General features: G+C 46.7%; 1 protein-coding gene across 1 annotated transcript; it reads right to left on the minus strand.

Annotated features, from left to right (window-relative positions):
* Positions 1-9,149: 9,149 nt before the first annotated feature.
* LOC125541535 lies at positions 9,150-10,919 on the minus strand. Its single transcript, XM_048704918.1, has 2 exons — positions 10,517-10,919; positions 9,150-9,206 (listed from the first exon to the last, which is right to left on the minus strand). The coding sequence occupies exons 1-2, from the start codon at positions 10,904-10,906 to the stop codon at positions 9,180-9,182; spliced, it is 417 nt and encodes a 138-aa protein (XP_048560875.1). The 5' UTR covers positions 10,907-10,919; the 3' UTR covers positions 9,150-9,179.
* Positions 10,920-144,179: the final 133,260 nt, after the last annotated feature.

Raw genomic sequence — 144,179 nt, forward strand, 5'->3', positions numbered from 1 at the left:
TCGGAGAAATGTGTCTTCATAGGATATCCAAAGGAAACTATTGGATACACCTTCTATCACAGATCCGAAGGCAAGACTTTTGTTGCTAAGTTCGGAAACTTTCTAGAGAAGGAGTTTATCTCGAAAGAAGTGAGTGGGAGGAAAGTAGAACTTGACATGGTAACTATACCTGCTCCCTTATTGGAAAGAGTGCATCACAGAAAACTGTTTCTGTGACACCTACGCCAGTTAGTGAGGAAGCTAATGATGATGATCATGAAACTTCAGAACAAGATACTACTGAACCTCGTAGATCAACCAGAGTGAGATCCGCGCCAGAGTGGTACGGTAATCCTGTTCTGGAAGTCATGCTACTAGATCATGATGAACCTACGAACTATGAGGAAGCGATGGTGAGCCCAGATTCCGCAAAATGGCTTGAAGCCATGAAATCTGAGATGGGATCCATGTATGAGAACAAAGTATGGACTTTGGTTGACTTGCCTGATGATCGGCAAGCAATTGAGAATAAATGGATCTTCAAGAAGACTGGCGCTGACGGTAATATTACTGTCTACAAAGCTTGACTTGTCGCAAAAGGTTTTCGGAAAGTTCAAGGGATTGACTATGATGAGACCTTCTCACCCGTAGTGATGCTTAAGTCTGTCCGAATCATGTTAGCAATTGCCGCATTTTATGATTATGAAATTTGGCAGATGGATGTCAAAACTGCATTCCTGAATGGATTTCTGGAAGAAGAGTTGTATATGATGCAACCAGAAGGTTTTGTTGATCCAAAGGGAGCTAACAAAGTGTGCAAGCTCCAGCGATCCATTTATGGACTGGTGCAAGCCTCTCGGAGTTGGAATAAACGCTTTGATAGTGTGATCAAAGCATTTGGTTTTATACAGACTTTTGGAGAAGTCTGTATTTACAAGAAAGTGAGTGGGAGCTCTGTAGCATTTCTGATATTATATGTGGATGACATATTACTAATTGGAAATGATATAGAATTTCTGGATAGCATAAAGGGATACTTGAATAAGAGTTTTTCAATGAAAGACCTTGGTGAAGCTGCTTACATATTAGGCATTAAGATCTATAGAGATAGATCAAGACGCTTAATTGGACTTTCACAAAGCACATACCTTGACAAAGTTTTGAAGAAGTTCAAAATGGATCAAGCAAAGAAAGGGTTCTTGCCTATGTTACAAGGTGTGAAGTTGAGTAAGACTCAATACCCGACCACTGCAGAAGATAGAGAGAATATGAAAGATGTTCCCTATGCTTCAGCCATAGGCTCTATCATGTATGCAATGCTGTGTACCAGACCTGATGTGTGCCTTGCTATAAGTCTAGTAGGGAGGTACCAAAGTAATCCAGGAGTGGATCACTGGACAGCGGTCAAGAACATCCTGAAATACCTGAAAAGGACTAAGGATCTGTTTCTCATATATGGAGGTGACAAAGAGCTTATCGTAAAAGGTTTCGTTGATGCAAGCTTTGACACTGATCCGGACGATTCTAAATCGCAAACCGGATACGTGTTTACATTAAACGGTGGAGCTGTCAGTTGGTGCAGTTCTAAACAAAGCGTTGTAGCAGGATCTACATGTGAAGCGGAGTACATAGCTGCTTCGGAAGCAGCAAATGAAGGAGTCTGGATGAAGGAGTTCATATCCGATCTAGGTGTCATACCTAGTGCATCGGGTCCAATGAAAATCTTTTGTGACAATACTGGTGCAATTGCCTTGGCAAAGGAATCCAGATTTCACAAGAGAACCAAGCACATCAAAAGACGCTTCAATTCAATCCGGGATCTAGTCCAGGTGGGAGACATAGAGATTTGCAAGATACATACGGATCTGAATGTTGCAGACCCGTTCACTAAGCCTCTTCCACGAGCAAAACATGATCATCACCAAGGCTCCATGGGTGTTAGAATCATTACTGTGTAATCTAGATTATTGACTCTAGTGCAAGTGGGAGACTGAAGGAAATATGCCCTAGAGGCAATAATAAAGTTATTATTTATTTCCTTATATCATGATAAATGTTTATTATTCATGCTAGAATTGTATTAACCGGAAACATAATACATGTGTGAATACATAGACAAACAGAGTGTCACTAGTATGCCTCTACTTGACTAGCTCGTTAATGAAAGATGGTTATGTTTCCTAACCATGAACAAGGAGTTGTTATTTGATTAACGAGATCACATCATTAGGTGAATGATCTGATTGACATGACCCATTCCATTAGCTTAGCACCCGATTGTTTAGTATGTTGCTATTGCTGTCTTCATGACTTATACATGTTCCTATGACTATGAGATTATGCAACTCCCGTTTGCCGGAGGAACACTTTGTGTGCTACCAAACGTCACAACGTAAATGGGTGATTATAAAGGTGCTCTACAGGTGTCTCCAAAGGTACATGTTGGGTTGGCGTATTTCGAGATTAGGATTTGTCACTCCGATTGTCGGAGAGGTATCTCTGGGCCCTCTCGGTAATGCACATCACATAAGCCTTGCAAGCATTGCAACTAATGAGTTAGTTGCGAGATGATGTATTACGAAATGAGTAAAGAGACTTGCCGGTAACGAGATTGAACTAGGTATTGAGATACCGACGATCGAATCTCGAGCAAGTAACATACCGATGACAAAGGGAACAACGTATGTTGTTATGCGGTCTGACCGATAAAGATCTTCATAGAATATGTAGGAGCCAATATGAGCATCCAGGTTCCGCTATTGGTTATTGACCGGAGACGTGTCTCGGTCATGTCTACATTGTTCTCGAACCCGTAGGGTCCGCACGCTTAAGGTTTCGATGACAGTTATATTATGAGTTTATGAGTTTTGATGTACCGAAGTTAGTTCGTAGTCCCGGATGTGATCACGGACATGACGAGGAGTCTCGAAATGGTCGAGACATAAAGATTGATATATTGGACGGCTATATTCGGACACCGGAAGTGTTCCGGGTGATTTCGGAGAAAATCGGAGAGCCGGAGGGTTACCGGAACCCCCAGAGAAGTAATGGGCCATATGGGCCTTAGTGGAGAGAGAGAGGGGCTGCCAGAGGTGGGCCGCGCGCCTCCTCCCCCCTGGTCCGAATTGGACTAGGAGAAGGGGGGGGGGGCGCCCCCCTTCCCTCTCCCTCCCCACTTCTTCCCCCCTCCTAGTAGGAGTCCTACTCCTACTAGGAGGAGGACTCCTCCTGGCGCGCCTATAGGGGCCGGCCGGCCTCCTTCCCTTGCTCCTTTATATACGGGGGCAGGGGGGCACCCCTAGACACACAAGTTGATCTTCATGATCGTTCCTTAGCCGTGTGCGGTGCCCCCCTCCACCATATTCCACCTCGGTCATATTGTAGCGGTGCTTAGGCGAAGCCCTGCGACGGTAGAACATCAAGATCGTCACCACACCGTCGTGCTGACGGAACTCCTCCCCGACGCTTTGCTGGATCGGAGCCCGGGGATCATCATCGAGCTGAACGTGTTCTAGAACTCGGAGGTGCCGTAGTTTCGGTGCTTGATCGGTCGGGCCGTGGAGACGTACGACTACATCAACCAAACGCTTCCGTTGTTGATCTACAAGGGTACGTAGATCACACTCTCCCCTCTCGTTGCTATGCATCACCATGATCTTGCGTGTGCGTAGGAATTTTTTTGAAATTACTACGTTCCCCAACATAAACAATTTTCTAGGGGCACTTTGGGAATCCAAAAGAGGTTGGTTCCAACATGCAAAATACCAGGGATTATTTGGCACACTTTGAACATTTTAGTTTTCATGTTTGGCAAATTTGAATTTTTGACTTTGAATTTGAGTTTGAACATGAACAGTGATTTGGATCAAGTGAGGATTAGCAATAGTAATGTGATGACATGGCACCATTAGCAGAGGTTTACTATAGCTTAATTATCCGGACGTCACAATTCTCCTCCACTACAAGAAATCTCGTCCTGAGATTTAAGTGGGGAAGTAAAGAGTAACTTCAGGAGAACTGACCCTTATAGGGTTAATTATCTGGTGAACAATTCAGGGAAAGAGGCAGAAGTACCTCTCGAGTTGAAACTCAATAAAACATCGAGAGCAAAGTATGAAGGTACAATAGGAAGTTTCAAGCGGATGGACAAACGATTGATACCTGAACAGAGTGTGAGAAAGGGGTTTAGAGCATCGGGAATAGATCATTTCTCGGAAGGTGGCTCGTGACAAGATATGAAGCCAAGTGTAAAGAATATTTCAGCATCAAGGTTGTACAGGAGAGTCAGGTTTCGATCTTGTGGAACCGTGGGTTATGGGCCCACCATGTGGGTTAAAAGTAGAAAGGGGGCCAATTGCAAGGCATGTTAGATGATAGACTGCCAGTTATGTTGTCAACAACGTTGGTACCAAGGGCGAGAGACGGAGAGAACTATTTTCCTGCTCGTTGAACGAGGCAGACCAATAGGCAAAGTTCTCGTCCATCGGTGGTTACCGGAATGTCAACAGCAATAATAACAAGGTCTTACTGACAAATTGTACACCGAGGTGTTTTCATAAGCAGGGAACTATTACCACTTAGATCTCATAAACCACGAGAAAGGTTAAAGAAAACAATGGAAAAGAAAAGGTGATCATTAGATTAATCAGAACATTGGAAAGGAAAATGTGTTTACACACAAGAATTGGGAGTATATCCTTCCCAAGGAGAAGCGGAGCAAGGTATACATGATATTACAGCAAGTTCAAAAAGCCTTTAGATAAAAGGGGCGAGGGAAGAATCATGATATTACCCACACAACGGTGTTTGGATAATAGATCAAGAAACATTCGACAATGTGCTTCCAATGTTCCTGTTGATATTCGGAATACCTCAGTCATGCTTCGAGGTAGCATTAACATGGTGTTACAAGTAGGGGATGGAGTTGAAGATCACAAGAAGTACTCAAGGAACAATTGCAGGAATAGCAAGGAGTCCAAGGTATAACCAAGACATGATCAAACATGTGTTGGAAAGACGACAAGGGGGGTTGTCGACAAGGTATAACTCAAATCATCGAAGGTCAAGGATGGTATTTCTCATCACGAATTCGATTGATATGCTGGAAGAGCTCAGAATGTTGACGAGCACGACACAATTTTCGAGAGATTTTAGGAAGATGTAATCGATCGGCAATGACATCAAGTCAAAGGAATGATGAAGCGAAAGCTTATTGGAACCACGGGTATGACACATACTCGAAATCAAGCTTGTTGTTCAAGGCAAAATGATATGACGAGGAAGATCGACGTAGGCTTAGCTCATCATCGAAAAATGTGCTCCGGGAAGAGGGACCAGGTAGCATGGTTAAAATTTAGCACGATAATGATATAGCCGATAAGGCTAGGAATGACTTAAATGATTATTAAACTCGTAAGCAATGAAAATTACTTAAGAGTTATTGAATCAAAGTGCGGAATCGATTCACTTATCGATGTACTCAAGTGACTAATAACTCAGAACCCGGGGGAAATCTAGAAACGGTGAAAAGCAATACAAGATGAAGACTCATAGGAAGCAACACCGTTCTTTGTTATTCTCGAGATACCAAAGGATAATACTCGAAGAAGGATCAAAATAGAGGTTGTGGAGAGGTATTGATCTGCAGAAGACAAGTACTTTAACTTGTCTAAGAGTTGGAAACAAAGAAGAACAATATGGTCGAAACCATGATTTCAAAAGACTCGATCCCAGATATAAGATGAACTTATACCAAGGAGATAATTAATTTTAAAGAGAAGCTTCCATGATAAGATCTACATCGTGCCCATGGGCATGAACACAAAGTTCAAGGTCGACTCCCACTTCTCCAATGCATGACCTTTCATTCACTGCTCTGTTAAAATTATTTGAAAGTGAAGAACTACCATGTGAATTACCAGAGGAGTATGGTCCGTGAAAACTATCGGGTTCACACGGATTAGGGAAGACATAGGTTCAACCCATCAGGGCATCTTAGGGACATATACCACAATCTTCAAGAGTAAATAACACTAGCTCAAAAGCAGAGCATGGTTGACAAAAGGAGAGGATACAATTTACCAAAGGCATTATGTATCTGGGAAAAAAACTTCATGAGGTTCGTTGAATATGAAGGACACTGTCGGAGATAATCCAATAATGGATCCGGCGATCCACAACGGAGCTGATGTGGGTATCGGTACTCAATCAGAGGAAGAAAGAATGCAAGGGCTTCGGATTATAGAACATCTGAATAATTTGTTGCTTAGATAACAAAGGAATTATGATTTCCAATACAAAAGATCAGAAGCATATGCTCTGATCAAGGATGGATAAAGTTGAATAGACCAGGGGCACAATCGACGGCAATTAGATTGGTCGAGAACCAGCTCATGTTCAAAATGATGCCTAAGTCGGAAGGATGAATTCTAGGATTCAACTGATGATTGTGTGCATTCACACACATGTTGAATGAATAGGATAAGGACGACAATCGCAAAGGATTTTAAGGAGTATTGATGGACATATGGAATTAACCATAATGCAAGTAGGTAAAGAAGAACAAGAGCAATAGGCTACTAAGGACTTTCGGAAGATCAGATAGTATTTCCAAGTGTTTTGGAAAGCATATGAACAACTGGGGATGAACGGACCCCGATTAAGTGAATTATCTGTAGTGCAAAAGGAAGCCACAAAGAAGAAGGCACAAAGGATTCTCGGAACAACGGAGAGTACTAGGGGCATCTTGTAATAACAGGAGCAACTGAGTATGAAGGTACAAGCGGCAAGGATGTTACTTACGGGGATTATCGATGGTCAGGAGCTGCAAGGCAGTGGGCACAGGGTCTCGAGAAACATCGAGTAGTATCTGTAGAATCTTCTGGTGAAGCAAGCGATCATCGGTAATGTCGGGGCTCTCCGGGAGGAAGTGGGTACGAGAACCTAATGTCAGAGTTAGTAAAATGTTTAACCCGAATAAACGAGAGATCAGAGTACCAGAGTATAGACGAGGAATAAAAGGTCCTAATACCACCCAATGGCGACGTGGGCCCGTAAGACACACAACCATGTTAGTAAAAGTTTTTGTAGTGACTAGACTCGAATTCGGCCAAGGAGTTGGAAAGGGGGCTACCTACAGGCAGTCGGCTCTGATACCAACTTGTGACGCCCTCGATTCAATCGTACACTAATCATACACGCAAATGTGTACGATCAAGATCAAGGACTCACGGGAAGATATCACAACACAACTCTAGACACAAATTAAAATAATACAAGCTTTATATTACAAGCCAGGGGCCTCGAGGGCTCAAATACATAAGCTTGAAAACACGGAAGTCAGTGGAAGCAACAATATCTGAGTACAGACATAAGTTAGACAAGTTTGCCTTAAGAAGGCTAGCACAAAAGCATCTACAATCGAAAAGGCAAGGCCTCCTGCCTGGGAGCCTCCTAACTACTCCTGGTCGTCGCCGGTCTCCACGTAGTAGTAGGTATCGGCGGTGGCATCTGGCTCCTGGGCTCCGACATCTGGTTGCATCAACCGGAAAGAAGAAGAAAGGGGGAAAAGGGGGAGCAAAGCAACTGTGAGTACTCATCCAAAGTACTTGCAAGCAAGGATCTACACTACATATGCAACATTATCAAAGGAAGGTTGTACATGTGGACTGGGCTACAGAAATGCCAGAATAGAGAGAAGGCTTAGTCCTATCGAAGACTAGCATCTTCTGGAAACCACCATCTTGCAGCAACAGGAGGGAGTAGAGTAGCATAAAGTAAAGTAGTAGTAGTGTTATCAACCTCGGCCGGAGATCCTTTCTCGCCTCCCTGCGAGAAAGCAATCCCAAAGCCATACTATCCAGTTATCATCACAATCCAATTCTCATCACCATCCAGTTCTCATCACAAGTATCCAGTTCTAGTTGTATCGATCGGGATACAACTCCAAGTGTCCGTTACCGTAGGACAGACTATCGATAGATGTTTTCTTCCCTGCAGGGGTGCACCAACTTACCCACCACGCTCGATTAACTCCGGCCGGACACACTTTCCTGGGTCATGCCCGGCCTCGGAAGATCAACACGTCGCAGCCCTACCTAGGCACAACAGAGAGGTCAGCACGCCGGTCTAAATCCTATGGCGCAGGGGTCTGGGCCCATCGCCCTTTGCACATTAGCATGTTGTGAACGTGGTCGGAAGCAGAACTAGCCCCCTTAATACAAGAGCAGGCTTACGGTCCAATCTGGCGCGCGCCACTCAGTCGCTGACGTCACGAAGGCTTCGGCTGATACCACGACGTCGAGTGCCCATAACTGTCCCCGCGTAGATGGTTAGTGCATATAGGCCAGAGGCCCCTCAGATCAAATATCCAAATCGTAGTGGATTAGGAACGCGCGGTAACAAGCAGAGACTCACGATCGATGTGACCCCGTCGCCCCGTCTCGAGTACTTGCGGCAAGGGCTAAGAATGCCCGGCCAGGCCTCGTAAGTATCTCGTGGGCACCTTCCAGGTCAACCCGACTCCACATCACTCACTGTTAAGCTCGCGCGGGTACCCCTCAGGGTCGACCCGTCTTTAGTAACATGGTTCAGTGTAAAGTCATAGTAACCATAGTAACTGTGTGTCTAACACCAAAGGGAAAACCCAAGGAATCACCCCCGGTGAATTCCACTTGATGTTGTCATCAAGGTTAACGTAAGAGGATCCACCCTCAAGGTTCACGTTTGATGGGTTGCATGACAGAGCCGTAACGGAAGTGGTTAAGGAGGAAATCACCCTCGATGACCTCGACCGTATAGCTACACTACGGAGATCTCATCAGGAGTGATGTAAGAGGTTCCACCCTCGGCACTCGATGGTAACTCTACAGAGTCGTACAATTAGGGGGGTGATGTGCGGTTTCGGGGCCTGGATGTCGATCACGTTGATCGAGTCATCGAACATAAAGCGGGGCAACTAGGACAAGGTGGGGTCACTGATGGATCACTAACCATCCTATACTAAGCAGTTTAGGATAAGAAGGTAAGGTATGAAAGCAGGTAACAACCACAGGCTATGCATCAGAGTAGGATCATACAGAAAACAGTAGCAGTTCTAATGCAAGCATGAGAGGGAAAGAAATGGGCGATATCGGAATGCTCAACGGGGGTTTGCTTGCCTGGTTGCTCTGGCAAGGAGGGGTCGTCGTCGACGTAGTCGATCACAAGGGAAGCATCCGTCTCGGGGTCTACCGGAGAGAAGAGGGGGAAGAAACAGTAAATATAAAGCAAACATAGCACCACAAATCATAACATGGCAATAAGATGTGCCGGGTGTGACCTAACGCGGTAGGAGGTCATACAGGCGAAGGGGGGGAAAACATCCGGGAAAGTATCCTCGGTGTTTTGTGTTTTTGGACAGATGAACCGGAGGGGAAAAGTTGCATGTACGCTATGCTAGGGATGCGTGGTGGACGAACGGGCTGCGTATCCGGGTCCGTCTCGTCGTTCTGAGAAACTTTCATGTACAAAGTTTTTCCATCCGAACTACGGTTTATTTTATAATGATTTTTCAAAGCTTAATTGAATTCTTGGGATTATTATATTTAGCTTAAACCGAATTGGCTAAGTTAATTTTGACTAGTCAAAGGGCAGGTGTGGCCCACATGTCATAGACTATTTACCTAAACAATTAAACAAATCTAACTTATTTAAAAGGGCCTGCATGTCATCTACTACTAGACTAACTTAACACTAATTAAACCTAGTAGTACTAATCTAAGCTATGGCCGGCCACTAATGGGCATAGCCCAACCGGCCACATGCATGATGCACACATACACACACAGGAGCACACGGCCATGGCCAACTATAGGCACACACACTATGCAGAACACACACTCACCCACACATAGCTCTGTTTTCTGCTAACAAAAGATAGCATTTTACGATTTTCATACGAATTAATCCATGCATCAACTGGAATCGGTACAATGGAAACATTTGAGCCTTGACAAGTCTACTACCTAATCATATTATTTTTACAAATATTAACAACTATTTAAACGCTGATTAGGGGCTGTTTAGGGGCTTAGTCAACGTAGAAATTGCAAAGCTAACTAGCAGCAGCTACAGTAGCAAGTAGTGCAGCGACGCAGTAGCAGGTACGCAGAGCAGCAAACAACGGCCAAGTAGTGAGCAGCAGCGCAACTAGCAGCGAGGGGCAGGGGCGCGGGGCTGCATGGGCGGACGGCCGCGCGCGAGGAGCAGGCGGGCGTAGCCATGGGCAGGAGCGGGCGGCAGTTGGAGGCGAGGCCAGGGGCGGCCATGGCGCTCGAGCGTCGATGGAACCGGCGAAGCTGGGCATGGCAAAGCCCGTGGAGGAGCGCGTTGGGTCCCTGGACTTGTAAGCCAGCTAAAGGCAACGGGGCTGGACCAAATGGTCGCCGGCATGGGGCCGACGACGAGGTTAGCGGCGGAGGCGTTCGACCAACGATGGCGGCAGGGCTACGGGCTACGAGAGACGGCGCTAAGGGAGGGAAGAGAAGCGGAAGCTCACCGTGGAGCTCAAGAAAGGCTCGTTGAGCGGTTTAGGAGCGCAGGGAGACGGGATCGATGGCGGGAGGCGCACGGCGGCCGACGGGGAAGAGAGCTCGGATCCAGCGATGTGGGGGCGCCCGGCTTGAACTGGTGGTCGTAGTCGATGCAGAGGGGAGCTGCGGAGCTCATGGACGCCTTCCCATGTCGCGGTGTTGACGGAGAGCACGTCGGCGAGGTGGCCAGGGCAATGGCAGCGCTCGGGCGAGGCAGAGAGGAAGATGGGGCGCGAGGGTGTGGGAGGGAGAGTGAGGGAGGGGCGCGTTAGGGTTAGCGGGGGCGCCAGGGTCTTGAAGGGGGTGGTTCGCCGGTGGATGGTCGCCACGGCGCCGACCGGTGCCGTGGCGGGCATCGGTGGCAGCCACGGCTGCAGTGAATAGGGGAAGGGGGAAACAGGGGCGTGCTGGGCCGGCCTAGTGGCCAGTTGGGCCAAGGCCCAGGGGAGGAGGGGGAAGGCTTTTCCTCTTAAAAAAACAAATTGTTTCTATTACCTTTCCCTGTTTTGCATCTAGTTGGGACATCATATGATTTTTGCTTTGAACAAAACTTGGCACATAAATTTTAACACAATAACTTGAGATGGCACCAAAAAGTTTGGGGTCCAAGGAGTTGTGTAACCATTTTTAGAAATAGAAAAGGCCAATTTAATTGTTGTGGGACCACTAAACAATTTTCTAGGGGCACTTTGGGAATCCAAAAGAGGTTGGTTCCAACATGAAAAATACCAGGGATTATTTGCCACACTTTGAACATTTTAGTTTTCATGTTTGGCAAATTTGAATTTTTGACTTTGAATTTGAGTTTGAACATGAACAGTGATTTGGATCAAGTGAGGATTAGCAATAGTAATGTGATGACATGGCACCATTAGCAGAGGTTTACTGTAGCTCAATTATCCGGACGTCACAGCGGCCCACTGTTGATGATGGCGTCGCCTGGGGAGGTGCTAGCAAGTAGCGTTCCTTAGGGTTAGCACCTTTTGTTCCCTGCAAGGAATTAAAGCAACACCCCGTGGGGGTATGTAAGGCATCTGCCGTGCTTTTGTAATTACTATATCCTTAATATGAATTAGCATGAGGTGTCCGTTCTGTTCCGGCTAAGCTCCCCCTTTCTATCCTCACGAGGACTTGGCGCTCTACGCTGACAGGTCCCAGTCCCCAGGCAAGCTTCAGCCGTCGCTGGTATGCCAGGTTGTGATGCCGTGGTCAAGGCCAGGAGGTGAGTGGCCCGAGGTCCGGTAAGAGCCCCCGAGTCGCGATGCTCGGGAGGTCCCCTTTAGCGCTCAAGCAATCCTTGCTGGGCGAGAAAGGAAGGTCGCGTCGCCGTGACAGAGTTGCACTGGGCGGGGATTTAGCGCTGCGTTGGTCTAGCTTTTGTGACGGCGCGACTTATCTTGTGTGTCTGACGTAGTTCCTCGGAGAGACGCCTGGCCCAAGAGGCGATGGTCGAGGTGCTGCTGGGCTAGGCCCTCGCGAGCTTCTTCCCACTCCCCCGCACTTTCCTTAACGCTCTACGTCCTCAGGTCCCGGCCCTCGAGCGAGCTCAGCCGCTGCTGGTATGACAGGTCGCGACGCCGTGGGTCAAGGCCAGGGGGTGAGGGCTGGAGAGCCAGTAGGAGCCCATGAGTCGCGATGCTCAGGTACCCCCCTTTTAACATGCAAGCAGTCCGTGCCGAAGAGAGGGAGAGAGAGCTCATGATGCCCCCAACGTTTCTCCTGGAGTAGGTCCTGCACACCAATCATGAGGAGAAACAAGGCCTGTCGTTACGGTCGCCAGCCAACCTATGGTCACTCCGAGGGAGCGGTCAGGGCACTAAGGGCCTGGTGAGGTGGCGCCGTGCGGGGCTGCCGCGGCCAGAGCTCGACCACTCAGGTTTATCAACGTTGTAGGGACGGACCCGTGCGCACGTGCCATGCCAGAGCGAGCGGCTCTTCAAATAGGCGTCGATCGAGTAGGTGCTTAGGTCAGGTATGTTAAGCACATAGGAGGAAATCCAATTTCAAGCAAGCGCAAGTAAAAGCAACCGCTGTTGGGTCAGGCCCGAGCGGCGTGGGGATGATGCAGCCAGAGGGGCGCCCCCAACAGGGTAAGTAAAGAGCATAACCAAAATGGATAGATGCCGCGGGGACGGACCCACGCGGCCTGGGAATGGTGCAGCCCTGTGGGCGCTCCCAGCTGAAAGTAGAACTCTGAAAGATGTCACCTGGTGCTGTTGAACACGAAGTGATGCTGAGGAAGTGAGCGATGCGCGGTGAAGACGTCGGCCCTCATGAGCCCCCAGGCCCAGGGGCCTCGGGAGGCTCCGGTGGCACGTGCAGGTCTTCGGGGATCATCGCCACCTCCGCCAATACCGCGTGATGGCTGACCTGCTGAGCCTCCAGAATGCTCCTCAACAGGCGCTGATGTGCGGCAACCGCGCTCGGCAGGCCGAAGGGCATGCGAACGTAGCTGCGGGGTGGTCCCATGCAGCGCCCTATGGCTGAAGGCCATAGGCGCTCCTGGGACGCAGCTCGGTTGAGCCCTGGTATGTCGACGCAGATGCACAGTCCTCCATTCTCGCCTTGATGCGGGGCCACGGCAGGTAAGCGGCGGCTGCCGCGCATGACTCTGGACTCTTGTAGCTCTTGGGTTTTCCTTGCGATGAACTCCTGAGGGTTTTGTCTCCTTTGACTTGTACCTTTCTGAGGGAAGTGTGCCTGAAAGCACCCCTCCAAGTGGTGCCCGAGCACCTCCCTCGCGACCTTGGCAAGGTCGGTAGCTCTCCAAGAGAGAGCCCCCGAGCCCTGCCTAAGGAGGGCGCCGGGCACACCTTCCTATGCACGAGAGGGCGGCGCTCCCTGATCGGGCGCGAATCCTAACGCAGTACCTCCATAGGTGCCTTCTTCCTTGTGGCTCTGGCCAGGTGAGGTCTTCTTCTTCTTGAGGGTCGCCTCGGGAGGCCCCCCACTTCTACGATCTGGGTCTTCGATTGCTACGGCTTGGAACACACGCTCGAGCGAGCACACTGCGTCCCTTTCTTCACAGGGTACGGTGATGACTCCACCGCTTCCTGGCATCTTGAGGACATTGTAACCATGGTGAGTCACTACCATAAACTCGGCTAGGGCTGGGTACCCGAGGATGGCGTTTTGCGGCAGGCGGATGTGAGCGACGTCGAAGTCGATGAGCTCGGTGCGGTAGTTGTTGCGTTGCCCGAAGGTAACCGGAAGGCGAACCTGCCCAACTGGAACAGTGGAACCATGGGTGACTCCTGAGAAAGGCTTGGTTGGCTGAAGCTGGTCGTATGGCACTTGGAGATTGTCGAACGTCTCGACGGACAGGACGTTGAGTCCTGCCCTGCCATCGATGAGAGTCCTGGTGACCTGCACGTTGCTGATGACTGGGGAACAAAGCATGAGGAGGACTCCGGCCGTTGCCGCACACTTGAGCTGGTCTGCGGAACTGAATGTGATCGCGCACGAAGACCACCTGAGAGGGCGCGTGGCCTCAAGCTTGGGAAGGACTGCATTCACCTCGCGAGCAAACTGCTTGAAGATGCGTTGTGAGGCTGGGGCCTGGGCGCCGCCCAAGATGCAAGCAATTGCACGCGGCTCTTGGAAGCCCCCAGCCCCATCGTCTTGGTGTTGGTCTTCGTTCCTCCTTGGTGGGGGCGGCAGAGGAGGGAGGCCTGCGTTTCCGTGGGGACGGTCCTCACGAGGCTCGTCCCTCCCGCCTCCCTCGCGAGGCTGGTCCTGCCAATGGTCCTCGCGAGGGCGGTCATGCCATCCCTGGCGAGGGCCACGGTCTTCCCATCGTCCACCGCCTCTTCTTCCTCCTCGGCCATAGCCCCTGTCGTCGCGCTCTGGGCGTCGGCCGATTTGCCCATCTCGCACGGCTCTGAGCTCTTGACATTTGTTGGTGTTGTGGGTGTGGAGGTTGTGGTACACGCAGTACTGTCTGTCCTCGGATGACTCAGGCTGATCCCTGCCTCGCTTGGTGTCCGGTTCCGCTGCTAGCACGGCAGCCCCCTTGCGCTTCACGTCCTTGGCCTTGAGCTTCTTTTCTTCTGGGTCGGATGCCGGGAGCTCGAGGAGGGAGAGGCGCCCTTCCCCAGCCCTGGCGCACTTGGTTGCCAAGTTGAACAGCTCCAGAGATGTGCACTGGTCTTCATGGATTGCTAGCTCTTCCTTCATCTTGACGTCGCGCACGCCGTCGGAGAAGGCTGAGATGATGGCTTCTTCAGTCACCTTGGGGATCTTGAGGCGAGCGTAGTTGAAGCGCTGGATGTACTTCTGCAGGGTTTCTCCTGGCTGTTGCTTGATGCAGCGCAGGTCGCTCACGGCCGGGGGCCAGTCGCGAGTGCCCTGGAAGTTGGCGATGAAGCGGGTGCGCATCTCGCTCCAGGAGGTGATCATGCCGGGAGCCAGGTTCAGGAGCCAGGTGCGAGCGCCGTCCTTGAGCGCCATGGGGAACCAATTCGCCATGACCTTCTCGTCTCCGTTGGCGGCTACGATGCCCAGCTCATAGAGCTGCAGGAACTCCGCGGGGTCCGCTGTGCCATCGTAGCGGGGAGGGAGGTCAGGCTTGAACTTGCCTGGCCATGTGACACCGCGTAGCTCGGGGGTGAAGGCGAGGCAGCCCGCCGTGGCCACCGGCACCCTTTGCTGGTGCTGGACTAATTCTTACGGGTCACCACGCGCCGCCACTGGGAGCAGCGCGGGGTTTTGTTGTGGAGGCGCTAGGGCGCGATCTTGGCGCGCCGGCGTTGGGAGTGCGCGAGCACCTTCCCGGGGACGTGGGATCTCTTGGCAACTCCCTTCTTGCTGTTCAGGCGCCGGACGTGGAGGGTCTCGGCCTGGGGCTGCACGCCTTGGAGCCAAGGCACCTTCTTGGGGAGGAGGCGGCGGAGGCGCCTCCTGATCCTTGCCCCCTGCACGGGACGGAGGGCGAGGCAGCGAGAGGGACCGCAAGGGGGAGCCCCCTGTGGCACTGACGAGCTCGGTGATGCGGGAGAGCCAGTCCTAGTAGAGGTCGTCGACGGGGCGATAGTGCAGGAGCTCCCGCGCCAAGAGTAGTGAGGCGTGCGCATCCATGGGTGCGCGATGGGCGTGGGACGACGAGCCAGCTGGAGTTAGCAACGTGGTGGCGGTGCGGCCATCCCGCCGCACCGAGGGGTGCTGGGACGAGGCCTGCTGCTCGTTCCCCGCCGGGCCGGTGGCGGCATTGGCTGCGGGCGACGGGGAACGACGAGGGGGGCCACCGACGGGCGTCATCTGGGCGACGCGAGCGGCGTGAGCAGCCCGGCGCTCGGCGTGAGCCCGACGAGCGTCAGCCATGGACACGCCAGAAGATCACACGCGAACAGCAGAAGGAAGATTCCGGCGCACCCCTACCCGGCGTGCCAAATGTCGGGTTTCGGGTTCCGGCAGACCCTTGAGGTTCGAACACTGGGGTGCGCGCGGAGATCTCCCCCCTACCGATCTACGTCTGATCCTCTCATGCGAACTAAGATGAAAAATGATGAACAACACAAGGGACACGATGTTTATACTGGTTTGGGCCACCGTTGTGGTGTAATACCCTACTCCAGTGCATGGTGTGGTGGATTGCCTCTGGGGCTGATGATGGATAGTACAAGGGAAGAACAGCCTCGCAAGAGGTGTTCTTGAGCTGGTGCGATGAACTGCTAGGGTGAGTTCAGTCGCCTCTCTCTCTCTCTGCTATGGTTCTACCAGATTTCCAGCCGTCGTGGTCTCTCTGGGGGTGTCCCCCTACTCTGTGGTGGCTAGCTCTATTTATAGAGGCCCTGGGCCTCTCCCCAAATAATGAGCGGGAAGGGCGCCAACAATTGGCCATTTCGAAGGGGAACGTCTAGTACAAGTTATCCTGGCCAAAGGTGGTCTTCGGCTGCCAAAAGCACTAGCGATGACGCCGTCTTGGGCTCCACGGTGAACTTCGTCCTGCCGTCCGGCTGGTCTTGGTCTCATTGCACCGGAATGGTAACCTTTGCCTGATGCCTTGGCCTGTGCTTGCCCCCTTTGCACCAAAGGGGAAACAAGGACACTGCGCAGGCTGGCGCCCGCGTGGCGCCCGCCTGGTCTCGATCGTCATGGCTTGCGTCATGGGATCCTCGCGAGGTACCCTTGCCTTGATCTCTCTGCCTCCTCATGAGCCTGCGTGATGAGGCTGCCTCTAAGGAAGCTTCCTGTCGTCCGCCCTGCGAGGTTTGGCCCCTCGCGAGGGTCTTGAGCTTGAGCTGATGAAGATGGGCCGCGTTGGGCCCCCGCATGAGCCACGCCGCAGGCTGTAGGCAGGAAAGTCTGGGGACCCCCGTTCTCAGAACGCCGACAAGGTGCTGGACCATGAATTTCCAGAGGGATTCAAACCCGTAAACATAGAGGTGTACGACGGAACAACAGACCCTGGGGTCTGGATTGAGGACTATATCCTCCATATCCACATGGCTCGAGGAGACGATCTCCACGCCATCAAGTACTTACCCTCAAGCTCAAAGGGCCAGCTCGGCACTGGCTTAAAAGCCTCCCCGAAAACTCCATTGGAAGTTGGGAAGAGCTCGAATACGCCTTTCGGGCAAATTTTCAAGGGACCTATGTCCGACCACCGGATGCATACGATTTAAGTCATATAACTCAACAGCCCGGAGAGTCAGCCCGAAAGCTTTGGAACAGGTTCCTCACTAAGAAGAACCAAATAGTAGACTGTCCGGACACCGAAGCCTTAGCAGCTTTCAAGCATAGCGTTCGAGACGAATGGCTCGCCAGACACCTCGGCCAAGAAAAGCCGAGAACAATGGCAGCATTAACAAGCCTCATGACCCGCTTTTGCGCGGGTGAGGACATCTGGTTATCCCGATGCAGCACCAGCGACCCAAGTACATCCGAAGTCAGGGACGGAAACGGGAAATCACGACGCAGCAAAAACAAGCGCTGGAATAAAGAAGACAACCCGAAGAGTACAACGGTAAACACCGGATTCATAAGCTCTCGGCCAGGTTAGCAAAAGCCGCCCTCCAAAGGCAACAGAGACGAACTGTCCAGCCTAAACAAGATTCTGGACCAAATATCTCAGATCCATAGTACCCCCGACAAACCTACAAATCATACCCATAGAGAATGTTGGGTCTTCAAGCTGTCCGGCAAGCTCAACGCCGAACATAAGGGGCAGGATACACCAAGCGAAGACGAGGACGAGCCTCACAAGCAAAGCATTGGGGAACAAAAGAAATTCTCACCTGAAGTTAAAATAGTCAACGTGTTACACGTAATAAAGGGGAGAAACAAAGCGGCACTCCCAGAGACACATGCCCCAGGGCCTATCACCGCGGAATTCCGCCACTGGTTGTCCCAACCGATCACTTTTGACCATCGGGATTACTCAGCAAGTGTCCGGCATGCAGGATGGGCTGCTTGGTGTTAGACCCAATAATTGACGGACACCACTTCACACGAGTTTTGATGGACGGCGGCAGCAGTTTAAATCTGATATATCAGGACACAGTACGCAACATGGGGATAGACCCAACAAAAATTAGCCATAGCAATACTACCTTTAAAGGAGTAACGCCAGGCCCAGAAGCCCATTGCACGGGCTCCCTGCCACTAGAGGTTATATTCGGCTTCCCCGATAACTTCCGTAGCGAAAAATTAACCTTCCACATCGCTCCGTTCCAAAGCGGCTATCAAGCACTACTCGGACACGAAGCTTTCGCTCGCTTTAACGCAATACCACATTACGCATCCCTCATGCTTAAGATGCCCGGTCCACGCGGCACCATTACAGTAAATGGAAATATTGAGCGCTCCTTGCACGCAAAAGACCGTGCGGCTGCCTCGGCAGCCGCACACTAAACGGCCTCACTAACTAAAGCATCTGACAGGTCGTTAAGACCCCCTGCCACTAGAGGTTATATTCGGCTTCCCCGATAACTTCCGTAGCGAAAAATTAACCTTCCACATCGCTCCGTTCCAAAGCGGCTATCAAGCACTACTCGGACACGAAGCTTTCGCTCGCTTTAACGCAATACCACATTACGCATCCCTCATGCTTAAGATGCCCGGTCCACGCGGCACCATTACAGTAAATGGAAATATTGAGCGCTCCTTGCACGCAAAAGACCGTGCGGCTGCCTCGGCAGCCGCACACTAAACGGCCTCTAACTAAAGCATCTGACAGGTCGTTAAGACCAGACGCGGTTGGACGAGTCGACGCAGTTATATGTAATTGTATACAGGTTTGATGGCTATACCCCTATTACAATACAAGGGGCTCAACCGCGCAAACAAGTGGCAATTAGGCTCAACTTTACTCATTGAACTATACATATTTTCTTTAGTACAACCTACCTTTTTGTACGACAACTTTTCAACTAAGTTCCTCTCTTTTACAGATGACCATCGTGCTACACCCGTCCATGATACGGCACAACGGAGACACAGGCGCAGACGTGCAGCAGGGACCCATTCCAATGATTCTTTTTATATTAAGACCCTGCGTAAACCTTTTTTACTGTCTCTTGTTGATACACATCCCCAGATTCTCAGTACAATTGAGAAGGATGATGGCGTATTAGCATGTGGCCACGTCAGAATATTGCGCATACCTGGACACCAGGGGCTTATTACAAAGGGCATTGTCTAGGCCCGGTTCACACCATAAAGACCGAATACCTTAGGGAGTGTTCGGCGTCGCGAGTTTGGCCTTATATGCATCAGCTCCGAATCATGTCTTTGGTCAAATGTTAGGTTTGCCCGGCTCCTGTGTTTTTCTGCCTTACGTTCCACTCTATCGGCTAAGGCGGCACTAGGAGAACTACTGCGATTGTGCCCTGGTTCATCCGGACGAGCACCTCAGTAGAGAAAGCCGAAAACTGACTGTCATGATATAGCGTGAGACTGGTCAACCACTCGATGACCTACGACCTACCGGAATCTTCGGGATTCCTCCGCCTTAACGAAGGGCCGTTTCTCGGCCAGGCATGTACCCACCCCGAATTCGGATGAATGCGGAGCCACCAGGGGCTATATAGTAGCCCCACTGTCAAACTCCTCTGGCTAAGTGAAAGTGTTAAAGCATTATAGTCTGGTTACCTAGTTTGCTGCACTATCACCTCCTTAATGGATGAAGACGTTGGATCAAGTGTGAACATGCATCTTCTGCGAACACCCCCGCATTATATGCGTGGGGGCTGAAGCCGACGACTGCAATCTTTCAGGTTATATACATATATACATAAACGGCCGCACAGGAGGCATCATAATACTTTCGGGCAAAAGTATAAATACAGCTTTGATAAACTTAATAAAACATTGTTTTTACAATGGGAATACATGTCATTCAAACATAATATTCTTTGAGCACTGGGCCTCTATTGAACGAGCGCCTTCAAGAACTTCTTCAAAATAGTGCTCGGCAGCCATTCGGCCTATCGCCGAGCCCTGCGCCGCGATAGTGGTGGCATCCATCTCCGCCCAGTATGTTTTGACACGGGCAAGGGCCATCCGCGAGCCTTCTATGCACATCGACCTCTTCATCGCATTAATACGTGGCACCACACCAAGGAACTGCTGCACCAAACTAAAATAGTTGTTCGGCTTTGGCCTTTCCGGCCACAGATGATCCACAACAGACCTCATGGCGAGTCCGGACAATCTATTCAGCTCGGCCCATTCGGCAAGCCGATCAGTCAATGGAAGCGGACGCTCTAGAACATTAAACTGTGACCAGAATTGTCGGATTTTGGGTTCCGGCAGACCCTTGAGGTTCGAACACTGGGGTGCGCGTGGAGATTTCACCTTCTACCTACCTGCACCCCTCCGCCTCGCTAAGATCTAAGCAATGGAAATAACAACACGAATGACACAGGGTTTATACTGGTTCGGGCCACCGTTGTGGTGTAATACCCTACTCGAGTGTGTGGTGTGGTGGATTGCCTCTTGGGCTGGCGATGATGAACAATACAAGGAAGAACAGCCTTGCGAGGGTCTGCTCTTGGCTGGGGCGATGAACTGCTAGGAGGAGTTCAGTCACCCTTCTCTTTCTCTCTCTCTTCTCTTTTTCTCGTCCTTCGTCCCCCCGCCCCCTTGTTCTGTGGATGGTTGGTCCTATTTATAGAGGCCCTGGTCCTCTTCCCAAATATCAAGCGGGAAGGGAGCCAACAATGGCGGGCTAATTTGAAGGGGGACAACTAGTACTAGCTATCCTGACAAAAGTAGTCTTCGCCTGCACAAAGCTCTGGTGGTGACGCCGTCTTGGGCTCCACAATGACCTCCGTCTTGCAGTCCTCCTAGTCTTGGTCTTGTTGCACCGAAATGGCAACCTGATGCCTCGGTACTCCGCGGCTGCGCTTGCTCCCTTTCCACCAAAGAGGGAAGGAGGACGCTGCGCAGGCTGGCACCCGCCTGGCGCCTTCGGTCGTCATGGCTTGCGTCACGGGCACCTCGTGAGGTACCCCGCCTTGATCTCTCCGCCTCCTCATGAGCCAGCCTGATGAGGCCGTGCCTGAGGAAGCTCCGCGTCGTCTGCCCCGTGAGGCTTGGCCCCTCGCGAGGGTCTTGGGTCTGTGTTGGTGAAGATGGGCCGTGCTGGGCCCCCCTTTGAGCCACGCTGCAGGCAGGAAAGTCTAGGGACCCCCGTTCCCAGAACGCCGACAGTAGCCCCCGGGCCCAAGGCGCGCCCGGACTTGGCCGTGCAGGGAGGCGGAAGGGCAAGAGCGAAGCGCCGCGGGCCCTAACAGCCTGCAGCCTTGGGTGCCGCATGGCGGTTGATTGGACGTGGGCGCCTCCACTTCCCCATGGCGCCTCGGCAACTGCACGAATTGGACAAGTCCCTGCATGCAAAGCGGGTCATGATTACCTGCGATCGTCGAGGTCGACGGTTTGGCCTTCGCCGGCTATAAGTATGGAACGGCGCGCGCCCTTCCAGTTCACCCCCCCTTGCTTCTCCTTCTTCCCGGTCCTTGCTCCGTCTTGCTACGATGGCTCCGGTCCACCGGTTCTCGACGATAGAGAAGGGAAAGGCTCCCCGAGAGGAACCTGACCCCCTCCCGCCGAAGAAACGGCTCGTCCCCCATGGCCCGGACGAGGGGGCCCATCAGGTGGTGTCGAGGCCTTGGTGCGAGCAGGCACCGCCGGGGTTCCCGCTTCCCTTGTATGCCCACATCGAGGGCCCTGAAGGAGCTGATGCTGATCGCCACGGGCGGCGCCGCCGTTGGCGTCGACGGGTCACGAAGGTGTGGGTCGTCCCCCCTGGGGTCCACACCGAGGGCTCCTCCCGAGAGCTCGTGCTCCACGTCCCCATGCCTCCTCAGTCTTGGATCCGCCTTCCTCCATTCTTCGCCTCCATCGTCCCGCAGGGGGAGCCCCTGGGGCTTTGGCTGCAGCACGCCGGCTGCAGCACCCTCGCGACCGAGGCAGAGGTCGCGGTCGTTGCCCCGGGCGAGGTCTTCATGACTCGAGGCTGGAGCGAAATCGCCCGGGTTTGCAGGACAAGAGGTGCCTTCACGATCCACTTGGAGTACGACGGTGCTTCGGTGATGTTCTTCAAGGTCTTCGATGCGAACGGGCGCCGGCTGGAGTGCTGTCCCGGGAGAGGTGGCCGGGACTCGGCTGCGGCGAGGACTGGGCCCGCTGACCGCTCCCTTGGCGTCTCCTCAGGCGGTGGAGGCGTCGGAGGTTCCAGCGATTCCGGCGAGCTCTTCGCGACTCCGGAGACGAGCGACGACAGCTACGAGCCCCCGAGCTGGCGCCGCTCCTGGAGCAGGGTGGGCTCGTCAGGCCGCCGCCGACTCTGATCTGGATGGGGTTGGCACTGGTGCTTGACGGCCCACTGTTGATGATGGCGTCTTCTGTAGGGGCACGCGTAGTAAGTGTCCCTTTAGGATCTGTTCCCTCGAGAATCAGGGGTCGCTCTCTGGCGTGTCGCCGGGTCCGTGCATCGGCAGGCGCGAGGTTGCTCGGCGAGGTCCTCGCGTGTCCCTCCCCTCTCGCCTTTGCTCCCCTTTCTGGTTCGCGCTCTTGAAGATGTCACCCTTGGCCTTGGCCCCATGGCGGAGGCCGAGGCGCGTGTCCTGTCTTCTGCAGCACTGACGCGGGTGCTCACCCACATCTACCTTCGCGATCCCGACGTCGACCTCGACGGCCTGCTGGAGCCAGTAATCGGCGAGCGTGCCGCTGCCACTGCCGAGGCCGTGAAGGGTCACGCGGAGGCTCTGCTGGGGAAGTTCCGGGCCTTCAGCACCAAGCCGAAGCAAGGCGCTGCCGACCCCGCCGCTCCATGAGGCGCACCCACTCCGTGACGCTCCACCGCCGACAAGTGACTCCGTTGTGGCTCCTGTCCTGCCTTTAATTCCTGCACATGTATCATGCCTCGGGGAGGCGTTTAAACTTGCGTTTGGCATTGAGATAATAGTGTGGACTGTGATATTTTCTTTTGAATTCCTTGAAATTTGCGCTTTTCCTTCCTACTTGCTTATGTTCTACGCCGACAGAGCCCGACCCCGTGCATACCTCACCCAGCATTAGTCCCGACCGGAAACCAGGACAGGGCCAAGGAGTGAGGGGCTACGTGACAAGTTAGGCTCCTGAGTCGCGATGCTCAGGAGTCCCCCTTGGCGCACGAACAGCAAGTAGGGAGGTGTGATGTGGGTGGATCTACCGTTCTACGTCTGCAGAGCCCGGCCGCGCGCATACCTCACCCAGCGTTAGCCTTTCGGAACTAAGGAGTGAGGGGCTACGTGACCAGTTAGGCTCCTGAGTCGCGATGCTCAGGAGTCCCCCTTGACGCTCAAACGGCCTTCATACCTTGGCTCCGCTCGGGGAGAGACGCGCGACAAACCAGGCCCGGGGGGGGGGGGCTGGCAGGGCGGCGTGCGTCTGGGCGTGACCCAGGTGCAGCTCCCGTGCCCAGCCCCCTCGCGCGGCACTCCCGAGGGGAGGCGTTACGATGAGGCTAGACACTGAGCTCTGGGCTCCCTGAGGTTGATGCGGCCTGGGGGCCACCCTCAGTTGTTTATCACCAGCGCGGAGCATAGCGCTTCCGTATGTGTACGAGCATAGCCGCTCCTCGGCAGTGTCGTCAGCCAGCGCGGAGCATGGTGCTTCCACTGGTACGTGGGAGGGGGCTCCCCTCTGGGAGGAGCCCCCGGGGCGTGTACAGCCCCGCCTTGAGACATGGCTGGCACGGTAGGGCCTAGCGATCGAGGTGTATCTGGGCACCCGTGGCCCAGCGCGGGACTCACGGGACCCTACCTCTAGGCGGGTTGCGCCTGGCACTGGGCCTTATCTTGTGATGTGTCCCTGCAAATTTGGTTAGATGCCGGCACTCTACGTCCTCGGGTCCCAGCCCTCGAGCTGGTCTCAGCCGTCGCTGGTATGCCAGGTCGCGATGCCGTGGACAAGGCCAGAGGGTGAGGGATGGAGAGCCAGTAAGAGCCCTGAGTCGCGATGCTCAGGTACCCCCCCTTTAACGTGCAAGCGGTCGGCATGGAGAAGAAGAGGTGCCGTGGGCCGGCATCAAATAATCAAGCATGGTGGGTATGACGCATAACCAGAAATAACTGCAAATGAGATACACGCCGCTGGGTCTGGCCCGAGCGACTTGGGGATCGTGCAGCCCAAGGGGCGCCCCCAACAAGGTAAGCTAACAGCATGAAATAAAAGGGATACATGCCGCAGGGACGGACCCATGCGGCCTGGGAATAATGCAGCCCTGGGGGGGCGCTCCCAGCTGGAAGTAAAACTCGAAAGATGTCACCTGATGAGGTTGAGGACGAAGGGTTGTTGGTGTAGCAAACTCGGTGGGCTGCGGAAGCCGATCCTCACGAGCCCCAGGCACAGGGGCCTCAGGAGGCTCCGGGGGCGCTCGTGGCTCCCTACGGGCCATCTCCATCTCCGCCAGGGATGCGGAACGCCTGGCCTCTTGTGCCTCCATGATGCCCCTCATGAGGCGCTGATGCGTGACAGCCGCGTTCGGCAAGCCGTAAGGCATGCGAACGCAGTTGTGGGGTGGACCTCCGCAGCGCCCCACTCGCGAGGGCCAGAGGAGCTCCAGAGAGGCGACTCGGTTGAGCCCTGGTATGTCGATGCAGATGCGCAGCGCACCATCCTCGCCTGGATGGGGGGCCACTGCTGGTAGACGGCGGCCGCCTTTCATGACCCTTGACTCCTGTAGCTCCTGAATGGCCTTGCTGACGAACTCCTGAGGGTCTGGCTCTCCTTGCCTTACTCCTTCTGAGGGAAACGTGCTTCGAAGCACGCCTCCATGTGGTGCCCAAGCGCCTCCCTCGTGACCCTAGCCAGGTCGGTGGCCCTCCAGGGGAGAGCCACCGAGCCCTGCCTGAGGAGGGTGCCGGGCGCGCTTTCCTATGCGACGGAAGGAGGTTCCCCCTGGGCAGGCACGGGCCCAGAGGGGCCTGCCTCCTGAGGGGCCGGGCCAGACAATGTCTTCTTCTTATTGGGGGCAGTCTCGGGAAGCCTCCTGCTTCCGTGATCCGGGTCTTCCAGTGACGCGGCATGAAAGGCTCGTTCCAGGGAACACACCGCGTCCTTCTCTTCACAGGGCACTGTGATGACTCCGCCACTTCCTGGCATCTTGAGGACATTGTAGCCGTGGTGAGTTACGGCCATGAACTTGGCCAGCGCCGGGTACCCAAGGATGGCGTTGTACGGCAGGCGAATGTGAGCGACGTCGAAGTCGATGTGCTCGGTGTGGTAGTTGTCGCGTGCCCCGAAGGTGACAGGGAGGCGGACCTGCCCAATCGGGACCGTGGAGCCGTCGGTGATTCCATAGAAGGGCTTGGTTGGCTGAAGCTGGCTATAGGGCACTTGGAGATTGTTGAATGTTTCTACGGACAGGACGTTGAGCCCTGCCCCGCCATCGATGAAGGTCCTGGTGACCACCACGTTGCTGATGATTGGGGAACAAAGCATCGGGAGGACTCCGGCTGTAGCCGCACACCTAAGCTGATCTGCTGAGCAGAACGTGACGGCGCACGCCGACCACCTGAGAGGGCGCGTGGCTTCAAGCCTGGGGAGGACTGCATTCACTTTGCGGGCGAACTGCTTGAAGATGCATTGAGAGGCTGGGGCCTGAGCCCCGCCCAGGATGTAGGCGATCGCGCGCGGCTCCTGGAAGCCCCCAGCCCCCTCATCTTGGTGGCGGTCCTCGTTTCTCCTTGGCTGTGGCGGCAGCGGAGGGAGGCCTGCGTTGCCATGCGGGCGATCCTCGCGAGGCTGATCCTTCCAGTCTCCCTCGCGAGGCGGGTCTTGCCAGCGATCCTCGCGAGGTTGATCGCGCCACCCTTGGCGCGGGCTACGGTCTTCCCAGCGTCCTGCGTTCCTTCCTCCTCCTCGACCGTAGCCCCGGTCACCGCGGTCGGGGCGATGGCCGATCCTTCCTTCTCGCACGGCTCGGAGCTCTTGACATTCGTTGGTGTTGTGGATGTGGAGGTCGTGGTACACACAGTACCGACTGCCCTTGGAAGGTTCGGGCTGATCTCTTCCCCGCTTAGTGTCCGGTTCTGCCGCGAGCATGGCAGCCCCCTTGCACTTCACGTCCTTGGCCTTGGGCTTCTTCTCTTCTGGGTCTGCTGCAGGCAGCTCGAGGAGGGAGAGACGCCCTTCCTCAGCCCTAGCGCACTTGGTCGCCAAGTTGAACAACTCCAAGGAAGTGCACAGGTCTTCATGCATCGCCAGCTCCTCCTTCATCTTGACGTCGCGCACGCCGTCGGAGAAGGCTGAGATGATGGCCTCTTCAGTCACCTTGGGAATCTTGAGGCATGCATTGTTGAAGCACTGGATGTACTTCTGCAGGGTCTCCCCGGGTTGTTGCTTGATGCGGCGCCTGTCGCTCACGGCGGGTGGCCGGTCGCGAGTACCTTGGAAGTTGGCGATGAAGCGGGTTCACACCTCGTCCCAGGAGGAGATCGTGCCTGGAGCCAGGTTCAGGAGCTAGGTGCGGGCCCCGTCCTTGAGCACCATGGGAAACCAGTTCGCCATGACCTTCTCGTCTCCGTTGCCAGCTTCGATGCCCAGCTCGTAGAGCTGGAGGAACTCCGCAGGGTCAGCCGTGCCGTCGTAACAAGGAGGCAGGTCCGGCTTGAACTTTTCGGGCGACGCGACGCTGCGTAGCTCGGCGGTGAAGGCACGGCAGCCTGCTGTGGCCACGGGAGGCCTTGGGTGACGGAGAGCTTGGTCCTGCATGTCCCCACGCGCTGCAGCTGGGTCTTGACGTGCGGGAGCAGGAGCATGGTCGCGACGTGCTAGAGCAAGGAGCGCCCGTGCAGCTTCTTGCGGGCGAGGGACTTCTTGGCAGCTCTGCTCTTGCCGCGCTGGCCCCTGACGGAGCGAGTTTCGCCCAGGGGCCGCGCGCCTTGGAGCCATGGCGCCTTCTTGTGGAGGAGGCGGCCGGGGCGCCGCCGGAGCTTCGTCGCCCGCGCGGGGCAGGATGCGGTGCAGCGGAGCGGATGGCGCAGGAGAGCCCCCTGCGGCGCGGACGAGCTCGGCGACGTGGTCGAGCCATTCTTCGTAGACGTCGTTGATGGGACGGTAGCGCAGGAGCTCGTTTGCCATGATGAGCGCAGCTCGAGCCTCCATGGGTGCGTGGAGCGCGCGGGACGAAGAACCAGCTGGGGTGAGCAAGGGAGTAGCGGTGCGGCCGTCTTGCCGCACGGACGGATGCTCAGACGATGCTTGCTGCTCGTCCCCCGCCGGGCCGATGGCGGCGTTGACGGCAGGTGACGGGGAACGGCGAGGACGCCCGCCGACAGGAGCCATCTGGGCGACGCGGGAAGCGAGAGCGGCCCGGCGCTCGGCGCGGGCCCGACGAGCGTCAAACATGGGCGGGATGGTCGGAGGAGAACGGGGCGGTGGAAGACGAATTCCGGAGCACCCCTACCTGGCGTGCCAAATGTCAGATTTCGGGTTCCGGCAGACCCTTGAGGTTCGAACACTGGTGTGCGCACGGAGATTTCGCCTTCTACCTACCTGCACCCCTCCGCCTCGCTAAGATCTAAGCAATGGAAAGAACAACACGAATGACACAGGGTTTATACTGGTTCGGGCCACCGTTGTGGTGTAATACCCTACTCAAGTGTGTGGTGTGGTGGATTGCCTCTTGGGCTGGCGATGATGAACAATACAAGGAAGAACAGCCTCGCGAGGGTCTGCTCCTGGCTGGGGCGATGAACTGCTGGGAGGAGTTCAGTCACCCTTCTCTTTCTCTCTCTCTTCTCGTTTTCTCGTCCTTCGTCCCCCCGCCCCCCTTGTTCTGTGGGTGGTTGGTCCTATTTATAGAGGCCCTGGTCCTCTTCCCAAATATCGAGCGGGAAGGGAGCCAACAATGGCGGGCTAATTTGAAGGGGGACAACTAGTACTAGCTATCCTGACAAAAGTAGTCTTCGCCTGCACAAAGCTATGGTGGTGACGCCGTCTTGGGCTCCACAATGACCTCCGTCTTGCAGTCCTCCTGGTCTTGGTCTTGTTGCACCGAAATGGCAACCTGATGCCTCGGTACTCCGCGGCTGCGCTTGCTCCCTTTGCACCAAAGAGGGAAGGAGGACGCTGCGTGGGCTGGCACCCGCCTGGCACCTTCGGTCGTCATGGCTTGCGTCACGGGCACCTCGTGAGGTACCCCGCCTTGATCTCTCCTCCTCCTCGCGAGCCAGCCTGATGAGGCCGTGCCTGAGGAAGCTCCGCGTCGTCCGCCCCGCGAGGCTTGTCCCCTCACGAGGGTCTTGGGTCTGTGTTGGTGAAGATGGGCCGTGGTGGGCCCCCCTTTGAGCCACGCCGCAGGCCGCAGGCAGGCAAGTCTGGGGACCCCCGTTCCCAGAACGCCGACAAGAATAGCTTGTCCACTTCACGATCTGTTTGATCTCGGAAGTATTCGGCCGCATCGACAGCATTCGCCGCCAAGTCCAGATATGCATCCGCCGAACTCCACAGCCGGTCCAGAGGGCATACCGAGGATCTCCAAACTTCCTCCGCGGCATGAAGGGTTTCCCAGCCGCGATATCCCCGGCTTGACGCAGATCCTCCTTCTTCGGTCTCATCGCAGAGCGGGCGTCTTTGGTCGCCATCGTGGCCTTTCCCAGGTCCGTCGCCTTTGCCCAGTTTTCTTCTTCAAGAAGCTGGCAACGGTCGGCAGTGTCTTTTAACTTTACAGCCATCTTGGCCATTTTCTTTTTGCTCTCGCAATGCGCGGCCTTTTGGGCTCTTAACTCTTCGACCGCCTTTAAAGCGGCCGCATTACTACTCCTTGCTTTCTCCTTGGCTCGGGCAAGCTCCGCCCGTAGGGCCTCCACGGTGGCAGCTCCATCTACAGTCACAACATATTAAAGATACTGGCATCATGCTGCTCTTATTATGTGACGATCACTAGAAAAATCACTCACCCTATGCCTCGTCAAGCCGCTTGTTGACAAGCACAATGTCGGCATCTGCCACATCCAGTTGCCACTTTAGTCCGGCAAACCCATCAGTCCGGCTAGCCACCGGAGCTTCAACCACCTGCACATAAAGGCGGTCTGGTCATTACCTAGGACTACGATCCTCTGTTCACCGCCGTTCTCGACGACAACCAGAGTCTCAGGGGCTACTATCTACACAGGGCACACCTTAAAATGTGCGGTACTGTCAAAAATGTAAATCATTTCACGTACCTCATAACCCATCAGTAGACTCATAAAGGCTTCATGCAACCCGCTTTCGGCGGATGAAATCCTTTCAATCACCGTACCCATCAACGTACGGTGCTCTTCTGAGATAGTCGCTCACTCTAGCAGATCCCTCAGTACGTCCAACCGCATACCAGACGGTGCCGAACTCTTTCGGTGGCTCTCCTCAAGAGCCGGATACTGGGGACTTCGGGTGGCCATAGGATTGTCTTCTGGCCTCGCCAAATCCGGAGAGACCCTCCGCGACAACACTTCAAGGTCGCCCGCTTCTTGAGCTGGGGAGTCCGGGGGAGGCGTTTCACTCTCCATCATCTCCGGAAGAAGATCCCCCAAAGACGTGCTCTGCTGGGAAGGGCTAAGATCCAAACTGCAAGATAAATGCTTCGGTTATTTCCCTCAGAAGTAAGGTAGGATATCTTCACTATTAAGTACTTTTTGATTACTTATAGCTCGTTAGAGGGCTGATCCCCGCCCGGACATTGTGCGGCAAGAGCACCCTCCGAGGAAGGACCCTCCGGTGGAGATTTCTTCTCCCGTTTGGAAGCCTTGGTTTCCGGATCTTCAGAGGTAGTCCTCTTCCTTCCCCAGGGTGAGAGAATGTCAGATTCTTCCCCTGGGTTGTCCTCCCTCACGGAGACGCTCATTCCCTCGGTTGGAATAGGTAGCGGTGGAGGCCCGCTTTCGCCCTCTTTATTCCCCCTTCATCTTCCTTTGAGGGCACCAGGCAAGGTGCCGGCTCGAGCATCTTTTACAGCACTGGATTGTCCAAGCCTTCAGGAAGGGGTCCGAACACCGGATCATCTTCGCCTTTGTTATCCAGTCCTGGTCAAAGAGCGATTCTTCAGAATAATGTCATGATAAAAAAGGATAGTGTGTTCGGCCATGGGATTACTTACTTGGGCCGCGGTGTGGTTGCTACTCAGGCCCACATCCTCGGTAATGTCCGGACACTCTATTTGGGGTCCGAAGAACGATTTATACATCTCCTCGTGCGTCAGGCTGAGGAAATTCTGAATAGTGTGCGGTCCTTCCGGGTTGAACTCCCACATGCGGAGGGGCCGGCGTTTGCAAGGCTGAACTGATGAACCAGCATGACTTGCATTACCATAACCAGACTGAAATCTCCCTCGAAGAGATCTTGGATGCGGCTCTGCAGTATGGGCATGTCCTTGGTCGGGTCCCAGCTCAGCCCCCTGCTGATCCATGACATCAGTTGGGGTGGAGGGCCCGAGCAGAAGGTAGGGGCGGCTACCCAATTGGCACTTCGGGGAGCTATGACGTAAAACCACTCCCGTTGCCACAATCTGGAAACCGCTGGAAAGGATCCCTTCGGCCATGGAGCGCCATCAATTTTGTTTATTAGAGCACCTCCGCACGCTGCGTACTGCCCCTCGACCGTCTTCGGCTTCACGTCAAAGGTCTTGAGCCACAGGCCGAAGTGAGCGGTAATGCGGAGGAAGGCCTCAAACGACAATAAATAATGAGATGTGAAGGAGGGAATCCGGGGCTAGCTCATGAAAATCCAGCCCGTAATAGAACATAAGACCCCTGACAAAGGGATTCAGAGCGAGGCCTAGTCCTCGGAGGAAGTGGGAGATGAACACAACACTCTCATTGGGTTTGGGAGTAGGGATGACCTGCCCTCGGGCGGGCAGCCTATGCGAAATTTCGACGGTTAGGTATGTCGCCTCAACTTCTTGATATCCTCCTCCGTGACGGAGGAAGGCATCCACAGGCCTTGAAGGCTGGATCCGGACATGATTGAAGGTCCGAAGCACCTAACCTAGGCTTTGGTTGTTAGAACTCGAGGCGGGGAAGGATTCGGTTCAGCACGGGAGGGAAGAAGTAAACGCCTTGTCCCTTTATAAAGAGGCTGAATATCAAGCGTCCTCCTCGTGGCCGTTTGGGACTTGCCTAAAATCTAGGAGTCCTACGCATGGTTGGGTTACCCACGTCCGTATTAATGAGGATCCCGTAATAAGGGGGACACGATCTCTGCTTTGACAAAATGTGTCAAGAAACCGCCTCGTGTTATGTACGGGGCTGGTTAAGGAAAAACGGTTCGAATAATTACCGGGTCATGGCATGATGTCATATTGCCGAAACATGTCAGTAGATCGGATTCGTGGAAATATTATTCTCTCTACGGTGGTATGTGGAACTTATTTTGCAGGGTTGGACACTATCCTTGTATTCAAAACTCTTCTGTGGTGTATTCGGAGGAGGAACCCGCCTTGCAATGCCGGAGACAACACTGTGCGCCGGACTCATCGTCATTGAAGCCTGGTTTAGGGGCTACTGAGGGAGTCCTGGATTAGGGGGTCTCCGGACAGCCGGACTATATCCTTTGGCCGGACTGTTGGACTATGAAGATACAAGATTGAAGACTTCCTCCCGTGTCCGGATGGGACTCTACTTGGCGTGGAAGGCAAGCTAGGCAATACGGATATGTATATCTCCTCCTTTTGTAACGGACCTTGTGTAACCCTAGCCCCCTTCGGTGTCTATATAAACCGGAGGGTTTTAGTTCGTAGGACAACATACAATCATACCATAGGCTAGCTTCTAGGGTTTAGCCTCTCCGATCTCGTGGTAGATCAATTCTTGTACTACTCATATTATCAAGAATAATCAAGCAGGACGTAGGGTTTTACCTCCATCAAGAGGGCCCGAACCTGGGTAAAACATCGTGTCCCCTGCCTCCTGTTACCATCCGCCTTAGACGCACAGTTCGGGACCCCCTACCTGAGATCCGCCGGTTTTGACACCGACAGTGGCTAACTTACGCAAATAAGAGCGAGAAGAGAAGCAATGCAACGATCGAGAAACTAGAAGTGATCAAGAAGTGATCCTGAAGCTACTTATGTTTAAGCATAACACAAGAACCGTGTTCACTTCCCGGACTGTGCCGAAAAGAGACCATAAAGGTTACACACGCGGTTGATGTATTTTAATTAAGTCAAGTGTCAAGTTCTCTACAACCGGACATTAACAAATTCCCATCTTCCACATAACCACGGGCACGGCTTTCGAAAGTTCAAACCCTGCAGGGGTGTCCCAACTTACACTACTAGGAAAAGGGTTGTAGATGATATGACCACTAATGGCGCACCACATATGTGGTGCACCACTACTATATAGTAATGGCGCACCATTAGTTGGTGCGCCATTAGTGTGGTAGACACTAATGGCGCACCAGACCCACGGTGCGCCACTAGTAATTTTTTTTTTATTTTTCCAAAAATACTAATGGCGCACCAGGGAACAGTGCGCCATTACTAGTTTAACTAGTAATGGCGCACCTGCCATGCGGTGCGCAACTACTATATTTTTTGCAAAACTACTAATGGCGCACCTCAAGCCGACGTCCCACCGCACCCTCCCCCGCTCCACCGCCGCCGACACCCACCACACCCTCCCCCGCTCCACCGCCGCCGCCGACCCCCCGCATCCTCCCCCGCTCCACCGTTAAAAATGAATGCAACTAAAAATCCAAAAAAACAAATTTGATTATATTTTCAAATAACAAATTTGATGATATTTTCAAATAACAAATTTGATGATATTTTTTTAAAAATTTATTACTGTTTTTATAAAAATTTATTACTGTTTCATATTCATATGCATTTTCTAAAAAATTATTAGATGCAACAAAAAAATAATAATAATAAGTTACTTATGGCGCACCTCTGGGTGGTGCGCCATTGCTACCTAAAAAAAGGTTACTTATGGCGCACCGCTCGGGGGTGCGCCATTGCTAACCTTCCCCCATCTATCCCTTTCCCCCCGAGTGCCGCCTCCTCCCCGAGCCCAATCCCCAATCCCCCGAGCCCTTGACCTGCTGCTCCGCCGCCGCCCCGACCCACTGCGCCGCCACCAGTCACCCCGCGCTACACGGAAATGTCCAGGAGGACCGCCGTTGACTGCTTCTTCATCTATGGGTTCTCAATCGACCGGAGCCGCACCGTATCATCGCCATCGTCGTCTTCCCCAACCTCGGCCTCCCTCGTCCACCTCGTCACATGGCTCTGCCCCGGCCACCCCTGACCTCCCGATATCATCGTCGAGCACCTCGGTGAGGCCCTTGACCGATTTCCCCCTTCCCCCGTCGGGTTCGTCGCCGTAGCCGTCGTCGTCAAGCTCCTGTGTTGCCTCGCTGCTGCGCTGTCGCTGTAGTCGGCCGCGCCCGCACACACACGCACTTGCGTGTTGCCGCCCACGGCCGCGCTCGCCCTCGCCTTGTTGCTGCTCCTCCCTCTTTGCTTTAATCCTGCTCCTCCTCTCATCGTCTTGCCGCTGCTCTTCTCTGAAACCTCAAAACTGCTGCTGCTCCTCCTCTCCACTTCCCTCCTGCTGCACTTCTCTGAATCTGAATCCTTGCTGTCTCCCACTCTCTCTGTGAAATTTCTATGAATTTGAGAAGTGTACTGTTCAGAATTGTGTAATGTTCAGATTTTATATGTTCTTGCAACCTATTAATTGTTCAGTTTAGATTCGTGTTTGTCTAGTTTAGATTCGTGATATATATAAGGTACATTGATACACAACATGCAGCTGCAGCCCCCATAGATACTTTTTGTTTTGTTTTGAAAAAGATGATATATGAAATGTGAGAATTCTTAAAATATGAATTACCGTGAAGTAGCTTGGTCGTGCCAAGAAAATGCAGCATTTTTGGTACTTGAAAGGTTTATGCTGATTCAGCAAATCCATGTGGCCTATTGAAAATTTAGAACTTGTGATCAGGAGATGTTTGGGAAAAAGGAGTGTAGGTACTGTTCTTGTGTTGTGATAATTTTGTAGATTTTTAGGAGCTAGGGGAAATAGGGTTGTAGTTGTAAACTGAAAAATGGATCAGAATGGAAAAGTGGGTGTTTCTCTCAAAAATTTCAAAAGAGTAGGATGGGTCTTTGTTCAAAAATGATTTATAGGAATTATAGGGTCTCCCAAAAATTTTGTGGCAATTTTATAAAAATTATTTGAATTAGTTTTAGTGCAACAGAGGCAACTCAGAGTTTGGAAATGGCATTAAAGGAATTTGTTTTTGGGGTAAATTCTATTATGAAATAATTCCTACTGTTATTTAAAATATAAATGAAATGATTTGGAACACCAAGAAAGAGTTACGTTTCAAGTTGCTGAACCTTTTCATTTAATTTTGCAGAAGATTTAATTGATCATACAGAAAATGAAAAACGAAGGTCATACCGATCCTAGTTGGTATTATTTTTCATGGCTAGAAGATATATTGCTGTACCCCGAGTGAAGGGAAGGAGTTTGCTGGGTTTTGTCTCTGACCATCGTGTTGTGATGATTTTACAGGTAACCCGAGAGGCCCTTGAGTTTGCCAGTATGTCAATTAACTTCCATTCCGGCAAATTCGGGTACTCCATATGTCCTATTTTCAGCAAAGGTCATGCTGAAATTTTTCGTAAATTTTAGCATGACTTTGCTAAAAATAGGACATATGGGGTACTTGCGACAAATGCATGGGCCGGGGTATGTTAGTACTTAATTAAGTAGGATCAACTGCCTCTTGTGTTATACATATAGAAGTGTGATATCAACTCATAGTTATTAGTAATGGCAGTTTCTCGTCATCGATAAACCCTAATCTAGAAGAGGAACCACTCATCCTATGTAGTTTTGAATTATGAACGTAGGATATGTCGTCATCAGACGACGAAAGTCTCCCAGGGGAGTGCGGCTGGTGCCACGACGATCGAGGTCTGTGCGACATGCCTCACCTGGACGATGATCGGCGCTTCAGCATTAAGCTCACGGAGACCTTCGAAGTTGAAACGGTATGCAACGACGACAAGTGTTATTTTCATAATTAAGCATGACTTCAACTATTTCAATGTGTAATTTACATCTTTTACAATTCGAGTATAGCTTATCCCATGCCATGCAGGACGCTATGTCTTGGAGAGGATGGATTTTGAAGACCATGAAATTTCTGAAACAAAGAAAATTCACCCAAGGACTCATCATGATGTGGATTTTGAAGTAAATCTGTATAATTCTGGGAGCGTAACCCATTTTGGTTGCAAAAATTGGGAAGCATTTTGCAAGATGTATGGTTTTGATGAGGGTATGCTTGTCACCATGGATCTTGGTGATCCTAAAATCAAGCAAGACAATATGGACATTTGGGTCCTTGTTGATACGCCTGCAATTCTACCGCAATGTGAGTTTCTCAAGCATAGTTATTAGCTAATTTATATTGTTTATTTCAAAATAGTTGACAGCTTATTTCCATTGTTCAAAGAATGTGCGGGATATGGTAGACAAAACCCACTACACCGATGGCTCCAAATTAACAACTTACAAGGAGAAAAATCATATGGTCGGATTTTGTACTGACATTGAGAATTACAATATCTACAATCAAACTCCACAACATTATGGTCAATACGTGCCACTAGTGCATGTGTTCAACTACGGTAACTACCATGGAGATACCCTGGTAAGATTTTTTACTATTACGACATCCGTGCATCCTTTGCATACTTCTAAAACTAGTACATCATTGCTAACTATGAAGTTATTACTATGTTTTTCAACAGATAATCCAAGAGAATTGTGTGCCTCATTTGATGTATCAGAAAGGTAGTCTTAATGTTTTGAACATACAACTAGGTCATCCTACGAATCTCAACTGTCCATACGAGATTTCTAAAAGAAGTGGAGACATCAAAATCAAAGGATGGAAAAAAATGTATGGACAGTCGTAAGGAGGTTCTTGGAAGCAAAAGGAGGCGAAGTGCAAGAATTGGAGACAGGATGATCTCCATTCTCCATAATGGAGAGTCAGGGTCTATATTGTTTTATGCTATTTTACCTTAAATAGGGTATTTAGGTCCTGCCTAATACTGATGATCATGTGCTAAGAACAATTTAGTAGGGTTGGTTCGATGACTATCAAGATGATGATCGTATGACTTGTTATTAATAACGAGTAGAAGTTGTATGATGATGATTAGTAGGACTTGTTAGGATTAGTATTACTTCTGACAAACTCGCAACTCGCGGTCTTGAGACTTGTAATGTTCTATCTTTGTTTGGTCTTTTGAATTCGGAGACTAATATGATGAATTGTATTCGGAGACTAATCTTCTATTGTATTCGATGAATCTGCTGTTGCTGTGTGATGTTGTCTATATTCTGTCCAATAATATATTTTGTAACCTGTGAAAATATCAGAAAAAATAATCCCTAATATTCATACTAGTGGCGCACCACCACATGTGCGCCATTAGTAAGCCAGAGCACACTAATGGCGCATCATCCACCAGTGCGCCATTAGTATGCCAAAGCACATGGGTAAATATGCCCCCCTGGGAGGCATACTAATGGAGCACCGTGGGCTATACTAATGGCGCATGGTGTGCCATTAGTATACCAGATACTAATGGCGCACCATAGGTGCGCCATTAGTAAAAAATACTAATGGCGTGATACTAGTGGCGCACCTGTAGTGCGCCATTAGTAGGCAAAACAAGTGCGCCACTAGTAGGCCTTTTCCTAGTAGTGTTAGCCCATCACAAGCTCTCACGGTCAAAGAAGGATATTCCTTCTCCCAGGAAGACCCGATCAGTCTCGGAATCCCAGTTACAAGACATTTCAACAATTGTAACACAAGACGAGCAAAGCTACCCGATGTGCCGACAATCCCGATAGGAGCTGCGCATATCTCGTCCTCAGGGCAACACTGGATAGGTCAAGCTATGAGTAAAACCAGCCCTCAAGTTGCCCCGAGGTGGCCCCGCAGGCTGCCTGGTTCAGACCAACACTTAGAGAAGCACTGGCCCGAGGGGGTTAAAATAAAGATGACCCTCGGGTTGGCCGACCCAAGAGAAGGGTAATAGGTTTCTAGGCAAATGTAAAACCAAGGTTGGGCCTTGCTGGAGCAGTTTTATTCAAAGCGAACTGTCAAGGGGTTCCCATAACACCCAACCGTGTAAGGAACGCAAAATCAAGGAACATAACACCGGTATGACGGAAACTAGGGCGGCAAGAGTGGAACAAAACACCAGGTATAAGGCCGAGCCTTCCACCCTGTACCAAGTATATAGATGCATTAATTAAAATAAGAGATATTGTGATATCCCAACATATCCAAGTACCAACATGGAACAAACTTCAGCTTCACCTGCAACTAGCAACGCTATAAGAGGGGCTGAGCAAAAGCGGTAACATAGCCAAACAACGGTTTGCTAGGACGGTGGGTTAGAGGCTTGACATGGAAATATGGGAGGCATGATATAACAAGTGGTAGGTAGCGCGACATAGCGATAGAACAAACAACTAGCAAGCAAAGATAGAAGTGATTTCGAGGGTATGGTCATCTTGCCTGAGATCCCGCAAGGAAGAAGAACGAGTCCATGAAGAAGACAAACGGACATAGTTGAATGGATCCTCACAACTCGAGAACGAAACCGAAGCTAACGAGAGAAGCAACCTGGAAAGAAGCAAGCAACATGGTAAACAACCATCACATAAACATGGTACGATGCACAACCAAGTATCATGCATGTCCGGTTTAATGAGGCATGACATGGCAAAGTGCACAAACAACTCTACAAGTTAGGTGGAGCTCAATATGCAACGAGTTGCATGTTGACGAAACACCACATCAATTATTTAGTTCTCTGTACCCGACCATGTTAAATGTTGTTAAACATGGCAAGATGTGAAGCATAAGTAAAATACACAGTTAGGCATTTTAAATGAGGCCGGAAACATCAAACAACAATTCAGGTAAATCCTCATGTGCATTACCAATTTAATGCAACAACAATTTTAAAAATTTCAAATGTTTATTATCATGATGTGGATGACACGAACAAGTTATATTTTTATGAAAATGTTGACATGAGCATGTTATGGAGCATTTTGGTCACCATGGCGGAACGAAAGGTGTGCCATAGCGACGAATCCGCAAATGAAGCCACGACAACATATCGGTTCTGGTAACTCAATTGAGATGCCGGTGCAATAGAAAGTGTGGCGGGAGCGTGCAAAAGATGGTGGGGTGATCTCGATCACCGGGTTCCCACGAGTCGATGGCATGGCAAACGAGGAGGAGCGTGCAAGCGAAAAATTCTGACACGGTGCAAACACGAGCACCTCATACAACAAGCATCCGTCCATGGTGATCGTCTCAGCGGTATACCTTCGAAGCGTGCGTTTCGAGGCGATTCAAAAAACATCGAGGGAAGTAGTCGTTCACAGGTCGTAGTGGAAGTAGTTGTTCTCGCAATGGTATTGGAAGAAGTGGTACACGCGGGTCAAAGAGGGAGTAGTCATCATGTCCGTAGATGTTCAGGGTCACGACACGGAACTTAACGTCCACGGGGTCTTCGCGGGTCAATGATAGTGGTACACATTTCGTAGCCGTTCAAGTCATCGATAGAGGAACTTCACGCTTGCGTTACACGAGTCTTCAACGACGGTAGTGGTACATATCATAGTGGAACTTTGTGCAACTAGGGTCTTCGGACTTGCTGGCCTCATCAACTCGAAAAGGTACTTGGCATTCTTGGCGACTCCAAAGACGGTGGTAGATGTACTTGGTGTCAATGTGGTCTTAGGGTACTTGAAGATTCCGGACGGGGCAACAAAACGTAGTCGACCTTGACGTTTCAGTGCTGTAGTGGAATGAACGTCCATGTAGTGAAGACGCTTCTTGGCATCCCTGGTTGTCGGGTCTTGGCAGCGACAAGAGCGATAACAAGGCTGACGGTTCAGCAGGGGGGTTGGAGCTTGTGATGCCCTAAAAGGGGGGGGAGCAGCAGCATCGAGGGAGCAATGGCGGGACGAGGTGGAGGTGCACGAGATGCCCGTCGTCATCTCCTCGAACAAGGACAGAGGCAGGAGGTCAACGCGAGTGGAGGCTCGCTGTGAAGCAGGTGCGATGTGGCATTGAACTTGACAAATTCCGGCGAGGCTGGCAGGGCTGCAGGGTCGGTCGGGTCTGGATGGAGGCGGCGCAGACATGCTCGGGGCCGACGGCTGGCGAGATGGTGAAGGTGCTGTAGCAGCGGAGGACCTATGAGGAGGGAGAAGGCGGAGGACGTGGGGTCGCGATGGCGGGGGCGGGCCGGCCTGGGACTACGGGGCTGGTGGCCATGGGAGCTCCTGCTCCTGCCGAAGACGACGACGGCAGACCTGCGAGACGGGGCGGCAGCAAGAGAAAACACGACGGGAGGAAGGGGGAGGCCATGGATCGGGCATGAGGAGCTCCTCTCCCTCAGCTCGATGTGAGCGTGTGACTGAGTGGGAGTCGAGAGGAGGGTGAGGGGCGCTGGCGGTGCTGGAGGAAGGACGAGGGGGATCGAGAGAAGATGAGCGAGGGGGTCGGGACTTAGGCCCTGCCCTCTCTCTGCGTTGGTGTGGCGCCGCAGGAGGGAGAGATTAATGGGGGAGAGGGTGGAGACCGAGAGAAGAGTGAGAGATGGGGATCGGGCTAGGGTTAGAGGAGGTTGGATGGCCTCCAGGCGATGTTTGGGCCGGCCTGGAGCAAATGGGCCGGCCTCGCTGGGCTTCCCAAGGAGCCGACTGGGCTTCCTCCTCTCTCTCCTTTCTGATTTTCCTTTTCTATTTTCTATTTATTGCATAAACAGAAATAGAAAGAAAGTACAGAGGGTTTGGAATGGATGTGAGGAGAGAGGGACATATTTCTGGAAACCATGAAATATGCCCGATTTAATAAAAGTGGTTTGGGAATTTTTACGGACAGAAAAATAATTCAAGTTGAATTAAAATTCAAACTTGAACCATTTTTGAACCCAACCAAAACAATTTCAAATGATCTGAAATTTGACAGAGGGGTTAAAGGAAAGGTGTATGGTTTATAGGAAAAGAATGAACATTTATGGACGATAGAAAATGGCACTTCCAAAAATGAAAGGAATAAAAAGGAAGAAGGCGGTGATGACACATGGGTAGATTTGAGAGAGATGGGAATGGGTTGATATAAACGACAAGAATAGAGCAAGACACCATCATGAAGAATGCAACGCACATGGTGATTATGATGAAATGCAAAATGGCAAGAGGCACGATGCAATGCAAACAATGATGACATGGCAAGATGCAACACGCAAGCGAATGACAAGGCAACAACAACGAATAACTGGAAGACGCCTGGCGCATCGGACTCGGGGCGTCACAGCTCCACCCACGAAGGGTCCACGAAAAAGCAACCTTGTCTATTCCACCATGGTCATCGCCCATCAAGGACTTGCCTCACTTGAGTAGATCTTCATGAAGTAGGCGATCTCCTTGCCCTTACAAACTCCTTGGATCAACTCCACAATCTTGTCGGAGGCTCCCAAGTGACACCTAATCAATCTAGGAGACACCACTCTCAAAAAGGTAATAGACACTACTACAGGATGCTGCTAACACGACACTACGATTAGAGACCCTTCGACGAAACTGTGTGCGATGCCATAATCACAAACGGTGGTGTAAAAAACCCGTCAAAAAGGTGCAAAACATTTGCGATGGAGGATGCATCAAACACTATTTAGATTTTAGTTGTGTGTGCGATGCAGGGCATACAGTTCAGTTCAGTTAACCATTTGCGATAAGGAGGAACAAAAGAAACGGGTAGCTAGATGAAGGTGTGTGCGATGTACAACATACGGTTCACTCGAATGAACTGTTTGTGATTAGGCAACACAAAAGAAATGGTCAGCCAGATCAAAGGTGTGTGCGATATACGGCATGCGGTTCATTCTGATGAACTGTTCGCATTGAGACATGAGAATAGAAATGGTTCAAATGAACAAGATGTGTGTGATACGAGGCAAACAGGTCTATAATCGGAAACGTGTGCGAAGACCGATAAGACCACAGACGATTACTGCTAGCAAGCCGTGTGTTTTGTGAGCAAACGATTGCGGGTATATAAATATGAGTGATTGATGAAAACATCACCATTGTTGGAAGCCACTCGGAGCGCCATTGGAGCCACGCAGGATACCCTCTAAGAATTTATCATGGTGGGTGTGCTTCTTGCAATGGTGGGGTGCGATCGAAAGGTTGAAGAGACACAAGGGTAGGTTAAATGGCCGTGTAATAAATGGGGGCTGGCCGGCCTGTAATCGTCACGTCTTGTCACAACATTCATAGCGAGGATTCCAGTGCACGCTTGACAACTCCACAGTGCACGCGTGGGCTCAAAGAGGCGCCAAATGTATCATCGGTGAGCCGGTTCCCGCTCCACCGCGCTGTTTACCGCGCAAGCTTCCCGCCCGGCTAGTTTGTCCAGGCGTCGGCTAGAAGAGGGACAAATCGTGGGCGTTTATTAGCAAAAAACTTTGTAAAAACAAAGTGTGTGGAATGACTTCAGTCATAAGTTTACCCTTGGGTGATGAGGTCAAAGATACATAGAAGGGTGATGATGGACACTCGAGTGCGATAATTAATTATGCGCCCTACAGTGCACACGGTGGAAGAAACCAACTATGTGCAATAGTGGTGAAATGCGGTGGGCTTTTCCGGCAGCCTGGCGGCGGCGGCAGGCGTTGAGCTAAGTGTTTACCGCCGTGATAGGTGGTGCCATGGCATAGAAGCGGAGGAGCTTGTGCAGGTGTGAATGGGGAACGTACCGGAGGGGCCGAGGGGGTGGTGGGCAGGGTGAGGATTTTTGTGATGTGGGGATGGTGAGGGTTTTCTTTTTCTTTTTTGAATTGGGTGGTGAGGGTTTTCTGTCCACAAAGAATTTTGGGGCGACGGTTTGCTAGAGCGAACCGTGTGTGATTGAAGCAGCATGCAAAATGAAATTCATTGCACACGGTTCCAATTTTGGGAACCATGTGTGATTAACGTACTACCTCTGTCCTGGTTTATTGGTCCCCCGTTGTAATTTTTACCAAAATTGGCGAAATATTTAACATACTCAGACATAGATAATAAGCATACACGTAGATAAGCATAGTTCAACCATAAGTAGTACATAGTTCAACAGTATTAAGCATACTCAAGCGTACATACATAGTTTCGTCAATCCCACATCTCATCTCACAGGCCGGCACGATCCTGAAGCTTCTCCAGGTACTCGGCGTACGCGTCGTGCGCCACTCTGCAAGAATACTTCTGCTTGAAGGAGCCAAAGGCCCGTCCTCTTGCATGCGCCAAAACACTTAGATACGCGTCATGAAGCTTCTGGTTGCAAAATGGGCATCCATAGCTGCCGTTCCAGGTCCTAATACACCTGTTATGCATTCCCGCATAAAGCTCCCTCAGGATTTACCTGTTGTACCTCCTCTGGACATCTTCATCCTCGATGTCCATATCGTTAGACAACACCTATACAAATAGTAAAACAAATTTGGCATCAAATCAATGATTACATGCCGTGAAGTAGGATTAGGAATTTATGGCTATTTATTTATACATATCCAGATATTATGGTTCAATTTTTAAGCGCATTCGTCTATGTACAGACCAATCTTGAAGAAAATAATGTCACAAACATATGTAAGTCATTGAAAATCAATTGTCAAGCCCTGGCTAGGAATTATTAGCACGAACACTAACCCTAGTCGGATTACTAGCAGAAATCCTTTACACAGATGAAACAACTAATCACTTCCGGAGTGGTCGTCGGAGTCGGTGTGGAACTCCACCTCCGGTTGTGGAAGCTCGACGCCGTCGACGACGTCAGGGTGCAGATAACTCATCGGCGGTGACAGCAACCTCTGTCTCCATCTCTGCGCCGTGCTCCGGTGCTTTAGCAGCCCCGACGTCGCCACTCCCTCCGATGAGGCGCTTCGGCGGCATCCTCATACACTTATGGCTTTGAGGACTAAGAGCAGCGTCGTGGATGCAAGCGGAGAGAGAGGATTGTGTGTGCATAGCGAGGATGGGGGGTGCGGCCGCTCGGGCGCACCATTAATATGGAGTAGTGGGAGCTGTGGGAGAGAGGCTGGCAGCGGTCAAACCGATGGCTCGCCTCCCGGTGAGCCTGCGCACTGATACGTCTCCAACGTATCTATAATTTTTGATTGCTCCATGCTATATTATCTACTGTTTTGGACTATATTGGGCTTTATTTTCCACTTTTATATTATTTTTGGGACTAACCTACTAACCGGAGGCCCAGCCCAGAATTGCTGTTTTTTTCCTATTTCAGTGTTTCGAAGAAACGGAATATCAAACGGAGTCCAAACGGAATGAAACCTTCGGGAACGTGATTTTCTCACCGAACGTGATCCAGGAGACTTGGACCCTACGCCAAGGCATCAGAGAGGCAGTCACGAGGGTGGGGGGCGCCCCCCCTAGGGCGCGCCCCCCTGCCGCGTGGGCCCCTCGATGCTCCACCGACGTACTCCTTCCTCCTATATATACCTACGTACCCCCAAACGATCAGAACAGGAGCCAAAAACCTAATTCCACCGCCGCAACTTTCTGTATCCACGAGATCCCATCTTGGGGCCTGTTCCGGAGCTCTGCCGGAGAGGGTCGTCATCACGAAGGGCTTCTACATCATCATATCCCCTCCGATGAAGTGTGAGTAGTTTACCTCAGACCTTCGGGTCCATAGTTAGTAGCAAGATGGCTTCTTCTCTCTTTTTGGATCTCAATACAAAGTTCTCCCCCTCTGTCGTGGAGATCTATTTGATGTAATCTTATTTTTGTGGTGTGTTTGTTGAGACCAATGAATTGAAGGTTTATGATCAAGTCTATCCATGAATAATATTTGAATCTTCTCTGAATTCTTTTATGTATGATTGGTTATCTTTGCAAGTCTCTTTGAATTATCCATTTGGTTTGGCCAACTAGATTGGTAGTTCTTGCCATGGGAGAAGTGCTTAGCTTTGGGTTCGATCTTGCGGTGTCCTTTCCCAGTGACAGAAGGGGCAGCAAGGCACGTATTGTATCGTTGCCATCGAGGATAACAAGATGGGGTTTATTTCATATCGCATGAATTTGTCTCTCTACATCATGTCATATTGCTTAAGGCGTTACTCTGTTTTTAACTTAATACTCTAGATGCATGCTGGGTAGTGGTCGATGAGTGGAGTAATAGTAGTAGATGCAGAATCATTTCGGTCTACTTGTCACAGACGTGATGCCTATATACATGATCATGCCTAGATATTCTCATAACTATGCTCAATTCTGTCAATTGCTCAACAGTAATTTGTTCACCCACCGTAGAATACTTATGCTCTTGAGATAAGCCACTAGTGAAACCTATGGCCCCTGGGTTTATTCTCATCATATTAATCTCCATCACTTTAATCTTGCTTTGCTTTTTTACTTTGCCTTTACTTTTTTACTTTGCATCTCTATACCAAAAATACCAAAAATATTATATCTATCAGATCTCACTCTCGTAAGTGACCGTGAAGGGATTGACAACCCCTAATCGCGTTGGTTGCGAGTAGCTATCGTTTTATGCAGGTACGAGGGACTTGAGCGTGGCCTCCTACTGGATTGATACCTTGGTTCTCAAAAACTGAGGGAAATACTTACGCTACTATGCTGCATCATCCCTTCCTCTTCGGGGAAAATCCAACGCAAGCTCAAGAGGTAGCACGCACCGGACTGCTGGCATGCCTATCAAAGTTTCACACAGGTACTCGCGTGCCTCCCGATGACACTGTGCAGCGAGAACGCCTCCGTCAATTCACACACCTGCACGCACGCCTCCCCATCTGCCTGCGCGGCAGATGCGTCCCGTCAACTCATGCCAGCTCACACGCCACACGGGTCGCGCGGCGGCACGTATATTGTTTTTCTATTTGGATGATTAATGTTGCCGCTTTATTGCTTAACCGAAGCATGACATGTATCCATTGTTGGTCTAACGCTCACGATTCGAATAAATAATCCGTTTGGGATATTGGTTCCCAATTATTAATAATCTCCTGTCTGTAATTAGATAAAGATTACATCAAAAATGGTCTCAAATTTGACTCCAAAAAGTACAATGCCACTTTGTATTGGTGTCCATATGACAACACGATAAGTTTCATGAACTACAAATAAGTTTTGGATGTACTAGAATTTAAAAATCAAGATTCTCAATGTTTGAAATTTGTTGCATGTGGAGTAAACATGCACCCAGTGAGACACATGTGTTTTTGCAATCCATTTAGGTGCACTGTCACGTGTGCATGTAGCTCAAATTTGATTTTTGCACATTATACCCGTAGAAAATCAATCAATCAATGTACTAAAACGTCTTACTAATCTATGTGATTTTTTTGAAATTAAAACATCCCTCATTTGGTAAAATGTATGTTCACCGCGGGATAATTAATTTAACATGCATCGTAGTTGCGGTAGATTCGCGGTGTGTGTGGGTGTGTGCGTCTAGGGGGTGGCGGGTGGCTCGCAGTACACTACGAGTTGTGAGCCACCGTGTGGGTTGGCCTTTTTGTTAGGCAGGCCGGTGCCACATCAGAGTCGTGAACTCATTATTTAAAACATTACATAATCCTGTCATATATAAATGTTTTGGCCACATACGGTCGATGGTTGTCCTACACGACACTCGATACTCGCGTGTGATGCTTTCTGTGGGCCTGCGAGGTCGTCAACCGTCACTTTGACGAACAGTCAGCAGTGAGGTTAATTTGACCAGCAAGGTGTAATCTTTTTTGTTTGTGTTATGGTGGTATATAGTACGCGTCGAAGAGGTGGGAGGGGACTATCATATATACTATATATATGCGTCCGTGAACAAGTACACCTCTCTCAGTGTTGGGACTTTTTGGTTTCCGAGGCACGTGCCACATCAAAATTTTGAAATTGGTTATTCAAACATCACACAACACATTTTTAGGCCACATGCATATCCTATCTAGGACACTCACGCGTGACGCTTCCATCTGTGGGCCCACGAGGCCATCGTCGATGCATGCATGCATCACTTTGACCTACATCGGGAGAGTTTAATTAATTTCACCATCGATGAGGATTCTTTTGGGTTACATATATTACGGAAGGAGCATATATATATGTGGTGAAGAGGGGGAAAGGGGACCATCATATGTAGTACGCTTGATATGAACCTCGCTCTATGTGGGTGCATGGTTTACGGTTTTTGAGACATGTGGCACATCAAAGTTGTGCATTTTGGGTACTCAACATATATATGTTTGGCCCACATACAAAGCGGTGGTGGTTGTCCTCTCACTCCCACTTAAGCGGTTATCAGCGATATCGATGCTTTCCATTTGTGGGCCCGCTTGGTCCATCACTACTTTTTGCCTGACAACAAGAGAGGTTAATTTGACTTAGGAGGGATTATTATTTTTGCTCTGGGATGACATGCATGATATAGCTTGAGCACACACACATGCATCCGTACACATGAATTCCTCCCATCCAGTCGAAGAGGCTAGTACAACGACACATCATGAACCGATCTCGCTCTGTGTGGGGAGATAGTGTATGATTTTTGACACACGTGCCACACCAATGTTGTGTATTCAAACATGCATGCATGCATCACCTCCATACATATGCATATAGTGGTTGCCTTCAAACTGTACACTCCCTCGCGTAGTTATCAGCGACAAGCCTATATATTCGTGGGCCTGCGTGGGCATCCATGATCACCTGACCAACAACAAGATAGATTACCACGGCGGATTCTTCATTTGGTTTGTGTTATCGTAGTATAAGTCATGGTGAGATTCATACCTAATTAAGTTTGAGCGCATATACTATGCACGCATGCATGAATCCCGGTCGTTGGCTTGAAGTGTGCTGTAACATACATATGCATCGTCAACCAAACCCTCACTCGATCTGGGGATTTCTAGTTCGAAATCACGGTGCCACATCAAAGTTGTTCCACTGTTACTCAAAAACACACCTCTCCATACATATGTTTGGGCCACACGCATGCAGTGGTTGTCTTCAGGGACTAGCTACTTGTGTGATTATTGGCGAGCTAGCCCATCTCTGGGGTCGCATGGACGCCCATCACTTTGACCAACAACAAGAGAGAGGTTGTACGACCAAGGTGGATTATTCTTGGTCTGTTTTATGATCCATGTTGGTGAGATATGTGCCTCTGTAGCCCGCCGACTGAAAGTGTGTGTGTGGGGGGGGGGGGTTGCTACTTCGCACTTTGCTAGGTGAACCTCGGTTGGGGAGGCATGCATTCATAGCATAGGATTCCCTTCGTGGCGACACGAGGGGGTGGGGGCTGCTAGCTACTTCGCAATTTTCTAGGTGAACCTCGGTTGGGGGAGGGGGCATGCATTCATAGCCACTACAAAAAAGTACACTTCGGTGATGATACGTGTTTGTCACAGTAGGTCGCATTTTTTGTCATGCATGTACATCCATGACAAATTTATGACAGAATCAAGATAGTCATACCTGTGCTGACGTAGAAGTGTTCCATGACATTACCAAAATTATCATCACGGAAGTGTCCACTTCCATGACGATAAGTCGCGCGTCACAGAAGTGCTTTCGTCAAGGGTGACTAACACGTGGCATCCACCGTAACGGAACGCCATTAAGCTATCGGGTCGGGTTTTGGATCCGATAACCCATTAACAGCCCTGACCAATGGGGATTTTCCACGTGTAAAATCATCATTGGCTGGAGGAGACACGTGTCAGGTCCGCGTTGGCACAGGTGTCACTCATCCAATGGGCGAGACGCGCCTATGATATGTTGACACGTGGACCGGACCATCAAGTTTAAATGGGCCGACCCAGCTGAAGGCCCACAAGATTTTGCAGACCATAATGGGCCGGCCTAGCTAAAGGCCCACGAGATTTTGCGGACCATAATGGGCTGGCCCAGCTAAAGGCCCACAAGATTTTGCGGGCCATAATGGGTCGGCCCAGGTAAAGGCCCACAGATTTTTGTGTGCCATAATGGGTTGGCCCAGGTAAAGGCCCACAAGATTCTTGCGGATCATAATGGGCGGGCCCAGCTAAAGGCCCATGAGATTTCGCCGACATTAATGGGCCGACCCAGCTATAGGCCCACAATATTTTGAGGACCCTAGTAGGCCGGCCCATTAACTGGCTGCCATGTTTTGGGCCAAATGCCGGCCCATATTTGATCCGGTCCATTAATGGCCTGCCACGCTCCGGGCCTAATAGTGGCCCATATGAGATACGGCCCGTTAAAAGCCTACCACGTTCTGGGCCAAATTACAGCCCAGATCAGGTCCGGCCCTTTAAGAGGCTTTGGGCTCAATTATGGCCCATATCAGATTCGGCCCGTCAACTGGACACTATGCTTTTGGGCCCACTTGCTAAAGGCCCACTTAATAATTCGGCTTGATATTAGTTTTGGTCTGTTAAGGGCCCGTTTAACATTTCGGCCCTATATTAATTTCGGCCTATTAAAAGCCCGTCATATAGTTGGGCCTAACTACGGCCCGGTTTGCATCCGGCCTGCTCGCAGCCGATATCTGATTGGGCCAAACAAGGACCGAGACAATTTTGGCCTGTTAAAAGCCCGTGATTTCATTCGCACAATCATGGGCCGGGGTTCATTTCGGGCTGTTGCCGGCCCGTGAGCTGTTCGGCACGTTTCAGGCCCAACCTACATCGTGATTGCATGACGGCCTGATTATGTACCGTAATTTTACGGTTTGGCTGGTTTACTGCGAAGACAGGATATATATACAGTAAAATAACTGCAGCATCGTGAATAAGAAAAAACCTAGACTATACAATAAAGAAATTACGGCATATTACATCCACCGGGCATCAAAGTTCACCACTATGATAATAAAGCACAAGCAGACAGCAGATTACATACACTGGGCATCAAAGATCGCCACCAGTGCAAATAAACATGCCGACAAAACAATATACAAAACCGACAGCACTTCAATAGAGTTCAAGAAAGGTTAGCCCTGCTGGGGAGCTGCAGCACAAGCAGCTGAGCAAGATGATGAGACTGCGCTTGTTCAACACTTATATCTTCCTCACTCTGAAAGATAAACAAGCAGACATATGATAGGTTTTGCACATAAAAGTATCAGTGCTGACAATTCATCACATTTCTTACTGACGAATAAAGTGACACAGTTTAAAATTGCATTAACACAATATGGTATTGTTCAGGTCAAGACATGGCAGGAAATGACATTGTGAAGGAGTTGGCAGCTTCACGACACCACTGGATTACAGATCAAGAACTCATAAGTATCAATGGTTATTGTGCTGTCAATTTATACCATTTCAGATTGGCAAATAAAGAGACGGTTTAAATAATAGTAGAATGATATGACATTGTTCATAGTTAAGACATTGCAGAATATGACATTGTGCTGTAGTGGGTAGGTTCACCACACCACTGGATTACGGATGAAGAACAGAAGCATACATGCAGTGCAAAAGAAGATCACTTGCTCTGTATAGTTTACTTTACATGGTATGAAGAAGAAACTTGGTTGTACAAATGAAAACTTAAATTGAGAAAGGACAAACTTTTGTTTATGAACTACATAATAAACTTTAAACTGAAAACTTAAATTGAGAAAGGACAAACTTTTGTTTATGAACTACATAATAAACTTTAAACAAGCAATTTGATGCAAACACAAAAATAAACAGCTATTGCAATCATGCCTAACCAAATATATAAAACAAAGTTTGAAGGCTTGAGATGGACAAACTTACATTATTGGTGATGACAGGCTCTATAAAGGCCTTGTCCATGCTGATGGGGGGGGGGGATTCAAGAAGTTTACCACGTAATCTTCTTCAAAAGAATTGCCTTTATTCTACATTTTGTTAAGAGTAAATATAGATGTGATAATATATGAAAAATGGAGAATATTTAAGATAAGATGAAGAGTGATGCTACATAACCAAGTAGCTATAAATGTAAGTGCAGCGATACAGGCAAAATGTACAACCAAGAGCAATGCACAGCTAAACTTCTTCAGTACCAACCTTATGGTAAGAGTAAATATAGATCTGATGTGTAGAAAATGGAGGGCAAAGGAAAATAAGCTGCAGAGTGATGGTACATGAACAACTACCTGTCGTTATAAGTACATTGATAAAGGACAACATGTACTTACAATAACAATGCAGAGCTAAAAAACATTGGCATTGGATATATTCTACACTAATGTAACCATTCATACAGATCAGATAATTTGGAGCGAACAATTGATAAGGAAGCTATCATGCATACTGCTGTCACATAATGAACCAGGTATGTATGCAAGTACAGTGATACAGGACAACAGGTACTAACAAGAGCAAAGCAGCGGGCAGCATATTTGCGATATCCTGTCGTTCTTCTCAAACCGGAATTCTTCTTCGAGCAGATTTCCTGCAAAAAAGATCCGTAAGACACAGGCGGAAAAGTAGAAGTTGAAATTGTCATGTGATTTCATAGACAGTACCTCATCCTAGGAACATGACCAGTGCATAACAAGGTTTTTCCATTCAATGTCTTCTAAATTTAGCACAGGAGACTTCATCGGAAATTCGTTTATAGACTTGCCATCAAAGTGTGATTTCCTCAGGTAACACCGATACTGTTGTGATGCTTCCTTGAAAAGCACAAGCAAGCTTTGCTCGTCATGACTATCTAGATTGACCCTCGCCTAGTTACAACAATGTAATGTAAATCATTGATGTGTTCAATCAGCAGAAAACAGGAAAATAATAGCCATGAATAATAGCACTTACACGTAAGTTGGACAGGAAGATGTGAAAATGGTGTTTGTCTTCACAATAATCTTCCCATGACGGGAATATATGCACGTAGTCCCTAACAACATTGAAAGCATTATCTTTTAAACTGGGAATAAATGGAATGGGGTTCCAATCTGCAGGAATTGGCCGTCTCTGCAGTTGGGATAGGTCTTCGGCCAGTGGACTTGCTTTACTTTTTGCTGGAGTGGGATTTTTCTGTGGTACAGCTGGTGCTATGGCAAATGAAATCGGTATACCTTTTGCTGGAGTGCAGGTCATGCGTGGTGGGGCTAGTGGTGTGGCTAGTGAAGTATGGGTACAGTCTGCTGGAGTCGGTCCTACGTTTTGTGTCACTGGTTGTACAGCCAATACAAGTGGGTTGCTGTTTGATTTCTTCGGCACCACCATGTTTTTCAAGGACTTTGCTGGTGCTCCTTCAGGTTCGGCAATCACCCTCTTCCTTTTTGATGTCTGATGCACAAGAACAACATTTGAGTGGAAAAACATGGTATGATGACAGATGGAATATGTATTGATAATGGATGGGCATGGCATCTCGACATATATGATGAGTAAACTAAGCAGATGGCGGCGCAACAAAGTAGAAGAAATGCAAGATAACATATGCAAGATACCCACAATCAATTAAACATTGCCAAATTAGAACAGGCACCTTGATGGGTGAACAGGATAGGCCATCTGCCTTTGACTCCCCGAGGTTAGAATAGTCATTAGGATCATATTCTGAACAAGAATCAACATGTGGGGAGCGTATGAGTTTCATTGCATCCAGAATGGCACTCAATGCCTTGGTGCCAATTTTGTAAGTCATTGCAGTGTTTAGCTTCAAGAGTGGACTACTGCTAGTGTGACACAAAGCAGCTACACAGATCATCGTGTAGATATAACGGGAAAACCTTAAGCATCAGAGTAAAATTAGCAAAGTGGAACTTGCTGGAATATATGTGCTAGTATTGCCGGTACAGCTAGAAAGGCTTCGGATACCAGCTCTCTTCAAGTGAAGGTGCGGTACTATTAATATCAGTGTAACTCTCAAAGGTGACACATCTCCCCGCATTTCCTTGCTATTCTTATAGGATTCAAGTGGGCAGGCCACTACACATCCTATTCCTATGTTTACAAGATCCTACGAATCAAAGAGGCTCAAAGTGTCCATCACAACCGACCGTATAGACCTCTACATTGCAAATGTCCCTGCTCATCTTCAGTACAAGGAACATACTATACTACTATCATACTCCCTGCGTTCCAAAATATAAGTCTTGGTCGAGATTTCCACTGTGGATCACATATAGATGTATCCAGATACATTTTAGAGTGTAGATTCACTCATTTTGCTCCATATGTAGTCCATGGTGGAATTTATACAAAGACTTGTCTTTAGGAATGGAGAGAGTACATATTAAAGAAGAACAGAAGAGGAACATGGTAAAGAAGAGCAAGCATATTTTGGATAATAAAATGTTGGTTGCGCAGTGCCCACACATGATGAACCAGAGCGCATTAAGAATGCAACTCCCAGCTGTCTCTCGACCATTTCAGGCGGTTGGATGAAGATCCTACATCTCCTAACCCTTCTTCTTCCTCGTCTCTGATTCTTCCCATACAGAACACCGCATGGGCCGCCGGCCGGACCACCGGCCCCCATCGCCTATGTTCCTCCTCCACCCCCACCCCCACCCCCGCCCCAAACCCCACCTGCGTCGGTTTTCTTCATTCGGTGAGGCCCCACAACCACCTGAGCCCATTCGATCGCACCGGCATGAACTCCGGCGAGGTTTGAAAAATCGACTGACCCAATTTTGAAATTTAGTCTACTGTGATTTAACTAGTGTGGAATATAAAGGGGGAAAACCATAAGAATTGGGAGTATAGTGTTGAGCGTGCCATGGCGGAACTGAAGGTGCAAACCGGACAAAGACAACTTCGCAACCAAGACAAGAAATCAGAGTAAAGCAGTGGCGATCTATTTGCTTGCTGCGATAAATAAGTTGAGCAGATACGAAAGAGTACCGCCTCTGGTGCGGCGCCGTGTACGCATCTGTTGAGAATTTGTCGATGCTGCGGTAGCGATGGCTGTCGGCGACTTGGAAGCAGATCTAGGAGGGTAGACGGTGGCGGCAGGGCGTGGTGGACGAGACGGTCGTAGGAGCGGCGCCGTCAAGGTGGACGACGGCGGGGATGAAGCGAGAGGACGGGGTGCAAGGATCCCGGTCCGAAGCTGTGGATGAGAGAGGTCGATCTCTTGTAATGGACGACGACGTCGGGGTATCAGCTCCGGCATGGTGGAGGAGGACGACGGTGGATGGTGTGGCGGACGGCGGCGGACGGAGGAGGGTGGAGTGGAGAGGGTGTTTTGGCGCCCATGGAGTACGAATGGGGAAAAGGGAGGTAGAGAGGAAGGGGGGAACCATGTATTCAGGGCGCGCTTGTCTCAAATGCGAGGAAATTTACAAACTTCGCCCCCATTTCAAATTTCTACTACATCACAATAACATTAGTCGGCTGGGGATAGGACGGTAATCTCGCATAGACCGAATATTTGTCGACGAGAGTTTGTTTTTGGCGCCCACCATGTATGAATATGAATTGGGGAGGGAGTCGATTTCGGCCAAGGACACACTGTGTTTTGGTGCCCACCGTGTATGAATCCGGGTGGGAGGCGGTTACATCACGTTTGGGTGAAATTACAAACCTACCCCTATCGAAACCTATAGAAATCCAGCAGATAGGCTTTGCGTGGCAGGGATAGGCAGTAGTGATTTCCATCTCGCAGATTTTGGTTTCGTGCGGTTACTGCGACTTTCCCCGCTTCGTTCAAATTTTGCAGAGTGCACGTTTACCGTGCCAACTCAATTCGAATCCCGTTTGTATTCTATTTTTTCCGGGCGGGACCCATTTTCAATTGGAATGACATTCTATAGACATCATTTTTTATATATACTTTCAAAAACACAACACCATTTATACATAAATATGGTTTACAAATGGCATTATCTCAGATTCATAAGGTTGTATCCATCAATTTGGATTTTCAAATATTTGAAACCACTTTATGTTGAAATCCAATGTATGGATTCCTCGCTAACTGTCTCCAATTAATGTGTGTTTCATGCGGGTTTTTTTACTTCTCAAACATGTATAATGTGTTTCACACACGCAACATATAGTGTAATCCCGTTTAGACATTAATTGCATATAAACCATGCATTGTTTGTAATTGAAGAATCTATGGATCACCAATATTGATAAACTATATAACATTACATGTGTGCCCAAATTCAAATGAATATGCATGTTTGATACACCAATTTGCGTTATGATATTATCGATGTCGTGATCTCCATTTTAAATATTTGAATCCCCTTTAATCCAGATATTCATCTCATATAGCTATCACTCATGCTTATATAGGAGTATCTCTCTGGACCTATACGCGTTCATCGTCTCTCAGGTATCTCTCATGCTACCTGTATGTCGACAAAGATCTTTTATCTTCGTAACACACTAACGGTACTCTCTCCCTCGACCTTCATCACTCTATCTCTCTCTAAGTATATCTCGCTCCCTGCTATGTGTCTCTAACTATGATTCTCCATGTGGAATCTCTTTCTCTCACACAAACACAAAACTTTGTCTCCCGTGGTCTCATTTCTCTCTACTATTCCCATGTGTGCCACTCGCACACCCCTCATACAGAGATGTCTTTCGCTCCTTAGATATGAGAACCTACGACTCTTCCTCTTCAATATCTCTTTCTCACACACAAACACAAACTCTGTCTCCCAGGGTCTCATATTTCTCCATTGTTCTCTTGTATGTCGCTCACACACACCCTCTCTCCCTAGAGATATCTTGGGTTCCCTCATATGTCTCTCTAGCTATCACTCTTGTTGTGAAATATCTTTCTCTCTCGCAGACACAAAAATCCGTTTCTCTAGATCTCATTTCTCTCTGATATCTATTTGTATGTGACTCACATGCACCCTCTCTCTATCTCTCTCACACCCACACATATAACCCAGCCTTCTGATCCACTCGACTCCTATCTCTAACGCACACTAGCTAGCATCTTTATCTTTATATTTATCTACTTCTCCATCAATCTTCTTTCTCGCCCTCACTCTTGATTCCTATCACGCACACTACATATTTTCTCTCTACATGCAGTCAAGTGTCCTCTCACACACATATATAACTTCACCCTTTGAACCACCCGACGGTCATCTCCAACACCCAAACTAGCAGATGTCCCTCTAGCTAGAATCTCCATCTCTGTATCTATCCGTAGTTTCTCCATCAACATTTCTTTCTTGCACGGAGTCTTGCTTCCTATAACCCACACTATATATGTCTCTCCATACATATGCATTTATAGGTTGGTCTCTTTTGCACAATCGTTGCGCCTCACTCCCTCTGCTCGCCATAGATGAATGCTCCAGCCCACGCCACTATCTCTTAAAGACAAAAACACATGCACAATTGTCGGGCCTTCTTCCCTGCGTTCTCACATGCATGCATATTGTCATACCGATCTGTCTCTCCCATGTTGTTGATCTTATGACTTATGTCTTCTTTCTTTTATCTCAATCATGCGCGCGCACACACACACATCCCACGTATACATGTATACCTCTCACACATGCACGTTCAAGGTCTCTATGTCTCCATACGTAGTTAATTACCCTCAATCCTAACGCCGCATCAAATCGTTCTCCTCTTTTGTGCACATAACTTCCGCCTGGATGGGTAAAACACACACTCACACTTAACAATCTCCTTCTAGCTACCCCCCGCCTCTCACTCTTCCCCTATATCCCCGAAACCAATAAGACCATCCCTTTGTCTAATTCCCGCCTACATACATGTAACAGCCTGGATTTTGGCCCTTTTCTTTTTCTTTTTGATTTATTGGTCTTTGCTCTGTTTTTCTTTTTGGAGTGGTTCTGTGGCCTTGTCACCTGGGAAATCATCCTCTTTTTCCCTCCCAAGTGGCTCATCATTCTCAAAACCTTGCCAAGATCATGTCACTTCACTGCTTGACCAAACCCTAATTTCTTTTTCTCAGGAATATTCCTTTTTCTATTAAAGGAATAACCCTGTCTGCCCTAGGTTGTGAAGCAACCTTTATTTCCATCACACCTAAAATTCCCAAATAATTCATTTGTCATGTTTATCATCTTGCTCAAATAATTCATTTCTATTCTGCCCTAAATGGCACATTGTGAAGCAAGTGCTATTTTCCTTTTCCCAATTGACCTCAAACTCCTTGGACACTTTTTCCTGTCCATATAATTGCCACATGCCAAAATGCAACCTCATTTGCCTAGTAATTATTTAATTATAATTTTCCAAAGTTTCTATCCAGAAAGAAGCTTTGTGAAGGAGGTGCAAGCTAGGCATATCCAAATGATTTGCCATTTTGCATGATCCCGCATATCATCATATCATAGCCCTCCACCAAAATAGAGCTCATGTAATGCCTCCATGTGAGCTCACCTTTAATTCTTTGATTCTGCCCAAAATTTCAGTTTGTGAAGCAAGTATATTCATATAACCTACCTCCACCCATTTTGGGCATGTTTCATCAAGCCAATATTTCTCTAGAATTTTTGCAAGTTTCTGGTCAGTAAGGATGTTTGTGAAGCAAGTACCATTTTGGTGAATCCAATTGGTATGAAACTTATACAGCATCTTTATATGATCAAATCATGAAGCCTTGCCAAACTTGATCTCAAGTGGCCACACCATTTGAGTGTACCATCCTGATCAAGTTTCTAGACCATTTTGATCAGTTGCAAAGCAACTATGATTTATATTGATCCAATTCTTCTCCAAGTTACCAGGACGAAAGTCCTTCTTTACCTCAACCTCGCAGACAACTCCATTGGATCCAAAACCCTTCCTGTTGATCACTAGTGCTCACCCAAGTTTATTGTAGTAAACTTCAGAGGGTTCTCATCGTTTAACCCGATCACTTTTAACCGAACTACCACCGTAGTTGAGACCTACCCTGGATGAACTACCCACTAGAAAGCAAGTTCCAGCCCCTCTCCCCCGCTACATGCCAGTGCACGCGGTGACCGCGTTAATGGGAAGCCCGTGCGCGCGCTCTCCTGCCGTTGGCCGTGCCAAGGATGGATTCTTACTCGGGCCCCTCTCCCCCTCGTCGTCTTAGCGCGTGTGAGCATGTCCATTATCTTCCTCTCATCATCGCCGATCACCTGGATCCCACTCCCCCTCCGGCAGCTTCCTCACCGACGCAAACCGCTATGTGCCCACGGGCGCACAGTGGTCGTTTGGATCTGTGCGTGCCCTGGCCGCTTCCTCCCCGTGCTCCGGCGTCGCCTCTGCCCCGTGAGAACCTCAACTGTGTCTCCGTCGTCGCTTGCCCCCTAGTTCATGCACGCGCACACGCGTCCGTGGCGCCGGCCACGCGTCCGTGGCGACGGCAGCGCGGCACCTCGCCCCGCGGCTATTTAAGGCGACCCCGAGACCCTCCAAGCTCACCCACAGCCTCACCCCTCCTCTCTAAGCCTCCCCGACCACCCAAACGAGCTCGAGGAGCTCTCATTCCTTCGCCTCGTCACCACGGCCGCCGCTTTGTCCTAGCTAAATTCGCTTAAAGCCGCCCCCCTCCTTGCCTTCTTTCACCAAAAGAGCCCCTATCTACATCTGGCGACCCTCCCCTGCCGTTTCCCTCACCCTCCGGCGCACTAGGGAGCCATGCCCGTCGCCGCCCGACATAGCCGTCCGCTGTGGTCGAGGCTGCTCCCGTTCCCGCTGTCTTCAGCAACCGGGAGGCCGACCAGGTGATGCTCAATCCCCAAGCAAATTGGTTTGCCGAGCACCGCGGGAGGCGGCCAGAATCGCCGACGAGCCCCGTCGGGACCCTTCTCTGCCGCGGCCAGGCGCGGGCGAGAGGAAGGGGACGAAGGCGCTGACCCCCTCCACTCTAGCTGGTCGCGGGCCCCGCGCGTCAGCCCCTCGCCCGTTGACCCCGCCCCTCCACGTTAGTTAAGTGGAGACGAATTCTCAGGCAATTCGTTTCCTTCTTCCGAAAGCGTATTCTGCTTCTACTTCAGCGAAAGTACGCTTTCCTTCTCTGAAGACGTAGTTTCTCTCTGTTACAGCGAGGAATACGTTTTCCGCAAGAGAAGACGTATTTCCTGGAGTGCGCTTTCAGTTTTTCCTGCTAAGGGCCTGTTTGTGATGGTTTTATTTACAAATGGGTCCCTGGAAGAAAAACAACTATAACTTTTTAACCACAACTCTAAATCAGGTGATTCCAAAGCCCACTTCTTCGTTTCGTCGAGCCCTTTCCGATGGAATCAGTTTCACCATGTTTTGAAATTCTGAAAATGACCATTTTGCCCCTGCCCTTATTCAGCCCCCTCCGAGAGAGTACGTTTTCCGGCGATCCTTTTCGCGAGTTTCTCGCACTTTCTTCTGGTGATTTCTTCCACCACAGGCAAGCCACACCCTCCATTTGCATGATTGTAATGCAATGACATGGTTTAAATTATTTGAACTTGTTTAAAATATTGCTTTAGCTACATGACTTTGTGCATGGAAATTTCTCGGAGTTGTATTTTGATCTTGTTATTGCCATGATGTTGCTTGGAGTTCTAGGACTTATATTTTGCAGCTTATGTGGTTGACATGTTGCCATTGGATTATTAGTGGCTTATGTTATGATTATTTTCATGGTGGTGTTGGATATGATATTTTGGAGTATTACTTTGGATGTCATGCTGCCTTTGGATTATTAGTGGTTAGTATGATTAGTTTCATGATGATGCATGTTATTATATTTTTGGAGTATTACTTTGGATATCATGCCGCCTTTTGATTATTAGTGGTTAGTATGATAATTTCCATGATGGTATCTGTTATTATATTTTTTAGTATTACTTTGGATGTCATGCAGCCTTTGGATTATTAGCGGTTAGTATGATTGTTTTCATGATGATATCTGTTATTATATTTTGGAGTATTACTTTGGATGTCATGCTGCCTTTGGATTATTAGTGGTTAGTATGATTATTTTCATGATGCTAGTTGATGTTCTGTTGCTTGGAGTATTATTTTCAAAAATGATGTTTACATGTGGATCTTAGCCGAATAGCTTTGTTCTTGTTATTGGAGTAGTAGGATTATTGTTTTCGGAATCATCATGACAGTAGTGTCATGCTGCCTTTGGATTATTAGCGGTTAGTATGATTGTTTTCATGATGATATCTGTTATTATATTTTGGAGTATTACTTTGGATGTCATGCTGCCTTTGGATTATTAGCGGTTAGTATGATTGTTTTCATGATGATATCTGTTATTATATTTTGGAGTATTACTTTGGATGTCATGCTGCCTTCGGATTATTAGTGGTTAGTATGATTATTTTCATGATGCTAGTTGATGTTCTGTTGCTTGGAGTATTATTTTCAAAAATGATGTTTACATGTGGATCTTAGCCGAATAGCTTTGTTCTTGTTATTGGAGTAGTAGGATTATTGTTTTCGGAATCATCATGACAGTAGTGTTGTGCTACCCTTGGAGTATTTTGAGATGATGAGATTATGTTTGGATTATTTGTTGGATATTGTTATGACTTGGATTATAGTTTGATAGTTGATATCGGAGTATCAGTTACCACAGTTATATTTTTGGGGATAAATTCCGTCATTAAGTTGGTCAGGTGCCACCGAACCAGGATTTTTGCAGTGCAACCACATTTGCCTTTTTGGGAAGGCCCTAATGCGTTCTATTGTCGTGCCTCTCGCCGGTGCCTCCAACTAGGGAAGGTTATGGGCGTGCGTACCCTGGCCCGGTAAGCAGACATAACCTTGTGTGCCCGTTGTTGTTTTTATGGATCCGAGTCCCCGAGTGGGAGTGTCCCCGAGTGGGAGTGTTTTGACCAAGACGATGGTTGGGGTGTCTTTGGTAGACACGGGGTCACCCAGGACCAGCCCGTTGGGGATTTGGGTCAGAGTGGCCGGGAAAGTGCTAGGGCAATGGAAGGGTTTTGTCGGAATGCCGTTGGTCCACCCGAATGGGAGTGCGAGGCCATGGGTTCCGTGGTGTGGGTACAGTGTGCTACCTCTACAGAGTGTATTTAATCTATCGATAGTCGCGTCCGTACTAGGTCCCACCATTCGATCAACACTCACATGACGGAATGACTTATATGTGATTTATATGTTGATATGTTGAGCAGTACAGACTGGCAGGATGTTGATGATGATGTTGGAGACCAAGTGTTGGTCATGGTTGTGATCGCTGGAAAGATCACAGTTTGAGACCAAGTGTTGGTCATGGTAGTGATCGCCGGAAGGATCACCGTTTGGTTTTGATCATGAAGTGATCGAGATGGTATATTGCTTGGCCGGTTAGCCAAGAGAGATATGGTTATGGAGATATGAGATGTTGGTTCATCAGTATTGTAGTAGTTTCATATCATGCTTAGTAGTTGCTATCGTATCATGGTAGATGTTAATTTAATTAACCTGCTTAATGCTATGTTATTGTCTTGCCTTGATGTTTTTGGTTGTTGTGAGCTTGCAAGTACATTCAATGTACTGACCTGGCGTGTCATGCCAGATTGCAGGTGATGCCGTGATTGCTTGATTGCTTGTCGTGGTTTCCGTTCATGCGAGCTAGATCGTGTCCCAGCTAGAGTCCCCGCAGAGTGGAATTCACCACCTTCGTCGTTGTTCCACTGCTAGAAGTTTTCCGCTGCTACGAGTTGTTCCACTGCTAGCATAGAGCAAGTGTAGTATCGCAGGCGTAGTGCTGATGTGATCATTGTAAAATCAGACCCGTGTAATGATATGCCAGAAGAAACACAAGGCTTAGAGCTCAGAGCTGATATAAAGGGAAAAGCAGATGTCCCTATTGTTCAAGTTGGCACTTCCACTGATGGGCACCACAAAGGTATGGAGAGCTTTTCTTTAACCAACTCCCCTAGCTTACTAGATATTCACGAACTAGTTCAAAATCATACCTTGTATATTATTGATGGTGCCCATTTGATTTCCGAGGAAGGTTTGGACCTGTGGATTCAGCACTTTGCTCCAGCAACACAGGGAGAAGTAAACACATTCAAAATTTACATACCTGTAAGTTGGTTTAACTTCATAATTCATCTTCTCCTCACTCCTGATAAGTTTGGTTGGGTAATGCATCTGCTGAAATCTGAGCTGTGGAAAATGCTTACTGCAAATTGTGATTCTGAAGAGACTATCTTATTCCATATACCTGATAGACCTGCTACTTCACAGGCTCCAAGTTGTAAAGAAATAATGTTGGGTCTGGGAAAGGAAAATGAGGGTATAAGCTCTACTACTCACTCCTCAAGTGGAACTGGAAGCCCACTCAAGCAAGTGTCCCCCAATAAAGTCATCCAGTTGCCACTAGGTGAAGCTGTCTCAAGGAAAATAAGAGATAAAGAGCCGCTTGTGGAGACTCGGGAAAGAAGGAGTGATCTAATTAAGAAAGACAACAATGGTTATAGAAGGAAATCATGTGATGCTACCTCTTGCTTACCTTGTAATGCTATTCCCACCCATTGTGCATAACAAAGTGGTCAAAAATCTGACAAAAACATTTTGCAAAGTGTCTGAGGATGAGGTACAGGACAAGCTTTCAAAGAGTCCCAAGAAGAAGGGCCAGGAGGATGTGGCCAAGGTCTCCAAGGTCACTGGTGCTACAACTCCTTAGGGTGTGCCATGAAGAACTGTCACATTAGTAATAGTACCAGGAATATTTTGAGAAGGGCTAGTTTGATGGTTGAATGTATGATATCTGATGTGCTTGATGTATTCGGAACATGTTTAATGTCTGTCTCAAAAACTTGGTGCCTTCTTTTGCCTACTGCTATATTGATCAGTCTGATTGAGCTCTGGATTTGTGGCTTCTATGAAGATATTGAAGTTAATATGCTCCCTAGCAGAAATGTTGTGTTACATCTGTTACTCATGTTATTGAAAATATGCACTGCTTCTTGCTACTTCTTGTATGAGATCTCAAACTGTATTGGGTCACAGTCATCCAATTTCTATACTTTGCATGAGTTTGGTATCATACCAGGAGATGGGGCCTGGTATCAAAATTTGTCCAACCAGTTAGTTAACCATGAGTAGAAACAGATCCTGGAATATTTTGAACTGAAACATTAGGGGTTTGAATTCTCCTGAAAAATGGCTGGCTATTAGGAAAAAAAATTGAGGATAGTGCTGCTGGTATTTTGTGCTTACAAGAAACAAAGAGACAAAATCTGGATTTGGCCTATATTCAAAACTTCTGTCCACAAAGATTCAACAAATTTGAATACCTGCCTTCAATTGGGGCATCTGGAGGTATTTTGACTGCTTGGAATGGGACTCTTTTTTATGGTCAATTGCTCTTCCAAAATAAATTCTCACTAACTATGCAGTTCACTTGTACATCTACCCTTAAACCATGGATCCTCACAAATATCTATGTACCTTGCAACATTGAAGAGAAATTGGAATTTATTGATTGGTTTACAAATATTCAAATGCCTGATGATGTTGATTGGATTGTTATGGGGGATTTTAATTTCATTAGGTCACCTGAAGACAGAAATAGACCTGGTGGATATGTTAATCAGATGTTACTATTCAATGAAGCTATTAGTAATTTGGGGCTAATTGAATTACCTCTTAAAGGGAGACAGTTCAGTTGGAGCAACATGCAAGATAGTCCTCTACTTGAAAAATTAGACTGGTTCTTCACTTCTGCTGCATGGATTACTACTTACCCTGACACCACTGCTCTGCCTCTAGCAAAGCCAATCTCAGACCATTTTCCTTGTGTAATAAAAATTGGCACAACAATAACCAAGTCAAGGGTTTTCAGATTTGAGAATTATTGGTTGAAGCACAGCTCTTTCAAAGATATTGTTCAAACTGCATGGAACATTCCTGTTGGTTATAATGATCCAGCAAAGAAGATTGATGCTAAATTCAAAAACTTGTGGAGAGCACTCAAACTTTGGGCAAAGAACATATCCTGTCTCAAAAAGCAGATTGATGAGTTGAATGAATGTATATTGCTATGGGACTTCCTGGAGGAATTCAGAGACCTAACTTTATTTGAGCATAACTGCAGAGAGCTGTTGAAAGAAACACTACTAACTGTCCTCAGTAATCAGAAGATTTATTGGAAGCAGAGAGGTAAAATCAAGGGGGTCAAATTTGGTGATGAAAATACAAAATTCTTTCATACAAAGGCTTCAATTAATCACAGGCATAACAAAATTGCAATGCTCATGAATGAGGACCAAGTGGAAATTACTGATCATGAAGGGAAGGCTGCAATCCTTTGGGAGGCTTTTAAGAAAAGACTGGGTCACTCCAATGGTCATTCCATGCACTTCAATTTACAGGACCTGTATGAAAACAGAGTGGATCCACAAATTTTCCAAGATCTTGAGAAACCTTTCTCTCAGGAAGAAATTTATGAGGTAGTAAAAAACTTGCCCACAGAAAAATCCCCAGGTCCTGATGGATTTAATAATGAGTTCCTCAAAGTTTGTTGGGACATTATCAAACTGGATGTTACTGAACTTATCATTGCCTTTCATGCTGGAAATGTGAATTTGGAAAGCATCAACACTTCTTATATCACACTCATTCCAAAAAAGGAGGTACCTATATCCCCTAATGACTTCAGGCCAATTTCATTGCTTAATGGGGTTCTCAAAATCATTACTAAACTGCTGGCAAACAGATTACAAAAAGTAATCCTCAAGATGGTACACATCAACCAATATGGATTCTTAAAGAACAGAGTGATTCAAGATTGTCTTGGTTGGGCCTATGAATATATACATCAGTGCCACAAGTCAAAAGAAGAATTGCTTGTAATCAAACTGGATTTTGAAAAGGCTATTGACACTATTGAACATCAGGCTATAATGGACATCTTAAGAGCTAAGGGATTTGGTGAAAGGTGGATAACTTGGATGCACATGCTCTTCAATTCTGCATCCTCTACTGTAATGTTAAATGGGGTACCTGGGAAGAAATTTTATTGTAGAAGAGGAGTAAGACAAGGAAACCCCCTTTCACCTCTTCTGTTCCTACTGGCAGCTGACTTGGTACAATCAATTTTGAATAAAGCCATGACAAGGGATTTAGTCACACCACCACTTCAAGTGAACTCCTGCCCTGACTTCCCTATTGTTCAGTATGCAGATGATACTCTTGTTATCATGCAAGCAAGTGCTAGACAACTAGTATGCCTCAAAGCTCTACTAAACACATTTGCATCTGCCACAGGCCTAACAGTAAACTATGGGAAATCAATCTTGGTGCCAATAAACATTGCAGAAGACAGAGTAGATATTTTCACAAACACTTTGCAATGTTCCAGAGGGAAAATTCCATTCACTTATCTAGGGCTACCTTTGGGTATTTATAAACCAACTGTGGAGCAGTGTTTGCCTATAGTCAATAGAATTGCTAAGAGGATTACTGGCATTTCCACTTTCATGACTCAGGCAGGGAAGGTTTTGTTGGTTAAATCTGTGTTGGCTTCTTTAGCAGTTTACTTCATGTGTTGTTTGGACATTCACATCACTATTAAACACCAGATCATCAAATATTTAAGGCATTGCCTATGGAGGAGTCCTGATATGGAAGATAGGAGACCAGCCTTAGTTGCATGGCACACAGTTTGCAGACCAAAAAATCAGGGTGGCTTGGGAGTCCTGGATATCTTCACACAAAATAAAACTCTTCTCATGAAAAATCTTCATAAATTTTACAACAGACAGGACATCCCTTGGGTGAGTTTAATTTGGGAATCATACTACAGCAATGGGCAACTTCCAGGGGATCAAAAAGTGGGCTCCTTCTGGTGGAAATCCAATCTAGCACTCATTGATCAGTTCAAAGCTATAGCAAGATGCAATGTGGGAGATGGCAAAAGTGCTCTGTTCTGGGATGATATGTGGCACCAATTTGTTCTCAAGCATAAGTTTGATCACCTGTATTCCTTTGTTAGAGATCCTCACACAAGTGTTCAACAAGTGATCAACACTGAATATCTCCAAGATTTATTCCATCTGCCTCTCACTACACAGGCATATGAGGAGTTCCTACAAATGGAAGACATGTGCATTTCCATAAGACAATCAGAATACTTAGATGCACTGGATACTTGGAGTTACATCTGGGGAACTGAATTCTATTCATCAATTAAAGCCTATAAGGTGTTAATTGGCCACAAACAAACTCCACCACACTTCTCATGGATTTGGAAAAGCTCCTGTCAGCCCAAGCACAAAGTTTTTTTCTGGATGCTATTGCATGACAGAGTAAACACAAGGAATCTTTTAAGAAGGAAATTTTTTGAATTGGAAGTGTACAATTGTGCAGTGAGGAACTGTCAACAGGAAGAAACTCCGCATCATCTTTTTTGGGGATGTCCTTTTGCCATCAGATGCTGGGATTTCATCTATCCTTATAGAACACCAAACTTGTCAGTTCTGGAGGCATATCAAGACCTCAAAGATAAGCTCAACTACCCTTTCTTTATGGAGATTATCATATTGGGATCATGGGCCATCTGGATATCTAGAAACAACAAATTTTTTGATAATATAACTCCTTCATTTCTTGGCTGGAAACTCATATTCACTGAGGAGCTAAAGCTTCTCAAATACAGGATCAAGAAGAAATATGAAGTGCAGTTCTCTGCTTGGTTGGATTCATTGTTGTAACTATGTATAGAGTTCCTTGTTGTTTTTTTGGTTTTTTTGTGTTTCTCAGCTGTAGTTTAGCTTAGTTATTTTTTGGTAGTTTCTCTTTTGTTCTTGTTTTCTTTTGTTAGGCTTATCTCAAGCCCACCAGACTATTGCTGTTCGCTCTTCTTTAATTAATTAATAAAAGTTGCAGTGGGGTGTTTACCCTACTATTTATAGTCAAAAAATAAGAGCTGATTTGTTCTATGTCAAGCAGTGTCGTATTCCAGAGACTTCTCCTCGATCTCTGGGCTAGAATATGGGGCGTTCCGGTTTCTCTAAGCTGGGGTACCACAGGCTTGGTATCAGAGCAGGTCTGGCTGTAGGACGCCCTAGTTAGCGCGAGCGGTATAAACTGGTAGAAATCGGTAGTTTAAAGTCCGGCTTGTCTATTGCATTTGGGTTCTGCATTTGTTTGTTGCATAGCATGCATATAGCCTTTTTATTTTGTTACTAACGGTTTAATCTGGTGAGTGTAGATGGCATCGGTCCGGATCCACTGCAGCTCAGCCATTGCATTTCTCCAGTTTTCTTTTCTTGCTCATTCTTTGGTGTTGGGCATCATGTCTGTCCCGGCAGAGTGATGCCAAGTGATCCCGACACTGTTTGCAAAAATGGTGCCCAAGTAACGTGCCAAATTATTTCCTTCAGCCCCACCTTTTGTTTCGATGGTAGACATGCTTCTATCACGGGTCATCCTTTTTCTTGTTTTTTTGGCAACCCTTAATGATTGTAGTTATGAAGAAAGGGCCATGTCAGCAGCCTCAGTTTTTCCCCCGCGATCCTATTTCTTGGACGAGTACGGACCTTTTTCAATCCTCTTGATAATAATGTGGTTGCGACCTTCGTGTCCCGCAACATGATTATCGAGTGCGTCCTCGCCTCTGAGCTAGTCCAGGTTGCTACCTGGCTAAGCTAGCACTTGGTGTAGCGCTGATTACACCAATTCTTCCACACATTTATTCGTCCTCGTGCACATCGTCACAGCATGCTAGATCGTAGGACCGGAGATCCCGCGAGATTGGTGTGCTTTAGTAGGCATGCATATTGTGTGACTAGCAGTAATATGTGATATTGATTGTGTGTGAATTGATTGTTGTTGTGTGTTTTTAGTTGAGTTTTCTTTTGCTTCTTTCTTTTTGGGCCCCGGTGTTACATTATTTTTCCCCTATAAAGAGTTGTTCAGCAACTTACACCGGACTTGAAGAAGTAATTAGTATTTCAAATATTTGGAAGAAGCTCAGCTAAACATTATGGCCTTCTCAGTTAATCACATGATATACGGAATATCTACTCAGAATGCCAATTGTGTCTTGGATTGATTATCCGCATCAATTCTATAGCAGTAATGATCCAGCCAGCAGAAAGACAAGTCAGATGCAAGACCAACGGTATATTTTTCAGTCAAAGGTATGGAGCATAGGCAAAGTCTTGGCTTGGCAATAAATGATACTTGAAATATGTTATACTCCAAGAGAAAGTCAGGATGTGATATTCTCAAGGAAGATAGTCAAACAAATTTTCTCATGCAAATGATCAGCCGAAAAATATTATGGACGTGTGCATGGATTTCAGTCTGCATATCAGTATGAAGTTTTGGATATAAGAAACCCAACATTATTCCACACGCTATTGGTAGAAATTTATGAGGCAAGGCTCCTCAAAATTTTTCCTCATCATGATATGTGAACTATTTCCGGCCCACGGTACCTGGTCTTTCTCAACAAGATACCTCGGTAAAAGCTTCTGACAGATGGAAATGAATGTTTCTCAATAAGCAAACCCGAGGAGAAGCTTCTCAAGTACGGAACTCAAGTTTCTCCAGCACAATAATCCGACCAAGCTTCGGGTGTAAGCTATCGAGATTTCTTCTGCACGCTACCCAGACAAAAGCCTCGAGCAGAATCTAAGAGTCTTCCTCAGCAAGCTACTTGGATGGCTTCCCTCGTAAGCCACCCAGTTCACGTCAGTACCACACTATGCACCATTCTCAGAGATTATATGATGAGTTGGCAGTATATGGCAGTACCTCTCAAGGATCAAATTTGCAATAATTTTGTCAGAGGAACAATTCAGTCAAAACATATGCCTGCCGCAATAATATTCAGTTTCATATGATTATTATACATATGGTACGCATGTATCCTGGGTCATATCGGTCACTTATACGGGATACAACACTGATCCAACAAATATACCTAAGAAAGCAATGAGCTTCGTACAGCTAGAAACCCCAAGTATATGTCACATATGTGCGAACACAGGTCAGAAAATAAGCAGAAGCAATAATGCCAACAATATTGCACTAGCCACAGTCATGGTCATACGAAGAATCAAGGACATTTGTGGCCAAGTTATTTCAGCAAGGTATCCTGCCAAAGAAAATCATGACCGTTAAAGGGTGAGACTGACAACAAAGGTATGATGTATTTTCCACGACCATCAGGGTCCGGATACTCAAGTCAGTTGGAGGCCATAATTCCATATGGATCCACAAAGATATACATCTTCAGCGGCCTACTCTATTTACAAGGATTTTCATATCCCGCTGACCCGCTTGACGTGGTTAGTGGGGAATATCCAAGTCTGTTCTGTCAGATCCAAGATTCCTTTGCAACCTCAACAGTTTGACCTCAGCGGCAATGTTAAAACATATCACAGCGTATTACCAAAAATGGGTATACCGATAAAATAAGAAAGTCAAAAGCCGAATAATCAGCTCTGACTCGGTGTACTCACCGACGAAATCAAGTACCCGGTAAGTCTGTCAGGAAAAGCATTTGTCCGTCAACCCCTGTCGGGCAAAGTATCCAAATGTAAATGTTTGGGGGTATGACATAACTATAACTCCATACACCGTTATATTACTCACGATAGAAGGCAGTCAAATCTCTGGTATATGCCACATGCTCGAGCCAAAGGAAATAAATCAAGATAAATCAGTACAGTCAGACCCCGTCAGAAGATGGCCATGATTAATTCTAAGCATTTATTGAACCAAGAAGGCTTGCAGCAACCCCATGACAGAAATAAAATGGTTTTCTTGACCAAAAAGAAATTTATGATCAGATCCATCGGACATCACCGCAGATATGAGAAAATCAACGTCAGCAAAGGATTTGGTATATGAGCAAAGACCCATCAAAATTTGGGAAAAGCCACCCCAGAGCAAGGTAAGTTGATCATCTGAAATTCTCGGGGGAACAATAAATAAAGGAAAAAGGATGCCCGAGTTGGAAACGGTATCCTCAAGTCATACTTGTTCCCAGAGCAACTAAATCTCGAGGACGAGATTTCTTTAAGGGGGCAAGAGTTGTAACAGCCTGGATTTTGGCCCTTTTCATTTTCTTTTTGATTTATTGGTCTTTGCTCTGTTTTTCTTTTTGGAGTGGTTCTGTGGCCTTGTCACCTGGGAAATCATCGTATTTTTCCCTCCCAAGTGGCTCATCATTCTCAAAACCTTGACAAGATCATGTCACTTCACTGCTTGACCAAACCCTAATTTCTTTTTCTCAGGAATATTCCTTTTTCTATTAAAGGAATAACTGCGTCTGCCCTAGGTTGTGAAGCAACCTTTATTTCCATCACTCTAAAATTCCCAAATAATTCTCATAAATTGTTTGGGTCATATCTTTCTCAAATATGGCAAAATATTTCATTTGTCATGTTTATCATCTTGCTCAAATAATTCATTTCCTATTCTGCCCTAAATGGCACATTGTGAAGCAAGTGTTATTTTCCTTTTCCCAATTGATCTCAAACTCCTTGGACACTTTTTCCTGTCCATATAATTGCCACATGCCAAAATGCAACCTCATTTGCCTAGTAATTATTTAATTATGATTTTCCAAAGTTTCTATCCAGAAAGAAGCTTTGTGAAGGAGGTGCAAGCTAGGCATATCCAAATGAGTTGCCATTTTGCATGATCCCTCATATCATCATATCATAGCCCTCCACCAAAATAAAGCTCATGTAATGCCTCCATGTGAGTTCACCTTCAATTCTTTGATTCTGCCCAAAATTTCAATTTGTGAAGCAAGTATATTTTATCTTGCTCCATTATGGCTGCCAATTTTTCTAGGCCTTATATTATTCATATAACCTACCTCCACACATTTTGGGCATGTTTAATCAAGCCAATATTTCTCTAGAACTTTTGCAAGTTTCTGGTCAGCAAGGATGTTTGTGAAGCAAGTACCATTTCGGTGAATCCAATTGGTATGAAACTTATACAGCATCTTTATATGAGCAAATCATGAAGCCTTGCCAAACTTGAGCTCAAGTGGCCACACCATTTGAGTGTACCATCCTGATCAAGTTTCTAGACCATTTTGGTCAGTTGCAAAGCAACTATGATTTATCTTGATCCAATTCTTCTCCAAGTTACCAGGATGAAAGTCCTTCTTTACCTCAACCTCGCAGACAGCTCCATTGGATCCAAAACCCTTCCTGTTGATCACTAGTGCTCACCCAAGTTTACTGCAGTAAACTTCAGAGGGTTCTCACCGTTTAACCGGATCACTTTTAACTGAACTACCACCGTAGTAGAGACCTACCCTGGATGAACTACCCACTATACAAGAAGTTCCAGCCACTCTCCCCCGCTACATGCCAGTACACGCGGTGACCGCGTTAATGGGAAGCCCGTGCGCGCGCTCTGCTGCCGTTGGCCGCGCCCAGGATGGATTCTTGCTCGGGCCCCTCTCCCCCTCGTCGTCTTAGCGCGTGTGAGCATGTCCATTGTCTTCCTCTCGTCTTCGCCGATCACCTGGACCCCGCTCCCCCTCCGGCAGCTTCCTCACCGATGCAAACCGCCGTGTGCCCATGGGCGCACAGTGGCCGTTTGGATCTGTGCGTGCCCTGGTTGCTTCCTCCCCGTGCTTCGGCGTCGCCTCTACCCCGTGAGAACCTCAACTGTGTCTCCCTTGTCGCTTGCCCCCTAGTTCATGCATGCGCACACGCGTCCGCGGCGCCGGCCACGCGTCTGTGGCGATGACAGCGTGGCACCTCACCCCACGGCTATTTAAGGCCACCCCGAGACCCTCCGAGCTCACCCACAGCCTCACCCCTCCCCTCAAAGCCTCCTCAACCACCCAAACGAGCTCGAGGAGTTCTCATTCCTTCCCCTTGTCACCACGGCCGCCGCTCTGTCCCGGCTAAATTCTCTCAAAGCCACCGCCTTCTTGCCTTCTTTCACCACTAGAGGCCCTATCTACATCGAGCGACCCTCCCCTGCCGTTTCCCTCACCCTCCGGCACACCAGGGAGCCATGCCCGTCGCCGCCCGACGTAGTCGTCCGTTGCGGTCGAGGCTGCTCCCGTTCCCATCATCTTAAGCAACCAGGAGGCCGACCAGGCACCGCGGCTCGATCTCCTGAGCACGTTGGTGTGCCGAGCGCCGTGGGAGGCGGCCAGAATCGCCGACAAGCCCCGTTGGGACCCTTCTCTGCCGCGGCTAGGCGCGGGCGAGAGGAAGGGGACGAAGGCGCTGACCCCCTCCCCTCTAGCTGGCCGCGGGCCCCGCGCATCAGCCCCTCTCCCGTTGACCCCGCCCCTCCATGTTAGTTAAGTGGAGACGAATTCCCAAGCAATCTGTTTCCTTCTTCCAAAAGCGTATTCTGCTTCTACTTCAGAGAAAGTACGCTTTCCTTCTATGAAGACGTATTTTCTCTCTGTTACATCGAGGAATGCATTTTCCGTAGGAGAAGACGTATTTCCTGGAGTGCGCTTTCAGTTTTTCCGGCTAAGGGCCTATTTGTGATGGTTTTATTTATAAATGGGTCCCTGGCAGAAAAACAACTCTAACTTTTTAACCACAACTCCAAATCAGGTGATTCCAAAGCCCACTTCTTCGTTTCGTCGAGCCCGTTCCAATGGAATCATTTTCACCATGTTTTGACATTCTAAAAATGACCATTTTGCCCCTGCCCTTATTCAGCTCCCTCCGAGAGAGTACGTTTTCCGGCGATCCTTTCTGCGAGTTTCTCGCACTTTCTTCCGGTGATTTCTTCCACCACAGGCAAGCCACACCCACCATTTGCATGATTGCAATGCAGTGACATGGTTTAAATTATTTGAACTTGTTTAAAATATTGCTTTAGCTACATGACTTTGTGCATGGCAATTTCTCATAGTTGTATTTTGATCTTGTTATTTCCATGACGTTGCTTGGAGTTCTAGGACTTATATTTTGCAGCTTATGTGGTTGACATGTTTCCACTGGATAATTAGTGGCTTATGTTATGATTATTTTCATGGTGGTGTTGGATACGATATTTTGGAGTATTACTTTGGATGTCTTGCTGCATTTGGATTATTAGTGGTTAGTATGATTAGTTTCATGATGATGCATGTTATTATATTTTTGGAGTATTACTTTGGACATCATGCTGCCTTTGGATTATTAGTGGTTAGTATGTTTATTTCCATGATGGTATCTGTTATTATATTTTTTAGTATTACTTTGGATGTCATGCTGCCTTTGGATTATTAGCGGTTAGTATGATTGTTTTCATGATGATATCTGTTATTATATTTTTGAGTATTACTTTGGATGTCATGTTGCCTTTGGATTATTAGCGGTTAGTATGATTGTTTTCATGATGATATCTGTTATTATATTTTGGAGTATTACTTTGGATGTCATGCTGCCTTCGGATTATTAGTGGTTAGTATGATTATTTTCATGGTGCTAGTTGATGTTATGTTGCTTGCAGTATTATTTTCGGAAATGATGTTTACATGGGGATCTTAGCCGAATAGCTTTGTTCTTGTTATTGGAGTAGTAGGATTATTGTTTTCGGAATCATCATGACAGTAGTGTTGTGCTACCCTTGGAGTATTTTGAGAGTATGAGATTATGTTTGGATTATTTGTTGGATATTGTTATGACTTGGATTATAGTTTGATAGTTGATATCGGAGTATCAGTTACCACAGTTATATTTTTGGGGTTCCGTCATTAAGTTGGTCAGGTGCCACCGAACCGGGCTTTTTGCAGTGCAACCACATTTGCCTTTTTGGGAAGGCCCTAATGTGTTCTATTGTCGTGCCTCTCGCCGGTGCCTCCAACTAGGGAAGGTTATGGGCGTGCGTACCCTGGCCCGGTAAGGAGACATAACCTTGTGTGCCTGTTGTTGTTTTTATGGATCCAAGTCCCCGAGTGGGAGTGTTTTGACCATGATGGTGGTCGGGGTGTCTTTGGTAGACACGGGGCCACCCAGGACCAGCCCATTGGGGATTTGGGTCAGAGTGGCCGTGAGAGTGCTATGGCAATGGAAGGGTTTTGTCGGAATGCCATTGGTCCACCCGAATGGGAGTGCGAGGCCATGAGTTCTGTGGTGTGGGTACAGTGTGCTACCTCTGCAGAGTGTATTTAATCTATCGATAGTTGCGTCCGTACTAGGTCCTACCGTTCGATCAACACTCACATGACGGAATGACTTATAGGTGATTTATATGTTGATATGTTGAGCAGTATAGATTGGCAGGATGTTGATGATGATGTTGGAGACCAAGTGTTGGTCGTGCTTGTGATCGCCGGAAAGATCACAGTTTGAGACCAAGTGTTGGTCATGGTAGTGATCGCCGGAAGGATCACCGTTTGGTTTTGATCACAAAGTGATCGAGATGGTATATTGCTTGGCCGGTTAGCCAAGAGAGATATGATTATGGAGATATGAGATGTTGGTTCATCAGTATTGTAGTAGTTTCATATCATGCTTAGTAGTTGTTGTCGTATCATGGTAGGTGTTAATTTAATTAACCTGCTTAATGCTATGTTATTGTCTTGCCTTGATGTTTTTGGTTGTTGTGAGCTTGCAAGTACATTCAATGTACTGACCTGGCGTGTCATGCCAGATTGCAGGTGATGCCGTGATTGCTTGCTTGCTTGTCGTGGTTTCCGATCGTGCGAGCTAGATCGTGTCCCAGCAAGAGTCCCTGCGGAGTGGAGTTCACCACCTTCGTCGTTGTTCCGCTGCTAGAAGTTTTCCGCTGCTACGAGTTGTTCCACTGCTAGCATAGAGCAAGTGTAGTATCGCAGGCGTAATGCTGATGTGATCATTGTAACATCAGACCCGTGTAATTATTATTTTTGTAATAAGGGCTGATTTGTTCTATGTCAAGCAGTGACGTATTCCAGAGACTTCTCCTCTATCTCTGGGCTGGAATACGGAGCGTTCCGGTTTCTCTGAGCCGGGGTGCCACAATGCACCATCGATATATAGTAGTCTTCCTCGGTGTCTCTCGAACAAACACGTTCTCTTGATGTTGACTCCTCTCACGCGCACACACCTTCTCTTCCCTCTCTACAGGCATTTTCTCTCTCGCACCCCATCGTTGGTGGCCTCTGCCATACACATCACCTCTCTATGATGAAGCCATGCACACTTAAATTACATCCGCCACAGAGGACCCCTCGACACACACACACACACGCACGCATGCACCCCCCCACCCACTAAGACTCCATCTCTCTCTCTCTCTCACACACACACACGCACACACACAAACACACACACGCATGCACGCACACCCCCCCACACACACTAAGACTCCATCTCTCTCTCTCTCTCACACACACACAAACTAAGACTCCATCTCTCTCCCTCTCTCCTCTCTCTCTCTCACACACACACCCACACACACACTAAGACTCCATCTCACACACACATGCTCTAGGCGGAGCATTTGTTCCTACCACCCTTCATCCAACCTTACCCGTATGATAAACAATCACCTTTATTTACTTGCATAACATGGAAAAATTCCACCTTACTTTAGTAGTCAGCAAACTTATCATCTGTACCCTTATAAAAAAATGAGCTGGCGGTGATGGTGTGCCTGCCATCTTGTAATACAGAGTGTATGATCTATATCTGAGGATAGAAAGCAAACTATGATAATTTTACAAAATATACCCGCACCTCTATCCACATCATTATCTCCCGCAACCTCATTACTCAGCAATTAAAAAAGGAATAAGTCTCTGGAACAATCTAGCATGCATGGTGGCCACTGCCACCTGCCGGCGCCGTCCATCCCCATGCCTCCGCCCATTCCGACCACCAGTCACCACCATGCTCCACTCCTCCTCGCCTTATCTCTCATCTTTCATTTTTTCGATGACATTCTCGAGATACCAGTTTTCCGATAAAATTCTCGAGATATCATTAGTTTTTACACATGGGATTACTCCTGCATGGGTCAATCACAACAGGTGTTTTGTAAAAAATGCATATTGATGTTCCGTGCAATGCACGAGAATCTTGCTTGTAATTATATAACGCAAATCATGAGCAGGAAGTGACATTTTTTTCACACAACCACGTTAACATGGCCATGTAAATCACTAGCTAAAGTAAATACCATTATACTTATATCCCGATGCAAAAGGTTCAGTACATGTCCGAAGAGTAGAGTCACACACACGCACTTTGTCTCTCAGAATATCTCTCTCACACACACACACCAGTTACGTGACGCCCACTTAAGCAGACACGTATGTTACAATTTGTGCACCCGCGGGTACACGTGATGCTGCACATTTATTTAAGCCAGAAGGCGAACCCAAACAGTAGCTGCATTCATTCCCCTCCCGCCGCCTCTTCTCTGGTCGCTGTCGCCCGGTAGCCATGGGCTGGCCGAAGGTAACAACATACGCCATACTCCCGCCGGAGCGGCGCTTTAATATGGAAATTTTAGTGGTCATGCATGCATCTTTTTGTGATAGCATTCCTATATAAGGGTTGACTGGTCGCTTCCCACGGACGTGCTCGGGCAGTGGAAGAGGAAGGAGAAGGGAAGCGGGCTATGGAGTAACGTTTTTTACTACAATTTCTTAGGAAACTGAGTGCAATAATTGAGTAGTTTTGCAAACTACCAGTACTACACCTGAAACGGTTCAAAACCTATACTCCCTTGCCAGCGCGCGCTTCCCGCATGAAACGGTCAGCGTCGCCCTGGAGCATCAGTGCGGCATTAATGCCCGGCCAGAGCGGAGGCGACCTCTCACTGGCACCGGCTTTGAAGTGGCGAGACGGCCGAGAGAGCGCCGCTTCCCGGTGCATGCGACTGCTCCGCGTCAAGACTGGCCATAGGCCCTGTTTGGATCCATGGGTTAGAGTTAGTTTGAGCTAGTTGGGACTCAAATAGCCCTAAAGTATCCAAGCATGAGGGTTTAAATTGGAGCAAGTTGCACCGAACCCACCAAAAAAAACTATCCCACCCAAGAGGTGCTAACTGGAGATAGTTCTCATTGGGACCACTGAAAAATCACTTTTCTCTCTCCATGAAGTGCATTTATTGTCAATCTAACCCTGTCACCCAAACACCTCTTTGGCTACAGTTAGTTCAGGGTTAGTCATGAATTAGTCTAACCTCTAGCTAAGTTAGAGTACCAAACAGGAGCAGTATAGGACATGCAAGTTGCTCAAAGCATACAGGCAAATTCGTACGTGAAAGGATTTTTTCTTTTTGAAAACGGAACATGAAAAGATTTTTTTTAAATGCTCTTGGCATGTTGCTAACATGTGATAGTTAACCGACCTCAATAGACAGCAGAAACGCCAGCCCGCCGCACTTTGATAGAGACGAGGAGGGAGAAGCGATACAGGCTGCTGGATTACTAGAGATAGGTGCCGCACGGAAGCCAAGAAATATGGTGATAGAGTGGGTTAGCCATGTACTAGTATGATGTAACTACACTGGGCTGTCGTGTTTCGTACTCTTCCAGTCCACTTTGGAGATGATTGGTTAATTTTATATCGCTGAATAATATTAAATATTATGAATGCAGACGCTCCACCACAAGGTTCCTTGCTCCTTCTCGGCCGTCCGGAATCTATATTCTTTCACTCTATTTTTTTACGCGAGCTTTGTTCATCCTTTTGCCAACACGCGAGACATCTAGCATCAAGGTGCACATGTTATGCAAGGATTGTTCCATCTATATGAAGAACACGTGGGACTGGAACTACGAGACGGACATGTACCCAGGAGTGGATGTACGAACCTGAGTAATGTAGCGTAGTAAGTGAAGTAGAAAGGCACAAATGGAATGAACATGCGTGGCATATAGGGTGTGTTTGGTTGCGTTCTCGTCTCAGCATAGTTGTTCCCTCTTCATGCATGCTCAACTCAACACCCCTCTTCATGCATGCTCTCTTCATGCATGCTTCTAGGTATTTGTGCTAAACTAGTGTGGACTCATGCGCCCTCCATACACTCTACCAAACACCCAAAAGTAGGTTGAGAAGGGAACTCTTGGGCGGCATTTGTCTCTTACTACGTACTACTGCTACCTCTTGAGCACTGCGTTGGTTTTACCCGAAGAGGAAGGGATGATGAAGCAAAGTAGCTTAAGTATTTCCCTCAGTTTTTGATAACCAAGGTATCACTACTAGGAAAAGGCCTAGTAATGGCGCACCAGTTTTGCCTACTAATGGCGTATCACTGGTGCGCCATTAGTATCACGCCACTAGTATTTATTACTAATGGCGCACCACTGGTGCGCCATTAGTATCTGGTATACTAATGGCGCACCAGCCAGTGCGCCATTAGTATATAACACCATGCGCCATTAGTATGCCTCCCAGGGGCCATATTTAACCATGTGCTTTGGCACACTAATGGTGCACTGCGGATGGATGCGCCATTAGTATACTTAGCATACTAATGGCGCACTGTTTGGTGATGCGCCATTAGTATACTTTGGCATACTAATGGCACACTCTGTAGTGATGCGCCATTAGTATGAATATTAGGTTTTTTTTACTTTTTTGATTTTTGCACAGGTTACAAAATATATTATTTGACAGAATATACACAGTAGCACACAACAACAGCAGATTCATCGAATACAATAGAAGATTAGTCTCCAAATACAATTCATCATATTAGTCTCCGAATTCAAAAGACCGAACAAAGATAAAACATTACAAGTCTCGAGACCGCGAGTATCGAGTTTGTCTTCACATTACAAGTCGATATCGATCATCTAAACTACCATCACATAGAAGAGAGCTGCGGTCATCACGATGAGCATCATCGCGATGAAACTGGTCTTCATCCGGTTCCTCCAACGCTCCCTCCTCTCTCCCGCTAGATAGCGGGCGTATCTAGATTCCGCCTCCGCCCTAGTGGTGTACCCTTTGTAACTGTTACCGCTGAAAAGGTGAACCTGTCTCCGGCACTCCTCCCAGTCGTCATAGACTCTGGGAACCTTACCCTTGTACACGACATACGACGGCATCTCTATGCACAAGCCAAACAACAGACAATACATACATAAGCAATATATAAGTATGCAACAAAAGGATCGGAAGAGAAAAGCAAGACATTAATAGCACGATTCATGGTCCTACTAATAAATAGCATCGATTACATCTAAGTTGAACGACTGTCCAAACCAAAGAGACATACAATTCATTAAAGTTTAATTACAACATGAGCCAATCAATGTTTCAGAACTACACATCACTACTTTCGACTCGACTCATGGACAGGAGCGTGGATGAAGCCGCCGTCTGTCGTGATGGTCATGAAATCGCGGGCGTTGTCAGCCTGCATTTGTAGCATTCCGTCTATCTCAATGTTGGACAGTTGATATCTGAGGAATAACTCCCCGAGGTATGAAGGACATCTTGATGGATGATGTCCGCAAACTCCGACTAGATGCGAAAGAATTCTTGTCTGATGTCCGTGTCCTAGATTGCCGACAAGCTCGCGGCCCAATCTTTGAGATTATTTGGTAGTAGAAGGTGATGATGGTCCCTTACGATCGCCCGCATGTGATGGAGGGCGTAGTAGGCATCCTTCTGACCGCCAGGCGGCTGCTTGACGCAGCAGAACATCGTATTGTGGGCGAACATGTGCTTGCCGTACTTACGAACTGCCCTGGTGAAGGTGCCTCCAGATTTGGCGTAGCCGGGGAGAACATCATCAAGAACTTTCTTGATATTTGTGTAGTCTATCTTGGAGTTATGGTTCGGGTCGAAATACGTGGCCATGGAATATTTCGGGCTTAAGAGGATGAGTGTGCAATGTGTGTTACTGCACAGAACACGGAATGTTAGAAAAAAAAAGAACGATCGAAATCTAAGAAATCATATGTTACAGGGCGGTTAAGGGATGACTTACTCGGGAAAGTAAGCAACAAGGAAGTTATCCTTATCTGGGTTTGCCAGAATGACGTCTTCGAGGTGTGAACTCGCGACTTGGCAGTCCCCAGCGCTGCTCAAGAGCTTGGCACGCATGTAGAAGGGTTCCACGATCACGATGTCCGGGGTCTTGTCTCTAATTATCCGCATCTCCATACTCAGCGAAAACAGCCGAACGAAGGTGTAGTGCAGCGGATGAAGGTTGAACATAGCAAAGATGTCATCAAACCGCAGGACGATCGTACCCCCGATGGAGCCATCCACAAAGCCCTTGCCCTCTGGCACCTTGGCCATGAAAACCGGGTATGACACATCATTCTCTCTGAGACGCCACTTCTCCAAAGAAAGAACATTGTCGTGCAGACTCCGCATAGCACCGGTTGCAGCATTGAGCATATTTGTCGGTAGCATCGCCCTACCCGCCACATGCACCCTCCTCGAGATATCCTTAGGTGAAGGTGGCCCGTCCTGAGCACGGATCGTACTCGGTGCCGGCTGGCTCGCACCGGTGCCCTTTTTAGTCTACCATTTCCGGCCCTTCTTCTTGATCTGCTGTAATGGGACCGAGTTCTGCTCACAGACCGCCTTCTTGAGCGTGTTGGGGCTGATAATATTTGGCACCTCCGCTATCTGAGGCTCGGTGAAGGCGGCAGCTGGAGGCGTCTCCTGAGAACTGAACGCCAGACGACGCCTGTTGCAATTGGGTTTCTCTGCCGTACTAGCTAGATCGCGGTCGTCTTGTTTGGGTTCTTGAGAAGGAGGCCCACAGAACTTGTCACCGTACCCATGTTCGGCAAAGTACTTATCGATGTTGGTAAATGTACCATCATCATTGTCGTCGTCGTCCAGATCCTGTGCCATATGCATGTCTGGATCCTGTGCCATAGGGATGTCCGGTATGTCCGGTAGCGTTGCGGCGTTCTTGCAGTGGCTTGGCGCCGCACGACTGGCGGTCTTGTCTGTGGGGTGGTGTCCCCCGCCCCCAAATGAATTTGGCTCTTCGACCAAAGCAGGGGCCAGCTTACGCAGGTGCTGAGGGTCATCTCATCTTCTTCGTCGGCCCCAGCGGGTCGAATCGGAGGTAACAGCTCGTCGCAGCCTGGCAGCACTCGAACCACTTCAACCCTATACATTGTGGGTGGCATCGGATTACCGTGGAACACGGGGTTGCTCGGTTGAACGATTCTGCCCTTGGCGACATCGACCAACTCGCCGCCCACGAAGTGCAGGAGAGTGCAAGGAACGTCGGCGGCGCCCTACGAAAACATGTAGGGCGTCAGGGATGCCCAGTCAAAGGCAAGGAGATGAAGTCCTCGGTCGAGAGGCTTAGTTACCATGATGCCGTCGAGCTCGGCTAGTGTTGAGGCACCGCCAACGGCGGGCGTGCAACTGACGGAGGGGACGCTTGCTGGCGAGGTGCCAGCCGGCATACACCCGGGTGCATTAAGCTCCAATGCCGGCGTCGGAGACACCAATACCGCCACCGTCGGAGACACCAATGGCGCCGCCGCCGTAGACACCAATACCGCCTCCGCCGGAGACACCAATGGCGCCGCCTGCGTGTTGTGCGAGTTGCTGGCCATGAAGCTGGGAATCGGGGGTGGCCCTTGTTGGCCACCCACAATCCACGTCGTTGTCCCATGCCGGTGAGCGTCGATCCCAGTTGTTGTTGCACTTGCTCTTGGACCATCTCCGGAATCCGTGCCACTTGCGCCTTGAGTGCTTCAACCTCGCGCGACTGGCTTTCCGAGCTGGTCTTTTTCTCCTTTCGCCCACCAGCGGCATAGTATGACGACCATTTTGTGGAAAAGCCTTTGCCGGCCACACGACCAGCTGACGTCGGCTTATTGAGCTTATCCCTGTTTTTCATTACGTTCAACACCCTACTCAAAGGGGTGTCTAAAGGGGAGCTCTGAGACGACCCCACACTACTGCTTTCTTTGTCCTGCAGAAGGAACGTGAACCATTTAGAAATATTTGGGATTAATTAGAATGCAACCATATGGAGATAATTACGCGGGGGTGTATTCCTTACCAGAACAAGCTCAAGCTCCTTGGTCTTCAGATCCGTGGTAAGCTCCTTTGTTACCGGGTCCTCCTTGTACCGGGCCCTGAGAAAGTTCCTGGTCTGCTTTTCACTGTATTTCTCGAAGCGGGGCAGTAGGCCTTGCTCGGCACGCTCCGCGTCCTCCTTGTCCCATACAGGCTCCGCCACTCTGTAACCGCCGGGACCGAGTTGGTGGACCCCTATGTTCAACTGCCGCATTTCTTTCCCCCACTGACTTGATTCGGAGGTTGCGGGGCTCTTGCACTTGATCTTGAACTCCTTGTAGTCATCTTCGCTAATCAAAGGATATTTCGCCTTGATCTTCTCATAACTATCACCTTTGTCAATCATTGCCTTCACCGTGCTTTTCCAAGTAGACAGGGCCATGCTCATCGTCGTGAGGGAGGCACCGTTCACTTTATTACCCGAGAGGCGTGTGTTTGCGAACTCAGCGGGGAACTTGTATCATTCGTGCAGCTTCGTGAAGAGGAGGCTGCGCAAATTCCCTCGGTCCTTATGCCTTAGGTTCTCGGTGTTGATCGAGGCGGTGCTCCGGAGAATGCACCCGAGCTGAATCGAGTACCCCTCGACTACGTGTTTGGGCGCCGTCAGATGCCCGTCGAAGTTCACTTCAGTAAATTCCTCCCTGACGGTGCCGAGCACGTTCGGGCGTCGGTCCTTCCATTGCCTCTTCGGTTGGCTGCCATCTGTGCGTGCGCCGCCATCATCAGTGGTGGCATCCGCGGTGCCATCATCAGTGGTGTCATCCCCGACGCCACTAGGGGTTGTGTAGTCAGGATTGGTGTCTTCCACGGCATCCTCATAGCGGTGAGGTTCTTCCTCCAACTCCCGGGACAGCTCCTAGAATTGCTTGCTGCCCGAACCGCCGGCCTCATCGTTGCGGGCCATGTTTCGCTCTAAATAGGAAAAAAGTTTGGTCAAAAAGTTGGTTATTGTCAAGGAACAAGATCATGGTCTCATCATTTAGGGTTTGTCGACGCCGAGGCATCCTAAAAGCTAAGCTTTTATCATTTTGGGTTTGTCAACGCCGAGGCACCCTAAAAGCCTAAGCGTACATCATTTAGGTTCTCTCGACACCGAGGCACCCTATAGAAGCCAAGTTAAGTTTTCATCATGTAGGGTTTATCGATGCCGAGGCACCCTAGGTTGGGTCTAATCAATTGGTACTATTCACTTGGCTCTATTGCCACCTATGTTGGGTTTATCATCTAGGGTTATCGATGCTAAGGAGAATTCTAAGTTGGGCCTAATCACTTGGCTCTATTGCCACCTATGGTTTAATGCGGCAAGAATGGCGGGGCAGTTGATCCTACTTAACTAAGTACTAAGATAACCCGGCCCATGCATTAGTCGCAAGTACCCCATATGTCCTATTTTTAGCAAAGTCATGCTAAAATTCACGGAAAATTTCAGCATGAACTTTGCTGAAAATAGGACATATGGAGTACCCGAATTTGCCAGAACGGAAGTTAATAAACATTCCGGCAAAATCAAGGGCCTCTCGGGGTACCTGCAAATTCATCACGACACAATGGTCGGAGACAAAACCCAGCGACAGACCATATGGTCCTCTGCTTTCATATGGAAAAAAATCAGCTCAACTTATGTGAGCTTCCATTCCAGATATAATAGGTTACCCAACAAAAAATCATCCAGATATAATGGTACTAGTAAGTCATCATCTTTGCAAGTCTTTCTCAATGTGATCACAAGTAATTCAGAGGCATCACAAGTAATTAAGAGCATCACAAGGCATTAGTAGTTCAGTACATGAACAAGTTTTACAAATGATGACAGAATAAAGCAACACCCTGCACTAGCTTAAAAACAAGTGAAGTTTCACCCATATAAGAACAACTTTATAAAATCAGAGAAGTTGCTAAATTTTTTGTATCCTTCATATACACTGGAGTAGAATGCTTTATATTGTTCCATCATTACAGTTTGGACAGAATACACTTTGGTCTTCTAGCTACAAAACAAAACTGACATAATTCTAGATGCCATAATCAGATCAAAATTTCAAAACACACACTTACTTTCAACTATAAACAAAACTGACTTGCTGTTAACGAAACTCATGGTGGAAGTAACTACTAGTAGCATGCCATTATCATGGCAGTCCATTATATATTTTTATGACAAAATACATCATTATCAGGGCACATTATGGCCATTTTCTTACATGATGCTAACTGTACCTAACTGATTTTTTTGACAGTAGCTCAAGTTTTTGACAGTAGCTCCTAACTGTACCTAACTAAATTTTTTGACAGTAGCTCATGTTTTTGACAGTAGCTCAAGTTTTTGACAGTAGCTCCTAATAGTAGTTCCTAACTGAATTTTCTGCTTAAAGGGAAGGCTGACTTAAGTGGCAAGATGATACAATTTGCGTAACATAACAATATATGCATCTTAATATAACACCATCTCCTAACAGAAATAGTATCCCAGGTTTCCATCTTAATACCACAAAGAATACCATAAAAAATCCAGGATCATTTTTTCTAGAGAAAAGCATCATTATAAGGGGGGTTTCTTACTCTACCAGATCTACTAGGGGGCAAAGTAGAACTAATATTGTTTTGCTGACCTCTAGTACAAGGTATAGAAGAGGAGGTAAGAGAAGAAATAGTGACATTTCTCTTCGCAGGAGACTTTTTCTTTCTTCTAGAAACTACAGTAAATTTCTCCTCCTCTTCCACTACAGTATCATGCCAACTTAGACACAGGGAGGCAACATTTCCATTCGAGTCATGAATATCTAAACAATGTTCAGTTTTCTTACTAATTTGTTCCCTGGATAATTCCAATTCCTTGAGAACATGAATAAAATCAAAATTATCCAGAGGTATATCAACACCCATCATTGATGCTCTAAACATAATCTCCTTAGCTACTTAATTCCCCAACCGTAGCTACTTAATTCTCCAACCCCTTTTCTTGTCCAAAATTCTCCAACCCCTAACCCTAGAACACATCAGAAGGAAATCAAGAGGGGGAAGAGGGGGAAGCGGCTTGGGTGCTCACTAGGGAGGTCGAGGGCGACTCGGGGTAGCCGGAGCTAGTCAAGGCGGCGCGAATTCGGTGTCGAGCGGTAGCGATGGTGGCCGAGCTGGAGGAAATCGGCGGGCGTCGAAGGGATGGCTCGAGGGCGTCCGAGCTCGTCCGGGTCCTCGTAGTCGAAGAGGAAGACAACGGCGGTCCTCCTGGGTAGGCCGTGCGGTGTTGGACGGCGAGCACGAGGTTGACGCAGGCGGGGCCGTGGGGGGAGGAGGCGCTTGGGCGGGAGGACGTCGAGGGCGCGGGCATGGGCAGAGGGGGGACGGCGAGGGAGGCGGCGCTCGGCTCGAGGAGGGCGCGTTGGGGGCGGTGGTGGTAGGGTGCGGCGGGGGCAGCGAGCACGGCCGGGGACGGCGAGCACGGGGGCGGTGGTGGTCGATGGTGGTCGGGCGCGGGTGAGATGAGGCAGGGGAGGGATTAGAGGGAAATGTGAGAGATTGGGATTTTAGTGTGGGGGGCAGGCTTAGGAATGGCGCACCACCTAGCGGTGCGCCATTAGAATGTTTTTTTTAGATAGCAATGGTGCACCCCCGAGCGGTGCGCCATTATTAATATTTTTTTAGATAGCAATGGCGCATCACCCAGCGGTGCGCCATAAGTAACCTTTTTTCCATAGCAATGGCGCACCAGCCAGAGGTGCGCCATAAGTAATTTTTTTTATTATTTTTTGTTGCATCTAATAATTTTTTAGAAAATGAATACGAATATGAAACAGTAATAATTTTTTTATAAAAATAGTAATAATTTTTTTAAAAATATCATCAAATTTGTTATTTGAAAATATTTATGAATCGAAAAAATATCATTAAATTTATTATTTGAAAATATCATCAAATATTTGTATTTCAAAATATAATCAAATTTGTTTTTTTGGATTTTTTGTTGCATTCATTTGTGACGGTGGGGCGGGGGAGGGTGCAGGGGGTCGGCGGCGGCGGTGGAGCGGGGGAGGGTGCGGGCGGTCGTCGGTGGTGGTGGAGCGGGGGAGAGGGTGCAGGGGGTGCTCGGCGGCGAGGGGGATCTGGCGAGGTGGGATAGCGATCGAGAAATATAAAATATCATCAAATTTGAAAAAATATTCAAGAATTCAAAAAGTGCCCATGAAATTTAAAAATATTCATGATATCCAAAAGTGCCCATGAAATACAACCGAGAAATGAAGACTATGATTTAAATACAGTCCATCTTAGCTAGCTATCTGTTCATAATCTTCTTGCCCTTCTTTTTTGCAAATGGAGTTCTTCTGTGGAACAGACGTCCTTTAGGTAGGGTGGTCCTGCTCTTCTTGTGGTGTATGCTGCTACTTCATCGTCGTCGTCATGTTCGATCTTCGGGTCACCGTACTTGTCGAAGTCTTGCTCATTGGCTACTCCGTCCATTCCGATGATCTTCCTTTTGCCTCTCCTCACGACAACATGACTGGGCTTTGACGGGTCGGTAATGAAGAAGCATTGGTCCACTTGGGAAGCCAGTACCCATGGCTCATTTTTTGCGGTGACGTTTGCGCCCGCGGTTTTGGATTTGGCTTCGGGTATAACCATGGTGGTGAAATACAGGTCTTCTTTTAGGACGCTCTTGGCCCATCTGACACGGAACATCGGGACCTTCTCTTCAGCGTAGCTCAGCTCCCAGATCTCCTCGATCCTTCCATAGTATCTGTCCTTGTCGTTACCGGTGTAGGATTCCATCGTTACCCCGGAGTTCTGATAACCATCGCTCTTCATGTCCTTGTCCTCGGTGTAGAATGTGTAGCCATTGATATCGTACGCCTCATAGGTCATCAGGTTGTTCTCGGCGCCCTGTGACAAGGCGAATATGAGTTGTTCTTCCGCGGAAGAATCCTCATGTAAAGGGTACGATAGAAGCTTCTGCTTGAACCAACGCGTGAAACATGAGTTGTGCTCTTTGATTATATCTCCGTCCGTCCTCTGTTGGCCTCGGTCATTGTACGTCTTCTCAATAAAGGTTTTGTGCTCTACCACCCAAGGATCGACCACGTCTATGTGTTGTAGCGCGACTAGGTTTGCTCTTTCAAAGTCGGCGAGTCGACCCTTGAAGTCGACATGCATTTCGCGGCGACCTTCACGGTGAACCCATCCAGCGAGCCTGCCGAGGTGCCTGTTAACGGGAAGACCAACGGGGTTCTCGATGCCTAGATAATTCGTGCAGTAGGAGATGCACTCTTCTGTCAGAAAGCCCCTGGCTATACTTCCCTATGGACGTGACATGTTGCGAACGTATCCTTTGATGACACCATTCATCCTTTCGAACGGCATCATGCTGTGCAGGAACGTCGGCCCAGGTTGGATGATATCCTCCACGATATGGACCAGCAGATGCACCATAACGTCGAAGAATGCGGGCGGGAAGTACATCTCAAGCTCGCATAGTATCACCACGATCTCTTCCTGTAGCCTTCTGAGTTGCCTCACGCCAACCGACTTCCGAGAGATGACGTCGAAAAAGTTGCATAGGCCAAATAGCGTTTCACGGACGTGCGCGTCCATGATCCCATGGATTGCAACTGGAAGTATCTACGTCATCAGCACGTGACAGTCATGAGACTTCATCCCGCTGAACTTCTGCTTTGCTGGGTCTAGGTATCTGCTTATCTTCCCCTCGTAACCGTAAGGAAGTTTTACTCCTACGAGGCAGGTGAAAAACTACTCAATCTCCTCCTGACTTAGAGTGAAGCACGCGGGAGGGTAGTCATTTCCGGTCTTCTTGGCCTTTTTGCCTTTGCGACGACTTTCTGTGTCCTGCTTCGCCTCATCATCATCATCATCATCATCATCATCATCATTAGCGTGAAGCTCCTGCCTGATGCCCATTGATTTCAAGTCTGCCCTTGCTTTCGGCCCATCTTTGGTCCTCTCTAGCATATTGAGCAGGGTACCAAGCAGACTCTCGCACATGTTCTTTGTGATATGCATGGCATCAAGGCTGTGAGGCACACGGTGGATCTTCCAGTATGGCAAGTCCCAGAAAATAGACCTTGTTTTCCATACCTTCAACAGCGGCTCTGGCGCCTTTCGCTTCTTTCCCGGCCCTGGCACCTTTTGCTTCTTTCCCGGCAGTAGGCAATCTTTCCAATTTTTCAACAGCCCGTCTATTTCCTCGCCGCTCCTCGTACGCGGGCGTCTTCGGAGTTCGGTTTCACCATCGAACAGATCCTTGCGTTTCCTCCACGGGTCATCATCGCGAAGCCACCTTCGATGTCCCATGAACACGGTTTTCGAAGACCCGGGATCTCTATCTAGCTGGCGATACGTTGTTTAATCCATGCACCTGACGCTTCCAAAAAATCCATGGACCACCTACCCCGCGAGATATCCGTAACCGAGATAGTCGTGCACCGTCGTGAGCAGTGCGGCTCTCATAGGGAAATATTCTTTCTCTGTGGCGTCCCACGTATTGGCTGGCGTTTTCCACAGCCTGTCTAGCTCCTCTTTCAGCAGCCCCAGATACAGATTGATGTCGTTCCCTAGTTGTTTCGGCCCTTCAATTAGCATACTCATGTGAATGTACTTCCTCTTCATGCACAACCAGGGGGGAAGGTTGTACATCCACACAAACACAGGCCAGGTGCTATGTGTGCTTCTCTGGCTGCCAGACGGATTGACTCCATCGGTGCTCGCACCCAGCACGATGTTCCTTGGATCCTTCCCAAATTCTGGGTGTTCAAAATTCAACGCTTGCCACTGGCTCCCATCCTTAGGGTGACTCAGCATCTTGTCTTTTTTATTTATCTCCGGATCATTTGCGTCATCTTCTCGCTTCTTCTCCTCCCTATCCGCGTGCCAACGCAGGAGCTTTGCTACCTTAGGGTCCGCGAAATACCGCTGCAGACGAGGAGTGATCGGAAAGTACCACACCACTTTTCGAGGAGCTTTCTTCCTCTTCTTGTATCAAGTGACGCCGCACACCGGACATATGGTAGACTCCGCGTGCTCGCCCCGATAAATGATGCAATTGTTCATGCACACATGGTATTTCACGTGCGGTAAATCCAGAGGACACACGACTTTCTTCGCCTCCTCAAAACTGGTCGGGCACTTGTTCCCCTTGGGATGACGTTCGTGCCAGAATGACATGTTCTCGTCGAAGCATGCGTCGGTCATTTTGTGTTTTACCTTCATCTCCAAAGCCATGAGCGTTACTTTCAGGCGGGTATCCTCGGGTCGGCATCCTTCATACAATGGAGTAACCGCGTCTATCTCCAGTTGATCCAGCTTGGCTTTCTCTCGGGCGGCAGCTCTTGCATTATCCGTCTGCTTGAGAAGCAGCTCTTGAATATGAGGGTCCTGCACCCAGCCCATCGATGGTCCATTGTCGTTTGCTCCTCCGGCATCTAGATCTTCATGATCATGCCTTTCGTCTGCTCTGGCATCTTCCTCATCATCATGTCCGTCATCTTCTACATGATGACTGTGTACAGCATCACCGTCGTGATCATGTCCTGGAGATTCTTCGTCTTCTCCCCCGCCCGAGCCGCGGTGGTTGTCTTGCTGCCCTTCCTCATTTCTTGCCCGGCCCCCATGGACGACTTCATAGTCATCTTCATCACCTTGCCACCGATAGCCATCCATGAAACCACGCAAGAGCAGTTGGTCCCGCACCCGCCCGGAATCCGGGTCCGCAATAAGTCTCTTCAACTTGCATCTTCGACACGGACATCTTATCTCCGTCTCGTTCTTTTGAAGCATATCGGCCTTCGCAGAGCTCAAAAACCTATTCATGATGCCTTCGGTCATCGTGCGGACCATGGTCGCCTGCGGGGTAGAGCAAAACGATATTTTAGAACCAAGAAAAAATTTGGCTTGACTTTCCCTAAAAATAGGACCAAAAAGAATGCATAGTGCCAAAATTCTCGCCGAAACGGAAATGAATCAACATTCCGGCAAAATATTGGCAACTATCGCATTTCAAATACTGGTACCTGCAAACACAAACATATATGCAACACCACAAACATATGCAACACCACAAACATACATAGATCTAGCTAGGCCACAAAAAGTGCATGTGCACATTGTTGGAGCGAGCTAGGGAGAAAAAAAGTAGATCTACAACATGAAGATAGCTTTCCCCTTACTTACCTATCAAAAAAAGGTAATTTGAACACTTAATTTTGATGAATCTATGGTGCAAATGAGGTGAGGAGGAGGAGGCAGCCAACAAGCTTAGAGAAGGAGGTGGGGGGAATGAAGTGGGGAAAGTGAGTGTGTAGGTGTGGCTGTCCAAAAATATCTAGCTGGTCCCAGGTTACTAATGGCGCACCACACAGACATGCGCCATTAGTAACCCAACATACTAATGGCGCACCACACAGAGATGCGCCATTAGTAGTTTTGCAAAAAAGTAAAAAAATAATTTTTATACTAATGGCGCACCGTGGCACAGTGCACCATTACTAGTTTAAACTAGTAATGGCGCACTATGCAACGGTGCGCCATTAGTAGTTTCGCAAAAAAGTAAAAAAAAATACAGTAGTGGCACACTCTATGGCTGGTGCGCCATTAGTAGTTCTAACTACTAATGGCGCACTCTGCCCGGATGCGCCATTAGTATGTTTGAAAAAATGAAAAAAAACATTTTGTTACTAGTGGCGCACCGTGTGCCTGGTGCGCCATTAGTGTCTTCCACACTAATGGCGCACCAACAGATGGTGCGCCATTAGTATATAGTAATGGCGCACCACATGTCTAGTGCGCCATTAGTGTCAATTCCATCTATAGCCCTTTTCCTAGTAGTGTATCAATCCAGTAGAAGGCTACGCGTGAGTCCCTCGTACCTGCACAAAACTAATAAATCCTCGCAACCAACGCAAATAGGGGTTGTCAATCCCTATAAGGCCACTTACGAGAGTGAGATCTGATAGATATGATAAGATAATATTTTTGGTATTTTTATGATAAAGATGCAAAGTAAAATAAAGGCAAAGTAAATAGCAAAGGAAATAACTAAGTAGTAGGAGATTAATATGATGAATATAGACCCGGGGGCCATAGGATTCACTAGTGGCTTCTCTTGAGATCATAAGTATTCTACGGTGGGTGAACAAATTACTGTTGATCAATTGACAGAATTGAGCATACTTATGAGAATATCTAGGTATTATCATGTATATAGGCATCATGTTCGAGACAAGTAGACCGACTCCTGCCTGCATCTACTACTATTACTCCACTCATCGACCGCTATCCAGCATGCATCTAGAGTATTAAGTTAAAAACAGAGTAACGCCTTAAGCAAGATGACATGATGTAGAGGGATAGACTCATGCAATATGAAGAAAACCCCATCTTGTTATCCTCGATGGCAACGATACAATACGTGCCTTGCTGCCCCTTCTGTCACTGGGAAAGGACACCGCAAGATTGAACCCAAAGCTAAGCACTTCTCCCATGGAAAGAACTACCAATCTAGTTGGCCAAACTAAACGGACAATTTGAAGAGACTTGCAAAGATAACCAATCATACAAAAAAGAATTCAGAGAAGATTCAAATATTATTCATAGATAGACTTGATCATAAACCCTCAATTCATCGGTCTCAACAAACACACCGCAAAAAGAAGATTACATCGAATAGTTCTCCACAAGAGAGGGGGAGAACATTGTATTGAGATCCAAAAAGAGAGAAGAAGCCATCTAGCTACTAACTATGGACCCGTAGGTCTGAGGTAAACTACTCACATTTCATTGGAGGGGCTATGGTGTTGATGTAGAAGCCCTCCGTGATCGATGCCCCCTCCAGCGGAGCTCCGAAACATGCCCCAAGATGGGATCTCGTGGATACAGAAAGTTGCGGCGGTGGAATTAGGTTTTTGGCTCCGTATCTGATCGTTTGGGGGTACGTAGGTATATAGAGGAGGAAGGAGTACATCGGTGGAGCAACAGGGGGCCCACGAGGATGGAGCGCACGCCTGGGTGGTGTAGGCGCGCCCCCCTACCACGTGGCCTCCTCTTTTCTTTCTTGACGTAGGGTCCAAGACTCTCGGGTCTTGTTCGTTGAGAAAATAACGTTCCCGAAGGTTTCATTCCGTTTGGACTCCGTTTGATATTCCTTTTCTTCGAAACCCTAAAACAGGAAAAAAACATTGATTCTGGGCTGGGGCTCTGGTTAATAAGTTAGTCCCAAAAATAATATAAAAGTGGATAATAAAGCCCAATAATGTCCAAAACAGTAGATAATATAGCATGGAGCAATCAAAAATTATATATACGTTGGAGACGTATCCAGCATCCCCAAGCTTAATTCCTGCTCGTCCTCGAGTAGGTAAATGATAAAAACAGAATTTTTGACGCAGAGTGCTACTTGGCATAATTTTAATGTAATTCTTCTTAATTGTGGTATGAATATTCAGATCTGAAAGATTGAAGACAAAAGTTTAATATTGACATAAAAATAATAATACTTCAAGCATACTAACAAAGAAATTATGTCTTCTCAAAATAACATGGACAAAGAAAGTTATCCCTACAAAATCATATAGTCTGGCTATGCTCTATCTTCACCACACAAAATATTTAAATCATGCACAACCCCGATGACAAGCCAAGAAATTGGTTCATACTTTTGACATCCTCAAAACTTTTTCAATCTTCACGCAATACATGAGCGTGAGCCATGGATATAGCACTATAGGTGGAATAGAGTGGTGGTTGTGGAGAAGACAAAAAGGAGAAGATGGTCTCACATCAACTAGGCGTATCAACGGGCTATGGAGATGCCCATCAATAGATATCAATGTGAGTGAGTAGGGATTGGCATGCAACGGATGCACTAGAGATATAAGTATATGAAAGCTCAAAAAGAAACTAAGTGGGTGTGCATCCAACTTGCTTGCTCATGAAGACCTAGGGCATTTTGAGGAAGCCCATCATTGGAATATAGAAGCCAAGTTCTATAATGAAAAATTCCCACTAGTATAAGAAAGTGATAACATGAGAGACTCTCTACTATGAATATCATGGTGCCAATTTGAAGCACAAGTGTGATAAAAGGATAGTAGCATTGTCCCTTCTCTCTTTTTCTCTCATTTTTTATTTGGGCCTTTTTTCTTTTTTCATGGCCTCTTTTCTTTCTCTTTTTTTAATCTTCGTCCGGAGTCTCATCTTGACTTGTGGGGGAATCATAGTCTCCATCATCCTTTCCTCACTGGGACAATGCTCTAATAATGATGATCATCACACTTTTATTTTTCTTACAACTCAATAATTACAACTCGATACTTAGAAAAAAATATGACTCTATATGAATGCCTCCGGTGGTGTACAGGGATATGCGATGACTCATGAGTGACATGTATGAAAGAATTATGAACAATGGCTTTACCACAAATATGATGTCAACTACATGATCATGCTAAGCAATATGACAATGACGGACTGTGTCATAATAAATGGAACGGTGAAAAGTTGCATGGCAATATATCCCGGAATGGCTATGGAAATGCCATAATAGGTAGGTATGGTGTCTGTCTTGAGGAAGGTATATGGTGGGTGTATGATACCAGGGAAAGGTGAGCGGTATTAGAGAGGCTAGCAAAGGTGGAAGGGTGAGAGTGCGTATAATCCATGGACCCAACATTAGTCATAAAGAACTCATATACTTATTGCACAAATCTACAAGTTATCAAAGCAAAGTATTACGCGCATGCTCCTAGGGTGATAGATTGGTAGGAAAAGACCATCGCTCGTCCCTGACCGCCACTCATAAGGAAGACAATCAAAAAATAAATCATGCTCTGACTTCATCACATAACGGTTCACCATACGTGCATGCTACGGGAATCACAAACTTCAACACAAGTATTCTTCGAATTCACAACTACTCAACTAGCATGACATTAATATCACCATCTCCATATCTCATAACAATTATCAAGCATCAAACTTCTCATAGTATTCAACACACTCATAAGAAAGTTTTATTACTAATCTTATATACCAAGCATATTAAGATTTTAAGCAAATTACCATGCTATTTAAGACTCTCAAAATAATCTAAGTGAAGCATGAGAGATCAATGGTTTCTATAAAACAAATCCACCATCGTGCTCTAAAAAGATATAAGTGAAGTACTAGAGCAAAATTATATAACTCAAAAGATATAAGCGAAGCACATAGAGTATTCTAACAAATTCCAAATCATGTATGGCTCTCTCAAAAGGTGTGTACAGCAAGGATGATTGTGGTAAACTAAAAAGTAAAGACTCAAATAATACAAGACGCTCCAAGCAAAACACATATCATGTGGCGAATAAAAATATAGCTCCTAGTAAAGTTACCGATAGAAGTAGACGAAAGAGGGGATGCCTTCCGGGGCATCCCCAAGCTTTGGCTTTTAGGTGTCCTTAGATTATCTTGGGGGTTCCATGGGAATCCCCAAGCTTAGGCTCTTGCCACTCCTTGTTCCATAATCCATCAAATCTTTACCCAAAACTTGAAAACTTCACAACACAAAACTTCAAGTAGAAAATCTCGTGAGCTCCATTAGCGAAAGAAAATAAAAGACCACTACAAGGTACTGTGATGAACTCATTATTTATTTATATTGGTGTTATACCTACTGTATTCAAACTTCTCTATGGTTTATAAACTATTTTACTAGCCATAGATTCATCAAAATAAGCAAACAACACACGAAAAACAGAATCTGTCAAAAACAGAACATTCTGTAGTAATCTGTAGCTAGCGCATGATCTGGAACCCCAAAAATTCTAAAATAAATTGATGGACGTGAGGAATTTATCTATTAATCATGTTCCAAAAGAATTAACTAAATAGCGCTTTCCAAAGAAAAATGGCAGTAGTTCTCTTGAGCGCTAAAGTTTCTGTTTTTTACAGCAAGTTCAACAAGACTTTCCCCAAGTCTTCCCAACGGTTCTACTTGGCACAAACACTAATTAAACACAAAAAAACACACCCAAAACAGAGGCTAGATAAATTATTTATTACTAAACAGGAGCAAAAAGCAAGGAATACAAATAAAATTGGTTTGTCTCCCAACAAGCGCTATCGTTTAATGCCCCTAGCTAGGCATAACAAGCAAGAATAGATCTAGGTATTGCCATCTTTGGTAGGCAATCCATAAGTGGCTCTCATAATATATTCATAAGGTAATTTAATTTTCTTTCTAGGAAAGTGGTCCATGCTTTTCCTAATGGAAATTGGAATCTAATATTTCCTTCCTTCATATCAATAATTGCACCAATCGTTCTAAGGAAAGGTCTACCAAGAATAATAGGACATGAAGGATTGCAATCCATGTCAAGAACAATAAAATCTACGGGCACATAATTCCTATTTGCAACAATAAGAACATCATTAATTCTTCCCATAGGTTTCTTAATAGTGGAATCCGCAAGGTGCAAGTTTAGAGAGCAATCATCAAAATCACGGAAACCTAACAAATCACACAAAGTCTTTGGGATCATGGAAACACTAGCATCCAAATTACATAAAGCATAGCATTCATGATCTTTAATTTTAATTTTAATAGTTGGTTCCCACTCATCATAAAGTTTTCTAGGGATAGAAACTTCCAATTCAAGTTTTTCTTCATAAGATTGCATCAAGGCATCAACGATATGCTTAGTAAACGCTTTATTTTGACTATAAGCATGGGGAGAATTTAGCACGGATTGCAACAAGGAAATACAATAAATCAAAGAGCAATTTTCATAGTTAAATTCCTTGAAATCCATAGTTGGTTTAGCAACATCTAGGGTTTTAATTTCTTCAATCCCACTTTTATCAAATTTAGCATCAAGATCAACAAATTCCGAATTCTTGGAACGCCTTCTAGGTAAAGGTGGATCATGTTCAGTCCCATCATTATCAAGATTCATATTGCAAAACAAAGATTTAATAGGGGACACATCAATAACTTTTAGATCTTCATCTTTATTTTCATAGGAACTAGAAGAACACGCTCTTATAAAGGCATCTTTCTTAGCACGCATCCTAGCGGTTCTTTATTTGCACTCATCAATGGAAATTCTCATGGATTTGAGAGACTCATTGATATCATGCTTAGGTGGAATAGAACTAAGTTTCAAAGAATCAACATCAAGAGAAATTCTATCAACGTTCCTAGCCAAATCATCAATCTTAAGCAGTTTTTCTTCAATCATAGCATTAAAATTATTTTGCAAAGTAATAAATTCATTAATATTAGATTCAAAATCAGAGGGCATCTTATTATAATTTCCATAAGAATTGTTGTAGGAATTACCATAATTATTAGAGGAATTACTAGGATAAGGCTTAGGGTTGAAATTTCCTCTATACGTGTTGTTACCAAAATTGTTCCTACCAACAAAATTCACATCCATAGATTCATTATTATTCTCAAAGTAGACAAGGGAATATCATTAGGATCAGAAAAAACACTCTTATTAGGAAATAATTTCATAAGTTCATCCATCTTTCCACTCAAAACATTAATTCTTCTATCGCATGCACCTTTTTATTAGAAGATCTTTCAGTATGCCATTGAGAATAATTAACCATGATATTATCTAGGAGTTTAGTAGCTTCTCCTAAAGTGATTTCCATAAAAGTGCCTCCCGCGGCCGAATCTAAAAGATTTCTAGAAGCAAAATTCAATCCAGCATAAATTTTTTGTATAATCATCCACAAATTTAAACCATGAGTAGGGCAATTACGTATCATTAATTTCATTCTCTCCCAAGCTTGTGCAACATGTTCATGATCAAGTTTCTTAAAATTCATAATATCGTTTCTAAGAGAGATGATCTTAGTAGGAGGAAAATACTTAGAGATAAAAGCATCTTTGCACTTGTTCCATTAATCAATACTATTTTTAGGCAAAGACGAAAACCAAGCTTTAGCACGATCTCTAAGCGAAAAAGGGAATTGCTTCAATTTAACAATATCATTATCCACATCTTTCTTCCTTTGCATGTCACACAAATCAATGAAGCTATAAAGATGGGTAGCGGCATCTTGACTAGGAAGGCCGGAAAACGGATCTTTCATGACAAGTTTCAGCAAAGCAGTATTATTTCACAAGATTCAGCATCGGTAAGAGGAGCAATCGGAGTGCTAATAAAATCATTGTTGTTGGTATTGGTGAAGTCACACAATTTAGTATTATCCTGAGCCATCGTGACAAGCAAGCAAACTAACACACAAGCAAACAAAAAGCAAGTGGGCAAAAAGAGGCAAATAAAGAAAGAGAGGAAGGATAGAGAGAGAGGGGGGAATAAAACAGCAAGGGTGAAGTGGGGGAGAGGAAAACGAGAGGCAAATGGCAAATAATGTAATGCGGGAGATAAGGGTATGTGATGGGTACTTGGTATGTTGACTTTTGCGTAGACCTCCTCGGCAACGGTGCCAGAAATCCTTCTTGCAACCTCTTGAGCACTGCGTTGGTTTTCCCCGAAGAGGAACGGATGATGCAGCAAAGTAGCGTAAGTATTTCCCTCAGTTTTTGAGAACCAAGGTATCAATCCAGTAGGAGGCTACGTGCGAGTCCCTCGTACCTGCACAAAACAAATAAATCCTCGCAACCAACGCAAATAGGGGTTGTCAATCCCTATAAGGCCACTTACGAGAGTGAGATCTGATAGATATGATAAGATAATATTTTTGGTATTTTTATGATAAAGATGCAATGTAAAATAAAGGCAAAGTAAATAGCAAAGGAAATAACTAAGTAGTAGGAGATTAATATGATGAATATAGACCCGGGGGACATAGGATTCACTAGTGGCTTCTCTTGAGATCATAAGTATTCTACGGTGGGTGAACAAATTACTGTTGAGCAATTGACAGAACTGAGCATAGTTATGAGAATATCTAGGTGTTATCATGTATATAGGCATCAGGTCTGAGAAAAGTAGACCGACTCCTGCCTGCATCTTCTACTATTACTCCACTCATCGACCGCTATCCAGCATGCATCTAGAGTATTAAGTTAAAAACAGAGTAACGCCTTAAGCAAGATGACATAACGTAGAGGGATAGACTCATGCAATATGAAGAAAACCCCATCTTGTTATCCTCGATGGCAACGATACAATACGTGCCTTGCTTCCCCTACTGTCACTGGGAAAGGACACTGCAAGATTGAACCCAAAGCTAAGCACTTCTCCCATTGCAAGAAAGATCAATCTAGTAGGCCAAATCAAACTGATAATTCGAAGATACTTGCAAAGATAACCAATTATACATAAAAGAATTCAGAGAAGATTCAAATATTATTCATAGATAGACTTGATCATAAACCCACAATTCATCGGTCTCAACAAACACACCGCAAAAAGAGGATTACATCGAATAGTTCTCCACAAGAGAGGGGGAGAACATTGTATTGAGATCCAAAAAGAGAGAAGAAGCCATCTAGATACTAACTATGGACCCGTAGGTCTGGGGTAAACTACTCACACTTCATCGGAGGGGTTATGGTGTTGATGTAGAAGCCCTCCGTGATCGATGCCCCCTCCGGCGGAGCTCCGGAACAGGCCCCAAGATGGGATCTCGTGGATACAGAAAGTTGTGGTGGTGGAATTAGGTTTTCGGCTCCGTATCTGATCGTTTGGGGGTACGTAGGTATATATAGGAGGAAGGAGTACGTCGGTGGAGCAACAGGGGGCCCACGAGGGTGGAGGGCGCGCCTGGGTGGGGTAGGCGCGCCCCCTACCTCGTGGCCTCCTCTTTTCTTTCTTGACGTAGGGTCCAAGACTCCGGGGTCTTTTTCGTTGAGAAAATCACGTTCCTGAAGGTTTCATTCCATTTGGACTCCGTTTGATATTCCTTTTCTTAGAAACCCTAAAACAGGCAAAAACAATGATTCTGGGCTGGGCCTCCGATTAATAAGTTAGTCCCAAAAATAATATAAAAGTGGATAATAAAGCCCAATAATTTCCAAAACAGTAGATAATATAGCATGGAGCAATCAAAAATTATAGATACGTTGGAGACGTATCAACTAGCACTAAATGTTGTACGTGCAATGCACGGTGATGTTATGGAGTACGTGCCTAAGTACTCTACTACTACTATATTAGTTGGAGGCACATATTATCTTTTATATTTGTTTACGTGTATGCCCTGAGACCTTCCAACTAGATGTGTCTTTCTCTCCAGGTCGCACTTTGTATCGTTCATACCACTAAGTACTACTACGTGTGGTCTCCGACCCAGAAGTGGAATAAGTGGAGACGCTCTACCACGCTGTTTTTTTTACACTGGGCTCTACCACGATGTTCATGTCCCACTCCTTTCGCTGACGTGTGGGACATCCAGCACGTGCTGTGTTTGGCACCCTTCGTCGTAAGAGTTGAAACACTAGCATTCATCAGAAATAAAAAATAATTATAAATCGGCAGTGATACTATTTTTTTTGCGAAGCAATCAGCAGTGATACTATACCACGCAGTTTCCTTGCTCCTCGATATCGGAAAGAATACTTCCGTTCGCCAACATGTGGGACGTCGACCATCCTGGTCCACTTGCCATGCACGCAGAACTCCAAGGGAGAGTCACCCAGGTCGTCGCACCGCAGTAACAATGACTAATGAGCCATCAAATCACAGGCCCACTTCCCACTTTGAAGTTGCTCGGACGAAGGAACCATCATGACTTCGTTGAATTCCGCTTCTTGAAGAAAACTACTATACTAGCAGTACTGCTAGCTACAGTAGTTACTCCAACAGAGGCCTCCTTTTGTTCATAGGATAGGAATATAAAAATCATAGGAAGTGAGATGACATGCATCTCAATTCCTATAGAGAAAGAGATGCCATTTGATTCTTAGGATAGGAATTTTTCCATTTAGTCTAGGCTAATGTATTGGTAATTTGCTCTAAGAACTACAGTAGTATCTAGTAGTATTGGTACATGCTCGTACTCAGACATAGACACACACACACTAACTACTAGTACTACTACTTCTCACATGCTGGCCAGACGACGTCATTCTCCTTCCCGGCTTTGTCAACGACACCCCACCGTGCTTGGATCTCCGCCGACCTCTCCATAGCAGCGCGTGCATCCTTTTCTTTCTTGCGGCAGCGGGCCATTCTTTTCTTTAGTGCTTTCTGACTTTTCCGCTCCCTCTGTGCGGCTTTGGCCGCCTCTTGCTCTACCGCCCATTCGGCCTTGGCATCGTCAAATTCCTCCCACATAGTTGTGAGGTCGCGAGCAGCGATGAACTCGGCACGGCGGGATGCCATCGCTTCCCTACCATTTTGTGTGCGGTCGTGGGCGGCAGGGAACTCGGCACGGCGGGATGCCATCGCTGCCTTACCGGTTAGTGTGCGGTGCGGTGGCATGAACGACGCTTGGTGAGAGCTCTAGGGTGGAGTGGCCGGACAACCATTGGTTTGTCAAGAGCTCAAGGACAGAAGACGAAGCAAATTTGGATTCCCCTTCAATCCCGGTCATTTATTACTGAGTAAAATGCATTGGCGGTCATCGAACTTGTCTTGATAGCTCACTTTGATCATTGTATACGAGATATGGTGATTATACGGTCACTGGCTCAGCGTATAGCTCCGTATTTGTCTAGTTGAATAGTCAAACAGTCCGCATGCGCCTCATCAGCTCGTGTTCTTCATCTATCTACGTGGGCCTACCTGTCAATGGAGAAAGAAATACTGTAAAAACCAAAATTATGTGTATGTGGGGAATCAAACCACGGACTCATCGCTGCAACGCACCCTCGTCAGCCAAATGAAAATGAAATACTTCGCGTCAGACACTCAAGCTCACGCTGTCAAAACATGCTAATGCATGCACGTCGCCCTCTAAATCAAAGTCCTACTCATGGCGCAACGCAAACGGCGAGCCCATCACCTGCACGCCCCGGCGGTGCCTGACATTACTGTTTAGACGTTTGATGGAGGCCTATGCGAACGCCGAGCATGTATTCACCTGGCTCAACACCAACGGTCATACTCGGACCGCCTTGCTCATGTATATCGTCCATCACAACGACAATCTATAAAAAAACCTAAGCTAGAGAGGGTACTATGGTAGTATGGTACGGAGTATGCACTACTAGGGAAAACCCTAGTAGTAGCGCGGGTTTTGAGGCTATCAGTAGCGCGGGCAGCCGCGCTACCGATAAGGCGCTATAGCTAACTGTTAGTAGTAGCGCGGTCTGTACCCGCGCTACTACTATTGACTATATCAGCAGCGCTTTTCCGGAACGCGCTACTATTAATTAGCTGTAGAGATTTTCTGGCCCCGCGCTACTGCTATATCTTTCATCATTTACCCCTGGCTTCCTACCCTGTTTCAGCTTCAATAAACTGCAATTTCCAGATACTAGGTACTACTAGATATCAATTTCATAAAGCATTATAGGTACTAGGTAGTACTCCCTCGGTGCCAAATTACTCGTCATGGTTCTAGTTCAAATTTGAATTAAAACCACGACGAGTAATTTGGAACGGAGGGAGTACTAGATAACAATTTCATATATACTCAACATGCATCCTCAAGAAGTACTAGGTGATATGGACGATGATCATCATATGTAGTTCTAGATAATATCGACGACGATCATCATATGTAGTTCTACATGATATCGATGATGATCATCATATGTAGTTCTAGATGATATAGCCACACACACACATATGTAGTTCTAGATGATATCGACGATGATCATCATCCTCAAGCCTGGGCAGTGGGTGTTCCTGATAGTAACTAGGATGGCCTGTCCAAAACGAAGATTCTTGCCAACAAGGAATCTCTTCCACCCAACCGAGTTTAAGTGTGTGCGACCGTCTGTGTCCATGCAGTAAGTACAGGTGGTGACGGAGCCCCTTGCGGTAAGGCGTAGTCCAGCTGAGCCTTCTTCATCAGGATCGATACCACAACTCACAGATAGGTTCTTTGGCAATTTCTGAATAAGAAAATATATCAATTAATAAATAGCCTCGCACAAACTCTTGCAAATATATTTCTATTAAGTCTAGATTTCTACACTATCAAAAGACACAGTACTACGTATTTGTACTAATTAATCATGAATTCTACTAATAAGTATATATGGATTATCTACACTATTAATAGTTCCTTGGATTCTACACTAATAAGCATGTGATCAGACTCTACACTAAAGCATATCATCAACTAGATTCCACAAAGCATATCATTGGACTCTACACTAAGCATATCATCGGATTCACTAAGCATATCATCGGATAATTTGCATTTGTAGGTATAACAATAAAGCATATATATATCATCAAATTACCACAGTCAGTATAACATACCATTTCATGCCGATCGACCATGGTACTTGTCAGGTGGGTCAGGAATGGCACCCCGACAAAGTCATCACGTGGCGGAATTATGTCCCATAGGTTGCACACCTCCTCCTCGCTCAGCCTCATTCTTTGAGCTACGATGGCTTCATGAAGTGGGTTCTCATCATCTTCATCGAGTGGGTCCTCATCATCTTCATCATCTTCATCATCTTCATCATCTTCATCATCTTCCAGCAGGTTGAGATAAATGACAGCCAGCTTGGGTCTTTCTGCTCTGAAGGAGAAGCTGATCAACTCACCACCAGTAAGACACATGTGGGCGAGGAAACGGGCCCATCCATCTCCTCCAATCTGTGACATATTGCTTCCTTTCTCAACCTCCATAGTGTACGCCCCCCAGGAGCCTCAAATGTCAAAGTGTCTCCTGTCAGCTTGTTGAATTTCAACCTCACATTGCATGGGACAATCTGTGTAAAAGAAGCAAAATGACACAATGCAGTAATGCCAACACTAAAACTAAAATAGTTGTTACATTTCATCTAATTTCTTACCGCCGCATGACGAAAACTCGGCTGGAAGTAGATGTCGAATAGCTTGCCAGTTGCAAGGCTGCTAGCACACCTTGACTTGCACAGTCGACATAGTGGTGGTGGTGGTGGCGCCATTTTCCTAAAGCAATATGAGCAAAGGATTAACGATCCACTTCACAGGAAAGAAAAACAGTAGCATGTGATATTTTTGGTTCTTCCGCGAGAAGCAATTTTATGGACAATTATAATCCTAAGATCTATTAACATATTAGATGACAAGGTACCACCTAATAAAGCATTTCGGTGGCACCTATTGCCGAAAAAACTTTTCACAAATATCTACCAAATAAGGGTACCACCTACCAAGACATTTCATCTAATTTGGCCCCTATTGCCTAAGATAATTGATTAAAAGAACAAGTGACAAATTTAACTAAATTGGCACCTACATTTTGCCAAAAAATAACTTATTACAAAAAACAAAAGCATCTACCTCTCCATGTACAGAAAAAATAACAATAAATTGGTTCATACTAAATCAACTAGCCTACTAAATCCCCTAGCATACGAAATACTCTAAATCAAAATGTTCTAAATCAACTAAATCAAAATGTTCTAAATCAACCAGCCTACTATAGCCCTTCTCCTCCTCTCAATCTGCGACTCCACTGCCGCATTTTCCCATCTCCGAGTCGTTCCCGTCTGGGGCCTCGCCATCGTCCACCGCCTCACTGCGTTCGGTGCGGCATGGTCAACAAACAAGAGTCATCGAAAGAGGACTGTACGTGGAGAGCCTGACGGCTGGGACCCACGAGGTCCATGGTCGCACGCAAGGAAAGTTCCTCCTTATTAAGGTGAAAAAATGTTTCCTCCACCTGACAGCTGGGACCACCGGCTGTATCTTCGCACGGAAGGAAGTGGCTCCTTGTTTTGCGAAAAAAATTATTCATCCCATTGACAGCTGGGACCCGTCAGATTTGGTGACTGACTTGTGGGCCTAGTAAGAGGACGTGTATGCACGGCTTTGTCAACTTAATCAACAAATGATTCTAGCAGCTGGACCGTTGGATGTTAATCCAACAGCCGTGCTCCTTCTTCAACCTCTGTTCTTGCTCCTGTCTCCCATGGGCGGCACCGCGGCTGTGCTGCCGCGCACCCGAACCAGTGAAGTTTCCCACTCCTCTCCATCTGCGACTCCACTGCCCTGTCTTCCCCATCTCCATGTCCTTCCAGTCTGGGTGCGCTCGACACGGTGTGGTCAACGTGGTCAACAATCGAGATTCATTAGAAGATGAATGTACGTGAGAGGCTGACAGTGGGGACGCACCACGCCCATGGATGCATGCATGCAACGGAACGCGGCGAGGTAAACATGGTCAAGGAACGACTTCCATCGGAAGTATACTGTACGTGGAGAGTCTCCGCTGGGTCCACGGACGCAGCAAAAGTGCCTCCTTATTACGCGGAAAATAATGATTCCTCCAACTGACAGCAGGGACCCACTGGACGGGCCACCGTATTTTGCGAAAAAACGTTTGCCCCCTGACTGCTGGGACCCACCTGACGGGCCATCGTATTTCGCGAAAAAAAATGTTCCCCCCGCTGTCAGCTCGGACCCACCGGAAGTGCCTCCTTATCACGCATAAAAAAATGAATACTCCCTCGGCTAGCTGGGACCCACCTTGGTGGGAGGCTGACGTGTGGGCCTACTAAGTTGACGGGGACGAAGGGCGTTGTCAACTTAGTCAATATGAACGATTCTAGCTCCAGTGACCGTACGATGTCCATCCAATGGCCGTAGTGCTTCTTCAACCTCTGGTCTTCTTGCTCCAGCCGCCCAAAGCAGCGCCGGTCATGCCGCATGCTCCTCGCTCCCGTGGCCGGCTGTGCTGCCGTAGAGGCCTCACCGCCCCCTACTATTCCCACCGCTGGCCAGGCCCTGCGGCGACGGCAGCCTCACACCGCAGCCGAACCAATGAACCCTCGTACTCCTCTCCACGCAGGCTTCCACTGTCACGTCTTCCCCGGCTCCGCGTTGTCCCCTTCCTAGGCCTCGCCGTCATCCACCGCCGTGGTGCTCTCCGCACGGCGTGGTCAACATGGTCAAGGAACGACTTCCATCGGAAGAGTACTGTACGTGGAGAGGCTGACAGCTGGGTCCACGGCCACAACCCAGTTTTTTGTGATTTGCCAAGTAAGTCGCTTTGTCAGGCCTGTTGGGATGCAAATCTTTCAAGACGAGGAGAGCTTTCATTCGGCTGGCAGAGAAAATGGCCCATCTGTAATGAGAAATGGGCTGTACATTTTTAAAACACATCAAACCGGCAATTAGTTTCAAATATCTTTTTTTTCATTTTGAGATTTTAAATTACATTAATTTTTATGCATGGAGAATTTGTTGGATTTTATATTGATATACATTTATTTTTAAAATCAGTTTGAATGTGAGTCGAAATTTCGGGATTAAAAACAGTTCGGACCGCACCAAAATATGCAAAATTTCGTATAATTTTTTAACCGTGGCCACAATATGGGCTGTAATGCTAACAAAAAGAATATGGGCTCCAAAAAACCTTAATAATTAGCAAATGGGCGGTAAATTATTAGAAATAATGGCAGATGGGTTGTATGCTGTTTTCCACAGATTTGAGGCTTTCCTAAAAAAAGGTTGACGCACAAGCAGTGACTGTTGGATGGCCATCCAACGGCCGTTGTGCTTCTTCAATCTCTGCTCTTCCTGCTCCAACCGCTCAAACAAGCACCGGCGGGACTGCCTGCTCCCTCCTCCCCGCGGCCGGCTCTGCCACCGCGCAGGCCTCACCGCCCCACCGTACTCCCATCGCTGGCCTAGCCATCCCTCTACTCACCCACACCTGCTGTTATTCTCCGGCGACGGCAGACGAACCAGTAAACCCTCGTATAGTTGTACTCCCCTCCGCATGGGAAACAACTGCCGGGTCTTCCTTGCCTCCGTGTTGTTCCCTTCCTAGGCCTCGCCGTCATCCACCGCCCTGGTGCTCTCGGCGCGGCCTGGTCAACGTGGTCAATGACTGACATGCATCTGAAGTGGACTGTACGTGGAGAGGTGATACGTCTCCAACGTATCTATAATTTTTGATTGCTCCATGCTATATTATCTATTGTTTTGGACTATATTGGGCTTTATTTTCCACCTTTATATTATTTTGGGACTAACCTATTAACCGGAGGCCCAGCCCAGAATTGCTGCTTTTTGCCTATTTCAGTGTTTCGAAGAAACGGAATATCAAACGGAGTCCAAACGGAATGAAACCTTCGGGAACGTGATTTTCTCACCGAACGTGATTCAGGAGACTTGGACCCTACGCCAAGGCTTCAAAGAGGCGGTCACGAAGGTGGGGGGCGCCCCCCCTAGGGCGCGCCCTCCTGCCTCATGGGCCCCTCAGTGCTCCACCGACGTACTCCTTCCTCCTATATATACCTACGTACCCCCAAAGGATCAGAACAGGAGCCAAAAACCTAATTCCACCGCCGCAAATTTTTGTATCCACGAGATCCCATCTTGGGGCCTGTTCCGGAGCTCCACCGGAGAGGGCCGTCATCACGGAGGGCTTCCACATCATCATAGCCCCTCCGATGAAGTGTGAGTAGTTTACCTCAGACCTTCAGGTCCATAGTTAGTTGCTAGATGGCTTCTTCTCTCTTTGGATCTCAATACAAAGTTCTCCCCCTCTCTTGTGGAGATCTATTCGATGTAATCTTCTTTTTGCGGTGTGTTTGTTGAGACCGATGAATTGTGGGTTTATGTTCAAGTCTATCTATGAATAATATTTGAATCTTCTCTGAATTCTTTTATGTATGATTGGTTATCTTTGCAAGTCTCTTCGAATTATCTATTTGGTTTGGCCAACTAGATTGGTAGTTCTTGCCATGGGAGAAGTTCTTAGCTTTGGGTTTGATCTTGCGGTGTCCTTTCCCAGTGACAGAAGGGGCAGCAAGGCATGTATTGTACCGTTGCCATCGAGGATAACAAGATGGAGTTTATTTCATATTGCATGAATTTATCTCTCTACATCATGTGATCTTGCTTAAGGTGTTACTCTGTTTTTAACTTAATACTCTAGATGCATGCTGGATAGCGGTCGATGAGTGGCGTAATAGTAGTAGATGCAGAATCGTTTCGGTCTACTTGTCACGAACATGATGCCTATATACATGATCATGCCTAGATATTCTCATAACTATGCTCAATTCTGTCAATTGCTCGACAGTAATTTGTTCACCCACCGTAGAATACTTATGCTCTTGAGAGAAGCCACTAGTGAAACATATGGCCCCCGGGTCTATTCTCATCATATTAATCTCCATCACTTTAATCTTGCTTTGCTTTTTACTTTGCCTTTACTTTTTACTTTGCATCTCTATACCAAAAATACCAAAAATATTATATCTATCAGATCTCACTCTCGTAAGTGACTGTGAAGGGATTGACAACCCCTAATCGTGTTGGTTGCGAGTAGCTATCGTTTTGTGCAGGTACGAGGGACTTGAGCGTGGGCTCCTACTGGATTGATACCTTGGTTCTCAAAAACTGAGGGAAATATTTACGCTACCCTGCTACATCATCCCTTCCTCTTCGGGGAAATCCAACGCAAGCTCAAGAGGTAGCAAGAAGGATTTCTGGCGCCGTTGCCGGGGAGTCTACGCAAAAAGTCAACATACCAAGTACCCATCACAATCCCTTTCTCTCGCATTACATTATTTTCCATTTGCCTCTCGTTTTCCTCTCCCCCACTTCACCCTTGCCGTTTTATTCGCCCTCTCTCTCTATCCTCCCTCTCTTTTCCGCTTGCCTTTTTGTTTGCCCATGTGTTGGATTGCTTGTTTGTCGCGATGGATCAAGATACTACCAAATTGTGTGACTTCACCAATACCAATAATAATGATTTCCTTAGCACTCCGATTGCTCCTCTTGCCAATACTGAATCTTGTGAAATCAATACTGCTTTGTTGAATCTTGTTATGAAAGATCAATTCGCCGGCCTTCCTAATGAAGATGCCGCTACTCATCTGAATAGCTTCGTTGATTTATGTGATATGCAAAAGAAAAAAGATGTCAATAACGATGTCGTTAAATTGAAGCTATTTCCTTTTTCGCTTAGAGGTCGTGCTAAAGCTTGCTTTTCGTCTTTGCCTAAAAATAGTATTGATTCTTGGAACAAGTGCAAAGATGCTTTTATCTCTAAGTATTTCCCTCCCGCTAAGATCATCTCTCTTAGAAACGATATTATGAACTTTAAGCAACTTGATCATGAACATGTTGCACAAGCTTGGGAGAGAATGAAATTAATGATACGTAATTTCCCTACTCATGGTTTGAATTTGTGGATGATTATACAAATTTTTTATGCCGGATTGAATTTTGCTTCTAGAAATCTTTTAGATTCGGCCGCGGGAGGCACTTTTATGGAAATCACTTTAGGAGATGCTACTAAACTCCTAGATAATATTATGGTTAATTATTCTCAATGGCATACTGAAAGATCTTCTAATAAAAAAGTGCATGCAATAGAAGAAATCAATGTTTTGAGTGGAAAGATGGATGAACTTATGAAATTATTTGCTATTAAGAGTGTTTCTTCTGATCCTAATGATATGACTTTGTGTACTTTGATTGAGAATAACAATGAATCTATGGATGTGAATTTTGTTGGTAGGAATAATTTTGGTAACAACGCCTATAGAGGGAATTTTAATCCTAGGCCATATCCTAGTAATCCTTCTAATAATTATGGGAATTCCTACAACAACTCTTATGGAAATTATAATAAGATGCCCTCTGAATTTGAGAATAGTGTTAAAGAGTTTATGAATTCACAAAAGAATTTTAATGCTTTGCTTGAAGAGAAATTGCTTAAAGTTGATGATTTGGCTAGGAACGTTGATAGAATTTCTCTTGAGGTTGATTCTTTAAAGCTTAGATCTATTCCTCCTAAGCATGATATCAATGAGTCTCCCAAAGCCATGAGAATTTCCATTGATGAGTGCAAGGAAATAACCACTAGGATGCATGCTTCCAAAGATGCCTTTATTAAAGCGTGTTCTTCCAATTCCTATGAAAATCAAGATGAATATCTAAAATTTATTTATGTGTCCCCCTATTAAATCTTTGTTTTGCAATATGAATCTTGATGAAACTGAATATGATCTTCCTTTACCTAGAAGGTGTTCTAAAAATTCGAAGTATTTAGATCTTTATGATGAAAGTGGCATTGAAAGAAATAAAAATCTAGATGTTGCTAAACCCACTATATTGGATTTCAAGGAATTTAATTATGAAAGTTGTTCTTTAATTGATTGTATTTCCTTTTGCAATCCGGCCTAAATTCTCCACATGCTTATAGTCAACATAAAGCCTTCACCGAACATATTGTTGATGCCTTGACGCAATATTATGAAGAAAAACTTGAGTTGAAAGTTTCTATCCCTAGAAAACTCTATGATGAGTGGGAACCAACTATTAAAATTAAATATCATGAGTTTTATGCTTTGTGTGATTTGGGTGCTAGTGTCTCTACTATTCCCAAGACTTTGTGTGATTTGCTAGATTTCCGTAATTTTGATGATTGCTCTCTAAACATGCATCTTGCGGATTCTACTATTAAGAAACCTATGGGAAGGATTAATGATGTTCTTATTGTTACAAATAGGAATTATGTTCCCGTATATTTCATTGTTCTTGATATAGATTGCAATCCTTCTTGCCCTATTATTCTTGGTAGACCTTTCCTTTGAACGGTTGGTGCGATTATTGATATGAAGGAAGGGAATATTAGATTTCAATTTCCATTAAAAAAGGGCATGGAACACTTTCCAATAAATAAAATTGCCATATGAAACTATCATGAGAACCACTTATGGATTGCCTACCAAAGATGGCAATACCTAGATCTATCCTTGCTTTTATGCCTAGCTAGGGGCGTTAAATGATAGCGCTTGTTGGGAGGCAACCCAATTTTATTTTTATTCCTTGCTTTTACTCCTGCTTAGTAATAAATAAATTATTTATCCTCTGTTTTGGTTGTGTTTTTTTGTGTTTGTGCCAAGTAGAACCGTTGGGAAGACTTGGGGAAAGTCTTGTTGAACTTGCTGTAAAAAACAGAAACTTTAGCGCTCACGAGAACTGCTGTCATTTTTATTTGGAGAAAGCTATTTAGTTAATTATTTTTGAAGATGATTAATAGATAAAGTCCTCACGTCCAGAAATTTATTTTAGAATTTTTGGGGTTCCACATCTTGCGCTAGCTACAGATTACTACAGACTGTTCTGTTTTTGACAGATTCTGTTTTTCGTGTGTTGTTTGCTTATTTTGATGAATCTATGGTTAGTAAAATAGTTTATAATCCATAGAGAAGTTGTAATACAGTAGGTTTAACACCAATATAAATAAAGAATTAGTTCATTACAGTACCTTGAAGTGGTCATTTTTTTTCTTTCGCTAACGGAGCTCACGGGTTTTCTACTTTAAGTTTTGTGTTGTGAAGTTTTCAGGTTTTGGGTGAATTCTTTTGATGGATCATGGAACAAGGAGTGGCAAGAGCCTAAGCTTGGGGATGCCCATGGCACCCCCAATATAATCCAAGGACACCAAAAAGTCAAAGCTTGGGGATGCCCCGGAAGGCATCCCCTCTTTCGTCCACTTCCATCGGTAATTTACTTGGAGCTATATTTTTATTCACCAACATGATATGTGTTTTGCTTGGAGCGTCTTGTATTATTTTTGCCTTTGTGTTTTAGTATGCCACAATCATCCTTGATGTACACACCTTTTGAGATAGCCATATATGAATTAAAATTTGATAGAATACTCTATGTGCTTCACTTATATCTTTTGAGCTATGTAGTTTTGCTCTATGTGCTTCACTTATATCTTTTGAGCGTTATAATTTTGCTCTATGTGCTTCACTTAGATCTTTTAGAGAACAGTGGTGGATTTGTTTTAAAGAAACTATTGATCTCTCATGCTTCAGTTAAATTATTTTGAGAGTCTCTTAATAGCATGGTAATTTGCTTAATAATAATATGCTTGGTATTCAAGACTTGTGAAACTTTCTTTTGAGTGTGTTGAATACTAAGAAAAGATTGAAGCATGATAATTGTTTTAAGATATGGAGGTGATAATATTAAAGTCATGCTAGCTGAGTAGTTGTGAATTTAAAGAATACTTGTGTTAAAGTTTATGATTCCCGTAGCATGCACGTATGGTGAACCGTTATGTGATGAAGTCGGAGCATGATTTATTTATTGATTGCTTTCCTTATGAGTGGCGATCGGGGACAAGCGATGGTCTTTTCCTACCAATCTATCCCCTTAGGAGCATGCGCGTAATACTTTGCTTTGATAACTTCTAGGTTTTTGCAATAAGTATATGAGTTCTTTATGACTAATGTTGAGTCCATGGATTATACGCACCCTCACCCTTCCACCTTTGCTAGCCTCTCTAATACCGCGCACCTTTCGCCGGTATCATACACCCACTATATACCTTCCTGAAAACATCCACCATACCTACCTATTATGGCATTTCCATATCCATTCCGAGATATATTGCCAGGCAACTTTCCACCGTTTCGTTCATGACACATTCATCATTGTGATATTGCATATCCCGGTACACCGCCGGAGGTATTCATATAGAGTCATATTTTGTTCTAAGTATCGAGTTGTAATTGTTGAGTTGTAAGAAAAATAAAAGTGTGATGATCATCATTATTAGAGCATTGTCCCAAGTGAGGAAAGAATGATGGAGACTATGGTTCCCCCATAAGTTGGGATGAGACTCTGGACGAAAAAAAAGAGGCCAAAGAAGCCCAAATAAAAAGAGGCCATAAAAAACAGAAAAGGCCCAAATAAAAAAAGTGACAGAAAAAGAGATAAGGGACAGTGTTACTATCCTTTTACCACACTTGTGCTTCAAAGTAGCACCATGATCTTCATAGTAGAGAGTCTCTCATGTTATCACTTTATATACTAGTGGGAATCTTTCATTATAGAACTTGGCTTGTATATTGCAATGATGGGCTTCCTCAAATTGCCCTAGGTCTTCATGAGCAAGCAAGTTGGATGCACACCCACTTAGTTTCTTTTTGATCTTTCATATACTTATAGCTTTAGTGCATCCGTTGCATGGCAATCCCTACTCACTCACATTGATATCTATTGATGGGCATCTCCATAGCCCGTTGATACGCCTAGTTGATGTGAGACTATCTTCTCCTTTTTGTCTTCTCCACAACCACCATTCTATTCCACCTATAGTGCTATATCCATGGCTCACGCTCATGTATTGCGTGAAGATTGAAAAAGTTAGAGTATGAAACAATTGCTTGGCTTGTCATCGGGGTTGTGCATGATTTAAATACTTTGTGTGGTGAAGATAGAGCATAGCCAGACTATATGATTTTGTAGGGATAACTTCCTTTGGCCATGATATTTTGAGAAGACATAATGGCTTTGGTAGTATGCTTGAAGTATTATTATTTTTATGTCAATATAAACTTTTGTCTTGAATCTTTCGAATCTGAATATTCATATCACAATTAAGAAGATTTGCATTGAAATTATTCCAAGTAGCACTCCGCATCAAAAATTCTCTTTTCATCATTTACCTACTCGAGGACGAGCAGGAACTAAGCTTGGGGATGCCTGATACGTCTCCAACGTATCTATAATTTTTGATTGCTCCATGTTATATTATCTACTGTTTTGGACTATATTGGGCTTTATTTTCCACTTTTATATTATTTTTGGGACTAAACTATTAACCGGAGGCCCAGCGTAGAATTGTTGTTTTTTGCCTATTTCAGTGTTTCGAAGAAACTGAATATCAAACGGAGTCCAAATGGAATGAAACCTTCAGGAACGTGATTTTCTCACCGAACGTGATCCAGGAGACTTGGACCCTATGCCAAGGCATCAGAGAGGCGGTCATGAGGGTGGGGGGCGCCCCCCCATAGGGCACGCCCCCTGCCTCGTGGGCCCCTCGGTACTCCACCGACGTACTCCTTCCTCCTATATATACCTACGTACTCCCAAACGATCAGAACAGGAGCCAAAAACTAATTCCACTGCCGCAACTTTCTGTATCCACGAGATCCCATCTTGGGGCCTATTCTGGAGCTCCGCCGGAGAAGGTCGTCATCACGGAGGGCTTCTACATCATCATAGCCCCTCCGATGAAGTGTGAGTAGTTTACCTCAGACCTTCGGGTCCATAGTTAGTAGCTAGAGGGCTTCTTCTCTCTTTTTGGATCTCAATACAAAGTTCTCCCCCTCTCTTCTGGAGATCTATTCAATGTAATCTTCTTTTTGCGGTGTGTTTGTTGAGACCAATGAATTGTGGGTTTATGTTCGAGTCTATCTATGAATAATATTTGAATCTTCTCTGAATTCTTTTATGTATGATTTGTTATCTTTGCAAGTCTCTTAGAATTATCCATTTGGTTTGGCCAACTAGATTGGTAGTTCTTGCCATGGGAGAAGTGCTTAGCTTTGGGTTCGATCTTGCGGTGTCCTTTCCCAGTGACAGAAGGGGCAGCAAGGCACATATTGTATCGTTGCCATCAGGGATAACAAGATGGGGTTTATTTCATATTGCATGAATTTATCTCTCTACATCATGTCATCTTGCTTAAGGCATTACTCTGTTTTTAACTTAATACTCTAGATGCATGCTGGATAGCGGTCGATGAGTGGAGTAATAGTAGTAGATGCAGAATCATTTTGGTCTACTTGTCACGGATGTGATGCCTATATACATGATCATGCCTAGATATTCTCATAACTATGCTCAATTCTGTCAATTGCTCAACAATAATTTGTTCACCCACCGTAGAAAACTTATGCTCTTGAGAGAAGCCACTAGTGAAACCTATGGCCCCCGGGTCTATTCTCATCATATTAATCTCCATCACTTTAATCTTGCTTTGCTTTTTTACTTTGCCTTTACTTTTTACTTTGCATCTCTATACCAAAAATACCAAAAATATTATATCTATCAGATCTCACTCTCGTAAGTGACCGTGAAGGGATTGACAACCCCTAATCGCGTTGGTTTCGAGTAGCTATCATTTTGTGCAGGTACGAGGGACTTGAGCGTGGCCTCCTACTGGATTGATACCTTGGTTCTCAAAAACTGAGGTAAATACTTACGCTACTCTGCTGCATAATCCCTTCCTCTTCGGGGAAATCCAATGCAAGCTCAAGAGGTAGAAAGAGGCCGACAGCTAGGTCCACGGCCGCACGCAAGGATATGCCTCCTTATTACGCGCAAAATAATGATTCCTCCACCTGACATCAGGGACCCACCGAAAGGGCCTCTGTATCTCGCGAAAAAATGTTACCGCCGCTGATAGCTCGGACCCACCAGCTATATCTTCGCACGCATGGAAGTGCCTCCTTATTACGCACCAAAAATGAACACTCCCCCTGTTAGCTGGGACCCAGTATAGTGGCAGGCTGACTTGTGGGCCTACTAAGTTGACAGGGACGGATGGCTTTGTCAACTTAGTCAATATGCACGATTCTAGCTCTAGTGACTGTACGATGTCCATCCAATGGCCATAGTGCTTCTTCAACCTCTGGTCTTCTTGCTCCAGCTGCCCAAACCAGCGCCGGTCATGCCTCGTGCTCCTGCCTCCCGTGGCTGGCTACGATATGGCGGAGGCCTCACCGCCCCCTACTACTCCCATCGCTGGCCAGGCCATCTCTCTACTCACCCACACCCCCTGTTATTCTGCGGCGACGGCAGCCTCACACCACAGCGAATCAGTGAACCCTCGTACCCCTCTACGCGTGGGCATCCACTGCCGCGTCTTCCCTGGCTCCGCGTCGTCCCCTTCCTAGGCCTCACCGTCGTCCACCGCCCTGGTGCTCTCGGTGCGGCGTGGTCAACGTGGTCAAGGAACGTCTTCCATCAGACGTGGACTGTACGTGGAGAGGCTGATAGCTGGGTCCATGCTCGCAGCAAGGAAGTGCCTCCTTGTTACGTGCAAAATAATTATTCCTCCACCTGACAGCGGGGACCCACCGGATGGGCCACCGTATTTCGCGAAAAAAACATTTGCCCCTGACAGCTGGGACCCACCAGCTACATCTTTGCACGCAAGGAAGTGCGTCCGGGAAAAAAAACCGATTCGCCCCCCTGACTGCTAGGACCCACCAGCTACATCTTCGCAGGCAAGGAAGTGCCTGACAGTCGGGACCCACCTGGTCGAAGCGTACATAGCGTTGTCATTCTAGTTGCAAACGTGTACGTACATATATACTGGTGGATGTAGAGACATGCAAGTGTCGTAGTAGAGGCGCGCACGTAGGATGTACACGTACGTACAGCGGCCAAGGTGCAAGAAAGAAAATACGGCCATGTATGTGGGCGGGGTCTCGAACGCCTACTCGCGCATACGTACAGCCAGGGCTCATGTACATGGCTGGGTCGGAACGGAGAAACAGCGTCGCCGTCATGTTCATGGGGAGGCAACGGAATGCATCGTGTTCATGGGGAGGCAACGGAATGCATCATGTTCATGGGGAGGCAATGGAATGCGTCGTGTTCATCGGAGGCAATGGAACGCGTGGGAGCCAACCGGCTGGGTTGGAACAGAATGCGTGCTCGTGTTCATCGGGAGGGCTTGGATGGAACGGGCGATGGAAACGAGGCCTGGCATACCGCACAACGGAGGAAACAGACCTCCTCGTTCGGAATGGGGTCCTGTTGATCGGGAGGGGTGTGGCGTACCGCAAAACGGAGGAAATTGACCTCCTACGGTCGAAACGGGGGTCTTGTTGATCGGGAGGGATGTGGCATACCGCAAAACGGACGAAACGGACCTCCTACGATCGAAACAGGGGTCCTGTTGATCGGGAGGGGTGTGGCGTACCGCAAAACGGACGAAACGGACCTCCTCGGTCGAAACGGGGGTCCTGTTCATTGGGGGGGGGGTGTGGCGTACCACAAAACGGGACTCCACGGGATACTGTTCATCTCCACCGTCGACCTCCTCCAGCCTCCATGGGCTCCTGTTCATCCAGCCTCCACCGCACGCTACTCCACTGGCTTCTGTTCAACCACCCCTCCACGGGCACCCCTCCACCGTCTACTGTTCATCCAGCCCTCCACACCACGGGGTCCTGTTCAACCACCCCTCCACGGGCACCCCTACACTGTCTACTGTTCATCTAGCCCTCCACCACATCACGGGGTCCTGTTCATCTATAGGCAACGCCACCGCTCACTGTTCATCCACCCCCCGCAATGCTCACTGTTCATCCCAGAGGCAGCATCGATCGGCTTCAGTTAGCAGCAGTAGCGAAGGAATCGCTCGATCAGGTTCAGTTAACAGCCATCGATCGATCGCTCGGGTTTAGTAACGCGTAGCCTACAGTGCAATCGCTCGGGTTCATTTAGAGCCCAACGCCTCGCTCGGGTTCAGTTAGAGCCAACGCCTCGCACACACGCGCGTATGTGTACGAGAGAAACGCGCATCGCTCGGCCCCGACCTTGTTGAGGAATGTTGCAGAAAAGAAAAATTTTCCTATGGTTTCACCAAGATCCATCTAGGAGTTCATCTAGCAACGAGTGATAGGATTGCATCTACATACCTTTGTAGATCACGCCCGGAAGCGTTCAAAGAACGGGGATGAGGAAGGCGTACTCGACGTGATCCAAATCACCGGAGATCCTAGTGCCGAACGGACAACACCTCCGCGTTCAACACATGTATGGTTAGCGTAACGTCTCCTTCTTCTTGATCCACCAAGGGGGAAGGAGAGGTTGAGGGAGATGGCTCCAGAAGCAGCACGACGGCGTGGTGTTGATGGAGCTGCAGTACTCCGGCAGGGCTTCGCCAAGCACTATGGAGGAGGAGGAGGTGTTGGAGAGGGAGAGGGAGGCACCAAAGATCAAGGTAAGAAGTCCTCCATCTCCCCACTATATATAGGAGGGCCAAGGGGGGGGCGCTGGCCCTAGGAGATCTAATCTCCTAGGGGGGTGCGGCCAAGGGGAGGAATCCCTCCTCCCCAAGGCACCTAGGGGTGCCTTCCCCCTTTGGGACTCTTCCCTCCTTAAAACCCTAGGCGCATGGGCCTCTTGGGGCTGGTGCCCTTGGCCCATGTAGGCAAAGGCGCACCCCCTACAGCCCATGTGGCCCCCCGGGACAGGTGGCCCCACCCGGTGGACCCCCGGGACCCTTTCGGTGGTCCCGGTACAATACCGGTGACCCCGAAACTTGTCCCGATGCCTGAAATAGCACTTCCTATATATAATTCTTTACCTCCGGACCACTCCGGAACTCCTCGTGACGTACGGGATCTCATCCGGGACTCCGAACAACATTCGGGTTACTGCATATACATATCCCTACAGCCCTAGCGTCACCGAACCTTAAGTGTGTAGACCCTACGGGTTCGGGAGACATGTAGACATGACCGAGATCGCTCTCCGGTCAATAACCAACAGCGGGATCTGGATACCCATGTTGGCTCCCACATGCTCCTCGATGATCTCATCGGATGAACCACGATGTCGAGGATTCAAGCAACCCCGTATACAATTCCCTTTGTCAATCGGTATGTTACTTGCCCGAGATTCGATCGACGGTATCCCAATACCTCGTTCAATCTCGTTACCGGCAAGTCACTTTACTCGTACCGTAATGCATGATCCCGTGACCAGACACTTGGTCACTTTGAGCTCATTATGATGATGCATTACCGAGTGGGCCCAGTGATACCTCTCCGTCATACGGAGTGACAAATCCCAGTCTTGATCCGTGTCAACCCAACAGACACTTTCGGAGATACCCGTAGTATACCTTTATAGTCACCCAGTTACGTTGTGACATTTGGCACACCCAAAGCACTCCTACGGTATCCGGGAGTTACACGATCTCATGGTCTAAGGAAAAGATACTTGACATTGGAAAACTCTAGCAAACGAACTATACGACCTTGTGCTATGTTTAGGATTGGGTCTTGTCCATCACATCATTCTCCTAATGATGTGATCTCGTTATCAATAACATCCAATGTCCATAGTCAGGAAACCATGACTATCTGTTGATCAACGAGCTAGTCAACTAGAGGCTTACTAGGGACATGTTGGTGTCTATTATTCACACATGTATTACGATTTCCGGATAACACAATTATAGCATGAATAAAGACAATTATCATGAACAAGGAAATATAATAATAATTCTTTTATTATTGCCTCTAGGGCATATTTCCAACAGTCTCCCACTTGCACTAGAGTCAATAATCTAGTTACATTGTGATGAATCGAACACCCATGGAATTCTGGTGTTGATCATGTTTTGCTATAGGGAGAGGTTTAGTCAATGGATCTACTACATTCAGGTCCGTGTGCACTTTACAAATATCCATGTCTCCATCTTGAACATTTTCACGAATGGAGTTGAAGCGACGCTTGATGTGCCTTGTCTTCTTGTGAAACCTGGGCTCCTTGGCAAGAGCAATAGCTCCAGTGTTGTCACAGAAGAGCTTGATCGGCCTCGACGCATTGGGTATGACTCCTAGGTCGGTGATGAACTCCTTCACCCAAATTGCTTCATGCGCTGCCCCGAGGCTGCCATGTACTCCGCTTCACATGTAGATCCCGCCACGACGCTCTGCTTGCAACTGCACCAGCTTACTGCCCCACCATTCAAAATATACACGTATCCGGTTTGTGACTTTTAGTCATCCAGATCTGTGTCGAAGCTAGCGTCGACGTAACCCTTTACGACGAGCTCTTCGTCACCTCCATAAACGAGAAACATTTCCTTAGTCCTTTTCAGGTACTTCAGGATATTCTTGACCGCTGTCCAGTGTTCTTTGCCGGGATTACTTTGGTACCTTCCTACCAAACTTATGGCAAGGTTTACATCAGGTCTGGTACACAGCATGGCATACATAATAGAACCTATGGCTGAGGCATAGGGGATGACACTCATCTCTTCTATATCTTCTGCCGTGGTCGGACATTGAGATGAGCTCAATTTCACACCTTGCAACACAGGCAAGAACCCCTTCTTAGACTGATCCATATTGAACTTCTTCAATATCTTATCAAGGTATGTGCTTTGTGAAAGACCAATGAGGCATCTTGATCTATCTCTGTAGATCTTGATGCCTAATATATAAGCAGCTTCTCCAAGGTCCTTCATTGAAAAACTCTTATTCAAGTAGGCCTTAATGCTGTCCAAGAGTTCTATATCATTTCCCATCAAAAGTATGTCATCTACATATAATATGAGAAATGCTACATAGCTCCCATTCACTTTCTTGTAAACGCAGGCTTCTCCATAAGTCTGTGTAAACCCAAACGCTTTGATCATCTCATCAAAGCGAATGTTCCAACTCCGAGATGCTTGCACCAGCCCATAAATCGAGCGTTGGAGCTTGCACACCTTGTCAGCATTCTTAGGATCGACAAAACCTTCCGGCTGCATCATATACAATTCTTCCTTAAGGAAACCATTAAGGAATGCCATTTTGACGTCCATTTGCCATATTTCATAATCATAGAATGCGGCAATCGCTAACATGATTCGGACGGACTTCAGCTTCGCTACCGGTGAGAAAGTCTCATCGTAGTCAACCCCTTGAACTTGTCGATAACCCTTAGCGACAAGCCGAGCCTTATAGATGGTCACATTACCATCCGCGTCTGTCTTCTTCTTAAAGATCCATTTATTTTCTATAGCTCGCCGTTCAACGGGCAAGTCAGTCAAAGTCCATACTTCGTTTTCATACATGGATCCTATCTCGGATTTCATGGCTTCTAGCCATTTGTCAGAATCCGGGCCCGCCATCGCTTCTTCATAGTTCGAAGGTTCACCGTTGTCTAACAACATGATTTCCAAGACAGGGTTGCCGTACCACTCTGGTGCGGAACGTGTCCTTGTGGACCTTCGAATTTCAGTAGGAGCTTGATCAGAAGTATCTTGATCATCATCATTAACTTCCTCTCTAGTCGGTGCAGGCACCTCAGGAACATTTTCTTGAGTTGCGCCATTTTCCGGTTCAAGAGGTAATACTTCATCAAGTTCTACTTTCCTCCCACTTACTTCTTTCGAGTGAAACTCCTTCTCTAGAAAGGATCCATTCTTGGAAACAAAGATCTTGCCTTCGGATCTGAGGTAGAAGGTATACCCAATAGTTTCTTTAGGGTATCCTATGAAGACGCATTTTTCCGACTTGGGTTCGAGCTTTTCAGGTTGAAGTTTCCTAACATAAGCATCGCATCCCCAAACTTTTAGAAACGACAGCTTAGGTTTCTTCCCAAACCATAATTCAAATGGTGTCGTCTCAACGGATTTCGACGGAGCCCTATTTAAACTGAATGCGGCAGTCTCTAAAGCATACCCCCAAAAAGATAGCGGTAAATCGGCAAGAGACATCACAGATCGCACCATATCTAATAGAGTGCGATTACGATGTTCGGACACACCATTACGCTGAGGTGTTCCAGGCGGCGTGAGCTGTGAAACTATTCCACATTTTCTTAAGTGTGTGCCAAACTCGTGACTCAAGTATTCTCCTCCACGATCTGATCGTAGGAACTTGATTTTTCTGTCACGTTGATTCTCAACCTCACTCTAAAATTCCTTGAACTTTTCAAAGGTTTCAGACTTGTGTTTCATTAAGTAGACATACCCATATCTACTCAAGTCATCAGTGAGGGTGAGAACATAACGATAGCCACCGCAAGCCTCAAGACTCATTGGACCGCACACATCAGTATGTATGATTTCCAATAAGTTGGTTGCTCGCTCCATTGTTCCTGAGAACGGAGTCTTGGTCATTTTACCCATGAGGCATGGTTCGCACATGTCAAATGATTCATAATCAAGAGACTCTAAAAGTCCATCAGTATGGAGCTTCTTCATGCGTTTGACACCTATGTGACCAAGGCGGCAGTGCCACAAGTATGTGGGACTATCATTATCAATCATACATCTTTTGGTATTCACACTATGAATATGTGTAGCATTACGCTCGAGATTCATTAAGAATAAACCATTCACCATCGGAGCATGACCATAAAACATATCTCTCATATAAATAGAACAACCATTATTCTCGGATTTAAATGAGTAGCCATCTCGTATTAAACGAGATCCTGATACAATGTTCATGCTCAAACTTGGCACTAAATAACAATTATTGAGGTTCAAAACTAATCCCGTAGGTAAATGTAGAGGTAGCGTGCCGACGGCGATCACATCGACCTTGGAACCATTGCCGACGCGCATCGTCACCTCGTCCTTTGCCAGTCTCCGCTTATTCCGCAGCTCCTGCTTTGAGTTACAAATGTGAGCAACTGCACCGGTATCAAATACCCAGGAGCTACTACGAGTACTGGTAAGGTACACATCAATTACATGTATATCACATATACCTTTTGTTTTGCCGGCCTTCTTGTCCGCTAAGTACTTGGGGCAGTTCCGCTTCCAGTGACCACTTTCCTTGCAATAAAATCACTCAGTCTCGGGCTTGGGTCCATTCTTTGGCTTCTTCCCGGCAGCTTGCTTGCCGGGCGCGGCAAGTCCCTTTCCGTCTTTCTTGAAGGTTTTCTTACCCTTGCCTTTCTTGAACTTAGTGGTTTTATTCACCATCAACACTTGATGTTCCTTTTTGACTTCTACCTCTGCTGATTTCAGCATTGCAAATACTTCAGGAATGGTCTTTTCCATCCCCTGCATATTGAAGTTCATCACAAAGCTCTTGTAGCTCGGTGGAAGCTACTGGAGGATTCTGTCAATGACCGCGTCATCCGGGAGATTAACTCCCAGCTGAGTCAAGCGGTTATGTAACCCAGACATTGTGAGTATGTGCTCACTGACAGAACTATTTTCCTCCATCTTACAGCTGAAGAATTTGTCGGAGACTTCATATCTCTCGACCCGGGCATGAGCTTGGAAAACCATTTTCAGCTCTTCGAACATCTCATATGCTCCGTGTCTCTCAAAACGCTTTTGGAGCCCCGGCTCTAAGCTGTAAAGCATGCCGCACTGAACGAGGGAGTAGTCATCGGTACGTGCCTGCCAAGCGTTCATAACGTCTTGTTCTGCAGGGAGAGCAGGTGCGTCACCTAGCGGTGCTTGTAGGACATAATCTTTCTTGGCAGCTATGAGGATGATCCTCAGGTTCCGGACCCAGTCCGTGTAGTTGCTGCCATCATCTTTCAGCTTGGTTTTCTCTAGGAATGCGTTGAAGTTGAGGACTACGTTGGCCATTTGATCTACAAGACATATTGTAAAGATTTTAGACTAAGTTCATGATAATTAAGTTCATCTAATAAAATTATTCAATGAACTCCCACTTAGATAGACATCCCTCCAGTCATCCAAGTATAACATGATCCGAGTTAACTAGGCCGTGTCCGATCATCACGTGATACGGACTAGTCAACGTCGGTGAACATCTTCATGTTGATCGTATCTTCTATACGACTCATGCTCGACCTTTCGGTGTTCTGTGTTCCGAGGCCATGTCTGTACATGCTAGGCTCGTCAAGTCAACCTAAGTGTTTTGCATGTGTAAATCTGTCTTACACCCATTGTATGTGAACGTTAGAATCTATCACACCCGATCATCACGTGGTGCTTCGAAACAACAAACTGTCGCAACGGTGCACAGTTAGGGGGAACACTTTCTTGAAATTATTATGAGGGATCATCTTATTTACTACCGTCATTCTAAGCAAACAAGATGAAAAACATGATAAACATCACATGCAATCAAATAATAATAGTGACATGATATGGCCAATATCACATAGCTCCTTTGATCTCCATCTTGGGGCTCCATGATCATCTTGTCACCGCCATGACACCATGATCTCCATCATCATGATCTCGATCATCGTGTCTCCATGAAGTTGCTCGCCAACAATTACTTCTACTACTATGGCTAATGCGTTTAGCAATAAAGTAAAGTAATTTACATGGCGTTTCTCAATGACACGCAGGTCATACAAAAAATAAAGACAACTCCTATGGCTCCTGCCGGTTGTCATACTCATCGACATGCAAGTCGTGATTCCTATTACAATAGCATGAACATCTCATACATCACATATAGATCATTCATCATTCATCACAACTTTGGCCATATCATATCACAAAGCACTTGCTGCAAAAACAAGTTAGACGTCCTCTAATTGTTGTTGCAAGTTTTACGTGGCTGAAGTAGGGTTCTAGCAAGAACGTTTTCTTACCTACATGAAAGCCACAACGTGATTTGTCAACTTCTATTTACCCTTCATAAGGACCCTTTTCATCGAATCCGCTCCAACTAAAGTAGGAGAGACAGACACCCGCCAGCCACCTTATGCAACTAGTGCATGTTAGTCGGTGGAACCGGTCTCACGTAAGCGTACGTGTAAGGTTGGTCCGGGCCGCTTCATCCCACAATACCGTTGAAGCAAGATAAGACTAGTAGCAGCAAGAAAGTTGACAACATCAACGCCCACAACCAATTGTGTTCTACTCGTGCAAGAGAACTACGCATAGACCTAGCTCATGATGCCACTGTTGAGGAACGTTGCAGAAAACAAAAATTTTCCTACGGTTTCACCAAGATCCATCTAGGAGTTCATCTAGCAACGAGTGATAGGATTGCATCTACATACCTTTGTAGATCACGCGCGGAAGCGTTCAAAGAATGGGGATGAGGAAGGCGTACTCGACGTGATCCAAATCACCGGAGATCCTAGCGCCTAACGGATGGCACCTCCGCGTTCAACACATGTACGGTTAGCGTAACGTATCCTTCTTCTTGATCCAGCAAGGGGGAAGGAGAGGTTGAGGGAGATGGCTCCAGCAGCAGCACGACAGCGTGGTGTTGATGGAGCTGCAGTACTCCGGCAGGGCTTCGCCAAGCACTATGGAGGAGGAGGACGTGTTGGAGAGGGAGAGGGAGGCACCAAAGATCAAGGTAAGAAGTCCTCCATCTCCCCACTATATATAGGAGGGCCAAGGGGGGGGGCACCGGCCCTAGGAGATCTAATCTCCTAGGGGGGTGCGGCCAAGGGGAGGAATCCCTCCTCCCCAAGGCACCTAGGGGTGCCTTCCCCCTTTGGGACTCTTCCCTCCTTAAAACCCTAGGCGCATGGGCCTCTTGGGGCTGGTGCCCTTGACCCATGTAGGCCAAGGCGCACCCCCTACAGCCCATGTGGCCCCCCGGGACAGGTGGCCCCACCCGGTGGACCCCCGGGACCCTTCCGGTGGTCCCGGTACAATACCGGTGACCCCGAAACTTGTCCCGATGCCCGAAATAGCACTTCCTATATATAATTTTTTACCTCCGGACCACTCCGGAACTCCTCGTGACTTCCGGGATCTCATCCGGGACTCCGAACAACATTTGGGTTACTGCATATACATATCCCTACAACCCTAGCGTCACCGAACCTTAAGTGTGTAGACCCTACGGGTTCGGGAGACATGTAGACATGACCGAGATCGCTCTCCGGTCAATAACCAACAGCGGGATCTGGATACCCATGTTGGCTCCCACATGCTCCTCGATGATCTCATCGGATGAACCACGATGTCGAGGATTCAAGCAACCCCGTATACAATTCCCTTTGTCAATCGTATGTTACTTGCCCGAGATTCGATCGTCGGTATCCCAATACCTCGTTCAATCTCGTTACCGGCAAGTCACTTTACTCGTACCGTAATGCATGATCCCGTGACCAGACACTTGGTCACTTTGAGCTCATTATGATGATGCATTACCGAGTGGGCCCAGTGATACCTCTCCGTCATACGGAGTGACAAATCCCAGTCTTGATCCGTGTCAACCCAACAGACACTTTCAGAGATACCCGTAGTATACCTTTATAGTCACCAAGTTACGTTGTGATGTTTGGCACACCCAAAGCACTCCTACGGTATCCGGGAGTTATACGATCTCATGGTCTAAGGAAAAGATACTTGACATTGGAAAACTCTAGCAAACGAACTATACGACCTTGTGCTATGTTTAGGATTGGGTCTTGTCCATCACATCATTCTCCTAATGATGTGATGTCGTTATCAATGACATCCAATGTCCATAGTCAGGAAACCATGACTATCTGCTGATCAACGAGCTAGTCAACTAGAGGCTTACTAGGGACATGTTGGTGTCTATTATTCACACATGTATTACGATTTCCGGATAACACAATTATAGCATGAATAAAGACAATTATCATGAACAAGGAAATATAATAATAATGCTTTTATTATTGCCTCTAGGGCATATTTCCAACAGACCTCCCACCGTAACCAGGAACTCCTCGAAATTTTCCTCGCCCTCGCTTCTACCACGGTTTTTTCCGTCATGGACGGCCCAAAGAATGTCATGCAGCTGCGTCTCCGGCCCGCCCAGGACAAAAAGCCCATTTTCTGTCATGATTTTTTTTCATAGAAGTAGGAGCCCACCACATCTATGATGATACCGGGTTTTGTCACAATTATCGTCATAGAAGTGTCATATGTATGACAGAAAAAAATTTCGTTCGGCCCAAAATGTCATGGATGTGTCTTTTTTTCGTAGTGAGCTTAGGACTCCCTTCGTGCCGACACGAGAGGGGGGGGGCTGCTAGCTACTTCACACTTTGCTAGGTGAACCTTGGTCGGGGGGCATGCATTCATAGCTTAGGATCCCCTTCGTGCCAACATGAGGGAGGGGTGGCTGCTAGCTACTTCACACTTTGCTAGGGTGAACCTTGGTTGGGGGGCGGGGGCATGCATTCATAGCTTAGAATTCCCTTCGTGCCGACATGAGGGAGGGGCTGCTAGCTACTTCACACTTTGCTAGGTGAACCTAGGTTGGGGGCATGCATTCATAGATTAGGAATCCCTTTGTGCCGACACGAGGGGGGGGCTGCTAGCTACTTCGCACTTTGCTAGGTGAACCTTGGTTGGGGGGGCATGCATTCATAGCTTAGGATTCCCTTTGTGCCGACACGAGGGAGGGGGGGCTGCTAGCTACTTTTCACTTTGCTAGGGTGAACCTTGGTTGGGGGGATGCATTCATAGCTTAGGATTCCCTTCATGCCGACACGAGGGAGGGGGGCTGCTAGCTACTTCACACTTTGCTAGGTGAATGAACCTCGGTTTGGGGGATGCATTCATAGCTTAGGATTCCCATCGTGCCGACACGAGGGTGGAGGGGGGCTGCTAGCTACTTCGCACTTTGCTCAGGTGAAACTCGGTTGGGGGGAGGGGGCATGCATTCATAGCTTAGGATTCCCTTCATGCCGACACAAGGGGGGGGTGCGGGCAAGCAATATAGTGCGCTATGAGAGAGAGGTGCCACATCGAAGTTGCATTTGGTATTTGAAAATCAAACCACCCTTTTGATACATAAATTTGGTCCACATGCAAGTGTGTTCCTGTTCTGACCCTCTTCCGTGTCATTTTTTGCCAGATTTATGAACATTAGATAAGTCGGATGACACAACAGACACGGTTCACTCAAACTAACCGCGTGCCATGCCGGTGCACCTGTCATGCACACATCCGCACAGTACATTGGGCTCCACGAGGCTCCCCCTCTCAAAAATATTTGCCCGCCTCGATGGTTTTTCTGTTTCATAACACACAGTTGTTATCTTCGGACCGTGTGTGATGTTTCTTGTTCCCAATCCCTCCTGCATCCCTAGAAAATATATGCCCTCCTCAAGGGTTTTTTTTCTATTTCATAACACACAGTTGTTATCTCTGGACCGTGTGCGATGCACTATCATCAAAATTTTCAATAGCCCGGCATTTCAATCCCGCGTTTGACTCCCGCGTAGTAAAATTTTCAATACCCGCGTCATTTCCTCAAACACCCCGCATCCCCCTCTACACACACACACCAAAACCTTCTCGGGCATGCGCGCACACACACACACACACCCTCCCTCGCTCGAAACCCTAGCAAGGTCCCCGCCGCCGCAAGGCCTCCATTGTCAACATTTGCCGGTTTTCCCGTGCAGCTTACCCACGGATCTCCATACCCAGGCTGCCCTGAGTTTCTTAGATGACGCCTACCAAACGCCCCCTTTCCCACAGATCCCCATCCCCCACTCCAAAGCGTTGCAGCCTAAGCCCGGCTATGCTTCCCGTGGAGCTCGAGGAGCGACTGGCCCAAAAGAGGTGTATAGCGGTCTCTTCGCCCGACGTCGCCGAGGAAGTTGATGACCATTACTAGCGGCAGGCACTCAAGCAGCGGGCTAGAGTATGCGGGCATGCCTCGTCCGCCGGCTACGACATCGAGGTCATCGACAACGACGGCCTGAGGCAGGCTATGTCATAGGTTAGGTGGCCCACACCCAACCCCTCGGGTTCAACCTTCGTCGATCCCATCCATGGCCCCGCCGCTGATCTCCTCTCGCTCGTTGTCAACAATTTACCATTCTACATCGCCATCGAGCCCCTTTTGTCATTTATGAAGGACACGTTCTGCGACGCTGGCTTGGGATCCATAGCTTCCAAGTCAGACCTCATCGACGGCGACCACGAGGAGGGCACCCTCTCTGGCTCTTCCAAGGGGAAAGAGCCCATCTGCTCTTCCAAGGGGAAAGCGCCCGTCTGCGACATCAGGGAGGGCACCCTATAGCCGTGCTCTTCCAAGGGGAAGGAGCCCATCTGCGACAACATGGAGCACATCTAGGTTCCGTGCTCTTCCCACGGGAATGATCCCATCTGTGACAAGTGAGGAAACCCATGATTTGCTTTATCGTGACTCTTCATAGGGGAAACCCATGATCTGTTTTGTCGAGTCCCTTTTGTAGAGTAGTGAGAATATGTCCAGTTTTAATTGCTACATCTGGTTATTTGCAGTATGCCTTGTTTATTCCAGTTCTTCACAATGCAATGATCTATATGTGCAATACATTTCATCAATCTAGTTTTAAACATACCGATAGGAATGCATATATTTGCTTGCTAATAAGCCTGTAATAGCTAGCATATGCCTCTTTTAAAGTTTTTTGATTGTTCTGTTGTTTGTAGTTAGCATATGTCCAGTTTCAAATGCTATCTTTGGTTGTTCGTAGTATGCCTTGTTTATTCCAGTTATTCACAACATGATGTTCTATATGTGCAAGTATGAACTGTTGTGCTTAACATGCTTCTCGATGTACCTACATGGGACGATTTTGGAAATGACTTCTGTTTTCGATCGAGGTAAGTTTCATCCCATGGCTTATATCTGCTCACTATTCAGGATATTGGTAGCTGGTACCATATAGGGCGGCGGCCGATAAGGGACTAATCGGTGAATCAGACTTTTAACTGAATATATCTGCAACCCATTTATCGTTAGGTTAACTAGGGCCATATGTAATATATCTGAGGCTACATAGCAACATGCACTGTACTTAATGTCTAAATATGCAATCCTATGCTACATAGCAACAAGGAAGAGTGTTGCATTAATGTTCTAATGATGTCTAGATATACATAGAAGAGCAGCAACAACAACAACAACAACACAACCCTATACGGATACTCAACTTAGCTAGATGTTAGAGTTAGTTTCTAGCTCATTACTAACCCTGAACTAACTCCATCCAAAGAGTTGTTTGGATGGCAAGGTTAGATTGACAACAAATGCACTAGGAGAACTAGCTCCAATTAGCACCTCTTGGGTTGGATAGTTTTTTGGCTGGGTTATAGATGCAACTAGATCAAATTAGCCCTCATGTTTAGATATACTTTAGGGCTATTTGAGCCCGAACTAGCTCAAACTAACTGTAACCCCTGGATACAACAGCAGTTAATCAGCCGATAATTTGTAAGAATGCACTAAACTCCTTCCGGCCCATAATATAAGATGTTAATTCATCTAATATGTGAGTATATTGGATGTTATAAGATACTCCATCCGTTCCTAAATATTTGTCTTCTTAGAGATTTCAAATGGACTACCACATACAGATGTATATAGACATATTATAAAAGAGTGTTGTGCTACATCATTGTGCAATTGCTGTTTAGCTTCTAATATTAACTTGGTGCTTTTAGGTACATATGTCATTGGTAAAGATCCATGCTTCGACCCTTTCTGCGTATGTGGCAATGAGATATCGATGAACCAGCATCAAGTGAGGAAGCTGATAAAGATTGTTAGTAAACTGGGTCCAAAGATGGCAATTAAACTATTTGTTTACACTTTATCCAAGACAACAGCGAACTGCAAGATGGTAAGTAAGAACTCTGCAGCCTTCTTTTTACTGCCCATAATGAGTTGTGTTAGATGACAATGTCTGAATCTTTTTCCTTTACAGTGGTTGCCAAAGAAGTTTACTAAAGATTACCTCTCAAACTACATGATTGGTGGGCATGCAAAGGTTAAAGTATTTCTACCAGAACACGATGATTATCTAGATGTTTTCATGAAGACTGTGAAGTATGGGCAGTCGGCCATCACAAGGGGTTGGACTAGAGTCGTGCGTGCCTTCTGCATGGAGGAGGGCACAATATGCGCATTCCGCTTCACCTTCTTCAGCAACCAGATTATATTTCGCATCTTTATTTACTGTCTTTAATAGTACAAGTATACAACTGTGGTTCATCATTCTTTAGTTGGTTCTTATGTAATTCTTGACCATATGTACCTATGAATCGAATAATGCATTGGTTGTTTGAACCTGATGGATATGAATAAAGCTGTAGCGTACATTCAAATTCAAATCCAAATCCGGTACAATTTGGAAAAGCAACAATTAAATTAGGGTGAAATTACGCTCTCCAGGTTGTTACGGCACACACAGTTGTTAAAACACAAACGTTTGCGATATGCACCATCAGGAAACGTGTGCAATCATGCACACAATTGCCATTTGCAAACTGTGTGCCATGTCAGACAATATCACAAACGGTGCGGGCAAACTAAATGTTTGTGTTAGTTTCCTTATCGTACACGATTCGCAACCATGAACTATTTCTGATGAAGTATGCATCATAAACGTTGCACCACAGGTAGCGTGTGCGATAGTTGTTGTGTACGACGATGTTACGACGGTCCGATGTTTCGTAATCCTGTCCGACACTCGTACGACGATTAGCTAATCTTCTTAACGGTGAACCGTTTGTGATGGGCCGCGCATCATACACGTTCTATAATAGTGAACCCTTTGTGATGGGCCGCGCATCATAAATGTAGAACCACAAAATACCGACTTTGATGGCAATGCGAGCAGAAACGAGTAGGAGTACTATAGGGGACCTATCCCCAACAGTTTCTGGGTCGTGTGGGAAGGACCCCCCTATCGCCCACACTCACTTGGCGATGGTTCCAAATGCCGTCGCGGAAAGGGGTTAAAAACCGTTTGTTTAGTCCCGACGCGCACCAGTTAGATGGTGTGTTGATGATGAACTCCTTGCTCTTGTGCTTCAAATGATAGTCTCCCCAACACTCAGCTCTCTCTCACACATATTTGGATTTGGTGGAAAGTGATTTGAGTGGAAAGCAACTTGGGGAAGGCTAGAGATCAAGATTCTTGTGGTTGGATTGGAATATCTTGGTCTCAACACATGAGTAGGTGGTTCTCTCTCAGAAAATGAATGTTGGAAGTGTAGGCACGTTCTGATGGCTCTCTCCATGAATGGAGGATGGGTGGAGGGGTATATATAGTCTCCACACAAAATCTAACCGTTACACACAATTTACCAAACTCGGTGAGATCGAATCAAGAAACTCAGTTAGACCGATATGGTTCAAAATGTGAACGTTAGAGATTTCGGTGGGACCGATATGATCAACTCAGTGGGACTGATGTGCTAGGGTTGGGGTAAAACCTCAACTCGGTTTGACCGATTACTCAAACTCAGTGGGACCGATTTTGGTAATAAGCAAAATAGAGGGTTGGTCAAGAAAACTCGGTGGGACCGATTGCATATCTCGGTGAGACCGAAATTATTGCAACATGTAACAGAGAGTTTGCAAGCCCATATCGGTGAGACCGAACTGATTAGGGTTTCTGGCAGTGGCTATGTCAAGTGAACTCGGTGGTGCCGGATCGATCAACTCAGTGGGGCCGAGTTTTACTTTTGGTTTGGGACATATGTGGAAATGAGAAAGTAGTTGAGGGCTTTGGAGCATATCACTAAGAACTTTGAGCAAGCAATCCATTAAGCAACACCTCATCCCCTTTTAATAGTATTAGCTTTTCCTATGGACTCAATGTGATCTTGGATAAGTAAAATGAAAATGAAGAGCCTTGAGATTTTGCCAATCCTTGTCCTTAGTCTCTTTAAGGGGTTCCACATCTTCTTGTCCATTCCACTCCACTATTGAACTTTCTGAAATATACTAGATAAAAGTATTAGTCCAACAAGAGATATGTTGACATTAATTACCAAAATCACCCAGGGAGCACTTGTGCATTTAGCACTCAACTTGCGGATTCCCGAGGTGACATTGAGGTAATCTATGCATAGGGGTTGATGCATGTTCTTGTCTTTGTATGTCCGGTAGAAATTTTGGGGCACTCTTTGAAGTTCTTTGTGTTGGATTGAGTATTATGAATATGAATTTTCTTTGGTGTTATTTTAGTACGAACTCTAGGATAGATCGAATGGAAAGAATAGCTTTGTGTTATTTTAGTACGAACTCTTGAATAGATCGAACGGAAAGAATAGCTTTGAGGTGGTTTCGTACCCTACAAACAATTTATTCTTATGTTCTCCGCTAGATAGGAACTTTGGAGTGATTCTTCATCGCACTTTGAGGGGTGGTTATATGATCCAATTATATTAGCACTGTTGGGAGATTGCACTAGCGAAAGTACGGACCCTAGGCCTCATTTTCAAGCATTACAATACCGTTTTGTGCCCGTTTATTATTTTCTACCTTGCTGTTTTTATTTATTCAGATTATAAAAATATATCTCTACCATCCATATTGCACTTTTATCACTATCTCTTCACCGAACTAGTGCACCTATACAATTTGCCATTGTATTGGGTGTGTTGGGGACACACGAGATTTCTTGTATTTGGTTGTAGGGTCATTTGAGACAGACCATCTTCATCCTACACCTCTCACGGATTGATAAACCTTAGGTCATCCACTTGAGGGAAAATTGCTACTGTCCTACGGAACTCTGCGCTTGGAGGCCCAACACGTGTCAACAAGAATAAAGTTGCGTAGTAACATCACTAGTCATAGGGCACCTGGATCCTCTCGAATGTCTCAGCAGAGAGGACATTCAGTCCCGCACCTCTGTCGATGGGTGTCTTGGTAACGAGGACATTGCTGATGGTCGTTGAGCAGAGCATTGGGAGCGCGCCAGTAGTGGCCGCACACTTGAGTCGATTCGTAGAGTCGAAGGTGATGGCGTACTTGGACCACATGAGGGGACGTGATGCCTCGAGCTAGGGGAGGGCCACATTCACCTGACGAGCAAACTTATTGAAGACGCGGTGGGAGGCAGGGGCCTGAGCGCCATCCAGGATGCAGACAATAGCACGAGGCTCTTGGAAGCCCCCAGCCCCATCATCTTGGCAGTGGTCATCGTTCCTCCTTGGTGGCGGCGGAAGTGGAGGAAGGCCGGCGTTGCCTTGAGGACGATCCTCACGAGGCTGGTCCCTCCAGCGGCCATCGCGAGGCTAGCCTTGCCAGTGGTCCTCACGAGGCTGATCATGCCAGTCCTGGCGGGGGCCACAGTTGTCCCAACGGCCTCCACCATGGCCTCCTCCGCGGCCGTAGCCACGGTCGTTGCACTCAGGGCAGCGGCCAAGGCGCCCGTCGCGGATGGCCCTGAGCTCTTGGCAATCATTGGTGCTGTGGATATGGACATTATGGAAGATGCAGAATGGGCGGCTGCCCTTGGAGGACTCGGGGTGGTCGCAGCCGCGCTTCATCTCGGGCTCGACCGCGTGCACAGCCGGGCCCTTGCGCTCTACGTCCGTGGTTTTGGCCTTCTTGCCTTCAGGATCAGCCTCCGCGAGCTCAAGGAGGGAGAGGCGACCTTCCTTTGCCCTCGCACACCTGGTTGCCATGTTGAACATCTCCATAGCCGAGCACAGGTCCTCATATATGCCGAGCTCTTCCTTCATCTTGACACCCCGGACGCCTTCAGTGAATGCTGAAATGATGGCGTCGTCCAACACCTTAGGGATCTTGAGGCGAACATTGGTGAAGCGCTGGATGTATTTGTGCGAGGTCGCCCCTGGCTGCTGCTTGATGTTCCGCAGATCGCCTGCAGCAGGGGTGTGGTCGCGAGTGCCCTGGAAGTTGGCGATGAAGCGCTCATGCAGCTCATCCCAGGAGGAGATCGATCCCACCGGGAGGTTCAGGAGCCACGAGCGCGCGTCATCCTTGAGAGCCATGGGAAACCAATTCTCCATGACCTTCTCATCACAGTTCGCCGCATCGATGCTCAGCTCGTAGAGTTGGAGGAACTCAGCAGGGTCAGGGGTGCCGTCATAGCGCGGAGGTAGATCCGGCTTGAACTTGCTGGGCCAGACAACACGGCGCAGCTCCGAAGAGAACGCTCGGTAGCCTACCATGCTCACGGGAGCCCACCGCGGAGGGGGAGCTTGGTCTTGGCGCCCACGTGTTGCCGCCTCAGGTGGCACACGGTCTTGACGTGGCAGTGCTGGGAGCGCACGCCCCTCTCCTTGAGGCCGCTGCACCACCTGGAAGCTTTCTTCGTCACGCCCCGGCGCCCTGCACGGTGGGTCGCGCTGGGGGGCCTCACGCCATGGCTCGGGGACGACATCGTGTTGGAGAGGGGGAGGAGGCGCACCGTGGGCCACATCGCCCGCCTGAGGCGGCGGGGGAGGCAGCAAGCGAGACAGCGCAGGAGCCTCTCTACTGCGCTGACGAGCTCGGCGATGCAGTCCAACCAATCCTCGTAGAGGTTGTCGGCCAGGCGATAGCGCAGGAGCTCGCGCCATGAGCAACGCAGCCTGCGCGTTTTCCGGCCTGCGGCGAGCATGGGAGGACAAAGCAGCGGCTGGAGTCAGTGACAGAGTGGCAGTGCGACCATCGCGTCGCATGGAAGGCGATAGCGACGAGTCCTGCTGGTCGTGGACCACGGGGCTGGTGCCAGCGTTAGCCGCAGGTGACGGGGAGCGGCGGGGGGTGCCGTCGCCCACAGGCACTGTCTGAGCAACACGGGCGATGTGGGCTGCCCAGCGCTCAGCACGAACTCGACAAGCATCGTCCATGAGAATGGTGGAACGACGGCAGAACCGACGGAAGAGAGGCTTCGACACGCCCCTACCTGGCACGCCAAATATTGGGTTCAGGGCTCCGTAGACCCAAGAAAGGTTCGAACTCAGTGCGTGTACAAAGAACTCAACCTCTCAAGCAAACAGACCGTCGCTCTCACGCGGCCTAGCTCGATGAACGGGGAAGGAAAGAGACACGACAGTTGACCCAGGTTTGGGCCACCTTGTGGTGTAAGACCCTACTCCTGCTTTGGGGTGGATTAGCCTCGCGAGGGGCTGAGGATGAACTAGTTCAGAGGAAGAACAACCTCAGGAGGCATGTTCTTGTGCGGGTGCGAGCTAGAGAAGTCTGTCCCTTCTACGGTGGTGGCTAAGCTATATTTATAGTGGACTTGGTGCTCTTCCTCCAAACGAAGGTGGGAAGGGATCCCATAGTGGCCAATTTTGAAGGGGGACAAGAAGTACATCCTATCGTGATGAAAGGTGGTCTTCGCCTGCAAAGCTTCTAGTCGTGACGCCGTGGTGGGCTCGGCGATGACATCCGTCCTGTCGTCCTGGCAGTCTTGGTCTTGTTACACGGGAATGGAAACCTTTGTGTCATACCTCGGGACCCCGTGCCTGCGCTTGCCTCCTTAGCACCAAATAGGAAACTTGCTACTCTACGCCCGCTGGCGCCCGCCTAGCCTTGGTCGTCATGGCTTGCGCCACCTCAACCTCATGAGGTGAACGCTTGCATAGGAATCTTCGCTACCCAGGAGCCAGCCTAGGGAGGCCGCTCCCTTCGGAGGTCTTGGTGTCGTCCACCTCGCGAGACTTGGCTCCTTGCGAGGGTCTTGTCTTGCCGAAGCTGAAGATTGGCCGTACCAGGCCGTCGATGGCGCCACGCCGTGGGCCGCAAGCTGGCAGGTCTGGATACCCTGGTTCCCAGAATGCCGACAATATCGATACGGTGGTATCTACAGTTGGCAACACTTTTTTTTGAAAAAACATAGTAATTGAAAACCACAATATTCTAATGTGTGCGCAAAAAATACTTTGGTTTTTAAAAATCATAGTTTTTCTCAGTTTTGTGAAAAACACCGAAGTGTTTGACTAGTATTGTTTTACTATAGCTTTGGTAATGATTATGCATGCATGACAAATGAACATAATTTAGCTACATGGCCAGACCAATCAACATGTGCTAACTCAGCTAAACGAGCGTGTGCTAAGGCTAGTCATAGTGAAGAGTAACTTAGACTAGTAACATGCATATGTTACTATTTTATGTTACTACCTTCATAGTGGGTAGTGTCATAGGTGTGGTAACATAGATATCTTCGTCTATTACTCTGTAAACTCATTTTGCATTAAAACGCTATGTGATGATATCATATTATGTTACTCTATTTGCCTTTATTCTCATTAACTATTTGCCACATCATCATTTTTGTTTATATGGCATCTATGTTAGTACATTACGCCCACTATGACCAGCCTAATGGTTTCCGACTACATCCAGCCTTGTGATGCATGAGTTCAGCCTCCTAGTACGAGTATTGGTATGCTCCAATGACCAATTGATCTACTCCATGAGCTAGCTTCTCTCGAGACATGTGGTACCGCCGAAAAATAATTAGTAACAAGCAAACACCTAGAAGCATGTAAGATCACTAGGAAATAACCGATGTCGATGCCCCAACCAGCGGCATGTTCGTCGATGCTGCCCCTTTGTGACGCCCTCGATTCAATCGTACACTAATCATACACACAAATGTGTATGATCAAGATCAGGGACTCGGGGAAACATATCACAACACAACTCTATACACAAATTAAAATCATACAAGCTTTATATTATAAGCCAGGGCCTCGAGGGCTCAAATACACAAGCTCGAATACAAACGAGTCAGCGGAAGCAACAATATCTGAGTACAGACATAAGTTAAACAAGGTGCGATAAGATGGCTAGCACAAACACGGATACATATCGAAGAGGCACATGCCTCCTGTCTGGGATCCTCCTGAACTACTCCTGGTCGTCGGTGGCCTGCACGTAGTACTATGAACCCTTGGTGTAGTAGGAGTCGTCATCGACAGTGGCGTCTGGCTCATGGGTTCTGACATCTGATCGCAGGAACTGGGTATCAAAGGGGAGAAGGGGAAGCGAAGCAACCGTGAGTACTCACCAAAAGTACTCGCAAGACTGACATCAGATCTATACTACATATGCCTCGGTATCAATGAAGGGGGTAGTATCCGTGGACTAAACTGCAGAATGCCAGAATAAGAGTGGGAAAGCTAGTCCTATCAAAGATTGCGCTTCTGGAAGCCTCCATCTTGAAGCATATAGAAGAGAGTAGCTGGTAAGTTAACCAAGTAACATCGTATAGCATAAACCTACCTGACGATCCTCTCCTGGTCACCTTGTGGGAGAGCGATCACCAGGTTGTATCTGGCACATGAAAGGGTGTTTTATTAAGTATCCGGTTCTAGTTGTCATGAGGCAGGAATACAACTCCAAGTCGTCATGTTACCATGGACACGGCTATTATTCGAATATATCAATCTTCCCTGCAGGGGTGCACCACATTACCCAACACGCTCGATCACTCTGGACAGACACACTTTCCTGGGTCATGCCTGGACTGAGAAGATCAACACGTCGCAGCGCAACCTAGGCCCAACAGAGAGGTCAAAACATCAGTCTACATCCTAAACGTGCAAGGGTCTTCGTCCCATCACCCATTGCACTCCTACACGTTGCGTACGCGGCGGGTGATCAGACCTAGCAGCTTCCATTACCAAGGCAGGTGCGTTACACGGTCCAACCCGGGATATGCCGCTTAGTCGCTGACGTCTAAAGATCTTCGGCTAATACTACGACGCCGGTTGCCCATATCTTGTCCCACATGGCGGTTAGTGCGTATAGGTCAAAACAAACTCAGATCAAATATCCGAACTTGTTAAACGTGTTAATTGGTGTAACCGCGGACGCCGACCAGGGACGAGGCCCATGACACGTCTCCAACATATCTATAATTTTTGATTGTTCCATGCTATTATATTATCAACCTTGGATGTTTTATATGCATTTAAATGCTATTTTATATGATTTTTGGGACTAACCTATTAACCTAGAGCCCAGTGCTAGTTTCTATTTTTTCCTTGTTTTAGAGTATCGTAGAAAAGGAAAATCAAACGGAGTCCGATTGACCTAAAACTTCACGGAACTTATTTTCGGACCAGAAGAAGCCCACGGAGTATCAGAGATGGACCAGGAGAGTCCCGGGCTGCCCACGAGGGTGGGGGGCGCGCCCACCCCCCTAGGCGCACCCCCCTATCTCGTGGACAGCCCCGAGGTCCACCGGCATACTTCTTCCTCCCATATACCCTAAAAACTTTAGGGAGCACAATAGATCAGGAGTTCCGCTGCCAGAAGCCTCCGTAGCCACCGAAAACCAATCTAGACCCGTTCCGGCACCCTGCCGGAGGGGGAATCCCTCTCCGGTGGCCATCTTCATCATCCCGGTGCTCTCCATGACGATGAGGGAGTAGTTCTCCCTTGGGGCTGAGGGTATGTACCAGTAGCTATGTGTTTGATCACTCTCTCTCTCTCGTGTTCTTGAGGTGGTACGATCTTAATGTATCACGAGCTTTGCTATTATAGTTGGATCTTATGATGTTTCTCCCCCTCTACTCTCTTGTAATGGATTGAGTTTTCCCTTTGAAGTTATCTTATCGGATTGAGTCTTTAAGGATTTGAGAACACTTGATGTATGTCTTGCGTGGGATACCTGTGGTGACAATGGGATATTCTATTGATCCACTTGATGTATGTTTTGGTGATCAACTTGCGGGTTCCGTGACCTTGGGAATCTATGCATAGGGGTTGGCACACGTTTTCATCTTGACTCTCCGGTAGAAACTTTGGGGCACTCTTTGAGGTTCTATGTGTTGGTTGAATAGATGAATCTGAGATTGTGTGATGCATATCATATAATCATACCCATGGGTACTTGAGGTGACATTGGAGTATCTAGGTGACATTAGGGTTTTTGTTGATTTGTGTCTTAAGGTGTTATTCTAGTACGAACTCTAGGGCTGTTTGTGACACTTATAGGAATAGCCCAACGGATCGATTGGAAAGAATAACTTTGAGGTGGTTTCATACCCTACCATAATCTCTTCGTTTGTTCTCCGCTATTAGTGACTTTGGAGTGACTCTTTGTTGCATGTCTAGGGATAGTTATGTGATCCAATTATGTTATTATTGTTGAGGGAACTTGCACTAGCGAAAGTGTGAACCCTAGGCCTTGTTTCAACACATTGCAATACCGTTTGTGCTTAGTTTTATCATTATTTACCTTGCTTTTTTTATATTTTCAGATTACAAAAACCTTTATCTACCATCCATATACCACTTGTATTACCATCTCTTCACCGAACTAGTGCACCTATACAATTTACCATTGTATTGGGTGTGTTGGGGACACAAGAGACTCTTTGTTATTTGGTTGCAGGGTTGCTTGAGAGAGACCATCTTCATCCTACGCCTCCTACGGATTGATAAACCTTAGGTCATCCACTTGAGGGAAATTTGCTACTGTCCTACAAACCTCTGCACTTGGAGGCCCAACAACGTCTATAAGAAGAAGGTTGTGTAGTAGAAATCAAGCTCTTTTCTCGCGCCATTGCCGGGGAGGTGAGTGCTTGAAGGTATATCTTTAGATCTTGCAATTGAATCTTTTTGTTTCTTGTTTTAGCATTAGTTTAGTTTATAAAAGAAAATTACAAAAAAATGGAATTAAGTTTGCCTCATACGCTTCATCTTTTTAATATCTTTCATGAGTATGATGGAAAGGAAAATTGTGCCAAAGTGTTAGAAGAAGAATGCGTTAAAATGTTTGGCACTAAATCTTTGAATGATGAGCATGATTGCAATGTTGTTAGTATGAACTCCTTGAATATCCATAGTACTAATGATGATTGCACTAGTTATGATGAAAATGTCTCCTATAAACATGTCAATTTTTGTGAAGTGCATTGGATTTGCAAGTACACACAAAATAGGGAAGATAGATATTGCAAGAGGCATAAGCATTCATAAACTAAGTGGTTGCAAGAAAGACTAGATGTTTGTGCTGGAAAATTAAATTTTCTTGGCCGTAGTTGTGAACTTTGCAATGAACGTGGTCATTTAACCATCCGATGCAAATTGTTTCATGATCTAATTGTTTCCAAAAATTGTGATGACTTGATTTCTCTTGCACATCATAATGAACTTAGTTTGCTTATGGGTTATGAAGAAACGAAACATATAACTAACTATCTTCCAGTATTTTCCCGTGATAAACATCTTGGTTTTGATCTAGAGGAAATTTATATGTATTGTGCGGTGAATTGTATTGAAAATCCTTATATTGCCAATTACATAAAGAAAAGAAAAGAAATAGAGGATGAAGAGAATACTAATGAAAGGGAAGAGACTTCCCAATATCCTCCTATTATTTCTTTTGACGAATTAGGTAACGAGGAGGAGCCTTCTATTCAACCAATCTCATTAATAATGAGCTCCAAAAAGAAGATTAAACCTGCACATGATGTGAAGAAGAAAAAGAAAAGACGGATAAGCAAAGGTAGAAAGGTATCTCTCCCAAATAATGTTGTTCCTATTACTCATTGTGAATATTGATAATTGCTATACTATTGGTGCTATCCATACTATTGATGATGAGAGTGATTATGCTTATGATATGAAAAGGCCCAAGCTTGGGGATGCTATGTTTGATGAAGATGATGTTTTTGACAATATATTTGCTGAAATTAATGTTTGTCCCAAGCTTGGGGATGCTATCTCTAATGAAGATGATATTTTTAGCCTCTCAAGTTTTGATATGCAAATTTATAATGATGATAGCATGCCTCCTACTTATGATAATTATGAAAGTGGATTTGGAGAGGTCATGACTTTATTTAGTAATGATTCCACTATCTTGGAAGAGGTTTCAATTGATTATGATGAGAAGAAAGTTGCTACTGATGATGATTATTGTGATGACACTTATGCTATAAAAAGTAGTGATGATTATATTTATAAAACTTGTCATGATTATGATTACCCTTTTTCTTAACATTACTCTTTTAATGTGGTAAAAATTTATAGTATTCGAGTCTCTTATGATACTCCCACTATTCCGATTGAGAATAATTTTGCTTATGTGGAGAGTAGTAAATTTTCTATGCTTGTAGATCATGAAAAGAATGCTTTATGTGCTGGTTATATTGTTGAACTCATTCATGATGCTACTGAAAATTATTATGAGGGAGTAATATATGCTTGTAGGAATTCCAATAATATCAAGTTTCCTCTCTATGTGCTTAAAGTTTCAAAGTTATGCTTGTTTTGCCTACCTATGCTAGTTGATTATTGTTCCTATAAGTTGTTTGCTCACAAAATCCCTATGAATAGTAAGTGGGTTAGACTTAAATGTGTTAGTCATATTCTTCATGATGCTATCTTTATGTTTCTATTCTTATCTTTTATGTGAGCATCGTTGAAATCATCATGCCTAGCTAGGGGCGTTAAACGATAGTGCTTGTTGGGAGCCAACCCAATTTCATTTTTGTTCCTTGCTTTTTGTTCTTGTTTTAGTAATAAATAATTCATCTAGCCTCTATTTAGATGTGGTTTTATGCTTTTAATTAGTGTTTGTGCCAAGTAGAACCTTTGGGAAGACTTGGGGAAAGTCTTTTTGATATTTCTGTAAAAAAACAGAAACTTTAGCGCTCACGAGAATTGCCTCCATTTTTATTTGGATAGTGATATTTAGTTAATTATTTTTTAAGATGATTAATATATAAATTCCTCACGTCCAGCAATTTATTTTAGAATATTGGGGTTCCAGAAGTTTGCGTTAGTTACAGATTACTACAGACTTTTCTGTTTTTGACAGATTCTGTTTTTCATGTGTTGTTTACTTATTTTGATGAATCTATGGCTAGTAAAACAGTTTATAAACCATAGGGAAGTTGGAATACAGTAGGTTTAACACCAATATAAATAAAGAATGAGTTCATTACAGTACCTTTAAGTGGTGTTTTCTTTTCTTTCGCTAACGGAGCTCACGAGTTTTCTGTTAAGTTTTGTGTTGTGAAGTTTTCAAGTTTTGGGTAAAGATTCGATGGACTATGGAATAAGGAGAGGCAAGAGCCTAAGCTTGGGGATTCACAAGGTACCCCAAGGTAATATTCAATGACAACCAAGAGCTTAAGCTTGGGGATCCCCCGGAAGGCATCCCCTCTTTCGTTTTCGTTCATCGGTAACTTTACTTGGAGCTATAATTTTATTTACCACATGATATGTGTTTTGCTTTGAGCATCAATTTATTTTGTTAGGATTTGCTTGCTGTTTGAATAAAATACCAAGATCTGAAATTATTAAATTTTAGAGAGCCTTCATATAGTTGCATAATTATTCGACTACTCATTGATCTTCACTTATATCTTTCGGAGTAGTTTGTTGTTGCTCTAGTGCTTCACTTATATATTTTTAGAGCACGGTGGTGGTTTTATTTTATACAAATAGATGAACTCTCATATATTATTTTGAGAGTCCTAAACAGCATGGTAATTTTCTTTGGTTATGAATTTAGTCCTAATATGATGGACATCCAAGAGGGATATAATAAAAACTTTCATATAAAGTGCATTGAATACTAAGAGAAGTTTGATACTTGATAATTGTTTTGAGATATGGAGATGGTGATATTAGAGTCATGCTAGTTGATTAGTTGTGAATTTGAGAGATACTTGTGTTAAAGTTTGTGATTCCCGTAGTATGCACGTATGGTGAACTGTTATGTGATGAAGTCGGAGCATGATTTATTTATTGATTGTCTTCCTTATGAGTGGTGGTCGGGGACGAGCGATGGTATTTTCCTACCAATCTATCCCCTAGGAGCATGCGCGTAGTACTTTGTTTCAATAACTAATAGATTTTTTCAATAAGTATGTGAGTTCTTTATGACTAATGTTGAGTCCATGGATTATACGCACTCTCACCCTTCCACCATTGCTAGCCTCTCTAGTACTGCGCAACTTTCGCCGGTACCATAAACCCACCACATATCTTTCTCAAAACAGCCACCATACCTACCTATTATGACATTTCCATAGCCATTCCGAGATATATTGCCATGCAACTTTCCACCGTTCCATTATTATGACATGATTCATCATTGTCATATTGCTTTGCATGATCATGTAGTTGACATCGTATTTGTGGAAAAGCCACCATTCATAATTCTTTCATACATGTCACTCATGAGTCATTGCACATCCCGGTACACCGCCGGAGGCATTCACATAGAGTTATATTTTGTGCTAAGTATCGAGTTGTAAATCTTGAGTTGTAAGAAAATAAAAGTGTGATGATCATCATTATTAGAGCATTGTCCCAGTGACGAAAGGATGATGGATACTATGATTCCCCCACAAGTCGGGATGAGAGTCTAGACTAAAAAAAGAGAGGCCATAAAAAAGAGAAAAGGCCCAAATAAGAAAAAGAGGCCATAAAAGGGAGAAAAGACCCAAATAAAAAATGAGAGAAAAAGAGAGAAGGGGCAATGCTACTATCCTTTTACCACACTTGTGCTTCAAAGTAGCACCATGATCTTCATGATAGAGAGTCTCCTATGTTGTCACTTTCATATACTAGTGGGAATCTTTCATTATAGAACTTGGCTTGTATATTCCAATGATGGGCTTCCTCAAAATGCCCTAGGTCTTCGTGAGCAAGCGAGTTGGAAGCACACCCACTAGTTTCTTTTGTTGAGCTTTCATACATTTATAGCTCTAGTGCATCCGTTGCATGGCGATCCCTACTCACTCACATTGATATGTATTGATGGGCATCTCCATAACCCGTTGATACACCTAGTTGATGTGAGACTATCTTCTCCTTTATGACTTCTCCACAACCGCCATTCTATTCCACCTATAGTGCTACGTCCATGGCTCACGCTCATGTATTGCGTGAACATTGAAAAAGTTTGAGAACATCAAAAGTATGAAACAATTGCTTGGCTTGTCATCGGGGTTGTGCATGATTTAAATATTTTGTGTGGTGAAGATAGAGCATAGCCAGACTATATGATTTTGTAGGGATAGCTTTCTTTGGCCATGTTATTTTGAGAAGACATGATTACTTGGTTAGTATGCTTGAAGTATTATTATTTTTATGTCAATATTAAACTTTTGTCTTGAATCTTATGGATCTGAATATTCTTGCCACAATAAAGAGAACTACATGGATAAATTTGTGAGGTAGCATTCCACATCAAAAATTCTGTTTTTATCATTTACCTACTTGAGGACGAGCATGAATTAAGCTTGGGGATGCTAATACGTCTCCAATGTATCTATAATTTTTGATTGTTCAATGCTATTATATTATCAACCTTGGATGTTTATATGCATTTAAATGCTATTTTATATGATTTTTGGGACTAACCTATTAACCTAGAGCCCAGTGCCAGTTTCTGTTTTTTCCTTGTTTTAGAGTATCATAGAAAAGGAAAATCAAACGGAGTCCAATTGACCTGAAAATTCACGGAACTTACTTTTGGACCAAAAGAAGCCCACGGAGTATCAGAGATGGACCAGGAGAGTCCCGGGCTTCCCACGAGGGTGGGGGCGCACCCACCACCTTGGGCGCGCCCCCTGCCTCATGGACAGCCCGGAGGTCCACTGACATACTTCTTCCTCCCATATATACCCATATACCCTATGAACTTCGGGGAGCACAATAGATCGGGAGTTCCGCCGCCAGAAGCCTCCGTAGCCACCGGAAACCAATCTAGACCCGTTCCGGCACCCTGCCGGAGGGGGAATCCCTCTCCGGTAGCCATCTTCATCATCCCGGTGCTCTCCATGACGAGGAGGGCGTAGTTCTCCCTCGGGGCTGAGGGTATGTACCAGTAGCTATGTGTTTGATCTCTCTCTCTCGTGTTCATGAGGTGGTATGATCTTGATGTATCACGGCTTTGCTATTATAGTTGGATCTTCTGATGTTTCTCCCCTCTACTCTCTTGTAATGGATCGAGTTTTCCCTTTGAAGTTATCTTATCGGATTGAGTCTTTAAGGATTTGAGAACACTTGATGTATGTCTTGCGTGGGATACTCGTGGTGACAATGGGGTATTCTATCGATCCACTTGATATATGTTTTGGTGATCAACTTGCGGGTTCCGTGACCTTGGGAATCTATGCATAGGGGTTGGCACACGTTTTCGTCTTGACTCTCCGGTAGAAACTTTGGGGCACTCTTTGGGGTTCTATGTGTTGGTTGAATAGATGAATCTGAGATTGTGTGATGCATATCATATAATCATACCCATGGATACTTGAGGTGACATTGGAGTATCTAGGTGACATTAGGGTTTTGGTTGATTTGTGTCTTAAGGTGTTATTCTAGTACGAACCCTAGGGCTGTTTGTGACACTTATAGGAATAGCCCAACAGATTGATTGGAAAGAATAACTTTGAGGTGGTTTCGTACCCTACCATAATCTCTTCGTTTGTTCTCCGCTATTAGTGACTTTGGAGTAACTCTTTGTTGCATGTTGAGGGATAGTTATGTGATCCAATTATGTTTTTATTGTTGAGGGAACTTGCACTAACGAAAGTATGAACCCTATGCCTTGTTTCAACACATTCAATACCGTTTGTGCTCAGTTTTATCATTAGTTACCTTGCTGTTTTTATATTTTCAGATTACAAAAACCTTTATCTACCATCCATATACCACTTGTATCACCATCTCTTCGCCGAACTAGTGCACCTATACAATTTACCATTGTATTGTGTGTGTTGGGGACACAAGAGACTCTTTGTTATTTGGTTGCAGGGTTTCTTGAGAGAGACCATCTTCATCCTACGCTTCCTATGGATTGATAAACCTTAGGTTATCCACTTGAGGGAAATTTGCTACTGTCCTACAAACCTCTGCACTTGGAGGCCCAACAACATCTACAAGAAGAAGGTTGTGTAGTAGACATCAGCCCATGTCTCTCCTAGGTGGTCTCAACCTGCCCTGTCACTCCGCCACAAAGTAGCACTCGAGGGCCATCGGGAACCCAGGCCCACCACTACCTAGGTGGAACCACCTACCCCTTCAGCCCCCACATCCGAACAGTAACATAAGTATGTAATAGTATATAGGATAAACCCATGATCACC

This window comes from Triticum urartu, chromosome 2 (genome assembly GCF_003073215.2).
Source record: "Triticum urartu cultivar G1812 chromosome 2, Tu2.1, whole genome shotgun sequence".
In the NCBI taxonomy this organism is placed as follows: domain Eukaryota; kingdom Viridiplantae; phylum Streptophyta; class Magnoliopsida; order Poales; family Poaceae; genus Triticum; species Triticum urartu.

Bases quoted from the DNA above. Each gene is read 5' to 3' on its own strand.
- LOC125541535 (XM_048704918.1), bottom strand. From the start codon at position 10,906: ATGCCCGCCACGGCACCGGTCGGCGCCGTGGCGACCATCCACCGGCGA. The intron at 9,207-10,516 runs GTGAGCTTCCGC...TCTCTCCGGTAG, and splicing joins AGCCTTTCTTGAGCTCCACG to ACCCCGAGACGGATGCTTCC.